Below are 144,179 nucleotides of genomic sequence, written 5' to 3'. Positions count from 1 at the left end.
TGAAATACAATAAAATGCACCAAAGACGGGCAGTAGCGTCTTCGGTACGACAAAGCCAGCCCTGCGGTCACCAACCCGCCTGCCCAGCGTGGTGACTATGGGCAAAACACATGAGTTCATGCCATTTTTGGCGTCAACTTTTGGAGGCCTATGTCCAGCAGTGGACTGTGGTAGGCTAAAATGATGATGGTGGTTATGATGACTAATATTATAAAGCTGAAAAGTTCGTTTGTTTGTTTAAATGCGCTAATCTCAAGGACTGGTTCGAATTGAAAAAATATTTTTATGTAGGATAGTTACCATTTACCGTAAAAGGCTTATAGGCTATATAATATACATGTATACTGATGACAACAATTATTGCTACCAAAATTATCTACCGATGTAGACTGACCAGTCGTCCCGTGACCATGGTTGGTAAAGTATCCGAAATGTCGGGCAGATGCCCGAAAAAACAATAAACCGCAATAAAATCCGAATAAATTGTTTCATTCAATTAAATTATTTTATCAAACGAAAGTGAAACAACTGATCAATATTAGATTGCATACTCGTATAATTTCAAATAACATTTTAAAAGTGACACTGATGTAAATCGTAAATTGAAAAGCCGTAAATTTCACCCGAAAAGAAATTTTGGTTGCACGCGTGAAATAAAACAAAAATTGTACACCAATTATTTGCGCTAGGTTAGTTTTGATGCACGAACGATTTACATAGCTTTGATGTAATCGTAAAGTGACAGACATGTTGTAGTATGTCTTAAAGTAGTACCATACAACTGCAGCGGATATCACCAGAAACGCCTCTTATCAGCTGCGTCCCTGGTACAGTGCCACTGGGTCGTTATCGTATCCTTTACATATATTACATTTGGGCTAAGGGCTCTTCTTCTTTATGAGAGAGAGTGTTGCACCTAATGCACATTTCCATTACGCGTTTGTGAATATTTTCATTAAAAAAAACAGACGATTAATATAAGATTACTTAGATATGTTCAGGTATTTTAAGTTTTACGTGCTCTACGAGTCATGGTGAGAAGATCCATAAGGATCAAAGTAGAAAACAAGATATACCTTTATAAAAAAAGCTTCAAGAATCCAAATTGGCTTATATGTATATTTCGTCACCACTTTGTCAATGCGTTATTCTGTCACTACAATAAAACAATTAGTTATCAATTAGCATTGACTGAGAGCGATCCTCTCGATCAGATCAACTTGCTATTACTAACCTAAGAAACTCATTATCATAAAATTATCCTTCATATAACCCTCCATTATTATCCTTAGGGATTAATTATGACATTTTTTGCTAACTTAAATTGTATCTTATGAAACTGTGAATGTTTCGCATTTTCTGACGTCATATTTGTACTAATAGTATAGAAATAGACAATGTACCATACAAAAGTCATAAAAGAGCAAATACTTTATTTATAAGTATCGAATTCTACTTTAATGATTTTTTCGTTACAAATGTAGTGTTGCAATAAATTAAAAAAAAAAAACAGTAAAATGATGCACTTAACTACTACTGTCATGATTTTTTTAAAGAAATGTATTTATATGCAAAGATACTGTATTCGTATAAAGTTTATTACTTGCGAACATTACAAACAGAGACGATATACTCGTAGTTTGTCTTATCGCTAAAACATTTTCTAAGGACTCCTTTTTCATAAAGATATTTAGGTGATCCTCTTAAATTACCCATTTACGAATATCAACACTGATTCGTCACTTACGTTACGTTGGTATTACGATCATCATCAAAAAGTTAAAATACATGAGATTGACCTGAGATTCGACCAAAAGAGTGTTTTATTGCTATATAATAATCTATATAGGCTGTTCAACTCGTAACTCCGTTCCTTCAAATGGGGGCTTGTATGGGTGTTGTACATCACCTTCCACGTAAAAAAAATCCAAGCAAATTAATGGATTTGATGCTTCTGATGATACCATGCCTTTGATCGGGGAAGCCAGGAAAGGGGGTTGTTTCGGGGGCGATGGCAAATAAATAAATAATATTCAGTAGTTAATACTGTAGGTACTACTAATTATTACTAAAAAAAATTACATTAGAAAGTTCGCTTGTTAAGAAGGCTCAAATGAGAAGAAGATAAACTTTTTTAATCTATAGATAATTAAAAATTACTTTTGACTCATATGAACAGTGTGATATTGATCGAGAAAATTAAAAGCTATCGATGAAATTGCGGAAAAAGTTTGTAACATACCTAAATGTAATCATCACTGACAAAAATATATACAATAGATTTTTATTGCAATAGAAATTGCTTTTATTTATACTATTGAATAAATCATCGTCTGGTTATAGTTTACACATAATTAATTAATTAATTATTAGTTTATTTCAGACAAAGTCCATGCAATCAAATAGAAGAAATAAGTATAGTAAAATAATAATATAAATTTAATCCAAAATACTTATATATAATATTCATAACCAATAATTATAATAAATTTACAAAAAATAAATAATAATAATATTGTGTTTTTCCACATAGAGTTACTCTTGCCATTACAGTCGTAAATTCAGTTTTCGCTAAAGCTCATTCAGTTTCTTTGTTATCCAGGATTAAGTTATAGTGTTATGTAAATACATATCTTTTTTTACGTGGGGAAAATCCTTCATGGATAACCTCCAGCGCGGGGGCGCCAGAGGGTTATGTCAGATTCCTACTGACTTAAAAACCACCACGTGTGAGCAGTCGTCCGCATGAGACGCCGGACGAGATGGGGCGCGCTAGCATTTGCCACCTCGCCCCGGATGTAAATACATACCTAAGTTAGTTTTACAGTAGATATTAAAACAAGATGCAACTGAAATAACTTTACATATCCTATGATTGGACAAAAGTTTTCCTTGAGCATAGTAGGATCAACAAAAACCATATTTAATACCTGTTTATTACGGAAAAATGTATATATAAGAGCTTGATTAAAAGTCAGTAATTTTTTTGTGGTTGTTGCGTGCGACTTTGTTCACTTGAAATTTATTTAAAATGTTTTTTGAATCAAGTTTGTGTCATTTTGTGGAACAAGTGTAGACCCCTACATAGAGAAGGAGGCCTATGCCCAGCAGTGATTATTGTTTTCTTATGTTAATTAGTTCAATGTGAAAATTCATATGATAGAAGTCAAAAATGGTTTTGATTTGGCAAAAAATATTTCCACTTATTTAGTATTCCAATTATTTAGTATATTAAATATGTAAGAACTCTCTCAAAGTCGATATTATGTCATGCTACTTAAAAAACCCCGGGAGCCGTTCTATGTTCTGCGTCCCAACCAACCAGCTGATGATCAGAAGCTATTTTATGGTAAACAACTCAAATTCAGTTTCATTTTCTCCGTTCGATGCCTGCAACATCGTTCAATGACACAGAAAGGAAAATTAAAAAACGGCCCACGAGGATGCTTAAAAAGAATACTGACGAAAAATAATTAAACAAGAGGGAAATCTCTTTCTAATTTTTACTCGATCTTAAAAATATGTAGTATTGAAAAAAGTATTTACAGTATAAGAGAATTTTCATGTCCTTACAGCAAATCTTCAAATTGCTGTGTGGCTACGGCGGTTTAGAATTTAGCCACTCCCTCTCTTCCCGTGGGTGTCGTAAGAGGCGACTAAGGGATAACATAGTTCCTCTACCACCTTCGAACTGGAAGCCCAGCGATGGCGGGATAATTATCCAACTGCTGGCTTTCAAATACACAGACCAAAGACGGGCAGCATCGTCTTCGGTGCGATAAAGCCAGCATTGCAGTCACCAATCCTCCTCCCCAGCATGGTGACTATGGGCAAAACTCATGAGTAAGTGCAAAAAAATTTGGCTCTTAGTTCTCGACAGCCCTACTATTCACCGGCTACCGGTGGGAGCTGGATGAGGATTGCGAAAAACCGGGATGTTTGGCGCGAACTTGGGAACGTCTATATCCAGCAGTGGACTGCAATAGGCTGAACTAACTTAACAGTATATCTTTGCCAAATAATACTATTCTCGAGTATGCAATACGCTCATGATAAACCTAATATTGAAGGAATTCATAGAACACGACAACCGCTTACTATCTAGCGGACAGTGGGCTTGTTTATAACAACATAACAAATCTGGTAAACATTTTATGGTGGTACGAAAGCCCGGTGTGCCAGTCCCAATTATATTTAGCCGAATATGATTTTTAAATTAAAACAAAAGAAAAGAAAAATAATACACAAGAAATGAGATGAGAGTACTTTTATGTACCTACGTTTAATCTCTAGGTTAATTTATCACTCACAAAAATTGTCTTAAAATTATTAATAAATAATTTAATAAAACCATTATGACGATGTAAAACAGGGTGCATATTATATTTGTTGCAAATAATTCTAAGTTCTCGGTTTTTCGAGTATGATGTGCTATAGCCAGAAGTATATTCTGGGTTCTTAGTGTATTTTTTTGTGTTCAACTACAAACTGTTAAATTAATTAGGTCTTAGGACAGCAGAACTTACGTCTAATATGTGGTGCATGTGGATAAGCAGTACATACTGGATGATATCTAAAAAGAGCATAGCCAACTAAGACCCTGTGGATGTTGTCTAACTTTTTTTAAAAGAATATTAGTAAATATCCCGTTTTACATTTTAATAAAAGTGTTAGTAACCATCAAAAGTGAAAAGGAAAATTAAAAATCGTTTACGTAGTTGTTGCTCTAGCGTAAAGAAAACTAAGGTTAAACTTCAAACGTAAAAATCTTAAAAGATTTAAGTCAATTTTAACGCATCAATATGTAGCAAAATTGTTATACAAAATTTAAAACGTGCAAAAAATAAGTGATTCATATTTCATAAGTAAGCGTCATGTAAAATGAAGATTCTTAATACGACCTTACAGCGAGAGTAGGCAGAAACAAAAGTTAGACGAATCCGTAGCTAATAATGATTATATTATAATTTCATAGCATCTAAATGATAATTCATATCTGTAAAATCTATATCAGTTCCCTCTACTACGCTGACTGCCTACGATAATAAACCAAAGCCTTAACAATATTTGCCAAAGAAAAAACAACGCTAACTCAACACAGTAGAGCGCATTTCACCGTGCAATATATGAAACTTTTTGCAACCAACGTTCTATGAAAATATAATGGACGCAGAGTACGTCGTAATAATCATTAAAGTATGTGAGATATATAAAAGGAGAACGAACAGAAGTGTTATCAAATTGTAACCGCACTTGTTTGAATACGGTCGCGTTCGGATTAAAAAATGTTCTTCTTATTATTAATCGTCGGAGCTGCGGCCGCTTTACCGAACCCTGAAGCTATCGACCAAAACTCCATAGAAACTAACTTGGAATCCGCAAGATCATTGAGAAGTGACTGCGCTGGAGGCATTTTCAACCCTTCATGCTTAAAGATAGAGGCTATATCTTTACTCGAGAAATTGAGTACAAAAGATGAGCTTAACCTTTTGCCAGGAGTTAGTGTTGTGAGGGAAGCCAAGGACAATGAAAGTTCTGCGGAGGAATTTGCTTCGGAACTAGCGAAGATTAAGTCATCAAAGCCTGATGAAAGGCTGGACAAATACTTGCTATACAGGCTCGGGAAATACTTGGACAGTCACTCAGTGAGGCTGAAGTTGATCGATGATGGTGCTACCGAAGAAGCCAGGGCTTTAATTGGAGAGGCCAGGAAAGGGGGTGGTTTCGGGGGCGGCGGCAAGAAGGGTGGTATGGGTGGATTGATGGCAGCTGCTCTGATGATGAAAGGTACGCTAATCCTTAACTTAATTTAATTATTCCAAAGATTTTGTTAATAGAAAATTATTAAAAGAATATTAGGGGATTGATGGTTGAATAAACTTAATATGATAGATTAATAGTTCTGAAATTCTACTTTAAACAATTTTTTCTTAAATTTTTAAAATACAATTTATATTATTAACAAAAATCCTAAATAATATTCACAATAACTGAAATCGTTAAGTTTTGCATCATTTATTGATACATACAAGTGTTCTTAAAATTAATTTTTGACGCAATATAAAAATCAATTGCCTGAAAAATAATCGCAAAAATTTCGATCAAACAACAACTTTTTTAGTTTCATTTGCCTTTTACAAAATAAGTGTGTCTGTGTGTGTGTGTGCAATTCACACACGGCAGAAGTGAAACTTCTGAAAAGTTATCTACGAGATGTATTTTTCACCGAGAATATAAAATACTGTGTATTCATGAAATGTATTATATCTCATTCTTTCGCCGACTTATTTAACATGATGCATTTTCGTTTCATCGAGTTTCAAATCACAACAATTCTAAAGAAGTTTCATTCCAAAAAACTGCTGAATTATTTAAATATGAAATGCTGAGAAGCTCACCTGAACATAAGCTTAGGAGAAAATGTTTTTTTACACGTTTTCTTCACATCTAAATATAAGGTATTAGACGTACTTTAATTGTATATCGAAAAACAGAATTTGTTACATTAAAGAATAGTTCTCGTATCGTCGTAAATAAGCTACTTTTTGTGCATATACTTCAATTTTTTGTAACTTTATTATCGACCCGCCCCGGCTTTGCGCGGTTGCAAAAACTATCAGTGTTCTTCTAGTATATTATTCATTTAATAATACATATAAAGCTTCCTCTGGAATCACTCTATTTACCTAAAGAAAACCGCTTAAAATCCCTTGCGTAGTTGTAAAGATCTAAGCATACAGACAGCAGGAAGCGACTTTGTTTTATACTATGTAGTGATACACAAACCAAGGACGTCATCTTAATTATTTCATCAACTGGATTTTTTGTCTATTTTGAAAACTAACTTTAAAATTTTTTTTAATACAAGCAATCCGTAACATTACCGAAAATACACAATTAGCCAGAGATTTAAAAATTTCATGGGGTATGTACAATTTTGGACAAAACAATTTTGACCGGTTTCAAACTTTTTATATCAAAGTACAAGTCAAAGATAGATTAAAAACTCCACAATATGTGAAAATATTAAAGTAAAAAAACTGCAACATAAGAACGTAGACGCTGAGCAACATTTATTAAATTTGAAAATACATAAAAACATAATAAAAATTACAAAACTCTATATTAACACCTTGAAAGCAAACTTGGACTCAATTTAGAAGAAGCTAAAACACGAGGTAGTTACCGAAATAAACATAAACATTAATATTATCTATAACATCTGACCTAACAATACAGTTGTATAGGTGACAAAAAAAAAAACAATACATTTAAGTTTTTATTGTAACTAAGTAGACTATATATTTCTGATTTACATATTTGAATCTAATTATAGCTTTGAAATAGCTACTAGGCTGAAAATATTTAGCTTTTGTGAAATAAAAAATAATAAAATTCGGAAAATAGTTGTTAAACAAAAATGCGCTATTACGTTAGCGTTTTTCATCATTATTTTCATTCGTATTTCATCAGCATAGCGTTATTTAAGTGCTACTTATATTTTGAAATTACTTGTCTAATGATTGTTTAATACTTATAAATGTAATAATGCTTATAAATGTTATTCATTCCGTATACGTAAAGATGGTCTCAAGCTTCTCGGTCATTGTCAATACAACTTTTCTATGGACACAAAACCAACTTACATGCTTGCAAAATTTAGAAATCTGTATTAACAGCACAGTTGAAAGCATAATTGGCTGATCCAAATAAATAAGTTATTGATAAAGTTGAGTGTATAGAGCTGGAGATCGAAAACAAAAGAATTAAGGTATATTCCGCGATTTTTATAAAATCTGGAATAAGACAAATAAAATCAAGAGATGAAACTACACATGAACTACATATAAAACTATCAATTAAACATACTATAATCGTTGAGACAATAGAATCCCCTTAAATAACATATAAGTGACAATCAGAGCATAAAATGATAATGACGAAGAAATGACAATTTATAGTAACCTGTGTTTTAAGTTTTCTATTCACGAGATTGACACAGCGATCGTTAACTCAAGTTAAGGACAGCTTGCAATTATATAAATTGTACAGAAAGTAAGCTATTATTACAACTTAATAAAATATTAATTATAAGCTTATAAACTTAGTATAAATTGCTTGAGATCGCTGCTAGCTTTGTTATTAATAAACTGAATATTTCCAGTAGTATTGTCTGCGTTGAGGTAAATTGTCACAACAATTAAAATTCAGTCTTAAGTGTATTCTAAATCCACCTCTTAACTAGTTTAATTAACAGTCTAAAAAAGTTCAGTAATTTATTTAGTTTTCTTTGTTGACTTTTAAATTGTGTAAAAGTAGTATCAAGTGATATAATTAATACCTCACCCATTGACACTATATACTGACACCGCTAAAGTTATCGAGTGATAATTTTTTAACAATAATATTATTTGTGTAAGCCCTTATGAAAGAAATTCTAAGGCAGGTCATATTTGTTAACCCTGCTTTTAAACAGTATTAAATGCCAGCCCAACATTGACAAGATAATAGACTTAAAACAATGCTAAAACGATTATTAGCAGACAAATAGTTCGACATTTGAAAAACTCATCAATTACCTAAAATTATGAGAGATTTAATGATTCCTATATTTATTTTATTATAAACATCAAAACGACTAATAACTTTCAGAATCCATGTTCTGTGAGTTGATTTCGAAAGCCTTGTCACTTCACGCTTTTTAATAAAGAACAGTCACAACATTGTTACTAGATAAATGATTGTGGAGATATTGTAGAGTGTAACGAAACAATAATCATAGTCTATCTATAAAAATAATATCACTTTTGTGTGGTCGTTGGCGGCGTTAGAAGTCACTCTGCCTTACATAGTGATGTAGTTGTTATTTATCACACATATATTGATTTCACTATATTATAAACTGTCGGCCATGTGTGTATGTTAAACGAAGTATTTATTATCATTTATTGTTATATCGACTAGACTATTCCAGATAAACTGTATCACATTTCAGAATGGTAGGCTAAAAATTCAGGTTATTTTTAATTGATTTCGTTATATTTTTCGTTGAAACAGATTTACTTAAAAGAATTATTTATTTTAAGTGTATTAATATATACTTTTAAAATAAATATAACGAAAAATTCGGTGAAGCAAACTTACATAAGTTACATAAATAGTAATCTTTCTGTAAACAAAAATAAATCAGGACATTTGATATCCCGATAAAGAGTTAACCTTGATTTGACGAAATTTGAAAATAAGGACTACCCAAATACAAATCCGGACTAACCAAATCAGGGCTATCAAAATATGGATCAAGTAAGAAAACATAATAATATAAATAACAAAGATTTATCGTGTTTCAAATTTAAGGTTGATTAAAGCAAAAGATGATAAGATGAAAATAACTCTCGATCATTTTTACTTTTACTTTTCTACAGTCTTCTTGATTTTTTCTGGTTCATTTATACATTGTGCTGTTATCGTGATTATAATGCCTGCTCAATTGTATACGCTTTATTTGTTGCTACTTTTGTCAGATTATTATCGAAATTTCTTTGTCAAATGTAAGTGAAAAATAAAAAATGAATCAACTAGTATGTTATCAATAGTCAGTAATCTGGGATGAAATTTGTATGACGTTATAATAGGTGAAATGGAATCTTGATAAGTAGTAGTAGGGCCAATGATAAGAAACTTCGTTAAAAAAACGATACTAGTTATTCCCCGCTGTGTTGCACCTGTTATGTCTTTGATTATATCGATGGAAAGTTTTGATTACTTCTCCGATTCTAAGTTGTTGTGAGATGTTTGGATGCAAGCCCAAGATAGGTGTTTTCTACCAATTGAAAAGCACACATTATAATTGAATTGTTCTAATATGAATTACTATCATGGGAGGAATTTTAGTTCAAACGGTGTTGTAGGAAGGTCAGTACACCATAACAGCTCCCCCCTCAATTCGTAGACTATAAGTTGCGCCCGGGACATGATGCCCCCCTTTAACAAGTCCCCCCTCTAAGCCACTTGTCAATACAGCTCATTATATAATGTGATCAACAGGATATCTTCCTGGGGCCTTATTAGACATTTACTGCTTAGAAATAACTAATTGTTTTCGACTAATAAGAACAATATTTGATTTGACTACAACAGGAACAGCATTCTTCAGCGATTCGCTCCAATGTTGTTGCATCTTGGGGTAATATTTAGATATGCATTTATTGTTCTTAATCTTTACTTCTGTATATGGATAAAAAACTACGAGTACAGTCAGCTATAACCTGCAATACAGACAATCAGTTATTAGCACAGGAATTAAGTTTGCTAATATTAGGAACAGTTGACCGTGTGTATATTAGATATAAATATAATTATAGCTTAATTATAGTTTGTATTATTGACAGCAATGAAAAGGAGATTGGCAGGTTTTTTATCTTATTATTCATTCTGAATTTCAATTACATTCCAAAAAACTGAAGTAGGTAAACTTCCTTTACTTATTGTTAAATATATTTTTCCAGGTACCATGGCATCTATGGCTATGGGAGGTTTAGCATTATTAGCCGGTAAAGCTCTTATGACGGCTATGATGTCCTTGCTCTTGTCAGCCATTGTGGGTCTCAAGTCATTATCCAGCGGAGGAAAGTCAACAACATACGAAATCGTATCAAAACCGATCTACAGTCATTCCCATTCGCATTCAACAGCTCATGAAGACGTTGGCGGATATGGACACTCAGGATATGGCAGAAATTTGAAGACCAGAAGGCGCTAACTGGTTTTAACCAGTTTAAAGGGAATTTTTTAAGGCCATATACGCCCTGTTGTTAGCTGGATACTAAACACTACCATGCACTTACTCAATGCTGAAACATAGAACGCAGTGCGTATATGGTTTGAGTTATAAGAAGTTCCTTTCTTATATTGAGATGCATATTATCTTAGCATTTATAGTTATAAGAAACAACTAATTTATTTAAGTTATTTATTTTTGTCATAATTTTAATTTGTTAAATATTTAAACGAATTTGATTTTTTGATACGCGCAGTCAATTACATTATTTATAATTTATTAAATGATTCACATATCATCATCACTAGAATTATGTATACTGTGTGACTAATGTTCCTTCTTTTACATCTCTTACTTTGTCTATTTTTATTTTGCAATTTTTTTTTTGTTATTTCCGTTTCTTTCTTCTTTATTTTTCCATTTTGTTTTCTTCTTTTTTTTTTAATTGAATTTTTCATAAATTAATTATTTACTTTTAATGTTAATTTAAAATGAACGAATTATTTTATTTTATTATATTTATGATTAAAATAAATATTCACGCGTATCGTGTATGCTTTTTAATTTATTTTTTAGACATATAATTGTTATCTTATTGTTGTACCTATATAATTTATATATCTAATGTATTGTATAAAACTTGATTACTATTTGTTTTATTTGTCCATCATTTTTATCCATTGTTACCTCGTGTATTTCGTTTTTACATGTGTTTACTGTTTTAATATTTATTTTATTATTTATGTTAAAAATACATTGTATATCTAATATTTTTTGCTGCGATTTTACTACCTATAGATTTTTATGATATGTTGTTCATTATGTATAAAATATTACGCTAATTTATTACAAATTAAATTATCTGTTTTATTACTTTTCATTTTTTTTAACCTTACCTTAATAATATTTGAATCTTTTTTAAAAGTGATAATTTTGATCAAGAGAATAATAAAAAAATATTATAATAAAAATGATATAACATAATAAAATTATTTATCTTATCTTAGCTGACCTGGCGAACTTCGTACCGCCTTATTTTTTTTTTCTTAAATACAATAATTACATATATCAAAATTAAATAAAACCTATCATTGAAGTTGAATCATAAAATTTACTTATATCTAAGATTTTTTATTTTTGTGTTACCCACATTAGGAATTCTAAACATTTTTTGAATATCATATCAAAAATTGACCGCTCCAGCGGGGTTCGAACCCGCGTCTCCGACGTACCGTGTCGGCGCTCTAGCCAATTAAGCTATGGAACGATGCACCCGCTCGAGCGAAATTTTCGATATGATAATTTTTAATTTCGGTTTAAGCGAACCGTGGCGCCGTCTATAGTGAGCTCTTTACAGAAACCCGTACTTATTCAAAGTTTCATATTACAATGAAAATCTTTGACAGGAGACGACACCGTGCTATTTTTAATATCTAAGATTTTTTATTTTTGTGTTGCCCACATTAGGAATTCTAAACATTTTTTGAATATCATATCAAAAATTGACCGCTCCAGCGGGGTTCGAACCCGCGTCTCCGACGTACCGTGTCGGCGCTCTAGCCAATTAAGCTATGGAACGATGCACCCGCTCGAGCGAAATTTTCGATATGATAATTTTTAATTTCGGTTTAAGCGAACCGTGGCGCCGTCTATAGTGAGCTCTTTACAGAAACCCGTAACTATTCAAAGTTTCATATTACAATGAAAATCTTTGACAGGAGACGACACCGTGCTATTTTTAATATCTAAGATTTTTTATTTTTGTGTTACCCACATTAGGAATTCTAAACATTTTTTGAATATCATATCAAAAATTGACCGCTCCAGCGGGGTTCGAACCCGCGTCTCCGACGTACCGTGTCGGCGCTCTAGCCAATTAAGCTATGGAACGATGCACCCGCTCGAGCGAAATTTTCGATATGATAATTTTTAATTTCGGTTTAAGCGAACCGTGGCGCCGTCTATAGTGAGCTCTTTACAGAAACCCGTAACTATTCAAAGTTTCATATTACAATGAAAATCTTTGACAGGAGACGACACCGTGCTATTTTTAATATCTAAGATTTTTTATTTTTGTGTTACCCACATTAGGAATTCTAAACATTTTTTGAATATCATATCAAAAATTGACCGCTCCAGTTAATTTAATAATTAATTGGCTAGAGCGCCGACACGGTACGTCGGAGACGCGGGTTCGAACCCCGCTGGAGCAGTCAATTTTTGATATGATATTCAAAAAATGTTTAGAATTCCTAATGTGGGTAACACAAAAATAAAAAATCTTAGATATTAAAAATAGCACGGTGTCGTCTCCTGTCAAAGATTTTCATTGTAATATGAAACTTTGAATAGTTACGGGTTTCTGTAAAGAGCTCACTATAGACGGCGCCACGGTTCGCTTAAACCGAAATTAAAAATTATCATATCGAAAATTTCGCTCGAGCGGGTGCATCGTTCCATAGCTTAATTGGCTAGAGCGCCGACACGGTACGTCGGAGACGCGGGTTCGAACCCCGCTGGAGCGGTCAATTTTTGATATGATATTCAAAAAATGTTTAAATTTACTTATTTTTAATATTAATAATTGTTTAAATATAATACATGACACGAGATAAATAAAGTAAATAAATAAATAAATAAAATTCTTCTTTGTGTTCAAAAACAGAGATGGTTCTCAGTTCGACTGTATTTTTAACCGACTTCAAAAAGGAGGAGGTTACTCAATTCGACCGTATAATTCTAATGTATGTTCTAGGATAACTTCGTCGTTTATGAAACGATTTTGATAATTCTTTTTTTTTTTGTTGGAAATTAGATGGGTGGTACCATAATAAAGAAACCAGGATCTGATGATGGAATCTTAGAGAAATCGAGGGAAACCCTCGATTCGTAGTGACGACTAGTGCGTTTTTAAATTTTTTCGTCTACTTACGTTACTACTACTACTTACTACTACGTACTTGTCGGTGTAACTTTAGTCGGTTTTTTTCATTTGCGAGCAAACACAAGTATATGTATATGATTTTTAATGATTTTTTTAATCAGAATCTGGTGCTTGTCGTGTAATCCCATTTAAATTTGATCTAAAGCAGACCAGTACTTTTTGAATTGAGAATAATAAAAAATAAAAAACAAAAAGAAGTAAAACAAATATTTAAATAATGCAGGTTTTACGACGCAATTGCGCTTCGGTCACAGCACTGACTCACGACAGACATTTGTATTGGCCATATACCTAGTTGTCTATTGTTTGTCGTGGTCTGGGCATTTGCGCTTATGTATTGTGTGTGTTTCCAGACCCTCGACACAGGAGCAAATCAGGTGGAGATCGTTAAGTGGGAGGCATTTATTTATTATTTATTTAGTTATATCTAGAAATCGGAATAATCCTTGTTCTAATCTCTTGAGCGAATGTATAACTTTTATATAAAGGAATATTATTGTAAAATTTATATGTATTATACAATAATTACGAATATGTAAAAAATATATATTTCGGTAAATAAAGCTATAAAATAAAATTTTAATAATTTTCCCTATCTGTATTTTTCTACAAGCTGAAAAGGTATTTTCACATTGAATAGTCTTAGATTCGAGTTAGTCGATTTGAATAGAGTCTTAGGTGTTTATTGAGGAATATTAAATACAATACAAATCATTTTAATTTGTGACGCGGGAATAACCGAAATATAAAGCACTTTTTTACAAACTTATACGACTTATTTACGTGAATAATTAGTAGTAAGTAAATTATTACTAAAAATGTATTTAATTATTTACGGCTACTATATAACTTATAATAATGAATATCATATAGAGTAATTTTGTTAGTTAAGTTATTGGCTGAAGCTATAGTAATTATAGTTCCGATCCCCGTACTGGCGATAGCAGCGTCTTTGGTGCGACAAAGTCAGCCCTGCAGTCACCAACCCGCCTGCCTTTTGACGCGAACTTGTGAAGGCCTATGTCCAGCAGAGGACTGCGATAGGCTTGCGAAGTGATGATGATGATAACAGACGATACACGTGTTTTTCTTGATCGGGACGTTTGTGCTTTGCGTATGCATTGTGTGTTCCTGAACTCCCAACACGGGTGGTTGATGCGTTATGGTTCAATTTTGTAGTAGAAGCGGGTGAATGTTACACGCGAATATAACACGCGTTTACTTAATAATAGCTTTATTGATACCAAATACAAGTATTTGTACACCTTATTCAAAGCATTATAAAAGTATCGAACAACGGGATTCATTTCCTAATTTCATTATATACAAATTGTTTCTACTATAAAAAAACATTTGATTCGATATTGTACCAAATATCCCCAAACCCCTAAACGTATTATACAATGATATAATAATATATAATTATGTATTAATATCGTGCGTCTTATAAGAAATTCAAAGATTAAATAAAGTTATGAATCAACCTTTATTGTCATTGATAAATTGAGCCAAAGCGACCTCAATTTTCCGTTACGATTTTTTTCATTTTTCCTCTAATGCGTAGAGAAAGTCAAGCTCTTATTTTTATTGTGCCATTAGCGTATTTATTCATTGAGCTAGTGGGAACTTTTTTATCATTTCGATTATGTCGATCTTTGCATATCAAAAATATAATATGTGATAGATAATCTTTTGATTTAATTATTTATATAACCATTCGTTGACAAATATAGAGTAATAAAATTAAATAATGAAGACTATGTTTGTAATATCTATAATACACAGGTCAAATACGCATAAAACACATAGAGCTATAACTTTATTAGAAGTTCTCTATAACTTTTTATAAAAACTATTTCTTTACTCGCAATCAATCGATTTTCCTTTTCTATACTACATCCGACCGATTATTGCGTAAAAATCATATCTAACAGCGAAACTTATTACAGATCGATCAAAATTACCTTAAAGAAATTGTCGACTTTTCCATTACCGAACACTACTTACGTTTCGAAAGTGCTGCCGTTAACAATACTTACTGCATTTATATTTGTTCTTTTTTATCTTTCAAGCTTATTTATTTACTTTTTATAGATTGCTTCAAGGTATAAAAATAAATCGGATCGCGTTCGGCGTATCAGTTCAATGCTGTCTACGAACGAAATGTTTTTGAACATCCTATAAGTTAAGACAAGCGTAACGTGAAGTGAAAAGTGTCAACATGTTCAAGAAAAATGTGATTGTGTTAACAGTAGCAGTGATCTTGTGCTATATCCAACAACTCCATGGATCTGTCGATGAGACCGAAACGAATACAGCGACCGAGGAACCGAAGAACACAACGGGTTCCGAAAGAGTCGGTAGATCCATGAACAGAGAATGCAATAGCAGTCTAAGTTCTAAATGTCTGAAAATCCGCGTATTATCCTTCTTGGAAGACCTGAGCTCCCACGATGAACTTCATCTGTTACCAGGTCTCAGCATCGTCAGGGAGAATCAGACAAACGTTACAAGTGCTAAGGAGATTGCAGCAGAACTGTCGCGCCAGTTTCCTGGGAAACCGGAAGAGAAACTGAATCAGTTCATTTTGTATAGCTTGCAAAGCTATTTAGACGGTCACTCCTTGAAATATAGATTGCTGGATTCGGAAACGACTAAGGAAGCTATGAATATGGCTAAGGGTGACGCGGAAAACATAGGCAGGAAGAGTGGAGGTGGAGGTGGCGGTGGTTTTGGGGGGGGTAAAGGTGGAGGTGGTGCTTTATTAGCTGCAGCAATGATGATGAAAGGTAAGGAATGACAATGAATATCTGTATCGAAATTTACGGGACAATTTGATTTTATTCAACTAAACTTGTAATAAATAAGGAAATATTTAATGCATTATGTAATTACAGGAACTTTAGCTGCTGCAGCTCTTGGTGCTTTAGCGCTGCTGGCTGGTAAAGCCTTGATGACAGCGCTGATGTCGCTCTTACTCTCCGCGCTGGTTGGACTCAAAGGTGGTGGTGGTCACAAATCCACAACATACGAGATCATAACCAAACCAGAAGTATCCCACCATCATTCTCACAGCCACGAAGAACATCACGAACATGAACATGGTCACCACGGTGGTTACAGACGAGCATATGACCCTAGTTACAACAATTATAATAGTTACATGCCTTATGAAACAACAACATAAAATACGAGAAGACGTATTGAAGGAAAACTTCTAAACACAACGTGTAAATACATATATATTATGTATACCTTTGTATGTGTTATATGTGTGTGTGTTCAACAAATTCTTTTATTAATAACTGAAGATCAAACACATAAAACGTTGTGATTAGTGATATTCTTTTTTTGCAACATTTTTTACTTCGATTAATATTTATATCTTAATTTATGCAACTTATTTAAGTTATGAATTGTTATCGCTAATTATTTTTTGCAGTTCTGGTCGGCGTGTTAAAGTTTATGACTATAAACGTAGGTTCTTTATACAAGTTATTTTAAACCTTGACATAATCTATCTACGAGTTATTTTAAAGCTTGACATAATCTGTCTACGAGTATTCCCTACTCTTCCTTCTTTAATTCCATGACGATGTGAAAAGAATTTTTAGGATTTATTAATCATTTATAGTTACATTTTTTTTCTGAAATATGCTATATACCAATAGAACCAAATTTATTTCTTTCATAGCATTACTGCACTTTTGCAAGGAGTTTTTAATCGTAATAGGAGATAAATGTTTCGTACCTTGCTATTTTTCCTATCATTCTGTGCTTTTATTCACGCTTAAATATTTCGATTGTCTTTATATTCTCCCACCGTTCGTAAAGTACTCTCGCTTATTTATTATTCTATTATTTTGCGCTATTTTATTTTAGTTCTTTTAAAAGCAGTATGCATAACTGTGATACCATGCATTTTACGCGTTCCAATGTCTTAAAATACTTACATTTACTATATATTTGTATAGCTTTTATATTTATAATTTATGTTTTAATTGAACCAAAAATATTTATATTAAATATTGTAATTCGAATAATGTGCATTTCGTATTATTAGTATAAGTTATTTATTTTATAGGTTTAATAAACAGTTGTTTGTATTGAGTTATTTTATTTTTACTATATTTTTATTGAAATTACGTTTATATAGGTATATTCAACCATTCAAATTCTAGTGCGGAAGTCGTCGAATATTCTAATTTTTTTATCTTTATTTTAAATAAACCAATTAAACGATAAAACAAAAGAATATAAGTTAAGGCCGTAAATTATTTTTGTTTATTATTTAAGTTACATATGAATATTCCTTATAAACTCAGTAAATAAGTACTTTTAATTTAATATATTTCTTGATTCGTTACTTACTCGACAAAGGGAAAATTTAAATAAAAAATCAAACTCCACTATTTCTCATGACAAAGAGAGAGATTTCTATAAAAATATTTCGTGATAAGGAGGTCACTTGTATATTTAGTATCTAATGATATAATTACCGTAACATAATTATTTAATGTAACATCATTTAGGTGTAAGGCTTTGTGGGAGTGCAAGTCGTAAAAGCAAAAATAAAGACTATGAAATGAATCAGAAACAACGTCGGAGTTGTTGCCAGTTTTTCACAATTTTAAGTGCCGAGTAGTATCTGAAACAAAAGACATCAGGAGCATTACAATTGCAATAAGACCATAATTCCTCCGCTGTCAGTGTCAAACTGTCAACACAGTGCATCCCATGTGCATCCGCAGCAGACCACTACCACATGTAGCGACATCTATCTCGCGACACACCACTCTACATGAAAGCAGCAGTATTCGGCTGTGATATTAATTTAGCTAGTTAATTAAAATTAAAACAAATTTAGCTTTTAATCGGCATTAAAAAGAGTTATAGTTGAGTGAATGGCTGCATTAAGCCGTGGATTTCATTCAAGATACGCATTTGCGGTTAAACTCATTCACTTCATACTAACATTCAGTTTCTGATATTATTATAATTGAGATTTTATTTACATATAGTTCTTAGAGAAATAAATAACTCGATTCCTATTATCCTAACCTATTTCTATAAATAGTAGCGAATTGTCATTACTAATTTTTTTTTGACTAGATGCAAAATTTCTAAAACTACTAGTTTTTAGATTAATTAAAATTATTATAAAAGTAGCAGGTTACATTTTCATTCTAACGGGACTTACCTATATATCGCAAATATATAATTTTAGACTCCCGATATATCAGCGAGTTTGAACATGCCATCGTTAAGGGACGAAGGATCTATAAAATTACAAAAAACGATTTACTATATGTTAAAGGTTTTTTTGATCAATACAAAACAATCTTACTATATTATTTTAAAAAAATTGATGCATTTAGAAATAATTGTGTTTGATCGCAAACGAAACCTAATCGACTTGTATTACATCGACAAGTAATACAACGTAAGTAGACGAAATAATTGTCAACTAAATACGCATTATTAGAAATAACTCAATAATTACTATAACAGATTTCGATCAAATTTAAATAATAATAATAAGACAAGCACTAGTTTTCGATTTAAAAAAGAGTTATAAAAACACAAAAAATTATCGTCGACTTGAAAACATTCTCTTTTTTTGAAGTCAGTTAAAATGATATATGTACATATTGTATTAAAGTAACAATATCATACGAGTTGAAACTGAACAGTTTCTGTCTATTAAAAATACATATAATAAATAATTTTGACTAACTTAAAAACGACGAAAGGTATTAATATATTTTATTTTACTAAGAAATTATTTATAAATATAAATATGTATTAGCTACTTGCGGCCTTTGAAAAGTAAACAGCCAAAATAAACCATCAGACAAAGTAAGAAAGAACAACAGTTTGAAAACTTTAAAGTTTTCTTTACCACCCTCTTAAACCACAATAACCAACACTTGTTGAGATAACAACTAAATAACATGTTTTCTCCTAAACACGACAACATTCGACCTAAAATCCTATAAACATGAATAAAATAAATAACGTTAACCTAGACTTTAGTAATTCATTTGATTCCTATCAACTAACAGAAATGGATTCTAATAAACTTCTAATAAACCTTATTTGTCTAGCGCTAATAGATTCATTAGTTATCAAAAATAACAATATCGATAAAATAAATACAATAAGTGAAGATATACAAAGTGACAACAACATTGTTGATAATTCGGATAGTGAAAATTCAACTGATGTATTCAATGGTGTTTATACTGAATGTTTCGTCCAACTGTCATACACTTGCTTACAAAAGAAAACGCTTCTATACTTGAAGGAATTGAATAGATTAAACGAAATATCTGTGATTGGGGATTATGTTAAATTTGGTAAGTATGAAACATTTGCTGCTGACTTACTTGAGATATTTACATGTTATCAAAAATACTAATTTACGCTAAAAATAGTGTAATGGAATAAGGAAAAAGCTGGCAAAACTCAATAAATAATATATATAACAATAAATACTTCGCAATATAATATTATATCAAGAATATACTAGATCAATCTACCTAAAAAAGTTAAATAAATAAAATAAATATGATTTAAAAATTAAAATGAAATAAATATTATTAATATTACTATGATTTCCATTTTTCTAGTAAAATTAAATACAAGTGAAATCGTTAAGGATGATGATGTTTCGGGACAAAGCTCAGGTGAATTATCATACATGATTGATAAAACTGTCGATAATTTTTTCGACAATCATCTATTAAGGTTCCGGGCATTGGGTAAAGATGTGCTGATTCCAAATAAAGGTATGTGTAAACATATTTCATACCAATCTCTAATGTATACCCTCTGGTATGTAGTGCTCTCTGAGTCTGGTATGTAGTACATGTAGGTATTTTAAATAAATGAGACTTAATTTAGGAAGAAAAAGTTACTTTTCCATGAGCAAATCAATTGAAAATAGTTAGATTGTCAAAACATCTAAATCAAATCAGACTTTAAGAAAATTCCAAAACCCTATTATAAATATGTAAGCTCACGAAAACGAATAAGTTAAGTCAAATCAAATATAAAATTTGACCTTGAAACTGTTTTACAGTATTAATCACAATAGTTTAAATTTTACAGTGGAAGAATTTGTTGGAAGAAAAAAACGTAAAGGAGGCGGCGGTGGCCATGGTGGGGGTGGGGACGATGGTGGTAAGAAGAAAATGATGATGATGGCTATGATGTGTATGAAGATGAAGCTAATGGTAGTAAGTAGCTGACTATACTGGAAAATATATTTAAAAATAAAGTTACTAACCTTAACAAGTATGTGTAAGTGTAGAGCTCCATTGATTCACTGATCTTGAATCAGTGGATCAGTTAAGCTCTAATCCTTCTCTTTATACGAAAGGAATTGTTTAAATGCTTCAAGACGTTTTAGTACAGTACAACTAATTGTCTAAAAATGTTCATTATAAAGAATTAAAGTGGGCTTAGCTTATTTATATCTTGAAATATAAATATACTAAAGTCGTAACATCAACGTTATGTTTAATATCCATGTAATATTCAGAAAGTAGCATGTCGTCACAAATCATGAAAATAATTGCAGATGGTGCCAGCCATGATGGGAATGATGGGTATGATGTCCTTCAAAGGAATGATGTTCAGTATGATGTCATTCATGATATCGAAGGTCAGTTGAAGTGCAATTTTATAAAAGCAGTATAAGACATATGACTCAATTTATATCTTTACATTTCAGATGATGCTTCTAATGAAGATCTTGGAGAAAAAGGGAGGAGGGGGAGGTGGTGGAGGCGGTGATGTGGTATGATGATTAAAATATATATTAAAAGTAAAATGGACTTACCCTTCAATATAGCTGTAAACAATACGCAACAGTCCCAATATATATTAAATGATTCCAACATCACAATATTTATAGCATTACAGCTAGCTAATACGTTTCAAGTTTTTGACCTATTTGAAAGTATTTCGTTTAACTAAGCAGGATCATTTAATGTCCAAAACAAACTTATTCCCCTGTTCACGAAGACAGTATTTTCTTTGCTTTCGAAGAATAAGATAAATATAAATTGCAGAAAGACTTTCTTATATAAATGCACTTCACTAAGTTTATTCATTGTTAAACCTTTTCATTCTAAGGGATGGGCTGCAGGAGGGGGTGGCGGAGGAGCCTGGATGCCAGCAGGTATTATACCAGTATAATTAACTATATTAACCAGAAATACACGTGTTACAAAATCATTTACAAATTCAGGTGGTTCAGACTACGGCGGCGGTGGAGGATACGATGCAAACGGTCAATGGCAAAGCAGATCCATCATTGAAGAAACTAAAGAAGACTACAGAAATGAAGAACCAATAATTTCATATGCAAAACCTATCATTAAATATAACAAAGCAATTGGTATAAAACCAATAATAGCAATGAAAAATGTTAAGGATGAAATGTTAAAATTAGAACAAAAACCAAAATCTAGAAAGAAAAGAGGTATTATCGATGTACTTCAAAACGCTTATCTGTACTGGGCTAGTAAAGTTCTAGGTTTTGGATTTAAAAAACAAATTAATTATCCTAAATATAAGATTGTTAATGGAGTCAAATACGTTTATCAACCATCAAGAAATGGTATGAAAACGAAATCTCCAAAAGAATTAAATATCAAAGATAATGAAGTCGAATTGAAACCGATTGTTGTTAATGACTTCAATAAAGGTGAAATTGTTGAAGGTCCGGTTGAAAGTAGGATGATAAGGAAAAAGTTTCATAAAATGAAGGAAAATGTGAATGAGACGGTAGACGAAAATCCGTGGGAATGACTATATTATTTGATAAAGTTTTATGTTTTGGAGAATATTGTGTCTCCGGACTTTAAATCATTTATATTTTTATAAGATGTGTGTCAATAGAATATGTTAGATGTATTTATTACTAGATTAGGAAGCAATTACTTATTTATTAAAGTTATTTGTATATTTTTATTTGTTAATGTTGACAATAATAAAGAAAGTAAATTTCCTCAAAATGCATGTATATTTTTTGTTTGAACCTATACTTAATTTCAAGTAAAGTTCTTTTTAAAAAAGGGAAACAAAAAACTTAACGGCATTCAAAGTATATAATTAATATCTACTACTACTAATTAAGTAATTAGTACCTACATATCACCTATATACCTATACCTACATGGTATGAAAAAATATTCGTCTATTACCTATTTAAATAATATGTCGGACGTGTTAAAGCCTACACAAAACTAATCAATGCACTTACTAATGTACATTAAAATCTTTCTTTATTATTATACACATATTATTAGCACAATAAATCATTTTCGAAATCCTTGAAATAGAGTTGTGATATACAGTGATACAAATATTTTTATTTATAGTTAACAGCGCCACCTGTGAAAATATTTACAAACTACTTATTGTACTAATTAAGCTTATGTTGGAAACATTCAAAAGATTATTATAGTTTTAATTTTAGTGGCTAGATGTCACTCTAAGAATATTTTTTTAAATATTGTACCAACACATATTATTGAATATTGATATTATAATATTGATTAGTGGCCTGGTTAGTAGCTAGAATTCAGTGTAAATTAATTTAAAGTTGTTTAAAATGAATAAATAACAATTTCATGCAGCTTTTTATCCAATCAATTAAAAACCTTATCAGCTTCAGTTCTATATTTTCTAATAGATGGCGTATTCAACGTAACATGTTTATTTTGTAATAACTTTTATTACATACTTTAGAAAACTACTGATTTTATATTCAAAACACATCTATCAAATAAGTAACAAAATTATTGAATAATATTTTGAAAGGATAGTTTTATTTGTTTAACTTTTTTAAAAACATTAGCATATCCGATATGGTCTAGTGGCTAGGATACCTGGCTCTCACCCAGGAGGCTCGGGTTCGATTCCCGGTATCGGAATTTATTTTTTAATTTGAATTATTTTACTTTATTTTTACTTTTTTAATCGTTCTCAATATTTATTCAAAAAAAGAAAAACGCTGTCAGCAGTTATTCAAATTCTTTAAAATCTTTTTATTTTTTATGTTTTATCTTTATTCTCTATTTAATTTAACATTTTTCATACAGAGCATGAAAATTTTTCACGACACTGTTCCTACTTTCTTATTATGTATATTTTATGGCTACAATTTTGGATTTGTTTAAATTAGAAGTAGCCGAGAGATGAAGAGATGTTTTAAGTGTTTAATTGTTGTCAATACTGTTCTTAAATAAATACTTCTTGCGCTGTTTGCCTCGATATTATAAATCACTTACTCATGATCATGGGTTGACTGGAAGAAATCTCTTTCAGAGATAAGTCCACCTTTGCCATAATCCTTATTATTATGTTGTTTTCACATGTATTTTACCCTTAATTTCGTTACTAAATCTATCTAAAAATGAATATTTGTCTGTATGTCCTTCGTAGAATCGTAATGTATGCATTTGATCATGTCCATGATTTTCAGCAGTGTTGTGCATAAGCCCACAAAGGTTTCTTATTTGGTACGACAAAAAAAAATAGCTTTTTACACTTTCTGCTTTCTGCCGATTACTTATTTACGAGATAAATATAAACGAATTCGTGTGAACTATCAATTTGGTAAAAAATGTACGTACACACATGAACTGACAAGTGGTTGAAAAAATTTACAACATAATTGTCAATTTCATCTGTCAGAAACGAAATGTATGATAGTGATAATTGATGAGTGAAATGAAATTATTTTTAACCGATTTGAAAAAACGAAGTGGTTCACAATTCGACTGTATTTTTATACATATGTGTTACCTTATATCTTTTTAATGAGTGTACTTTGATGATTATTTTTATATTCGAAATCTACTGCTTGTCGTGTGACATTTGAATTTGATCGAGATCTGACAAGTACTTTTTGAGTTATCCCTAATAATACAATACAAAATACAATACAATACAAATATACTTTATTGTATAACCAAAAACAATACAAGTAACATAAAAGAACAAGAAACAAGCGAGAAAAGAATAATAATAATAATAACAAAATAAAAATAATGCGTATTTAATTGACTGTTTTACTGACCATCTATGTCGTATAATTGAAGTTCGTTTTTTTTTTTTCGTTCGCGAGCAATATCAAAATCAAAACCAAAAACAGCTTTACTCAAATAGAAAAAATTATTTTTTTTCCGCCAAAAAAAAAATTCTGATACTTTATATAATTTTGAATTTATTTTACGAAAAAAAAAATCATCTATTCCGGTGTCGTCGTGAAGATGTTCCACATTAACCTTTGACGTTTTGGTAGCGTTATATGAACTGCTTTCACATTTTTATTACATTTATCCATCGCAAACACTTTTTTATTGACTTTTATTGGCCACGAGACTGAACATGTTTGCTATTTTATTTTTGGCACTAATACTTAATAATTGACATCATCAGACGCCGCGTTGACGCAACGGTCACAGCCATGTATTGTGCCTGTTGCGCTGGCGGTAGCGGGTTCGATTCCCGCACATGACAAATATTTGTATTGACCAATACAGGTATTTGCCGTGGTCTGGGTGTTTGTGCAGTCCTTGTCTCCCCACCGTGCCTCGGAGAGCACGTTAAGCCGTCGGTCCCGGTTGTTTTAATGTATAGTACGGATGCGGAGCACGAAGAATTTCGTACAATGACCTTTTTGCCTACTGCCAGTGGTTCTCCAAATTATTATATAAATTACGAAGCTTTAAAAAATCAGTAGAGTTTGGAATTTGGGATGTCTTAGGACTCGTTTCTTGCACAGTATTCTAAATCTACGCTGTCTATCCGTGGATCGGTCTAGTCACAGAATAAAATATTTTTTGTTAAATCATAGAAAAGAACTTATATATATATATATATATATATATATATATATATATAAGTTCTTTTCTATGATTTAACAAAAAATATTTTATTCTGTATATATGTTTATATGTATATATATATATATATATATATATATATATATATATATATATATATATATATTACTATGTGTACAATTTGGTGGCTATACTTTGTATACGCAAAAAAAACTTAGATCTGTTGCTGTGTGAAAAAAAAACACCAATAAATACACATTCGCATTTAATATAAGTATTGTTAACTTTTGAGTTAAATTAAAAATGAAAAACGATGAATCTTGTGACTTAAATTTGGTAAAAAAATAAAAGTAAAAAGGTTGACAATCTGTGAATACGGTTGTCACTACACCTGTGTGAGCGCAACGGCAATATGTTTATACGCGAGCGACAAAGACAAAAGATGAGGGGTCAATGTACGAAATTCTTCGTGCTCCGCGTCCGTACTTTACACCTGATAGCGATCGTTAAGTACTTATGGGCGCAAATCGCCGACTATCAGCAATAATTGGAAACTATTGATATTTATGTTTTAGTTTATTGTTAAAGTGAATATATAATAGGAATATCTGAAATGTATAATTTAAAGTAAAAACATAAATAAATAATACATTGGAAAAAATAAACGGAAATAAATATTATAATAATATAATTCGCTTTTTTTTGCTAAACAATTTTTTCAAGAATATACATTCGTGTTTTTTAAAAGGAACGGACTGAACCGGCTGATCAGGATGAGATGAGATCTCTTCTCATCCTGATCAGGTAGACTGACGAGCAGACCAATCATCTGCGTTACATGCCTTATCTAGTCCTGATCAGGCATGCCTGGTCCGGTCCTTCTAAGGAAGACGAAAAAATTTCTATTCGGGTAAGTCCACACATCTTTATCAATATGTAATCCTGCACTGAATAATAAGCTTTATTTTATCTATTATTATTTTTAATAAAAACTTTAAATTTATGTTAATACTATTCCAAAACTGTGATTTTTATCATACATGCGAATACCATAACCCAGAAAGGAGACGTTTACTTTGCGCAGTCGGAAACTTGGAGTTACAATTTTATTATTCCTTCTCGTGTTTACAATGCGATTATTACTATTTATTTCAAAACAATGCTTATTCTGCTCAATATACATAATATTGTTATAAATATATTGCAAAGTAATTTTTAAAGTCTACCTTTTGAAAAACATCCTGTAAGGAGACTCGAGCTCCAAGATCGTAAATGCCGCGAATAGCCCTTTTTTGCAAGATAAATACAGTCTCAATATCTGTAGCATTACTCCGCAGTAACAGGCCGTAAGACATAACACTATGGAAATAGCTAAAATATATTAAACGTGCAGTTGCAACGACAGTCAGTTGTCGTACTTTTTCGATCTACTATTTTGACACAAAATAAAGTTTTTTTTATACAATGATAGGCTTGCGTTTGACCACTATTTCACCTGATGATAAGTGAAAATGCGGTCTAAGATGATGCACGCTTACCTAAAAGTAACCTATTCACTCGCGACTTAAAGATCCCCAGGTTATAATTTTCTGGAAACACAGACGCTGGTAGAGAGTTCCATTCTTTGGCTATACGGATCAAGAATGTACTAGCGAATCGCTTAGTGCGTATAAGGGGAATGTCAACCATGTAAGGGTGGGGTAACGCAGAGCGTCTGGTTGTACGATGATGGAAGGAGGAGGGGGAAATCAGGTTATGGAGTGATTAATCGAAATGAACGAATGTGTTATATATTGTCTATATTCAGTCTTTATTACCTGTATCTTATATATCTGTGTGTTCTCTGTTATCTGTGTCTTATTACGAAATAGGCGGTAAAAACTAAGAATGGAACATAACTGACCCCTAATGGAATAATACTTTTGACTTTTGAGTCGTAGATAGCGCTTGTATTAAAAAAAAATGTGACATGATCGACACATACTACTAATAAAGTATGTAATGGTGGTGTGACGTAACAATACTATCACAGAAAATAAAAATAAAAGAACTTACATCCTTATGTACCCACGAGTATATACTTATGTTGTATCAAATGCGCAATATACATCTATTTATTTTTATCGTTGTTGTTTGTTTAATTTTCATGTCATGATGCATTTTATATTTTAATAAAAAAAAAAATATAATTTTTCGTAATCATTATGTTTTTCAATAAAAGACATTGGGAACTTTTTTCCCCACTTTTGCCCTACTAGCGGACACAAACGAAACTTATAAAAGTTTTTAGATAATGATACGGAATTTACAACTGTGTATTTTTTATTCCCATAACTAATGGGAAAGCTGAGATAATGTTATTTTCATAATTAGTATTTTCTCTTATTATTTTATTAATAAATCATAATGTTTGTTTTTCTAAACGGCTATAACAGTTAAAACATGTTTGGCATGGCACTGAACCGCTTTCGAGGTAGGAGGGGAAGGTACTCAGATAATAAAAAACCGGTTTCACTGCGTACGCGCAGCGTTTGGTCGCAGTTCTCCGTCGTCTGTCGTCGCTATTTGTGCGTTATTTGAACCTTCCCGTTATCTTTTGCATTATTGGAAATCACCAAGAATCACCAAAATTTTAACAGTGATTATATGCTAGACATTATTAACATTTATAAATGGGGCCTAGAAAGGAAATAGAATTTCTTAAACTTAGACAGATTTGATGACAATGAATTCCATTTTTGGACATTTTTAACAAAATATCAATTTAACAACATTTTAGATTAAACGCCATCTTTAAGAGTAAGATCACAAAAACCTGCTACAGTTTTGGGCATATATCTTGCAAAAATAAGGACTGGAGAACCAAATGAGCGATTGGCAACATTGTTTAAAATATCTAGAAGAACTTTGGAGAAAAAACTTAGATTAGCGAGACTATGTCTGACGGAAGACTTCGTCCCTCTTCATATTGAGATTGATCATTTAACTAGAAAGGAAGTTGTAGCAAGGAATCTCACAATTCCAATTTTTTTTTTAAATAAAGGTCAAAACGCTGTTATTGTTTTAGATGGGACATACATCTATCTGCAAAAAAGCATGAACTTTTTATTTCAAAGAAAGACTTATACTCTTCACAAATACAGGAACTTATTGAAACCTTTTTTAGTAGTATGTTCAAAAGGACATATAATCGACGTTTATGACCCATACGCAGCAACAACATCCGACGCGACAATTCTACGTCACCTTTTGTTACCTGAATCTGAATCTGGACTGCAGTGGTATTTCCGACCAGAAGACGCATTTATTCTTGATAGAGGTTTTCGTGACGCCATAACTTTCATAAAAAAGTGTGGATTTCAAGCGCATATGTCACCCACTAGAAGATTTGGCGAACAATTAACCACCATTGAAGCAAATAAATCTAGATTAGTTAAAATATACCGGTGGGTGGTAGAAGGTGGTGGTTGAAGTGCATCGACATCCAGAGATGATAGAAAATAAAACACTCATAAGAGGCCAAATCCAATCCGAGCAAGTGCGATTGAGATAATACTACACGTATATTTTAATTGATCCCACGAGAAATGGATACGAAGGATTGCAGGGATACTATTGCTCGTGTATCCATGGACGGCGAACAGTAGGTTGTTGTGCGCATATCGCATGCATGGTATACTTGTATCACCTCTCTTGGGCTAGACATGAAGAAAATGTTAATCTCATGCCAGCTGCCTTTTTGGATAATATATTATATCATAGATTATGACTCATAACAAACTACTATTTTTGTTTATCTTCTTTCACTTGTATATGTCCTCCTTGAGTGCTGCTTAACTTAACAGGACTATAAACCACAACCTCTTAAGTTTGCCATTTCAACCGCTATACCAAGCTAGTCGTCAAATAACACAAAATGTATCTACATACAGTACTAAACATTTACTTAGTGTACAAAACATTAAAATAATACGATCACCATAACTGAATTATAAATGTAATATTTCGATATTCCCATACGCCACAATAATGCCTCTTTGCTAAGCAAAACTATAGGTTAATAGCTTTCAATTGAGATATGTTTCAGCTTTGTCCGCCGTGGGGTATTTTTCCATAGTAAAGGGCCCATTGTCATTTAACACGCAATTTAATAAAATGTGAAAACAGTTCATAAAACGCTACCAAAACGTCAAAGGTTAATGTGGAACATCTTCACGACGACACCGGGAACGATGATTTTTTTTTAATAAAAAAAATTTCAAAAATATATAAAGTACCTGAAATTTTTTTAGGCGTGCTTTGATTATAGCACCGATAATTATCGATAGTTTAACTTTTGTTAATTAATTAAAACTAATATAATTTTATTTGTAAAATGGCATATTCGAAAATACTTTTAAAACCTTCTTGAATAAAGTACCTAATTTATTATTTTAGTTTTTTATTTTAAATTGCAATTCGCAATGCTTAAAGACAAAATTCTTCGAGCAATGCGTTAACATAGGCCGCCGAGACGTGGACGAGACGTGGACTGACGAAATGACTGGTCCACAAGCTTAAAGTCGCTCAGCGTGCAATGGAACGGGATGGAATGGAGCGGGAAATGGAATGCTTGGGGTTCAAAGATAGAATTAGAAATGAGACTATCTGCGAGAAAAAAAAAGTAAGCCTACAGAATTAGCAAGATGAAGTGGCAGTGGGCTGGTCACTTGTGTCGCAGGATCGATGGTCGTTGGAGCAGACGGGACTTGGAGTGGAGACCGCGTCTTGGCAAATGCAGTGTGGGACGTCCTCCAGCCCGTTGGACCGACGATCTACGTAAGATTGCCGGTGTAGACTGGATGAGTATTGCGGAAAACCGGGATGTCTGGCGCGAATTTGGGGAGGCCTATGTCCAGCAGTGGACTGCAATAGGCTGAACTGATTGACTGACACTTTATTGTACATCAAAACAGAAATAATACATATCAGACTGATTTTAACAAAGTAGCATAAGGTAAAAATGGCGGCCTTATCGCTGAAGAACGTCCCACACGTTCTCCGGTCCGCTGGAACGACGATCTAAGTAAATATGCCGGTGTAGGTTGGATTAAGATTGTGGAAAACCAGGATGTCTGGTGCGAACTTGGGGAGACCTATATCCAGCAGTGGACTGCAATAGTCTGAGTTGATTTTACGTTAAGTACTTCATATAAACGTTTGTCATGAGTGGCAAAATCGCGGTCGCTAACCATAGTTAGTGTGATCGCTGAGCTAAATAAGTGTCCGTTGTTGTGAGAGCACGTTAAGCTATTGGTCCAGGTTGTTATCATAGACATCTCATAGTTCTATTCACAGGAAATACTAATCTGCTAATCCCCAGTGGAACACAGTAGTAGATTAATCTGCAATCCTTTTCCGATATGGAGAAAGGGCCGACGCCCAACATATATATAGAAGCAGGTTACAAGTGGAATCAATCAATCAATCAATCAATCCACAACAAGCTGTCAAAATGTGGTAGCACCAAGAGCTAGCACATTTATATGTGTCAAAGGTAGGATAACTTTACACCGTTAGTAAGCATGTGTACTTATAATGGCAATTTCGCTACGGTGATAAAAAGCCCGCGAACATTCTGTCAACGTAAATGATAGAGCAATCATTCATACCGTGTTTTAAACGGAGGTTTAACAAAGTGACTGATGGTTTTAGTGTATATAATATAAATAGTTTACAGTATTTGTAAGATAATAATTTATTTAAAACAAAACATATAAAAATAGAAAATAATATTAATAATTAAAAAAAAAACAGGGAAACCAATTGCTATTCAATTCTGTATGAGAAAAAATATATAAATAAATCGATGAGTCGATTTAAATCTATTTTAACAATAATACATTTTTACATCACTTTTCTTATTGATAAGTTATAATTAAACTATGTTTAACTATGAAGAAGTCGTGGGCCCGCATTTACGGTCAAAGACCCAGATCTTCACCTTGCTCTTGAACATGGTTTGGCAAAGCGCGTTAATAGTCATGCTTTTGTTAAATATCGATAGAAACATTTAAAAAATATATATTTTTGTATATATCCAAAATGCAAACATGTATCCTACCTTCCAATAACTATACCTTCCTGGTATTTTAATACAGGCCTCGATAAAACTTAAAAAATATGGATAAAGGAATATTCGTTTTAAATTAGAAAAAAAAATGATGATAATATTCAAATTTATTTTTAAAATTATTTATTTAAAATAGTACCTACATTTAATACAAAAAAAATATATTTGTAGTTTACATTAGTTACAACATAAAAGAATAAACCGTTTTCAATTTTACTTATTAAAGTAAAGTTAACATTAAGATTATTTAGTCATCATAGTTATTAGTCATTCATATCAAAAAAACATCATCACAAATAAATAAAATTGGAGTGTCTGTTTGTAAACCTGTAAAAACTAAAAGCAAAAATACATATGTTAAATAAATTATAAATTTACATTTTAGCAATCAAAAAGTAAATTCAAGCTTCAATTACAGGCAATATTACGAAAATTCCGACTAATCTCTGAAACGACTGGACCGATTTTGACGAGACTTTCGCTGGCAGATAGCTGATGTAATAAGGAGTAACTTAGGCAACGTTTATTTTTGAAATTTATTTATTTGTCCTTGCGAACTAAAAAATAGCTCCTCTTTAAATTCCACGCGTGCAAAGTTGCGGGCACAGCTAGTAAATTTAATATACTTAAATAGAAATTAATAATAAGAAAAAAAAAATATATTGTAAACAAATACCTTTCTATTTTCCACAATAAATTTTATCGACCAAATGCTTATCACTTATCACGTAGAAAGTATTACATTTTCCAAGAAACTACATTACAAAATAATTTCTTCCATTTTATTCCTTTTTAACCGACTTCCAAAAAGGAGGAGGTTCTCAATTCGACTGTATTTTTTATGTATGTGACTTCAGAACTTTTGACTGGTGGACCGATTTAACCAAAAAAAAAATTTAATCGAAAGGCAGTATGTGTGTCATTTGGGCCCATTTAAATTTATTTGAGATCTAACAACTACTTTTCGAGTTATATCTAATAATGCGTTTTTACTTGACACTTTTTTCGTCGACATACGTTGTATTATACCACATAACTTTTTATTGGATGTACCAATTTTGATAATTCTTTTTTTGTTAGAAAGGGGATATCCCTAGTTTGGTACCATGATAAGGAAACCAGGATTTGATGATGGGATCCCAGAGAAATTGAGGGAAATTCTCAAAAATCTGCATAACTTTTTACTGGGTATACCGATTTTGATAATTTTTAATTTAATCGAAAGCTGATGTTTATCATGTGGTTACATTTAAATTTTATCGAGATTTGATAACTACTTTTTGAGTAATCTTTGATAACGCGTAGTTACTTGACTATTTTTTCGTCGATCTACGTTGTATTACTCGTCGATGCAGCTGAAGTCGGTTTTTTTTTTTCGTTTGCGAGCAAATACAATTATATTTATTTTATTTTTATTTGTTTTACTTATGGAAGCATATGTATTATAATAAGTAGAAAAATCTTCTCACTAACTTATATCTTCCTCTAAACTTCCGTTCGCCTCACCCGATCACACTTTTCGTAACCCTCTCGTGACGCATTCACCAGCTCAAGTCAAGTAAGCGTAAAGAAGTTTTACTTCAATATAAATTCGTGTATCGATATCGACTATCGACTTTCACCATCACTATCACATCTCAGAGACGCGAAAGAGAACCCTCTCTCCGCAGTCACCAGCCGCAGCTTAGTAGTACAACGTTGACCGTGACTCCCGCATGTGTTGTGACTGACCTCCAAAAAAAATAAATAAAAAAAAATGAAATCTCTGTGACCAGTGACAATTTACCGGGTTCGACGAGATTGAGGTATAATTTCACTATTATACATTTATTTTAAAAACGAAATGAAAGTATCGTGACGTACTAAGTGAAAGTAAAATAGCGTGTAAAAAAGCGTAAATTTATAATCAAAATAATGAAATAAATATAAATCTTAACGTGTAAAATTAAAAGTGGTAGGTAAGTATGTAAGAGTTTTTTTTACACGTGTTTAATTATTTCCGCCCCGGTAGTATTTTGTATCATTTGCAACCACGTGATTTAGATGTCATTATGTTTGATATGGTTGAAATGTATGTGTGTATTTGTTTTAGTAAGCAGCACGGATATTGAGCGCTCGGCGACAGAATGGGAGTCGCTTTTTACATCGTGCAAGGGTCGCCAGCACAGAATAGTTTTGTTAACATACGAGTAAAATATTGAAGCAAAGATGAAGGTCGGCGCTCAATATCCGTGCCGGTAACTAAACATTTAATAAATTGATGTTACTAGCGATTGGTAACGCACCATATAAAAAAAATACTAATATGCCTACTGTAAAAACACTTCGATGGCGAAGTAATACAACTGGTTTTTGATAAGATTTATCTCGTAACAAGCTATCAGAGACTCTATCAACTTGTACATCTAGACCTTTATTTACTTTTATCTTTCGTGTAAGTTACAGATAAGTTAACAGATACTTTATCAGATGCTATATCTAGGCCTGTACTATCTGAACTAATTAATTACAACTTGTGGTTTCACAGATATGACATAAAGTAGAGCTTGATGGCGAAATAGAACAAGCTAATCAGACAATTTTCTCTATTCGATACTAATTTGTCAGATAACTATCTGAAACTTTATCAGGGAGTAATGAAATATATAAGGCTTAGGGCTTGTTTCACCAGTTATGGATAACACTATTTGACGGATGACGTTATCTAACAGATAAAAGTTTTTGATGTATTATTCTTTTTCACCATCGAATTCTACTTAATTCATAAGATATTTCTATTCGAAAATATGTATTTAAAACTTGTTATTAACTGAGGTGAAACAAGCCCAATGGCCCATTCTACCTCCTGCTGTTAAAGTTTAATAGTAAATTACTTTTAGGATAACCTTAATCCACAACCGGTTTAACAGGTCCTTATTGATAATTTTTATAAAGTACACAGTAATAGCAATTACGATTTATTTTCTTACAGATGTTTTGATATTATCTTACGATATCAAAGGAGGCGCACGTTTAATATTACTTAGGGCCTTTTCCACCGATTGCCGCTAAAGCTATCTGATGTATAACGGTATCCAACAGATAAAAATTGATCTTAAGTGAAAGGTTTTATGTATGTATCTATATATTTTAAGTGATATTTCGATGTAAAATTGCGAATTTAAAAGTTATAGTTTATTAGTTAAGGTAAAACAGACCATTAAAGGCGTAATTAGTTTTAAATCCTGCTGATAAAGGTTATCAGAAACTTATTTTCAAGATAAAACTGTATCAGAAACGACGAATAGGTCTTGTCTAACAATATTTAATTAGTTAGTAGACTCATAGATACAAATGAAAAGATTGTAGTAAAGAAAAATTTAAGATTGTTTTTCATAATTTTTGTCTGTTCATCTCTATATCTGTTTGTAGGAATTTAATGGCCGTATTTGTTATTAGAGATTATGCACTGGTTCACAACTCATAAAGTCATAATATAACATATAATGATACGATTTAAATAAGTAAGCCTAATAATAACCAAGTAAATGTAACGTTTACGGAAATTAACGTAATAATTGCCGCCGTGAGTAGTTTTTCGCAATATTACCATCATAAGAAGTTACTTTCATTGACCGATAGTAGTTAGACAATTTTAGAGCTCTCTTTAGAAGAAATTTTGTTTCTAAATGTTCTAACTTTATAGAAAACAAAGGTTAAGTATTAAAATCAACTATAATCCGATTATTGAATGAGTTTATACAAAAGAAAGAAATAACGATTTTACAGTAAACTGTTCATCATAAACACAAGTTAAATTTTTGAGTTAAGTCGTTCTTTAGGCGCATGAGGGTAAAGTTTTTACGTATGAAACGGCAACGTTTTTGTCGATGGCGGTGGAACAGAAATTTAAAGCTTTAGATTTGTATAAATATAAACGAGACTTAAAAATTAGTTTGCCAAAGAAGTTTAACTTCTGACATGTGTACTTTGTAGGCACGCACTTTTTGCCAAAGAAGTTTAACTTCTTACATGTGTACTTTGTACGCACGCACTTTTTGCCAAAGAAGTTTAACTTCTTACATGTGTACTTTGTACGCACGCACTTTTTTATACACATTTCAATACTATATAATATTATATTTAAATTTTCTTCAAAATCCTCAGCTTTATCTAATAACTTTCTGCAAATTGTTTTGAACATGATTTTTGTTGTGATATAGTTTCATTAAAAATGACGGTCGAAAGTTCGACTTCCACTCCCAAGAAATATTTATTTTTAATTGTCCTTGTAGATCCGTCACCACCATATTTCGAAACAAAACTTAAGTTGTAGGTAACGTTAAAATGTCTAAACACTTGATATTGACGTAACTCTTGATAGAAAAATTTCTCGCCAATACGCAGTAGAGCAACGTCCCTGATTCGAACACAGCAAAAAAAAAATACATGTTGTTCCAGATTGATTCAATTCTAATTATTTTTTCAATAACATTGACATTTCGACATAATTAAGTTGTCGCAAATTTGACACAAATCAAAACCAAAATTAGTTATTAATTGTGCAGGTATTACTTAGCCAGAAAACATTGTCATATGTACGATAATTATTATATGTATTTATTTGCATAATTCATTTGATTTGTGTTTTTTTTTTTAGTTTTCATGTAGTCGAAACACTTTCTATGTTTAAAATTAAATTTATCACATTGTTGACAGTCAAACAAAGAAAAAAATTACAAGTCTTCAAAAGACCAATCCTTCTGCTACATGGAGAAAGAGGCGTATATTAACAGTATGATGTCACAGGCTGAATCGTCTGAAACGAAGCATTTAGATCATCAGTCTGGTCTTTCGATTGGTTTTGGAACTCCATTTGTTGTACATATTTAAAGCTGAAGGGCTCGTTCACTTGATTCAATGCTACGCCGTACCCACGGAGGTCGTACCTAACAAAGAAAAATAACAAGTTTTAAAAAAAATAGCATGGCACAAAGAAACAAAATATAAACAAATCATTTATCAATCTCTGAAATTTAATCCAGATGAAACCGGTCACATTAATTATTAATCTTAAGTAAATTTAAAGCTGTCGTTAAAATAGTAACATAAACTAAAAAAAAAATGTCTGTATAACTCTGTCAGAAGCATATGAAAAAGGTATTATGTTCACCAAACGATAAAAGGGCGCGTATAAACTTTCACCTGAACCGGACGCGTAGCAAGGAATACCATTTTCGATGACGAAATAAAGTCAAGAATTCATTCATACATCGTAATCTATAAACAATGACGTCATTCATTACTTTTTATTTAGTATTATTTTTTAACCCGCGGTTTCACCTAGGTTAGTTGAAGAAAAAAGAGGTATTTGAATATGATAATTATTGTCTTCCTCGGAAAATGGACTATCTGGCTGAAATGGACTATCAATACGAAACAATAAATTTGAGATTAGCGCGCTTAAACAAAGAAACAAACAACTTTTGCAGCTTTATAATATTAGTAGGTATAGATTCAAACATTTTTATGATCTCACGTGTGCTTATATTTGGTAAATATTTTACTTTTGTTTAGATATTAATAACTTCTAAGTACCTAGTCAAAACCTTTATATATTAAATTGACATCATGTATTAAAACACAAGATTATAATAGACTGAACACTTGTTAGAAATTTCGACATACCTAATTTTTTCTAAAAACAGACAATAGAAAGGAATTTTCAAGCTCAAAAATTTAATTAAATAAAAATTAATAAATAAAGTAATAAAACGCGCATAAATACATAAAATCATACAATAAAAAGTATGAATAAATCTAAAAAATTCAACATTACCTTTACAAATACGAGTATATTTATTTAATTTTTCTTTTATTCGTCTCAAAACGGTGTTATAACACTTACCCACATATTTGACCTATGTTATTAACATATTTTTTTTTCTTTTTTTTTTCTTTATTAAGAGATTTTTATATATATCTATTATACATATATATAACACTAATAATATAAGTTATATATAAAATGTTTAAATAAACTAAATTATAATATGGTTTTGTTGTAGTAGGTCGTATTTGCTCAATGGATTGTAAATGTGTCGGTAGCTTGAATACAGCTTTAGTGAACGTAATTGTACGACTACTGAAATTTAGGGTGTTATGATTTTCTAGTATTAAGACTTGCTTAATTCATTTATTCTCCTTTTAAATTTGTCCCTACAATATTCTATATAATCGGTTAGACAGCCGGTTAGATTGAGTAGGGATTTAGACTATATGACCAAACAATATGGCTCTTAAGAGCGGACCAATAAACATAAATTGTCTTATAGCATTTAATAATATTTTTCTTTTTCTTTCGTCGTTTAACATTTCGTAAGGATTCTTAATATTTTATTTGATCATATAATAGAAAAACTTCATAATCATTAGTTCAGCCTATTGCAGTCGGCTGCTGGACATAGACCTCCCCAAGTGTAATAAAAAAATAATAATAATAATAATAAGTACTCTTTATTGTACACTACAAAGAAATGTTACGAAAAGGGATACATACGAAGAAAGATGTACAAAGCCAGTCTTATTGCTAAGAGCGATTTCTTCCAGACAACCTTAAATATATTTATTGATTTCATTTAACCTCGACTTCTACTTATAGCCAGTACCTACCTATTAGCCTCTACTGGCGAAAGGAAGGCGGTATCTCTATTTCGCGAGAGTCGGAATTACTATTTAACGGGAAAATCGCAGCCTGCATTCTTATTAGCAGTCCTGGAGGATAGGACTTAACTACATTAATTACCATTTTATTTAAGTTAAGCATTAACAATAGGTATATCTAATTTTGTCATTTTTATTCGAAACTGTCTGACCCGGTAAACTTCGAATGTACTTTTATATATTTCGTTAATATACATATCGAATTTTTTCATGAAAATTTCATGCAATCATTTTAAAGCTTTTAAAATTTTACACAACAAATATTCTACTACAAAAATTAAGAATGAAAATTTATTTTTTAAGTGGTTGTCGATCAGAAAGTCAATCAGTTTCCCGGTACAGTCAATAGGCTTTATGTGTTCGCATTGATTGTAAGTAAAAGCAAACAATAAAGACAGCGACAAGAAAACGCTTACAATAAAATCTCATTAAGAAAGTAAAGAAATTGCGTGTGTGTGTGTAATATACAAGGCAGTGTGTGTAATGTTTTTTTTTTATTGATTTAATGTTTTTTTATATTGTCATAATTAAAAAAATATTAGCATTCTGCACTCCTTCTCTATATTAACTATAAGTGTGCGAAATTTCATACTCTTCCGTCCGCGCAATTGATGGCGTAAAAAGAGGTAAAAGTTTTTGCTTCTCGTATTAATTCATAGATTATCGGGCAATAATTAATAATGTATGTAATGTGAACAAAACAATAAATTTCTCTCAAAACTGAATAAACGACATTGATCCAATTGTTGGCAATACCTAATAGTGTTTGTTCGCAAACAAAAATGGACGTCAAATTACATCCACAAGTATAACATAAGAGTCATTATTAGGTATAACTCAAACTTATCTTCCGATCTCATTTAAATTTGATTTTGACATCAAAACAAGCAAAAACATTCGAATAAAAAAGAATTATCAAAGTCGATACACCCAGTAAAAAGTTATGAATCGAGAATATCCACTTTTCTTTAAGTCGGTAGGAAAAAAAACTTGTTAAATATCAGTTCAATAGTTTCTCAAAATATATTTTGTAAATTAACAATCACAACTTTCCTTATAACATAAGTACTTTTTAGTAAATACGTTAGTTAAAACTGAAAAACATTTAATAACATTCTTTTACTCCGACCTTGGCATAGAAAGTTAACCATCAATCATCAGACTTGAATTATCATGCGCACTCAACAGGTGACTTGTTTTATAAATTATCACCATTAAGGTTGAATAATTATATTCGCATTAAAACTTTTTACTGGAATTTTTTTGCTAATATGGAAATTATTTCTACGCTTCAGTCTGTAATATCCCACTACTGGGTATAGGCCTCTTTCCCCATGCAGGAGAAGGATCAGAGCTTAATTCACCGCGCTGCTCCAATTCAAATCAAATGTTTTTCTATTCGAAGTTTTTTTTCTTTAATTTTATATCGTAATTGTGTGTAATAAACTTTGTTTGTATGTTGGTTTGTGTATATATCACATATGTATGTGTGTGTACGTATACATACGTGCGTGTTTGTGTATGTATGTAAAAAATTATCAAATATTCATGTTGTTTGTATTTTCGTGAATACTTTTGTAGTGTTACACAGCCTATAATCATATATGAATTTACGTTGAATATTATCTAAAAATGCATAGTAAGATAAAATTGTTTAGTTGGTCTTTGTGCCTAATTCAGTACAACTTACTCTACAAATATGGTAATGTCCTTCACAAAGAATACTAAGTTTACATTTATTTATTTGTTCACATACTTATAATCTTATAGCTTGAAGCCTCGTCGTCATGACCGCCAAAATATACTTAGTTTAGGCTTTCGATCTTGAGGTTGTAATATTAATTTGTACTGAGTAATCTTGTTAATGTTTTAGAACTAATCTTACGTTTTCTCTTATCTAAGACGTAGTTTTTTACTTTCTCTCCTATACAACACATATTTCGAAAGATGTGTTGAGTTAGTCTATAATTGCTATGTATAATTTATAAAAAAAAATAAAGTTGTAGTTATAGGATTCTATAAAATAAAATATAATAAACTTAAATGAAGAAACGACAAAGGTATAACAATGATGGTTTTAATTGACACGAAAAAAGGGAACAGGATCTCAATTCCACGATATTTTATTTTTAACATATATTACCACTTTTAATAACAATTATACAGCTTTTTTTCCTTTAATTTTATAGGCAGTCGTACAATGTACAATGACATAATTAATAACATATTAAAATTTATTATTATTGAATTATATGTTAACTCATCATCACATACATCTATGGAATTACGAAAAAAGTAAAAAAGTTAAATACAAAATAATAAAGAATTCTCATTCTTCAGTATATAAAAAATATATATATAAAAATATAAAATAATCCCTCCCACAATTATTCTGCTATACATCACAACATGATGTTTTCAAGCCTGTCATCGTTATCGTCACTTCAGCCTATCGCAGTCACTACTGGACATAGACCTTCCCAAGTTCGCGCCAAATACACCACTTAATAATAAAATGCACAGAATATATTCCTTTAAGTCGAATATAATTTTTTATGTTATATATATTTTATGATGCAAAACGAAATCTTAATAACAAATTTACTTACATAAAATAGCTCTATCAACATTACAGCCTATACAGTCCACTGCTGGACATAGGCCTCCACAAGTTCGCGCCAAAAATGCGTGAACTCATGTGTGTTGCCCATAGTCACCACGCTGGGCAGGCGGGTTGGTGACCGCAGGGCTGGCTTTGTCGCACCGAAGACGCTGCTGCCCGTCTTCGACCAGTGTATTTCAAAGCCAGCAGTTGGATGGTTATCCTGCCACCGGTCGGCTTTTTAAGTTCCGAGGTGATAGCGGAACCGTGTTATCCCTCAGTCGCCTCTTACGACACCCACAATATACAAAATAGCTCTAAACTGTCAAGAATAATGAACTATTTGACTCTTTTTCTAAAAAAATACATCAAAACTGTTGACGAAGTAGTGAAGAAGCATACAACTTCAAAATTACGGTGCTTCCTTAAATAAGTAATATTCATTTACAGATAAAACAAGGTTTAGTGCCAGCTGTCCATTTAAGTAGTAATTTAAGCCCAATTGACTGTGACATGTACAGATCATAAATGACATATTTTGTGTGTGTGTGTGTGTGTGTGTGTGTGTGTGTGTGTGTGTGTGTGTATTTGTTTATATGTATTAGTTTGTGCGTATTTTATTTGCGTGTTTAACGCGTATGTCTCCAATACTCCTGTAAGGACTATCGTAAACTTTCTAAAACAAAACGTACATATTAAATGTTGTTGTTGTATATATACACAAACACATTTTAACACTTTATTGGTGTGATTATATAAGAGTCGTATAGGTATGTGTGTAGGAAAAGTATTTTAAATTACTACCAATACGAATGAAGAACTATCACTTTCTCTTAATGATTTATTTATGGAAATCAATCTATTTTCGGTCGGGTAATGTTGGTCGAACATTGACTTGGAATTAAATGTTTTTAACTAAAGACTTTACCCGGCTTTGCATTAATAGAAGTGATAAATTATAAATATGTAGTGGCTATTTTTTACATGATAGGTATACGCTATGAGTACTTGTAATATTTTGTTTTCAATTAACTAATAAAACATAAAAAAAATAATTATTTTTTCCTCCTGTAAGTAACTTTAATAAAGTAATTTTTTTTTTAAATCGCCAAAGAGCTTATTTAACTCTGTGGGGATTTATTTCGCCCCTTTCCCCTAATTATTAGTATACTCACGATTCGACATTTAAAACATATAGTAAAAGTTATGTTCGCATTTGATAAAGATGGGTTTAGGCAATCTATAGTATTACAAAATCTGGCTACTAATTACTCTTAAACACCAGTTTAAATTTATTATTTTGTAATTTACGTACAAGCCTATCTAAAAAGTATACATTTGCTATTCCTTGGCCATAGTTACTGCCTAGATCAATATAGAAACCCTTACAATTCTCAAAAAAACCTCGCAGTCAAAGTATACTGTGACGATGTTAACAAAAACAAAGAAAATTGGAAAATCAATTAACATATAGGAAAATATATGATAAATATTTCATTGTTTCGAGAGAATCTAAATGGGTCACTATGTTAATTAGTCACTGTTCATACTTCAAAATTAATATTTATGTTCCCTATTCAGATGTCAATAGTAGGGATAAAATTAGTATGCGTGTCATACTTTCTTTTTTGTTACTTTATTTGATTTATTTTCAATCTATAAGCGCATCAATATTATTATATTTATTTGACAACCCTAGTATCACATAAGCTTTTAAGCTTCCATGGTCACTATTAACACTTTCATTTAGACGGGACTTACCATGATTACCACTTTGAGATTTACACAATTACCTGAGAATGTTGTGGCTACACTATCACTATCTGCGATTTGCGTTTGTTCGTCCATCCCATTGCACCGTTATCAGTAAATTCCTATCAAAAATTTATTTTTCAACTATAATACTACTGACAATATAGTAAAGAGAATAAAATGAAAATTGTAAGATGCCTAAATATTTAGTACTCTCAATTATATCTTGATATTTTTAACACTTTATTTTTAATTTTATAACTATATCGATAATATATAATTAAAATTTATGACATTTCCGATTTTAGTATCCGTTTAGAAAACGACATATTGCTTATTAACATTTCCATAAGAAATATATAAATGACTAATTAAATTAATTCATACAATTAAATTTACAATTTTTCATCATCATTGGTCTGTTGCAAACGATTTAAAAAAGTGTCCTCTCCACAGACAGACACCCTCGCCTACGACACTCTTCAGGAACACGCAGAGTTGCCTAAGCTCTTGTATATATCGCCTTTGTAAATCACAACCTGTATATAAACACTATTTCCTTCAATATTAATTCTTATATTCTCTATCCAGTCTTTATCTATATATACATTTATGTTTCTATTATAATATATATAGCATACATGCTATATACGTATACTTTATTTATTTTTTAAATTTTAGATGCTCTTCTTTGTCTGAATGTATTGTATCATCACTTCAGCCTATCGCAGTCCACTGCTGGACATAGGCCTCCCCAAGTTCGCGCCACACATCCCGGTCTTCCGCAATCCTCATCCAGCCTACACCGGCAATCTTACGTAGATCGTCGGTCCAACGGGCCGGAGGACGTCCCACACTGCGTTTGCCAAGTCGCGGTCTCCACTCTAGGACCCGTCTACTCCAACGGACATCGGTCCTGCGACACAGATGACCAGCCCACTGCCACTTCAACTTGCTAATTCTGTGGGCTATGTCGGTTACTTTCGTTCTCTCGCGGATAGTCTCATTTCTAATCCTGTCTTTGAGAGAGACCCCAAGCATAGCCCGTTCCATTGCACGTTGAGCGACTTTAAACTTGTGGACCAGTCGCTTCGTCAGTGTCCACGTCTCGGCTCCGTATGTTAACACAGGCAGGACGCATTGCTCGAAAACTTTTGTCTTCAAGCATTGCGGAATCTTCGAAGTGAAGACTCGACGGAGTCTGCCAAACGCCGCCCAGCCCAACCGAATCCTCCTATCGGCCTCCTTCTCGAAGTTGTTGCGGCCTAGTTGGATAGTATGGCCTAGGTAAATATAATCCTGAACAACTTCGAGAAGGGTACCATCGACCGATACCGGTATCGGTATGACTTGGTTGTTAAACATAACTTTCGTCTTATCCAAGTTCATACAGAGACCGACACGTCGGGAGGACTCGTTTAGGCCGGCCAGCATTTGGCCTAACTCATCCAGCGTCTCCGCAAAGATGACAATATCGTCGGCGAAACGAAGGTGAGAGATGAATTCACCGTTGACGTTGATGCCTCGTTCCCCCCAATCCAAGGTCTTAAAAACATCCTCTAGCGCAGTGGTAAACAGTTTCGGTGATATTACACCCCCCTGTCTTACCCCACGCCGGAGGGAAATAGGTCTAGTTCTTTGGTCATTGACATGAACGGTCATCGTCGCCGCGTCGTATGTATTGTATATGTATACATAAAAAATTTACACCTATATCATCTACATATATACCATTTCATCTGCCAAAAGGTTGCATGGAAGAGCTCGCTCTATATCAATCAATAAGGCCGCCTTTTGTACTTATCTCCGTTTTTTTGTAGTGTTGCTCATTCTTGGTGTTATTATACACACATATATAAGAGTTTTAACTATTATTATTATTAAAAAAATAATGTTATTATATAATATGTTATATTATTTTTTATTAAGGCGTTAGTGTCGCATATTGAGGTTATAGTATCGAGTCTTAATAAATGTCCGCTAAGTGGAATGACGCCAGTTTGATAACACGTTGTATAAAGTGAGTGCGATATAATAGTTTGGCTTTAAAGATCTTTTTTCTTTTAAGAACACCTTAAATTTACTTACAAGGAGATAAACATAGAGACCATTTACTAACAAATTAGCAATAGCTTCCAGAGTATTAAAAAAATAGTAATAATAGTAATAATAATTTGAATTAAATTAAGAATATATATTTAAATTAAGAATATATATCTATAGCCATTTAACATCGTAAAACTCTTGAGTAACAAGCAGAAAGTGACTATTCTGACGCTCAGCTATAGACCCGGGCCGCTAAAACTACACTTTTATTTTCATTTTACAATGCGAGATTGAAGCCGTACCACTTTCACTTCCACTACGTGGTATAATTTAACTGAAAGAGTATTATTAAGTCGGCTCCGAATGTTCGCTAGTATTACATCGATAGTACTCAATATTTGTAACACGCAATGTTTTAATACTATAACGTAAGATTATTTTTTTTTATTTTTATTTAAATGCAAATGTAAGTGACATACTCGTAAATTATGTTGGTTTTGTGTGATTTGAGTTGGGTGATTTCGTGAGCTGTTGAATGTGAGTTTTCAATCTACATATATATCTGTACTAATAGTATACAGAAGAAAGATTTGTATTTTTTGCTTTTTTGTAAATAAATAATCACCTCCATTCAACAGCATCTATTAGAAATTTGTAGAAAATCCTATACAACCATTTGGAAACATACAATAAACAAACGCTCAAACCGCGGTAGACATCTGCATGGCCAATACAAATGTTTGCCGGGAGTGTGGAGGAAAATCGTGACTCATAATGGATAAATTCATAAACTAATGGACTCATTTTAAAAGTTATTTAACTAATAGAATGCCACGTTACTAAATGATATTGGCGATATTTTGTCGTAAGAAAACAGAATAATTAAAATCATGTAATCCACGTGGAAAGGGTTGCGAGCGGAAAGTTAGTCAATTACATTATTTATTTTTTAATTTTTTCTTGAGTTTCGGATAAAAAAGGTCTCGCAAATTTCAACTAAAATATTAAAAATAAAAGCATATTAGAATCAGACAAAACTGGATCTCTTAACAACTAGACTATCTGTGCAGTTATACACCCCCCCCCCTCCCATTTAAGGCGCCGCTATTGATTTAAATCAAATTATTTCCATATAAGTACATAGTGACATGAATTTGATGATGGAGTATAGAGTTTGGGTTCATTTTAATGAATTAGTGAATAAAGATGAAGATGATGGTCATGTTAATATGAGAAAGTAGATATGAGGGTGTCATTGGAATATAATAATGTTGTTAGTGAAATAGAATAAATGGATACAAATACAGGAAATCTTGCATATCGCGTAGTTTACTTGGAAACGAAAAAAAACCGACTTCAATTACATAAACCCAGTTATACAAATTTTATACCAATTACTTATAACTAGTAAATATCTTTTAATTTAATGTTTGGTTTCGTGCATAAATTATTTATTAATCGGTCAACCCACTAAAAAATTCAGAGGTAACACATATGAAAAACAGTCGAATTAAGAACCCGTTGAACTCTTTTGTTTGAAGTCGGTTAAAATGAACGACCACAAATCTGATGAATATTATAAACGCATGAGTAAAGCCGCGAAGAAAGTCTACTAAAGCCTCTTTCTCCAAAGCTTGGAGCTTAATCCACCACGCTGCTCCACTGCAAGTTTGTGGATTGAAGAACCATATTACATTGTTTATTTATTCACGTTACTCATATTCGAAGCGTACTTTCTTTTACATTAATTATTAAATTCTTTCATGTTGTTTTATTACAGCAAAAATTGTTTCACGTGTCCAATTATATCATAATTTGTTCCAGGCTGTTAATTACGTGTATTTTAAGCTTCTTTTTACATATAAAAATGCGTAGTTTTAGTGAGAAAGGCACACCAGAAACACAACTTGGTTTCACCACCATCACCATTCTACCACCGAACCGCAAAGCATCGCATGACTCTGCACCGGTACGTGGTTGGAATCCCACGATCTCGCACTAAGCGTTTTGCTTCCTCTTTCTTAATACACACCGTAAAAATTTGGAATGCTCTTCCGGCTTCCGTTTTTCCAAATATTTATAACTTGGGTATCTTCAAAACAAGATGGATAGTCATCTTCTAGGCAAATGCGCACTATCTTAGGCTGCATCTTCACTTACCATCAGATGAGATCGCAGTCAAGCGCTAGTCTATATATTTAAAAAAAATTGGTCAAATTTTAAGAGCAGTCTGACCGGTGAAGCAATCTACCTCACAGCAAATCACATCCCGGTTATACCGCTCTCAAGTAATATGTTCCTGTTGTGGGTAAAGTGGGATAGGATAGGACTGGCAACGTGCTTAGTACACAATTTAAGCGAATTTGCAAATTTAGACAATAATATAATTAATATTCTGTCTGTAATGTACCTATAAAACCTGTATTTTTCCAGCAGTTCTGCATGATATGAAAAAATGCATGATTAATTGACGATATAACGACAGCAGAAATCAATTAAGCACAAAAAATTCATAATAAAATCTAGATTAACTCAGCTATAGTGTAATAGCTTTTTCTCATTTTGTTAAACAGTCACCAAATCCACGACCGTGACTAAGAGATCACCAAAACGTCTTTGTCGCTTTACTGACCTCATTTAAATGTTATGACTGAATAATATATTTCTTTCTTTATTTAAGGAGTTTTAGTCCATACCATAGGAACATCACACATATTAAATACAAAAAATTTAAAGAGGTCGTCGTCGCATAGTAAAGCCCACAATCTTGTACAATAGTTTAGCTGGTTCTGAGAGAGGATTCGCCATAATTATGTTTGCTCGCAAACGAAAAAAAAACCGACTTCAATTACATCGACAAGTAATACAACTTAGATCGACGAAAAAGTAGTCAAGCAACTACGCGTTATCAAAGATCACTCAAAAAGTAGTTATCAGATCTCGATAAAATTTATATGTGACCATATGATAAACATCAGCTTTCGATTAAATTAAAAATTATCAAAATCGGTACACCCAGTAAAAAGTTATTATGGATTTTCGAGAGTTTTTGTCGATTTCTCTGGGATCCCATCATCAGATCCTGGTTTCCTTATCACGGTACTAAACTAGGGATATCCCCTTTCCAACAAAAAAAGAGTTATCAAAATCGGTACATCCAGTAGAAAGTTATGTGGTATAATATAACAACGTAGGTCGACGAAAAAAGCGTCAAGTAAAAACGCATTATTAGATATAACTCGAAAAATAGTTGTTAGATCTCAAATAAATTTAAATGGGACAAATTGGCACATACCACCTTTCGATTAAAACAAAATTTGTCGAAATCGGTCAACCCGGTCAAAAGTTCTGATGTAACATACATAAAAAAAAATACAGTCGAATTGAAAACCTCCTCCTTTTTTGGAAGTCGGTTAAAAATTGAATTACAATCTTACAAGTTCTTTGAAATTTGGAGTTATTTGCAGCATATCATTTCTGATATCTTCATTTCGAACACATCCCACCATAATATGAACTACATCTTTAATGATGCCGCATTCAGTACATAATGGAGATGGTAGGTATGGTATGACCTTTTTCATCAGGTAAGCAAACTTATGAAGTGGAATGTGACCGGAACGGAGTCTAAATGCTGTGTTTAGCGTATACTCAGCTTACACTCATTTATATTTTAAATATATAAGATGTACATATATTACAAGCGACTCACTACGTCAAGGCTCTCATAGGAAATTACTTTTACTTTGGACAAGCTGACCCGAAAGACCTATCTTACAAACTGTCAAACGTGTAAATTTAAAATAATCTATACATATTCTGTAAATTTCTAATTTTCTGTGCTATTTCCAAAAAATTTATTTCGTAAGAACCTTCTACAGAGTTTCTGTAAACTTTATAAAAAAAATGAGCCGGAATTGGTCCATTCGTTCCCGCGCTAGTAAACAGATTTAGCGATTCATATAATTTACATAGTTGACTTATCTGTAAGTACATATAACAAAACTGTAAAATGTCTAATTCTGTAAATTGGAAAAAAATTTGTGGGTAATATATAACTGAAACTGAAGTCAGTTAATTTCTTTTTAATTTTATAGAAATTAAAAACAAATATTAATAATTGCCAAAAAGTCACAACTTGGTGCTTAATTTACTACGAGTATACTGTTCCAATGACCGAAAACTTTCTTACCAAAAGTTTTTGTTCACCATTAGGAGGCTTGTCTTTATAACACATATTATCATAATCGTGAATATTATATCAAATAATATACACTACACGATGAATATGTTTTAGTAGAACGGATTTGTTTCAATTGTATCTTTCTCTAATTGCCAGGTAATTTACTTACGCCTCTTATGATTGTCCTTACTTTCATTAACTGTTAAGACAAATGAACCATGGAGATATCTGTACCAATATAACAAGTTGGTCCACAATTACATTTTTATTATTACATATTATTTATATGATTAACTGATGTAGGCCATAGTAGGAAATATCCTGCTTAAAATCCGGAGCAGCCCGACCAGGGAAGTACCTCGAGCTTACAGAAGCTAAATAAATATTTGACTTTATTTGATAATATATTTGACTAGCCCGTTGGCGCAGTTTGTAGTGCTTTCTGCTCCGAGGGTTGTGGGTTCGATTCCCACCCCGAGTCTGGGTGTAATATAAATATTTATTTATATATGTATTATTTATAAGTATGTTTATCGAAAAAAAAAATATGTAGCTATATACCAGTCGGCTGTCACCTATAACACAAGCATTAAGTTGCTTACTTTAGGAACAGACGACCGTGTGTGTATTGTGTACATATTTATTTATTTATATTATTTATTATTTATTATTATTAAATACAACTGCTTTCAAATTGTTTTGTGTTCCTGTAGTGAGTAAGGTGACCAGAGCTCGTGGGGAAAGTCGGGGTTTGGTATATTAGTATAAAAATTATAAATAATAGTATATTTAGTTAAAAAAGGAGATTTTTAGCGCGTCATCCATCTTGAAGACGTAAAAATGTGTATTAAAGATTATTTGGCCTCTCTATTTTTACATATTTCATAACCCGCTTTAAGGATATTTCAAGTGTTGAACACATCACGCTACGATGCATAGGAAAGTGAAACAAAGTGGTTTGTCTGGTTTGATTTTGAAGTTAGAATACCAATTTCCTATCACAACTTCTAAGCTTCTATTTGTATAGGAAAATTCCATGGTCCACGCGGCTAGTAGGTACGTCATGGAAAAATGAAAGTTACTTCTGAATGCTCTAAACGATAATTCCCAAAGCAAGTCACGGTTTAACAAATGTTTGACTTTGATATACACGAATATGGTGTAATGACGTCAAGGAAACAGGTTTAATATAATTTATGCAAGCGAGTAAAAGCGACCCACTGTTCCACAAAAGGTAAAATTTTTCGATAAAGCTTAGATTCCATATCAAAATAGCGAATTTAGTTCGAATAAAAAATCCCGTGTTTCTTAAAAAAATAATTATTTACTTACAATTATCCTGTAAATCGTGTCCGCGCGGAATTGTGACAAGAATGCTGCAAGCGTTTCCCCTTTGAATCGCAATGCCGATTCTCAGAACAAAAGTTACCTTTCGCTAAATGTTAACTAAATTCGTAAATGTAATTTATTAAGAATCAAAGAAACATGACCTTGCGAACTATAATAATAATAAACTAGCAGTACTTTGCGGTTTCACTCGCGTAATTTCCGATGGGATGTAGGTACATGTTAAAAATGTAGCCGATGTATTATTACTCTGGATCTAGATATCGACGAACCAAGTTTCTTTTCGATCGGTTCAATAATTTTGAAACAAAAAATCCGTATCTAATCTATACTAATGAAGGGAGAGCCTGTTTTTTTTTTGTTGGGTCATACTGTAAAAACAATTGCACCGATCAAAATAATTCTCATACCATAAGATGCAGTATGTTTATATTTATATATGGGTATATGTGTATATGTGAATGTATGTAAGTACATAAGCATATGTATGTATGTATATATGTATGTATAATTTTGTAATCTATTGTGATGTATTCTAATTTCTATAATTATTTGTACACTTCCTAACCGCTTTTCTATGCGCTGTCCTATACCCAAAGGTTGTCTGGAAGAAATCGCTCTTTTAGCGATAAGACCGCCTTTGTACATCTTCCTCTAATTATACTACTTTTGTTTGTATCTTTTAATGGTGTGCAATAAAGATTATTATTATTATTATTATGTTTCGGAGAAGATTTTAGTATATAATATGTTGGTGATTACTTATCGGGTAAAAAAATATGGACGAACAGAGATCGCTAGTATTACATAAAGAGTAAGCATCCATCTAGCTTCTGCCATCATCATCATCACCATTCATCCATCTCTCTTCTAGGACTGTAATATGTTGTAGTTATAGAAATTCTCTAAAAAAAACGAAGGAGGGAGGAAGTTAATATCAAACCAAGTTCAAACTTTAAAATATTACTCATTCATGCATTTATATTAAGGGCTTACAGTAGTGCTAAAGTAGAAAAGGTAATTTCGCCAATGTCACATAGGATAGAGAAGACATGAAGGAGATTGATCGATGCAGTCGAGACTACAACCTCAATAGAGTTTTGAAGACCGTAGAATTAAGTACATTATCTGTAACACTTTATATGTAACATCTCAAACACTAAAATTACGATACACCTCGTTTGTTATAATTTATGTACAGATACATTATGAAAGGGCAAACACATGATTTATTCAAAATTTTCGTTTTATTTTGAAAGAATAAAAATGACTTAATACAAGCATAAATAAATATTCAATATTTAAACAACATTAAAATAAAGTGAAAAAGTAAGACGGGTTAAAAGTAAATTAGGTAAAATAAATTCTAAATTAGCCACCACATATAATTTTAGTTTTTTGTATCATTTTTTTAAGGTCTTGAACAGTAGACTTGTATGAGGAAGGAGGGAAGTCAGTTGACCTACTGTGACTAAAAATTATTTTCTTTAAAACCTAATTAATCCACACTGATATAACATTACAAAATAAATACGCTCGTATGATTTTCACTGAACACTTTCGTTTCACTTTCAAGACTCCTCAATCATTAACATAATAATATTGTACATTGAATGTAATTAATTTATTATTCAATGTCAGTAGTCTACTGTGCTAGGAAATTAGGCAACGTAAAACATTAGCCTAGTAGAAAGTTAGCATTTATTTAAATTGATTAGGATTTTGCACGCGATTTTGCACCGTTTATATTTCCTCGATACTAAAAATTGTTGTTCTTTTTATTAAGAACTAGAAAGTTGGTCAACGATTGGTGACCTCTGCTGTTGTAGACATAAGTCAGTATAAGCTACTTGTGAATGGCTATCGATATACGATTGTTTTACTGACGTGTAACAGGATTCGGTTCTAGAACGTCCCACTTTTGGGCAAAGATACTTAATGATTTTGTCTTAACTCAAATTAATTTTGACTTTGTTTGACTAGAAAACAGATACTACGATAAAAAGTTTGACTTTGTGCAGTTGGTAATGACACTGCTTTCCGAACTAGGGTTGTTGCTTTAATTACCGTCCCAAGTTAGGGTAAATATGCATTTATCAAAAAATAAATAAATAAATAAACATACTCATTAATGATTTATTAACAAATTAAAAATATTTTAAATTGATATAAGCTGTTTACAAGATGTTCTAGTATTTTCTAGGCTATATTATAAATATGTAAACTAATTATGCTAATGTAGTAGCTAGTAGAAGTGAAAATCTCCTGTCGGGACACTTTCATAACTCCATCTATCATAGCTAGAATGACCTTTATACTCCATACTAGGACAGCTGCAAACTATGTTACAGACAAAAACGTTAGGGGACGCGTCAAAATTTCATCATCATCATCACTTCAGCCTATCGCAGTCCACTGCTGGACATAGGCCTCTACAGGTTCGCGCCAAAAATGGCGTGAACTCGTGTGTCTTGCCCATAGTGACCACGCTGGGCATGCGGAACGATAACCGAGGGATGGCTTTGTCGCACCAAGTCAAAATTTAATTAAATGAAATAGTGCGTAAAACAATTAAATCATTATAAAAATTTAAGGTCTAAGTATTCACTTTAATAAGATTAATAATCATTAACATTAATAACAGCTAATTTATTGTGGTCTTTAAGCACTAAATACTTTAACAAATTAACTTTGCAAAGGAAATTGGCAAAGGTGAACTTGTCTCTATCTTTCAACCCATATAAACAAATTTAAGTTATACCATAGTTCTTTTATTTATCTGAAAAAACTGATAATAATAAATTTACTTGATACACAAAAATTGTTGTTACAAGTATAATATTTTTTTTTTTTTTTTGAAAATAAATAGACAGACAGACCGACGTAAGAACAAATACAGCTGCTGGTTTTTGTTTTATAATACGTAGCCATGACGTAAGAAATATATCACTCGTCTTTCGAAGCAATAGGATAAAAGAACCATATAAGGCAACAAGGTATGGCAATGCATCGTCTCAAGTAAACTTTAATGTGGACATTTTCTCTTTTTAAATAATTTGTATGCGTACAACGAATAAACATTTCTTTGAAGACGGTCAACACGACTCGGATATTAAGAAGATAAGCATTCATATTCAATTTATACAAAAAAGAGATAAAATCTTAAGAAAACAGATGTCTTACATTATACTTGTGCCTTCTTATGTGTGATTTTGACTTTATCTTATAATTAAAGGCATGAATTATTTCACATCTATATTCACATGCTTATACAATAAATAAAATGGTTTTAAAGAGTGTGTGTTAAGTTGTGCGACTGGCTTTGACAAATACGATTATTTTTATAGACTATACAGATGTGTATCGTACTCGAGGCATTATGTTTGTGTAATGTTTGTGTTGTGTGTGTGCCGAAGCCCTAAGTTCAGAATTTACACAAACTCATTCAAATTAGATTCAGATTAGAATTTAAAGTAATTCGCAAGTAATCGTTTTGTCAATACTTAGGAAGTGCTAACCAAATTACCGTCAATGGCTAGACACTTTCCCTCTGAAAGTGTTGCCTTAAAACACGTATTCATTGACGATCAGTCTGCTGTTTTACTAAGGAGTATAAAATGAAAAAGCAAGACTGAAATAAATATGTTTGACCTGAAATCCTTTAAATCAACTTATCACATTTACCATATTTTTTATTTTTTAGACGTTAGCAAATGTATTACGTCGATTGAGTTAGGATATTTATTATCTTGTTAGTATTCAAACCAGATTAAAAGACCTTTTTATAGACTTCACACCTTTTTTTTACGTGGGGAAAATCCTTCATGGATCAGCGCAGGGCTGCCAGAGGGTTATGTCAGACTCCTACTGACTAAAAACCTCTACTTGTGAGCAGTCGTCCGCCTGGGTGGGACGAGATGGGGTCGCGCTAGCATTCGCCACCTCGTCCCGGCGGTAGGCCCGGACAAAGCCTCCGGGCCAAAGACTTCACACCTTGCCCAGCGTGTGAACAAGCAAGGTGAACTTTTAATTACAATGTTCCGTGCAAAAAGATACCTATATATAAAAATAAATCTCTATTCCAAACTCTAACGTTTAAATGCTTCGTAAAAGTTCTTACTTTAAATTAGATATTTAAAAAAAAAACAGTTATTTAAATTTTACGCATTCCACAGTTGATAAGAGGCAGGTCCGTCCACAATAAACAGAATTTCTTACTCTAAGCTGGTATAAAAAACAGATCGTTAAATGATAGAGATATTTTCGTTCTAACAAATTAAATCCGGCAATCTGGTAATCTTAAATTAGTATAAATTTTCCAAAATATAATACCAGCTTATGTTAATCAAAACCGAAAACCAGATTCACAAATATGAAATTTTTTGCTTAAATATGCAAAACCTACATTCTCCTCACACTAATTCTAGTGAAAGCTATTTAGGTAAACATAGAAAAAAATGTAAACATTATGTTTCAAATCACGTTAAAAAAACTTATTACTTCAAACCACTTAAGAAATATTTTTAATATAGATAAGTATGCTTAATATTGCGAATTAATTATAATTAAGTAAAAAAACTTAAATTTGACATTCACATGTATTACAGCATATCGACCTTTCTTTGGAAAGAATTTTTATTACTCGATTAAAAGTGAAAGTCTTGAACAGACATCTGTTTTAAATCTCTAACATGTGATCATTATCATCATTACAGCCTATACAATCCACTGCTGGACATAGGCCTCCACAAGTTTACGCCAAAAAGAATAGACATGGCTTTAAAATCTCTAACATGTGATCATTATCATCATTACAGCCTATACAGTCCACTGCTGGACATAGGCCTCCACAAGTTTACGCCAAAAATATCGTGAACTCATGTGTTTTGCCCATAGTCATCACGCTGGGCAGGCGGGTTGGTAACCGCATGGCTGGCTTTGTCGCACCGAAGACGCTGCTGCCCGTCTTCGGCCTGTGTATTTAAAAGCCAGTGTTTGGATGGTTATCCCGCCACCGGTCGGCTTTTTAAGTTCCAATGTGGTAGTGAAACTATGTTATCCCTTAGTCGCCTCTTACGACACCCACGGGAAGAGAGGGGATGGCTATATTCTTTAGTACCGTAGCCACACAGTACATGTGATAGTTTTTTGGAATTCTGAACATGCTGTGAATTTTATGAAAGATTCTTTCTAGATTTATTCTAGACTTATTCTTGAACCAAAGTTAGTTATATTCATATTTCATTTTTTGTTTACTTAGTTTAGTAGCCAAATATTGAAAAGAAAATCTGTTTACCGACAGCCTGAGAACAACCTGGTAGGTCTAGATCTAGAACCATTTTAAAGCATTGAGTACTTCCACAAGTAGGTATATGTACCGTTAATCTTTTGTAAATTATTATTCAATAATAATATTATATAATTATGAAAAAAAAATGCTATATTTTATCAGAAAATGGAATAAAATGCAACAAATAAATACGGATACTTTTAAATATTTCATAACTAACGAATACATAATTAAACAGACACGTTTCATGGCACATAATATAATTAATCAATTATTGTTATTTTAGTACATGATTTCCGTAAACATTATAAAACAATTTTTGCTGTAATTAAATACATGATTTGTTTCGGCAATTATTTATTCACGGTTATTTCTGATTTGTAATAGATTATTGATGTGGTACGCTTCGTTAAGTGTAAACCTCGTTTTATAATTAGTATATTCAAACAATGTATGTCGAATTAAACTAAAGTATAACGATTATTAAATTAATAAATATTGAGTAATAAAATAAACAAAAATAAATTTTTGTTGTTTGTCAGTAGGTATAAATCAAAATTTGTTGATTGAATTAATGTAACGCACTTTTGTTATACATCGATAATAAGTGTAGTAAGAAAATTAACAAACACAATAATAAAACTGTATACAATCGGCTTTCTTGACGCTAACAGGGCAATATCTTCCACGCAAATCTTCTCTCTCTCTCTCTCTCTGTCGGCTTGGCAGTTGCTATTTAAACATATAAAATTAATTAATAAGTACAAGGTAATAAAATTTTCTCCGTAAAGCGCGTATGTTAACTGGGATGTAGATGCAAAAACTCCATTGTTACTTTAAAGAATTCTAACTGTAAGACATATTGTTTTTCGCACAATAATTATAACAGTCGTATTCCTTATACATAAACTAGGTCTTATTTCAAATATTAACATGGGATCATCAAGATGAAAGATGGATTTGACTCAGTAATATAAAAAAAACTAAATTAAAAAACAAAAACAGCTGGTTTCTCTGCTTTTTGTTTATGTTGGAAACTTTTATAAAAAAAGTGTATTAAACTTCTAAAAGATACGAGCTATTAGGACAACGCAGTAAAATTTGAAAAATAAAAATACACTATAAACAAAAAAATTCCAAGATAAAAAGAATGCAACGCCTGCATACACGGGGTTGATCACGCGTGATCACATTCCGTGATTTTGCCATAGTCTTCCAATAAGCACTTCACTGAGAACTCTCATTTGCGTGAAATCAAAAGTCGATAAGATACTCGTAATCAAAGATACACACGCAAATCGAACTATCTAGATGTACTAAAAAAACGAAATCTCGAAAAGAAAATGGAAATACATTGCATACAAGAAGGCGTTGTTTTTTAAGTCACTGGTGACGTAAAGGCAACATCGCTATAATATCGGAAGTTTCAATATGATAAATATAGTGAAAGTGTCTAATATTATTTAAAAAAAAGTTTTGATTTTTCATAAAATACCAACACAATCCTATAAATTTACAGCAATATCACTCTATTTTAACATTAATATATCACAAAGAAACGTTAAAAATAAAGATATCATTCATAAACCTTATTTAAGTTATTTCATTAAAACCCCTGGGAGGAATTATGAAATCACATAATTAGTTCCATAATTATACTTTTTGATATTCATTACCTCGTCTGTCAAAGTTCGTTGACCAATTTACATTAGAACATTACAATATTTAGTTCTGAAATTTTAATATATGATACATTATGTAATGTGTTGTAGATCTAATCAACTCTCATAATTGAGAAAATTTTGCACATGCACTATGGTGCATGTGCAAAACCATCACATTAATTGTTTATTAGACCTAGTAAAAATTCCATACTCTGACAAAACATCATATATTACAACTCTCGACTACATGATTCATTCACTCTCGTCCTAATAAATCATTAAAATAAACAAAAAGTGCACTTAATTAAGCCTAAATCACATTGTCTCTTCCAATGAATCTTAAACCAGTCAACAACAAGGCACGCGCGTCGAAAGCGGAACGGATTTTGCTGCTACGGATTCTGCGGATCATTCGCGTGTATCAATTGATTCATACCGGTCATTATATGATTCTTTAAGATGAAATTTTGAGTGATAAATGTTTCCGAAGTGTAAAGACTTCCTGCTTTGAAATTTTTGTTATAACTTTTACTTTTAGTCTTCGATCGACTGGTAGAATAGAAATCTGAGATAAACTGTTACTGTTGATAAAATGTTGACTAACTTCAAATACTATACTATCCTTTCGTTTTTTTTTTCAACTTGGCGTAAATATATGTATGTAAAAACGATTTTCTTTATTAACAGAGGTAATCGTGAAATACATAATTAATAATACCTTAAAAAAACTACTAGAAAAGATATTTTGTTATAGCTTCTTTATTAATCGAAAAATGTAGATCCAACACCCTAAAAAATATTAAAAACTCAAAAAAATTGTTATACCGAATGCTAGAAATTTTTACGGAGCTAGAGTGTTAAACTCCATTATACCCGTATTCGTTAATGAACTTCTCGAAGACCTACAAAAGTTATACCTGGACAAACGAAAATATAGAAGATCACTAAAAGAACATTTATTGAAATCTTTAAGCGTTTAGTAGTCACAAAACTTTAATTTTGATTTGATTTTAGATTTAATAGCTATAATATGGTATGCGACTTGTCTGGATAAACTCTTGTGAGTTTTCACGGCAGGCTTATAAATAAGTGTTAAGAATGTGTTTTTTCTATTTATGAACAAATAATTAAAAAAATAATTATTATTTAGGACAACAAACAATTGCACAATAAAATTACAAAACATTACTTATACGAGTAGGTACTATGTATAGACTAAGTAATTACACAATCAATGACGTTATCCAAAGTTTACTATGATTTAAATACAGAGAAGTATAAAGTTTCACATAACTTTCTAAAATATTTTTACAAAAAATATAATATATATAGTGCCTACAAATTTTACAAAAGGAATACAAAAGTAATAAGTAACGTCATAAACAGTATTGATTAAATACATAATGACAATTAATTACAACATACAGGTTAAATGTTCAGGTCAAAGATATTTATTCTCATAAGAATTAACAATTCACGTATATGAGAAATACATTAGAAAGAATACATTTTAAATAGCTATAATTTTACAATAATTCTAGCCGAGCGTGTCGGTAATATACAATAGTTCATTATACGATATCGTCACAAAAAGCAAAAAAGTGAGGGTAGAAATGAACTACATCGATGGTAAAACCGGTCACTATGCAGAAAAAAAGTAACAAAACGACAAGCGACGAAACACAAATACAGATCTTAAAATGTTTAACTAGATGCGGCCAGAAAAAAATCTAAATAAGAATCAATATTCATGTATATAATTTTAAAACTATATAATTAAGGTTTTTATTTATTAATTATTTTACTGTGTGGCTACGGTACTGAAGAATATAGCCACCCCCTCTCTTCCCGTGGGTGTCGTAAGAGGCGACTAAGGGATAACACAGTTCCGCTACCACCTTGGAACTTAAAAAGCCGACCGGTGGCGGGATAGCCATCCAACTGCTGGCTTTGAAATACACAGGCCGAAAACGGGCAGCAGCGTCTTCGGTGCGACAAAACCAGCCCTGCGGTCACCAACCCGCCTGCCCAGCGTGGTGACTATGGGCAAAACACATGGGTTCACGTTATTTTTGGCGTAAACTTGTGGAGGCCTATGTCCAGCAGTGGACTACTTAGGCTGTAGTGATGATGATGATGATGAATTATTTTAACTAGTTATTTTAACGTTATTACTTTGATTTATTATTTTAAGTGAGGATCTTTTAAATATATGTTTATAAATATTATTAAAATGACGTGTTGTTTTTTTGCAGAGTAAAAAATTTATTTTGATATTTTGTAGATATATTTTTTTAAATGTTAACATTAGTAACCCTTTTTTTTAGTAACTGAATTATAATTTATTTCATACATATTTTTATTTCTTGCCAATATAAGACTTGATAAAAAAGGTTTTAAAGACATTTATCAAAACATTTATCTCATCATCATCAATTAAAGAAAAATAACAGGTTTGTTGAGGAAAAAACAGAAGTGTGCCTTAAAAGTGTGTCTCTTGGTGAACCCGTCTAATAACTCGTAATCTCGTAAAGATCTGAAGCGGATTAATGACGATAAAATTCTGAATGAAGGGACTGTATTTGTCTATATAGGTTTTTATTAAAATAATTTAATGAAAATATTAATTATGTATGTGTATTCTCCATTCTACGTGACATTGACGAAATCATCAGTGCTCATTTGGCACTATTCAAAGCCACTAACCCTGAAGAAGAAGAAGAAGATGAAAATGTTAATAAATTTAATTAAACACGAGTATGTTATATTTATTAAAAATAAACTTTATATTTTAATCTAAGTTATAAAAAAAATGTGATTATTTTCTTGATAATGGTAAAATATATATGACAAGTTTTTACCCGCATTTCGCATTGATTTTTTTTTAAATAAAAAGTATTGGTCATTAACCCGCCTGATCAGCGTGGTGACTATGGGCAAAACACGGGCTATGGGCAAAACTTTTGGAAGCATATGTCCAACAGTGGACTGCGATAGGCTAAAGAGAATAAAAGTATCCTGTGTTACTTTTACTTCCTCCAAGAATATGTGTACAAAGTTTCATGATGATCGGTTAAGTACTTTTCGCATGAAAGCGTAACAAACAAGCTTACATTCACATTGATAATATTATTAAGTAGGGATGTGCTGGAAATGTTATTAAAAATTAATATCAATCTATCCATACTTTCTATAATAGAGTGTTAATTAACTTGTTTATCGACTTACAAGGAAAGTCTTTCCGCTGACCCCCTTCGATTTCAATTAAATTGAAATATGTTATTCTACATCAAAATCTAAGAGACACGTATTTTTTTTTATCGGCGGAAAAACGTTTCTAAGGGGTGAAAATATCCCCTAAAGTTGAGACCTCCGAGGGTAGTTTTCAGGTTTCGCCTATTTTCACTCGAGATAAGCGAATGCACCCAAATGGATAATCAACTTAATGATAAACGATGGAAAATGCAACTGGTTTCATATCGGGGGGTTGCACAGGAAAAAAGTTATAGGGGTTGAAATTCACAAAACCGTTATAACAAAAAAACTATAGCACCTATCTCGATGGTTTCAATTGCATTTTGAAGAGGGCAAAAAAGTAGTAGATACGGGTTTTTGCGTTTTTACCGCAAATGAAGTTAAGGGGGTGAACTACCCCTATATATGTTTACAGTAAATCTCAATAAAACGGCAGTATTTCTTTGTTTTCTTATTTCTTCTCCTTGTGATACGTGTTTTCTTTCAATTTTCAACGTCTACATCTCAAATTGTCTTTTGATGGATTATGATATTGATTTGCATTTGAGAAACAATATCATAAAGCTGCAGTCACTCGTGCATAACCAACTGTCGTCACCGCGTTATATCGATCTTTTTAAATATTCTTGGTACAAAAGTGGTTACATAGAAGAAAAATCAGCGAATTTTGAAAATCCTGTAGATTTTGCATTTGGAGATTCCTGCAACTCACATTGTGAAGTTCCAGGATGTGAAAATGTTGCTATTATTCGCTGCTCCTGGTGTAAAAAGTCGCTATGTTTTAAACATTTTTTTGATGACTATCATTACTGCAGTACTTACAACGGCTAGAATAGCCTGCGATTATATATTCGCTTCTATCTATCGCTACAGTGATTATTTTGTTAGACTGTTTACCTATCATCAATAAAAGATAAAAGCATGTTGCACGTTTTCGTTTTTTTTCGTTGACTACACAGTTTTTCTATGTGACATCCCGAAACTTTGTCTATCTACCGAAACAAATATGTGTAAGCGCTTATCGTACGCCTATATAATCTCATTGCCAAATATAAATCAATCGGAATTATCGATAAGCCATATATGTATACTTTTTCATCGAAAAATCGATCTATAAATAAGTTGGCTTCTAGATAAAACCGTTCATTTCATGATATATATGTGGCACGGTTGTTGTAAATTTGAAGAAAACACGTATCACGAGGAGAAGAAATAAGAAAACAAAGAAATACTGCCGTTTTATTGAGATTTACTGTAGACATATACAGGGGTAGTTCACCCCCTTAACTTCATTTGCGGTAAAAACGCAAAAACCCGTATCTACTACTTTTTTGCCCTCTTCAAAATGCAATTGAAACCATCGAGATAGGTGCTATAGTTTTTTTGTTATAACGATTTTGTGAATTTCAACCCCTATAACTTTTTTCCTGTGCAACCCCCCGATATGAAACCAGTTGCATTTTCCATCGTTTATCATTAAGTTGATTATCTATTTGGGTGCATTCGCTTATCTCGAGTGAAAATAGGCGAAACCTGAAAACTACCCTCGGAGGTCTCAACTTTAGGGGATATTTTCACCCCTTAGAAACGTTTTTCCGCCGATAAAAAAAAATACGTGTCTCTTAGATTTTGATGTAGAATAACATATTTCAATTTAATTGAAATCGAAGGGGGTCAGCGGAAAGACTTTCCTTGTTAGCAAAAGCATAAGATCCTGTATCACGTCGGTTTTTCTACTTAGTAAATTGGTTTACAATCATGAAATGAGGTGAATGTTAAATTATAATTAATCACAACGAAAATAAATTAATAGCCTGAATGGCCTGTCTGTACATTTAATAAAAGATTTATAGTGTGACTTGGACTAATGAATCTAATATAAAGAATCACTTGTAAATAAATTTACTAGAATGTAATTAATGTGACTATTTGTGAAATCTTAACTATTTCTTTATTCTATTGTTTTGCTCACCAATTAGACAATAAAATATTAAACCTAAATAACACAACTGTCTTTTCCTTTCAGATGAAACGTCAACAATTTCCATTCAAAATACATCGAGAGTGACAAGGGAGACGTGACGACGACACACTTTCAAATTTTCAGATTGTACCATAGAAAATGGAATTAATGAGCCTACGCCCAAGTAGTTACAGTAATGCACTATTTTTATGAACAGTTATTTAAATGGGAAAAAGATACTGTTTGTATCAGTAATGATCTGACAATGGCAAGGCGACATCGTAATGGTAACGCTGGGGAAGAGTTTCTTCGAAATCGCAAATCAATGTTTTCGAATTCAAGAACGATATTTATTCTAATAATAGTCTTAAATGCAATCGTAGTTAAATGTAGCTATAATGAAACGGACGAAGACATTGAAAGAGTCGAAAACGAAATACCTAAGAGATTAAAAATCGTAGAAGCGATATCCGGCAGAGGATTCGTTGATAATCTATATAATAATGGAACATTTAGAACTGGCAACAGTTTGTGGGATAATATATTGAATAAGTGCACGATAAAACCATCAGTGACTTGTTTACAGAAAAACTTCTACACATATTTGGACAATAGTTTAGATTTTAATGGTGATTTAAGTGTGACAAGTGGTGTGTGTTTTAAAAAAAATAATGTGGATATGAACAGATTTAGTAAGGAAGCGGACATTATCTACCTCACGGGCAGTAAGGATAAAGAAGACAGATCTTTTGAAGAGGAAAATGAAATTAAAGATGACGAGGAACCTGGTAAGTTTACCATTCTTTTGCAGTACACACTTACAACGCGCTCGTTTGTTCCTAAGATGATAACTTTAAGCTTGTGTATGTATAGGTAACAGCCGACTATAGGCACATGTGTTCTATTTTCATTAAATATACTGGTGTAATATATTTGTTTATTTATATAGGACATGCAATACACCCAAACTCACGGCGATAATTAAACCTATATATAATGGGCAAAAATCGGGATCACATAAAACTGCACCAACGGACTAGTCAGTATAAAATTTATACAATTTATAATATTTCTATATTACGCAATATTCTACAAATACTATTCATGTGAATATATTGATTTTGGAATGAAAAAGCAAACTGTAATCAGCCATTAACGTTGTTTTGCAATATATGTTATTAACCCCCTTATTTCCCCTCCCCCCTTGTAACTTAGTGGTATGAAAAATAGATGTTGGCCGATTCTCAGACCTACCCGATATGCACACAAAATTTCGTACAAATCGGTCGAGCTGTTTCGGAGGAGTATGTTAACTAACATTGTGACACGAGAATTTTATATATAAGCTTATATAGACGATTGACTTCAGCTTGTTGTTAGTTGTTTTACTAGTCATTAAATGAAAGAATAAACCTTTGACTAAAGTAAACTTTAAATTTCAAGTAGCAGGCTGAGGTAGCAGGTATGAAAATTCATTGTTAAATTATTATGGTCTTAAATCAACTCTGTTGTATAACATAACTGTCAAAGACAACCATTATGATAATAATACGATGACGACGATTCAGATTGTAACATCCCACTGCTGGGCATAGGCCTCTTTCTCTATGTAGGAAAAAGGTCGGAGCTTACACACACGGAGCACTGCGGATTTGTGGATAACTTGGAAATTAATAGTCGATCACTAATAACTAATTGAAATACAACTGACATATTATTATACTTAAAAATATTACCTTCTTTTAGTTTCAAACAAAAAGTAATGAAAAAATAATATTAACACACGTACTAACGTAACGTACTAAGAAAGTATTTATAACCACAATTACTATATATATTATAATTGTGTTTGCTCGCAAACGAAGAAAAAAACCAACTTCAATTACATCGACGAGTAATACAACGTAGATCGACGAAAAAATAGTCAAGTAATTACGCGTTATCAAAGATTACTCAAAAAATATTTATCAGATTTCGACAAAATTTAAATGTGACCACATGATAAACATCAGCTTTCGATTAAATTAAAAATTATCAAAATCAGTACACTCAGTAAAATGTTATGGTTTCCTTATCATAGTACCAAACTAGGGATATCTCCTTTCCAACAAAAAAAGAATTATCAAAATCGGTACATCCAGTAAAAAGTTATGTGGTATAATACAACGTAGGTCGACAATAAAAGCGTCAAGTAAAAACGTATTATTAGATATAACTCGAAAAGTAGTTGTTAGATCTCAAATAAATTGAAATGGGACCAAACAAATTAAAACAAATTGTCGAAATCGGTCCACCCAGTCAAAAGTTCTGAAGTAACATTCATTAAAGAATACAATCAAATTGAGGACCTCCTTCTTTTTTGGAAGTCGGTTAAAAAGTCAACTATGAGGTTAAAGACTTAGATAGAGCTAGCTTATAATCCCGTGATCTACTTAAAGGGAAAAGCGATTCAATCGACATGAATGATTCATAACTATTAACAAGAGCAAAATATTATCAACTATTTGTGTCGTTCTTATATCTCTATCCCTCTCTCTCTTAAACACATGAGTTCACGTTACTTTTGGCGTAAACTTGTGGAGGCCTTTGTCCAGCAGTGGACTATATAGGCTGTAATGATTGATGATTGATGATATATCTCTTAAACAAAAAAAAAAAGAATTATGATGATTACATTATACATCATTTACTGAGATTTGGCCTACTTGGCCTACTTTAGGCTACGAAAAAATTACAAAGAAAAATTTTGGTTCTACACGACTTAGACAGGATATTTAGGCAACGTTGCCGACGTCATTGTCACGGGTGACTAACAGGTGTGATAAGTTCTGTACAATCAAATATAAACACCGTGAAAGTTTAAAATTTTATACAAAACTCAAAGAATTTATTTGAGTGACAGTCACATTCTGCTTTTATTTAAGTGGCAGTCACATTTTTGTCATTAATATAATCTCTTTTGACATTAATTATGTTGGTACAGCGAGTACAGCCACTGGCTGTTGCGCTTGTGGTAGCGGATTCGATCTTTGCTCTTTGATCTTTGTCATGGACTGGGCATTTGTGCTTGTATATTATCTGCGTTCCGGACCCCCGTACCAGAGAAAATCCTACTGGGGCCATTGAGCGTGAAGGGTTTATTATTTATTTTTTTGTTAGGAATTATATACTTCGGCTACTAAAATATTTTAATATTTTTTTATTAATAAAGGCTTCACACTCAATGGATCCCCCAGTAGGATTTTCTTCTGTGTTGGGGGTCCGGAAACACACACAATACACAAACATAAGGCCCAGACCACGACAAACATTTATATGGTCGATACAAATGTCTGTCGTGAGCGGAAACATAACCCGCGACCACCAGCGTAACAGCCAGTGCTGTGCCCGCTGCGCCAACGCGTCGTCATCTCATCGTCGTCATCGTCTTCGCCGTCATCATCGTAATATATTTTAACTAAATTATTTAACACACATACTTTTCAACATAAACTCAAGGAAAGTTAAAAATAAATATGTAAATGAAAATGTAAAAATAACCCTTCGACCTCAACCGCTATGCTTATTTTTAGGTCACATAAAGACACGATATTACGACTAATGAAACTTATTTACGACACAGCTTAATTTATACATGTATATAGAAAAGGGTGGAAAGTCTGTGCGTTCACATTTACATAAACAATGGAACATTCATTCTCGTCACATCCGCGACTCTTCAAATGCGGTTGTCCATTTTAAGTTAATGTTTTAACCGCAGATACAAATAAACAGTAAATCTTTATAGAGAAATCTTTTATCTTAGACAATACAATTATTATGTTAGGCTGTAAGAGAAGTATAGTAAACGATATAATAATATATGAATCTATCAGGAACCAAAGGCAAGTGAAATCGCGAGTGTTATTGTGTATTTGTGTTGTCTAGTTCACAAAATTAAGTAGGAATATGTATTAGTACTATTTGTAAAAGTTGGATTAATAAAAAGCGGTCCTTACAAAGTGATTACGTTTTAATTACGATTAAGTTAAAAAACTACATTTTTAAACCTTTCCGTTTCATAATAGAGTATTAAGTATTTTCGATATCCTGAAAGAACCTATGCCAATAGACTGTAAATGATGCGCAGACGCTACGGTCACAGCAATAACTGTCACGCTAGCGGTTGTGGGTTCGATTAACCATTCACGTGGGACGTGGGTGGTATTTACCCTAGGATCAAAAGGCCCATAGCCTGAGCGGCATTCTACGGGGGGGGGGGGGGGCAAGCCGAGCACGAGGAGTGGTGCAAGATGAGCGTTCGAGCTAGTGAGTGAGGTGTTATACAAATATATATGTTAAAATAAGTTCAACCTAAATATATTCCGGAAATATCGCTTAACTCTATTATTTTATGGAATTATGGAAATGGCGGCCTAAACCATAAACGTAAGCCGAATAAATATCATCAAAAATAATCGGTTATTTAGTAACACATCCCTAATACATATACTGCTCTAAATAAATATCTTAAATATCTATATCAATTTTTTCCCTTTTCTCTTAATTTATGGGGTGGTAAATTAAAATGGCCCGGGGCACTGAATATTAAAATACGCCCCTGGCCATATATATACTAATCGTGGAATGGGCGTTTGAGCTTGTGTCTTGTGTGTGTTTCCGGGCCCCTGACTTGAGAGACTTTCGTACGGGGGAAGGGTGAGTGTGAAGCGTTTTTGTTTATGATAAAGATATCTTTAAGTACTATTAGTCTATGTTTTACACTTGACTGAGATACATATTCATATTTTTATGTTACTGTCTATACCAATATTATAAAACTTAAGTGTTTATTTGTTGATTTAAACGCGCTAATCTCAGAAACTACTAGTTCGAATTTAAAAAAATGTGTTAGATTGTCCATTTACAGAGGAAGGCTATAGGTATTATATTTATACTGCTAAAAATTCTTGATAATCATAAGTAGAAAATCTATCCTTCCTTTTGTCTTAGTTAACTTTATACAGAACTAGCTGTGCCCGCGATTTCGCCCGCGTTGAAATCAGTGTGACACAAAGTTTTTCCGGCAAACTTCCAGTGAAACTCTCATCATAATCGGCTTAGCCGTTCCATAAGCCTTCCTCTAGAAGCCCTCTCTCCATTGATGAAACCGCATGAAAATCCGTTTCGTAGATTTTGAGGGAATCGATCACATACACTTTTGGGGACTTTGTTTTATAATACACTAACTGTTGCCCGCGACTACGTGCGCGTGAAGCGCGCGTCGCGTTTAACAAAATGGTTCGTTGAATTCCTCAGAATTGTGGTATGAAATAATGTAGTAATAATGTAGTATTGTAGTGTAAATATGTTTAACTATTCTGCATGCAATTCAGTTTTTAATATGGTTCTACGTAACTATATGTCACAGAATAGCGTAACGCACGCTCCTCCGTGACTCTGTGAAGACAGGGGCAAATAAAAAGTATTCTAGTAACGTAAAGGTTGGATATTGTAAAAAATATATTTTTTTGTACCACTTATAAGTGATCAATATAAATATTTCTTGAACACATAGGGTTGCAACGCGGTTATTTTGCTTTAAACCTACCTTGTTGTATAAGTTTCATACAAACTATCAACCCCAATTAAACCCCCTTAGCGGTGGAATATCGCAAAATCCGTTCTTAGCGGACGTCTATTAATTATAATCTACCTCCCTGCCAAATTTCATCTTTGTCCATCTTGGATGAATGGACCATCCAGCAGTTTGTGAGTTGTCGTGATGAGTGAGTCAGTGATCTTTCTCTTTTATATATATAGATTACAATGCATTATTTGAACACCTTCTCACCATGTATAGAGCATACATTTTAAATTTCAAGTCTCTTACTTCAAAAACATAGGACTTATATAAACTTCCAAGCCCCGTTTTACCCTTTTAAGGGTCGAGTTTCGTAAAATTAGTTCTTAGCAGATGTCTACGCCTTATAAGAAACCTACCTCACAAATTTTAAGTTTATAACTGTTATAGCTTCGGAGATTTCGTGATGAGTGAGTCAACCTACCATCCCCCATTTTAACCCCAAAAAGGAGTTGATTTCTAAAGATACATTATTTGGATACCTTTTTACTATCTATACATACATTTTAAATTTCAAATCTCTTACTTCAAAAACATAGGACTTTCATACAAAGTTCCAACCCCCGTTTTACCCCTTTAAGGATTGAGTTACGTTAAATCAGTTCTTAGCATATGACTACGCTTTATATGGAACCTACCTGCCAAATGTCAAATTTGTAGCTGTTATAGTTTCGGAGATTTCGTGATGAGTGGGTCAACGTAACGTCCCCCGTTTTAACCCCAAAAGGGAGTTGATTTCTAAGAAATATTATTTGGGCACCTTGTTACCATCTATAGAGCATACATTTTAAATTTCAAGTCTCTTACTTCAAAAACATGGGACTTTCATACAAACTTCCAACCCCCGTTTTACCCCTTTAGGGGTCGAGTTTCATCAAATCCATTCTTAGCGATAGATTACGCCCTATAAGGAGCCTACCTGCTAAATTTCAAGTTTGTAAGCATTATAGTTTCGGAGATTTCGTGATTAGTGAGTCAACGTAACATCCCCCGTTTTAACCCCAAAAGGGAGTTGATTTCTAAAGATACATTATTTGAACACCTTGTTACCATCTATAGAGCATACATTTTAAATTTCAAGTCTCTTACGTCAAAAACATGGGACTCTCATACAAACTTCCGACCCCCATTTTACCCCCTTAGGGGTTGAGTTTCGTAAAATCCGTTCTTAGCGGATGTCTACTTTCTATAAGGAGCCTACCTGCCAAATTTCAAGTTTGTAGGTGTTATAGTTTCGGAGATTTCGTGATGAATGACCTTTCGCGTTTATATATATTATAGACTAGCTGTGCCCGCGGCTTCGCCCGCGTTGAAATCAGTGTGTCACAAAGTTTTCCCGGCACACTTCCAGTTAAACTCTCATTGTAATCGGCTTAATCGTTCCGTAAACCTTCCTCTTGAACCGCATGAAAATCCGTTCAGTAGATTTTGAGGAAATCGATCACATACACTTTTGGGGACTTTGTTTTATAATACACTAACTGTTGCCCGCGACTACATCCGCGTGGTTATGAAGATATGCATTACTATTAAGATGTTTAACGCATTTTTTTTATTTCAGTCACTTGAAATGCTTATCACACTGAGTAACTTTTTAAAAAGCACAATTTAGTATAATTTAATACTTGTTTTTATAAAACCTCTCTATACACCACATTTTTAGTTTTATTTTCAGGCTGCAGTATAAATAACCTATCGACGAATTTATATAACTGCTGTATATGTTTCATACAAACTATCAACCCCAATTAAACCCCCTTAGTGGTGGAATATCGCTAAATCTCTCTACTCTACTACTATTATCTACTAACTATAATCTACCTCCCTGCCAAATTTCATCTTTATCCATCCTAGATGGATGGACCTTCCAGCTGTTTTTGGGTTCTCGTGATGAGTGAGTCAGTGACCTTTTTCTTTTATATATATAGATTACGATGTATTATTTGGACACCTCCTCACCATCTATAGAGCATATATTTTAAATTTCAAGTCTCTTACTTCAAAATCATAGAACTTTCATACAAATTTCCAACCCCCGTTTTATCCCCTTAAGGGTCGAGTTTCGTAAAATTTGTTCTTAGCGGATGTTTACGCTCTATAATGAACCTACCTATCAAATATCAAATTTGTAGCTGTTATAGTTTCGGGGATTATGATGAATGAGTCAATGTACCATCCCCCGTTTTAACCCCGAAAGGGAGTTGATTTCTAAAGATATATTGTTTAGAGACCTCCTCACCATCTATGGAGCATACATTTTAAATTTCAAGTCTCTTACTTCAAAATCATAGTACGTTCATACAAACTTGCAACCCCCATTTCACCCCCTTAGGGGTCGAGTTTCGTAAAATTTGTTCTTAGCGGATGTTTAAGCCCTATAAGAAACCTACCTATCAAATGCCAAATTTGTAGCTGTTATAGTTTCGGAGATTTCGTGATGAATGAGTCAATCTACCATCTCCCGTGTTAACCCCAAAAAGGGACCCTTTTAGAAATTTGAAATTTTAAGACTAGTTATTAAGGCTTCTAGATTCTAAGTTGCGGTGAAGTACCGATGCATGTTAAAAAAAAAAAAAATAATAACAATATATGGAATAACAAAAGCACGGGCATAATAAGCCTGTGGATATATCACATAACAAAAAAAAAAAAAAAAAAAAAAAACCCCAAAAAGGAGTTGATTCCTAAAGATACATTGTTTGGACACCTCCTCACCATCTATAGAGCATACATTTTAAATTTCAAGTCTCTTACTTCAAAAACATAGGACTTTCATACAAAATTCCAACCCCCGTTTTACCCCTTTAAGGGTCGAGTGTCGTAAAATCAGTCCTTAGTAGATGTCTACGCCTTATAAGGAACCTACTTGTCAAATATCAAATTTGTAGCTCTTATAGTTTCGGAGATTTCGTGATGAATTAGTCAATCTACCATCCCCTGTTTTAACCCCAAAAGAGAATTTATTTCTAAGGATACATTATTTGGATACCTCTTCACCATCTATAGAGTATACATTTTAAATTTCAAGTAGCTTACTTCAAAAACATAGGACTTTCATACAAACTTCCAACCCCCGTTTTACTCCCTTAGGGGTCGAGTTTCGTAAAATTCGTTCTTAGCGGATGTCTACGATCTATAAGGAGCCTACCTGCTAAATTTCAAGTTTGTAAGTGTTATAGTTTTGGAGATTTCGTGATCAGTGAGTCAACCTACGAACCCCCGTTTTAACCCCAAAAAGGAGTTGATTTCTAAAGATAGATTATTTGGACACCTTCTCATTATCTATAAGGCATACATTTTAAATTTCAAGTCTCTTACTTCAAAATCATGGGACTTTCATACAAACTTCCAACCCCTGTTTTATCCCCTTAGGGGTTACGTCCTATAAGGAGCCTACCTGCCAAATTTCAAGTTCGTAGGTATTATAGTTTCGGAGATTTCGTGATGAGTGAGTCAACCTACCATCCCCCGTTTTAACCCCAAAAGGGAGTTGGTTTCTAAAGATACATTATTTGGACATCTTCTCATCATCTATAGAGCATACATTTTAAATTTCATGTCTCTTACTTCAAAATCATAGGACGTTCATACAAACTTGCAACCCCCATTTCACCCCCTTCGGGGTCGAGTTTCGTAAAATCCGTTCTTAGCGGATGCCTACGTCTTATAAGGAGCCTACCTGCCAAATTTCAAGTTTGTAGGTGTTATAGTTTCGGAGATTTCGTGATGAATGACCTTTCGCGTTTATATATATTATAGACTAGCTGTGCCCGCGGCTTCGCCCGCGTTGAAATTAGTGTGTCACAAAGTTTTCCCGGCAAACTTCCAGTGAAACTCTCATCAAAATCGGCTTAGCCGTTCCGTAAACCTTCCTCTTGCCAATGAGGCATGAAAATCCGTTCAGTAGATTTTGAGCGACTCGATCGCATACACTTTTGGGGACTTTGTAATATAATACACTAACTGTTGCCCGCGACTACGTCCGCTTGGTTATGAAGATATGCATTACTATTAAGATGTTTAACGCAAATTATTTTTTTATTTCAGTCACTTGAAATGCTTATCAAACTGAGTAACTTTTTAAAAGGCACAATGTAGTATAATTTAATAGTTATTTTTATAAAACCTCTCTATACACCACATTTTTAGTTTTATTTTCAGGCTGTATATGTTTCATACAAACTATCAACCCCAATTAAACCCCGTTAGCGGTGGAATATCGTAAAATCCGTTCTTAGCGGACGTCTGCTAACTATAATCTACCTCCCTGCCAAATTTTATCTTTGTCCAACCTGGATGGATAGACCATCTTGCGATTTTTGAGTTCTCGTGATGAGTGAGTTAGTGACCTTTCTCTTTTATACAAATATAGATTACGATGTATTATTTGGACACCTTCTCACCATCTATAGAGCATATATATTAAATTTCAAGTCTCTTACTTCAAAAACATAAGATTTTCATACAAACTTTCAACCCCCGTTTTACCCCTTTAGGGGTCGATTTTCGTAAAATCCATTCTTAGCGATAGTTTACGCCCTATAAGAAACCTACCTGCTAAATTCCAACTTTATGGCTGTTATTGTTTCGGAGATTTCGTGATGAGGGAGTCAACCTACCATCCCCCGTTTTAACCCCAAAAGGGAGTTGATTTCTAAAGATACATTATTTGGACACCTTTTCAGCATCTAAAGAGCATACATTTTAAATTTCAAGTCTCTTACTTCAAAAACATAGGACTTTCATACAAACTTTCAACCCCTGTTTTACCCCCTTAGGGGTCGAATTTCGTAAAACCCGTTCTTAACAAATGTCTAAGCTCTATAAGGAGCCTATCTGCCAAATTTCAAGTTTGTAGGTGTTATAGTTTCGGAGATTTCGTGATTAGTGAGTAAACCTACCATCCCCCGTTTTAACCCCAAAAGGGAGTTGATTTCTAAAGATACATTATTTGGATATCTTTTCATCGTCTATGGAGCATACATTTTAAATTTCAAGTCTCTTACTTCAAAAACATAGGACTTTCATACAAACTTTCAACCCCTGTTTTACCCCCTTAGGGGTCGAATTTCGTAAAATTCGTTCTTATCAAATGTCTAAGCTCTATAAGGAGCCTATCTGCCAAATCTCAAGTTTGTAGGTGTTATAGTTTCGGAGATTTCGTGATGAGTGAGTAAACCTACCATCCCCCGTTTTAACCCCAAAAGGGAGTTAATTTCTAAAGATACACTATTTAGACACCTTTTCATCATCTATAGAGCATACATTTTAAATTTCAAGTCTCTTACTTCAAAAACATAGGACTTTCATACAAACTTGCAACCCCCGTTTTACCCCCTTAGGGGTCGAGTTTCGTAAAATCCGTTCTTAGCGGATGCCTACGTCTTATAAGGAGCCTACCTGCCAAATTTCAAGTTTGTAGGTGTTATAGTTTCGGAGATTTCGTGATGAGTGAGTGACCTTTCGCTTTTATATATATTAATATAGATTATAGATAATTGTGTTTGCTCGCAAACGAAAAAAAACCGACTTTAATTACATCGACAAGTAATACAACGAAGATCGACGAAAAAATAGTCAAGTAACTACGCGTTATCAAAGATTACTCAAAAAGTAGTTATCAGATCTCAATAAAATTTATATGTGACCACATGACAAACATCAGCTTTCGACTAAATTAAAAATTATTAAAATCGGTACACCCAGTAAAAAGTTATTGCGGATTTTCAAGAGTTTCCCTGGATTTCTCTGGGATCCCATCATCAGATCCTGGTTTCCTTATCATGGTACTAAACTAGGGATATCTTCTTTCCAACAAAAAAAGAATTATCAAAATCGGTATACCCAGTAAAAAGTTATTGCGGATTTTCAAGAGTTTCCCTCGATTTCTCTGGGATACCATCATCAGAGCCTGATTTCCTTATCATGGTACTAAACTAGGGATATCTTCTTTCTAACAAGAAAAGAATTATCAAAATCGGTACATCCAGTAGAAAGTTATGCGGTATAATACAACGTAGGTCGACGAAAAAAGCGTCAAGTAAAAACGCATTATTAGATATAGCTCGAAAAGTGGTTGTTAGATCTCAAATAAATTTAAATGGAACCAATCGGCACACACCACCTTTCGACTAAAAGAAAATTTGTCGAAATCGCTCCACCCAGTCAAAAGTTCTGATGTAACATACACAAAAAAAAAAAAAATACAGTCGAATTGAGAACCTCCTCCTTTTTTGGAAGTCGATTAAAAAAATCAGAAAAAACGACAATATAATGATTTGTGGTGTTTTTTGGTCGAGACTATAACATGTTTAAAAATGATGAACAGATGTTTTCTTATGTAAAAATTTAATGGTAAGTGATTATTATGGTAACATTTGAAACAATGACAAGAATTTTTAATTATGTAACGCAAGATTTTACTTAAAATGCACATAATTATCTCATTATAAGTTCATGTTCATCAAACCTTAAATTTTTGTAGCAACACAATATGAATCATCCAAAATATTTTTTTTATAAAGGAACACGCATAAAAAATACAATCGAATTGTGGAACCTCATCCATATTTTTAATTTAGTCAAAAACAGTGGAGACGACTCAGGATGGTGTGATCAATTTAAGATTTCCTTTTTCACATTTTTTTGTTACAAGACTGGATAGATATCAACATTTATGGGTAGTTTTTTTATAATTATTTCCTTATACCTGTAGTAGTTCCTTATATACCTGTTAGTTGCATTCTTTTCAGTTTCGAAACATTAAAAAATACGAAATTATAAAAACAGAAATGTCTGCATGAAACAGTCTGAAAAAACCATAACTATATTTGACCTCTTTTTTTTTTACGACAAATAGGCAGGCATTTGACCACAATCTCACCTGATGTTAAGTGACGATGCGGTCGAAGGTGGAGCATGCCTGCCTAATAACAGCCTATTCACTCTGGCCTTGAAGGCACCCAGATTGTACGTTCGGGAAACACAGACGCGGGCAACGAGTTCCATTCCTTAGCTGTGCGCATCAGGAAAGTAGAGCCAAAGCGTTTTGTGCGCGTAGGTGGCATATCGATGACATAAGGATGGAACGATCGACCGCGCCTAGTGTCCCGATGGCGGAAGGTTGTTGGGGGAATTAGATCGTGTAATTCCTTCGCACACTCACCGAAATATATTTTGTAGAACACCGACAGACGAGCTACCCTACGCCGATGATCGAGACTCTGCAACTTGGTGTCTGTCAGAGTAGGGTCACCTATGAGTCTCTTAGCTCGTTTTTCCACCGAGTCCAAAGTTGCCAGTTGGTATTTGGCGGATCCATCCCAAAGATGGCAGCAATACTCCATACAAGACCGAACTTGTGCTTGGTATAGTTGGAGCAGCTGTTCTGGAGTGAAGTATCGCCTGACCTTAGAGAGAATACCTAGTTTTGCTGCAGTTTTTGCTTTGGACTCGATGTGTTGCCCAAAGTTCAGATTGGACGATAGCTCTACACCGAGGAGCTGTAGGGAGTCAGTAATTTCCACAAAAACATCCCGGAAAGTCGGAGCCAGGTGTAAAGGGCTCCGTTTAGAGGAGAACACACACGCCTGTGTTTTTGTAGCGTTGAACGTGACCAGATTGGCATCGCCCCATTCGGAGACTGCCTGGAGGGCGACGTTCAAGCAGCTGACCATATCCTCTCGACAAGACTGGATAACATCCTTACGCAGGACTATCGCTGGTATACCATCCGGTCCGCTAGCCTTGTTCACGTCTAGAGTTTGCAGGATTTTAAGGATCTCTTTTTGGCGTATGCGTACTTCTGCCATAATGCAGTCAGCACGAGTTGAGATTGGTGGAGCTTTTCCTGCAACATCCAAACGCGAGTTCTCAGCAAAAAGAGATGCAAACAAATCCGCTTTCTCTTTCGCAGAGTGGGCCAGTGATCCATCAGTCCTCAGCAATGGTGGAAGTGACGGCCGACAAAAGTTAGATTCAACGGCTTTTGCCAGGGACCAAAACGCTTTGCTCCCAGAAGGGTAAGAAGCTAGTTTGGCCCCAATGCGGCTGATATGGTTGAATCTTGTCCTGCGTAACGTCCTTTTACATGCCTTGGCGGCTTGGTTAAAAGCTTTCTTCAAATTCCGAGAATTTGGAGACTTGCGCGCTCGAGCTTCAGCCCATGCAGTGTATGCCGACCGCTTTTTGGCTTCTGCACGATAGCATTCCGCATCAAACCATGGGCGAGATTTTCCATTCGTCGCTACGTCAGAGTATGGTATAAAATATTCCATACCCTGGCGTATAACCGCGGTAATGGCTTCAGCGCAGCTCGACGGATCATCAGAAGAAAAGCATACCTCTCGCCAAGGATAGGACGAGAAAAAGTGACGCATCTCATCCCAATCCGCTGCCTTATATCGCCACACCCGTCTTGGGCCACATGGGGATTCTTCGGGTGGGGAACAGACGGATATTGATTTTACCAGACAGTGGTCAGAAATACCCAGTGGTGCAGAAACTGTTGTTGAGTACCTGTCTGGATCAGTTGTTAAAAATAGGTCTAAGCAGTTGGCGGTATGAGAGTCTACGTCTGGTACCCTGGTAGCACAATTTATAAGCTGGGTGAGGTCCAGCGTCAAGGCTAGTTTACGCACTTCTCTCCCAGCATGGTCGGTCACCTGGTATGGGTACAGCCACTCCTGGTGGTGGGCGTTGAAGTCCCCCAGGATGGCTAACTGTGCCGAAGGGTAACGCTCTCGAGCCTTATCCGCCGTTAGGGTAAGATGGTCACATAACTGAGTTGTCTCCACGTCTCCACTGTGCGAACGGTAGACACAGGCATACAGGATTTTCTCCTGTCCTGTGTCCACCAGAACCCATAGGATGGAGTAACTGGATGTCTCAAGGTGCTTAAGACGCTTGATGCAAATGTCATCACGGACGTACACACAGACTCCGGCACGAGGTATGAACCTGTGCTCCAGAGAATACCCGGGGTAGCTGAGGTACGCCGTGTCAGCCGGACATCTGATCTGCGTCTCAGTGAGGAACAGCAGCTGCGGTTTTTCTGTTTCTAGGTGGTGGTGGACAGATTCGAGATTGGAGTGCAGACCTCGGATGTTAGAGAGGTGCACTTTCAGTGGGAGGACGTGCAGCCGCTGTGTATACCTTTTTTTATTCTTGTGTGCTTTCATGGGGAGTGAATAGGTGCAGGGGAATGCGAACTGGACGAGGCGGCATCCTACCTACCAGGTGTCAGACTCTACACCGCCACACGTAGGGAGCCTGACGCGGAGACTGCGGGGACGCCCGAGCCCCCCCAGAATGGCTACCTGGTCCTCCCTTCCGGTCGCCAACCGGCAAGGTAGAACATTCTGGGATTTTTCGTCAGGTGGCGGGGCAGCCTTTCACAGGTGGCTTTCCTGCTACTTGGGCCCCCAACTTCCTACGGTCGGCCGGCGGCGGCACCGTGCCTCGGATCCCGCTACCCTACGAAGCCAGGCACCCGATGCGGCAGTGATGAGCAGACAGAATCGGTCACATAGAGTGCCACAACTACCCAGACACATCCCCCAAATGGCTGCTCTGGGACCCGCCCCGGAACACGGCAATTGCCGTTTGGCGGCGCGACTTTACCCAGAGGGTGGTAATTAAGCCACGGCCGAAGCCTACCACCTCAAGAATTTTGTCGGCTCTTACGACAGGCCTTCTTGCCGGGCCGTAGGAAATTGTATTCTACTGCCCGTCCCTACACGGGGGAAAACTCCTACACCTCATATTTGGATATACTCGTATTTATAATCAAATGATTTTATCTACTAGATTTTCTCACATTTTATTGATAAAGACGTAAGCTTACTTCAAAGATAAACTTTAAGTATATTCTAACGGGATTTAAACATACACACGATGAGACTTGTCATATGAGGTCCCTACGTCACAGCAGTTACCATACAAAAATTTGAATGGGGAAGTACCCCAGTCACACTTAGTTTTTCACCTGCCACTAAAGTAACAGGTCGAAATCTTAACAATAAACCTAAATATTTTATTATTAGTTCCCAATATAAAAATTGCAATTCAGAAAGGAAAAGCAATTCTCGCCATCATTCGAAACTGATGCTATTAGTGAAGTAATGGGTTGCTAATCTTTAAGCTTGTTTTATAAATTATATGTAAAACATTATTTATTGTACATTTCTACCCAAGCCTTCTTATAAGTATACAGGCATATAAAATTGAAAAATTACGGAAATAATGGTGTTTTTAACAGTATATTGCCTTTCACACTGAAGTCTTTGGCTGATAATTAACAGTTGAATCGATTTAAGTAAATAACCAAGGTGAGTGTGTCTCGCGACTCGTAAAAGAACTTTATACTGAATGCTTTTGAAAATAGATAGGTACCCAATGATTGAAACTTATATATAAAATAGAGTTGAGGAGTACTAGCTGTAACTCACTGCTTTTGTGATTGCCATAAAAGATTGTTTTTTTAAACATGTAAAACCCAAACTCAACTCGTCATAAAATTTGAACGAAACGAATCCAAATAATAGTGTCTTATGCTATGATATCCTGTAAAAATAATTATAGTATTATATTCAAATATGACGTTTTAATTAGAAATAAATACTATGACAGAGATGAGATAATAAAATAAAATGCCTAGGAATACAGAATAATCACCACAAAAAAACGTTTGCGTGAGAAACTTTTCTACGAGACGAATTTTTTATAGAAAGTGTATTTCCGTATTCGAGCTATCGGAAGCTATCTTGAAACAAACAATGTAGCAGAATTTCTAGAACACTCTCGAAAAATTTTTACTGACAATAAAAACATTACGAGAAAACGGAAATAATATAATAGACACAATCAATCAATTAGCTTAAATCAATTATACTGCATATTGTATTATTTCTTTTTTACATCAGAGAGATTTGTACTTCAGTATTCTATAGTGTGAATTTAACACTCAAAGCAAATAGAACATTATACATATTTGAATAGACACATTAAAAGATGTATAAAAGAAAAACTTATTTCATTCACGATCACACGATCACTACTCATCAATTTAAACATTGTTTTGTCTTTAGTTTTGTAAGTCTATGTAAATAGATTAATGTAATAAGGTGTCAAAAAATTTGCAGTACAGGTGCTGTATATGCAAATAACATCGTCAGTATAGATTTGGTATGCGAATAACACTAAAATTTACGGAAGTGTATTTTATTCTAGAAACTTAGTAAACAAATATAATTGTGTTTGCTCGCAAACGAAAAAAAACCGACTTCAATTACATCGACAAGTAATACAACGTAGATCGACGAAAAAATAGTCAAGCAACTACGCGTTATCAAAGATTACTCAAAAAGTAGTTATCAGATCTCGATAAAATTTATATGTGACCACATGATAAACATCAGATTTCGATTAAATTAAAAATTATCAAAATCGGTACATCCAGTAAAAAGTTATTGCGGATTTTCGAGAGTTTCCCTCGATTTCTCTGGGATCCCATCATCAGATCCTGGTTTCCTTATCATGGTACCAAACTAGAGATATCTCCTTTCCAACAAAAAAAGAATTGTCAAAATCGGTACATCCAGTAGAAAGTTATGCGGTATAATACAACGTAGGTCGACGAAAAAAGCGTCAAGTAAAAACGCATTATTAGATATAACTCGAAAAGTAGTTGTTAGATCTCAAATAAATTTAAATGGGACCAATTGACACACACCACCTTTCGATTAAAAAAAAATTTCGAAATCGGTTCACCCGTGCACCCGGTCAAAAGTTCTGAGGTAACATACATAAAAATAAAAAAAAACAAAATAAAAAAATACAGTCGAATTGAGAACCTCCTCCTTTTTTGGAAGTCGGTTAAAAATGAAATTTAACGAAACGGTACATTAAGAGTATACTCATTAAAAGAAAGATAAAAGTAAAAAAAAAAAAAATATTAATGGCTCGTTAAAGACGCTCCAATATTTTAATTACACTTTTTACTTCAATCGTATACAACAAACAAAAAAAATATATAAAGACTGAACTCAAACGTCAATCAAGAGGAAAAGATTTTATTTTTACAATTATTTAACAGTTAGTAAACGATGATTTCTATGCAAAACGTGTATAATTTACATGTTTGTTGTTGATCATTTTGCGTTCTCGATATTTCTGCACTGTTGTTTGTGGTCACAAGTACACTAACCAAAAAATTAAGGATCAAAGTCATTCACGACAAAATAAATATGGGATATATCGTTATACGTTTTACATACAAATCATAGTGTTAAGAACAGTGACTGATTATGTCGGATGTTGACAGATTTAGTTTAGTACTACAAGCTGTGCTATACTGATTATTATATTATTGTCAGTAAGAAAAAATATCTTTTTAGCATACTAGCTAATGCAACGAACTTCGTACCACCATTTTTATTTTCGTGAACTTATCGTATTGTTTTTGTTTTAATTTTTTTTTTTATACAAACCGTGTCCTGATAATGTGAGTGTGAAGCGTTTATTATTATTATTAATAATATTATTATTATTATTATTCTAGTAAACTTCAATGTATTTTTGACTCAAAAAAATCAATATAATTTTTAACACACGCGTTTCATAAATGTTAATGATACCAAATAGGTAATATGTCCAAGCTACTAAAGACTTCAAGACAATTTCATAATTTACTATTTGCAATATCAAAATCACTTACGGTCTATTAGGTAAACGTACATTTTGGCCATTTAATCCCCATAATAAATAATGTATGTTTTATTATCTACCGGTGGGTAATAAAATAGAGTAATAATCTTTAACAAGTTCCGGATTCTTACCACATTGCTATTCTTCTGTTGTGATTTAGGTTTATAGTAGTGAAGCGGTGAGTCGAAATAACCGCGTAACCTCCTATACATGTTTATTGTGGTAGGCAGATGGGAATTGCAATAATTTACAAGGAATATAAAATGTGAATAATGTAATCATATATTTTTCAAAATAAAACATACTAATAAACAGTTATATTGAACCAAAAACTTAAACTATCATTATAAATTTGTCAAATTATTATGAAGTAGCTGTGCCCGCGACTTCGTCCGCGTGGAATTTAACAAAAAAGTTATTGTTCAATTCACAGAGTTAGAAAATAAATAAATATCTAAAATAAAAGAAGCCTAAGTTACTCCTTACTACATCAGCTATTTGCCAGTAAACGGCCCGTCAAAATCGGTCCAGCTGTTTCAGAGATTAGCCTGAACAAATAAACGGACAGACAGACAGACAGACAAAAATTGTAAAAAAGGCTATTTTGGTATATATATCGTGAATACATCTCTATGCATTTAGTAAAAAGCGGTTATTTTAATATTACAAACAGACACACTAATTTTATTTATTTGTATAGATATTTATGATGAGTGCGATCGTTACTCATTGTATGGTATATATCCGCCAACACGCATTGGAGCAGCGTGGTGGATTAAGCTTTGATCCTTCTCCTACATGGGGAAAAAGGCCTATGCCCAGTGGGATATTACAGGCTGAAGCGAATATGTATAGATGATTTTGTTAAATTTTTATATTTTAATACATCTTCAATGATATATGTTTTCTACTTTTCCTGATTGTACTTTAGTGAAACTTATTAATGTTTTTGCTATAAAATCTACTGGTACGCCCATTATCTCTTGTAAACGTTAAATAACTCAAGAAATCTTCAAACAGGATATATTAAGGATACATTCAATTTGTTGCAACTTTTTTCTGAATTTGTCTTGAAATTAAAAAAAAAAAAACTTTTTTATCTTTAAGAAATTTACCTCTTCCAGAAACGCCACTGGAGGAAGTGACAGATGCCCTTTACAACAAGGGCGTTAAATTCCTAATGACGCATGACATGAGACTGACGCTGCCAGAGATGATGTTCAACGGAGCCACCTTGAAGGTTTCTCCAAGAGCTTTAACTAGAACCGGCGCTTTAGTACACATCGACCTTGAACCCAAGGAAAATGATAATGGAGATGGAAGATTATTTTTTCACAAAATCAGTGAGTATTTATGGAAATATCATGGGTTTATAAAGTTAAGTCCTTATTCTAAAAAGAATATGAGTATGCCCCTCTTTTTTCTGCCCAACATTATGATAGAAAACTCAAACAATGTTTTTCGATTTCTATACCAATCGCTAGCGATTAGTATCCGCTATAAGTAGACCAGGACGTAGTAGTAAAGTATTAGTATCCGCTATAAGTAGACCAGGACGTCAAATACAATAGTAAGGTTGCGAGTTAAAAAGTCTTCAACCACTCTATATTTGATTACCACTATGTGTTTTTGTCCTCATTTGAGCTTGATTTCGACAAATATGTGAACAAGTAGGTTGTAAACTAAAACAGAAGATGAACCCTTACTAAATCTTTAACATATTCCAATTTCAGAAAAGTATATAAGGAAAAAATTGATAATGGCAGCGCTGGCGATCGTTTTAGTAGTAAAATTAATAGCTCTAAAGCTAGTTTTCGTGCTTCCGGTCGTACTTGGGCTCACTACAGCAAAGAAGATGTTCCTGAAGGTTCTGCTGTTCCTGTTCCCGGCATTAAGTCACATATTCAAACTCTGCTCATGGTATCACCAGAACTATCACACCACAAAATACCATCATCATCACCATTTAATTACTCATCATCACAAGGTAAGTATTTCACTTTTTTTTGAACGGCGACTGTGGGATTTTTTTAACAACTAGGACTAATAACAAAATTAATTTACATTAAAAAGTAAAAACTAAACGCAAATTTGAATAACACAATCTTTTTACTCTTTAATATTAAAAAAAAAATTCAAATCACAATTTCAAATTGAAATTGATTTGAAACTACTACACATATAATCCTTTCTTTACTCGAGATAACCCACAGGGTTTCACCCGCATTAGTAGCTGGTATACTTGAAAGTTTATTTTTAATTTTGATTTTTAACAAATAGCTTAAAATAATTACATATATCTATTTCAGGTACCACATCCACATCACACTTACGGACCCCCTCATCACGGTTCTGTGGTAATAAAACAACATGAAAGTCCACCGCCATCCTTCGAACACTACCCTCAAGACTGGGAACTTTCTGGACCAGGTCTTGGCAGCGAGTAAGATCATTCATGATAAACCCAATTACCTATTAGCATAATAACAAAGTATGACTGATTAAGCGTCTGGATTTAAAATATCTATAAAATATTATTAATCACGAATACTTGTAAGAGATGGTTAATAAATAATGCATATCTAATGTTGCATTTTTTCAGCAAAAATTATAAAGCATTTTCCAAGAAACTCCGTATATATTGATGATTGAAAACTTGGATTAAAAAAGGCTAGACACCTAAAAATGTAACAGAAAGAAATATACATCACATATATTAATAGGTCAAGGTCAAGGTCAAGAAGTTTGCGTCTCTTTTTAGACTCTCTTTTTCTGACGGCTTTTATTTTGAAATAACGTCAACATGATTGACGGTCGGTAAATTTTTTGTTCAATTTCAAATCAACTCACGTATAAATAGTTTTTTGTAATTTTGTAAAGTGATAATTATTATACTTATTTAGTGTGAATTGTTCGTACGGGTATAGCTAGTATTCTGTAATGCAATTTACATAACTATAAGACCTAACCACGACAACGTAACAATAATTTAAATTAAGCGTCGAATTATACTGGCTTCCAATGATATCGTCAAAGTAAGATCTCATATAATATTCAGTTGAGTCAATTCTACAATAGTTTGATTGGAATCAAAATTAAAAACATCCCATATCATTGAAGATACTTACACAAATACTTTTATTTCAACTATTGATATAGAAAAAAAAAACATCACAAAGTAAAGACCGTAGCTATCCTAGACACGCGTTTTAAGCAATAATGTGTATATAACCAATTGTATGGAATGCTATTAATATATTTGTATGGCATGCTATTAATATATGGTAATGGCGAGTTTATGTCTCCTAATTTTTGATGGATCTCAGACATAAAACATTTTCTGCTATCTACTAGAGTTGTGCGACAGATCCATTTTCTCAATACTCTGCAATTACTCTCTCTATTGGATGAATAATCCATATTTTGGCGATGGAGCGTTTAGATGTTTGTTTTTAACAAAGTAATTTAATATCCACATAATAATCGATAATTATTTTTCTTTTGAGTTTTAAATATTAAAAGCTATATGTCATTAATAATATGTTTTATTTTTAACAGGTACCTATCAGATATTCACCGCAACGCAATAGCAAATTTCAAGCCGCAAGAGAATGACGCGAATGACATAAACGCTTGGGGCCTTGGGCTTCCTCCTGGTAAATAAATATTATACATTTATTATATATATACCTACTACAAAGCTACATTTAATTACTGTTTTTTTTATATCTAATAGCTACAGTTTTTTTCTGTATCAAATTGCATAGATGCAGTTTGATACTGACGAAGAGAAATGAATGAAAATACTTAACAATACAATTTGTAAAAACGTAGCTGCAACAATATTAAACGTGACAATTTTATGGCAAATTTCGTACTAAATAGCAGTAGATATATATTTCAAGTTTTCTAGATGAATTTTCAAAAATTACATTTTTTAACTAAGATAAAAACTCAAAATTGAAAAATTAGATAACAGGGCAGACCGATTATTATTAAAAAAAAAAAAAATTGTTTCCAAGATAATTCTCTAAGTAGCAATTTATTTGTGACAGTTTTTTTGGTTTGTTTTTTTTTCTGAATAAAAGCAATGAGTGTATAAATTAAAAATCTTGCAAATGTACAAACAAATTTTTAGGCTATTTCTCAAAATGTCACCGACGGTAATTCGGTAATGATCCTGTGACATTTCCGTTTTTATAATTATTTATTTTCATTTTTACATTCAAGCTTACAAAAAATGGTTTATAACTTGCACCACAACACCACATAGTCTAATGCTAAAATGAATAGAAAAACCAGTTAAGTGCGAGTCGGACTCGCACACCGAGGGTTCCGTACAAACAAAATTAGTAAAAATATTTTTATTATATGATATATTTTATGCAATTTTTCCGTTATCTGTGCTATAAGACGTTGCTTCGTACCAAATTTCAAAATTCTGAGTTCACGGGACCTTGTATCTTTTGATTGCGTTGGCTTAGAAGTTTGATTTGTTTACAGCTCCAAGAGATTTTTTTCATTACTATTTATTTTAATTAAGCCTTTATTTGCCATTTTCAGGAACATCTCTGAACGTAGGAGAGTACGCTAGTGGGAGCACAAATGTTCCACATGGAGTTTTACCCAATTCTAATAAAAAAGTAGTCGTCAACGCTATTCATCCTGGCAGGTAAATAATTGTTCTATAATTTCAAATGATCGTTAAAAGATTTTTTTATCTAAGAACTGAAAATCATCGTCGTATACATTTCATCATGTGTTTTTTATTATTTTTATAGACCTGTCGGACCTTTACCAACACAACAAAATCCATACAATCGAAATAAGAAGGCTACTATACGAGATCCAAATAGCGCTGAAAAGGATGCTTTGGTAAGTTAAAAAATAAAATATTTTTTTTACATATATCCTATAGGTAAAATTTAAGATAAATATGGCTTTGTATCTCATTACCTCAATACTTATTTGTTTATAAAACCCTCACCAATGAAATATAACAAAATAATAATTAAATGAAGTATAGCGAATATTTTTGTCACTTTTTGTTATTATATAATTGTTAAAAGGTTAAGAGATTTGTAACGATAGTGTTGATGAACCCTATTTTTAAGATGTGGTTGGCTGCCCCTGTGTTTTTAAACTAAATTTAATAGACACTTGGCACTTTAATAAAATATGTATTACTATGGCTGTTACAACGATTAAACTAAAATATAATATTTTATCGACTCTATGTTAGAAATAAGTGTTCGATGCCCATTTTTGACGAAGCTTTGGCGCTGCGGTCACAGCACTGGTTTGTGGCTGAGTTGCGCTGGTGCTTGTAGGTTCGATCCCCGCACATGACATACACTTATATTGACCATACAGATGTTTGTCGTTGTCTAGGCGTTTGTGCTTGTGTGTTGATGAGTGTGAAACGTTTATTTTTTATTATTTTTTTACTTTTGGATGGCATACTCCCTTTTTAAAACTTTATACATACAAAATAATAAAAAATACTTCATATCTATTTACACGACGGCATCTGCAGTGGCAGAGCGATACAGCCGGCAACATATTCGATAGGTGATCTAGGACTCAAGGCGTAATAACAAACTAACATAAAACGCGAGTCTACACCAATCACGCAGGTAACGGTAAACCGACAGTTTTATCCTGGGCGAGTGACCGACCCGCTCGGTGCTCGAATCCCTGAGGCCCTTACAATAATAATCTTAAATAACTCTCTTTCAACGCGCTGATGTTATAATAACAGCAATATAGTTTTCATCTATTTTTAATTTGCGTGGTAACTATGGGCCTCACACATGAGTACACGCCATTTTTGGCGCGAACTTGTGGAGGCCTATGTCCAGCAGTGGACTGCAATAAGCTGAAGTGATGATTTTTAATTTGCAACGTATTATTTAAAAAATATCGCTTTCCACGACATATACATATATAATTAATAGAATCCTCCTTTTTTATTATTTCAGATAAGAGCAGCAGCCCTTGCGGCTCGGGCCCCACCTTCACCAGTAAGGGATGAATTACTGAGAGTATCAGCTGCTAAACTAAGTGAAAGCAACCGGGTGAAAGCAGAAACTGAACTAGTTAGACAACAACAAGAAATATTAGCTTCTCAGGATCCTGTAAGTTACCATGAGGAATTTCTAGTATCTAACCAAGTCTAACCAAGGATTATAAGGATAAATTTTCCCAGAATATGCAATAGCTAAATTAATTCTGTATTTTAAAAGACAGGACTAACTTGCTTGAATTATTTTATAATTTAGCTTAGAATATTTAAGAGCTAAACTTAACCAACTTTATGTAATAATTTTGCACTTTTCACACAAATTTTTACCACCCAAACCTGTTTTTTTAATGCAATTTAAAAGCAATAATTGCAAGATTATGGTAACGTTAGTCAATTGCAAGTTACCTGGTAGATGAGAAAGTTATCGGTTTTTAAATATAGCAATTGTCATTGGACTTCTGTAATTCTTGAAAGCCTTTGATAACTAAGATCAAAGTAAGTTTCTTATCAATCAAATTATCAATAGATGTTGTTTGCAAGCAATTGGAATCGACAGCTTTAGAAGTTCTTAGGTACTATATATAAACTTTGTTAAATATTCATACATAAACCAATGCTGATCTTTAATTTAATTGACTAGTCCGTTGGCTCAGTTTGTAGTGATTTCTTCTCCGGGGGTTGTGAGTTCGATTCCATCCCCGAGTCTTGGTGTCATACATATATTTATTTATATATTTATTAGAGATGCGCCGAATGTAGGTTTCCCCGAATACGAATGTTCGGCCGAATATTCGGTCCAAAATGTACCGAACCGAACGTTCGGCCGAATCATTCGGTTCAATTTTCCGCGGTAAACAGGTTTTTTTTTTATATAGGTATATATAAAGTTATGTCCACAGGCTTAAAGTGCCCATGCTTTTGTTATTCCGATTTTTAGTTTTATTGCTGATCGTTTACTTGTTACACTACTGCAGCTTATATTAAGAGAACTAATTATTCTATCTTAGTATTCCTAATGCAGACGTGAGTCCACCGACCAAAATTATGCTAAACTTAATTGATATCTTACATGCAAAAAGAAACAGAATTATATTGCGCCTTACTTTAATTATTGTTGTTACTATTATAATAATTATTATTATCTATGTTTATATAGACACTTACTTGCTATCTATAATATATGTACACTTATTGTCTAGTTAACGTATATGTACACTTATGGCCTACTTGGCCTACTTACAATATACACTTAACCTATGTTATTATTAGTATTTTTTTTCCTTAGTCTTAAGTTTTTTCCTTACATTAAATTCGGTAAACAGGTTTTTACATGTCTTTTTTTTTTTTTTTTTTATTTAAATTTTAACATCCATAGGCTCTTGAGTGCCCATGCCTTTTTTTATTTAAATTTTAAGTTTCAAGTATTGAGGCGTATTATTTTCAACATTGCAATGTTCGTAGTGAGTCCAAAACCGACCGTGAGAGATATATATAATTATATAATAATAATAATTAGAATAATTATTAGAATTAAATTAAATAACAATAACTAGAATAATCACTTACGACTATGGTTTTTTTTTTTTTTTCTACATGCTCCATTAATTTTATAATGCACTACATGCTTTGTTTACATTGTGTGACTTACATTGTTAATTTACCGCATTGTCGACGGCCACTCTCATTTTTCTAAACCAGCGCCCGCCGCCAGTTTCGCGAGCACATCCTCAATAACATTCGCATCCCTATTATGGATCGCCATTTTGAGGCTGTGCTCGAGAATTTGCCTACGGTTAGCCTCCACCTTCTGACGAAGTAGCCAATTGCGTCGTCCTTGTCGTCGGTGTAATAGACACAGGTGTTAGTGTGTCTAGTCACCGCGACCACCGCGTGCGAGACACTATCATGGATTCGAAGCCTCTCCGCCCTCGTCTGGATAACAATGACGTTTTCACTCGTCTGTCCCTGCGCCTCATGAATGGTCAGGATTCTCGACCCCTCCCCAGCTCCGTATCCCCGACCTATCAACGCCTTCTTCTCCTCTTGCGTGAAAGTCAGGTACAGGGTCCGGTCCTGTTCTGCTGGTATTCGTGAGTCGGTGAATCCTTCCATGCACAACGAGTGGATGATCGGGCTCGAGCTGTAGATCCCGTCGTACACCTCACTGATGGCGAAAGCAACGTCTTTTGGGTTTCGATGCGTGCAGGACAGCTCGCATGAGATACCTACTGTCAGGTAAGGTCTGCTGTACCGCATCTCGAACAGGTTTTCCCTGTCGATGTACGGCAGCTGGTTTACGTCTCCGATGAGGACCACCTCTTCTGCTGCCGATAGCCGGGCAGCCATGACTATGGCTCCGAAATGGTTCATAAGGGCTTCGTCTACCGTTAATCGGCTTATCTTAACGCCCTCACGAAAACCATTTGCCAGTATGGACGCCATTGTGCGCACCTTCGTTTTGGCCTTATTGCCATAGCGGTGCGCCAACTTCTCTTTAAGATCTTTCGCTGCCTAGATCGTGGTTGTGACTACGACTTCGCCGTCCTCATCGAAGTTCCCGACTATGTGAGTTGTCTTGCCGCATCCGGGTACCCTGTTTGTCCATCTCAGTTGCGGTAGCCTCCAAGCCCCGAAAGCGCCTTCGGCATCCGGGTCACTCATGATGGTTTTAGCCATCCCGAGCACCCTATCACCCAGCATCACCCTCGTGCACTTGGCCACCACCACCAACGGGTCCCCTTTCGGTGTGTGAAAGGTCTGAATCTCGTCGTTCTGTCCCTCGTCCTCGACTGCGTCCACGAAGCCTGACGTGATGTTGTATGCAGCCATATATCTTCCCGACATGTTGCCCTTGAGGACTTGCCGGGTGTCGTTATTATAAATGGCTGCTTCGGCTTCTTCGAGTTCCACCTCCAGCAACTTTTCATGGTTGTACTGGTAGGTCTGCATGATTTTCTTGCATATGGCCAGGCTTACCTCGCGGTTAGCATTTGTTATGGCCAGGAACTCGATCAGCGCATTTTCCGCATGCTGTAGTGGTGTGGATGCTGGTCGAAGTCTGGGTGGTGTTACTTGCCCCATGTCGGCCCTCGTTCGAGTGGCTGATGGTGCTTGAGAGTACCTCGGACTTTCGTCCTTGGTAAATCTGCTTATTGCTTTCATTTGCAGCTCACTCGTTTCCGCCAATTTTGGGGAAAGGTGGGACAGTCGTTTACCTCTTTTGGGGGAGATGGTAGCCTGGACGAACTTTGCTATCGCCATCAGTCGCCATCAGTAGGTTTTTACATGTCGGTACGGCGCTCTGCAAGAGCCGGGTAACGTTTGCCACCGCTCCCTCCCTGCCCTTTGCTGAATGAATTGCAAAAATATGGGGCCGCGTTGGCGCAACGGTCACGGTACTGACTGTTGCTCTGGCGGTCGCGGGTTCGATCCCCGCTCATGACAGATATTTCTATTGGCCATATAGATGTTTGTCGTGATCTGGGCATTTGTGCTTGTGTATTGTGTGTTTCCGGACCCCCAACACTGTAGAAAATCCTACTGGGGTCCGTTGAGTGTGAAGCGTTTATTTGAATCAGACTTTATACTACGCAGTATGAGTCCTTTTACATGGTGGGTAAAAAATCAAGGAAAGTATGAACTCATGGCTATTTTAGCCAGAATTTTTTAACTTCTCCGGCAACGACTGTATATAGTTCACAGTTATTCTCGGAAGCAGGAAATGTATGTGAATAAAAAAGAAATAGATTGTTGCCTCACAGGGCTGAGAATCTAGTATTTCTACATCATAATTTACCACTCTTAAATTCTAATTATTAAATATGTTGATTTAACTTAAGTATGTTAAATTTACGATACGATTATTAAAGGATATAATAGTAATCCTAAGGATCAGATTTTATTTTGCTAACATTGTCACCTGTCAAAAAAACTTAATATGATTTTTTACAGATATATTTGTTCATTGGTGATTTGATAGATCAAAAAACTTGATTAGATTAAAACTACAAATAGTTATGACAATTCCTAGTTTTTATGTTGCAAAATAATTATTTGTTACTTAATTTTCTTTTATTTTTTATTTAATAAATTTTATTTTGCGTATATAGGCATTAGTGATGTTCCGGATATCCGTATCCGTATCCGCGGATATCCGCGGGAAAAATGAGGTCCGTATCCGTATCCGTATCCGTCACTTTACCATGCCCACACAACCTGACACAATGACGCCGATACACCGACACCGACATAATGACACACCGATACGCCGACAAAATGACAACGATACACCGACATAATGACCCACCGACATAACTACACTGACACCGATTCACCAACGACGACACCGACAGTGACACCGACATTGACACAACTACACCGACATAATGACACACCGATACAACGAAACCGACACAACTACACCGATACACCGACATAGTTACACACCGAAACAACAACACCAACACCGAAACAACAACACCGACACCGACACAACGGTACACCGACACCAACACAACGATATACCGATACACAGACACAATGACACCGATACACCGAGAATGACACCGAGACAATGACACACCGATACACCGACACCGACATAGTGACACACCGACACAACTACACCGACACTAATACACCGACATAATGACGACGACACAGACACCGACATAATGACACACCGACACACCGACACCGTCACAACTACACCGACACCGATACACCGATACATCGACACACCGACACCGATACACCGACATAGTAACACACCGATACAACGATACTCCGACACAACGACACACCGACACCGTAACAACGACAACGACACAGACACCGACTCCACGACACCGATACCGACACAACTACACCGACATAATGACACCCATACACCGACACACCCATATGTGGTGAATGACACACCATCACAACGACGCCGATACACCGACACTGACATAACGACAACAACACAGACACTGACACCACGATACCGATACACTGACATAGTGACACACCGATAAACCGACACAATGACACAACGATACACCGACATAATGATCCACCGACACATCTACACCGACACCGAGATAATGACACCGACACAGACACCGACACCATGACACCGATACACCGCCATAGTGACACACTGACACCGACTCAAAGATATACCGATACACCGACACAATGACACAACGATACACCGACATAATGACAACAACATAATGACAACGACACAGACACCGACATAATGACAACGATACACGGTGTCGGTATATCGGTGTCGGTGGATCATTATGTCGGTGTTGGTGTATATGTGTCGGTGGGTCATTATGTCAGTGTATCGTTGTGTATTATGTCATTGTGTCGGTGTATCGGTGTGTCATTATGTCGGTGTATTGTTGTGTCATTATGTCGGTGTATCGATGTCGGTGTATCGATGTCGGTGTAGTTGTGTCGGTGTATCGGTGTGTCATTATGTTGGTGTATCGTTGTGTCATTGTGTCAGTGTATCGGTATATCGTTGTGTCGGTATCGGTGTATCGGTGTGTCATTATGTCGATGTAGTTGTGTCAGTATCGGTGTCGTTGTCGGTGTATCAGTGTCGGTGTAGTTGTGTCGGTGGGTCACTATGTCGGTGTATCGGTATCGTGGTGTCAGTGTCTGTGTTGTTGTCGTTATGTCAGTGTCAGTGTATCGGCGTCGTTGTGACGGTGTGTCATTGTGTCGGTGTATCGGTGTAGTTGTGTCGGTGTGTCACTATGTCGGTGTATCGGTGTCATGGTGTCGGTGTCTGTGTCGTTGTGTCGGTGTCATTATATCGGTGTCGGTGTAGATGTGTCGGTGGGTCATTATGTCGGTGTATCGTTGTGTCATTGTGTCGGTTTATCGGTGTGTCATTACGTCGGTGTATCGTTGTGTCACTGTGTCGGGGTCGGTGTTGGTGTATTGGCGTTGTTGTGTCAGTGTGTTAGTGTATCGGCGTCGTCCTGTCAGTGTGTCATTATGTCGGTGTATCGGTGTCATTATGTCAGTGTAGTTGTGTTGGTATCGGTGTCGTGGAGTCGGTGTCTGTGTCGTTGTCGTTGTTGTGGTGTCGGTGTGTCGTTGTATCGTTGTATCGGTGTGTCACTATGTCGGTGTATCGGTATCGTGGTGTCGGCGTCGTAGTGTCGGTGTCGGTATATCGGCGTCGTTGTGTCAGTGTGTCATTGTTACTTCTAAGCCACGTATATACGTTTTCGAGGGTTGTTACCAATCGTCTCGCCAGAAGACTCGACGAATTCCAACCACCAGAGCAGGCTGGGTTTCCCGGATCTTTTATTAATTTTCAAATTCAGTTAACAGGATAAAATTCTGCATAATAACTTAGATTATGTGATTAAGTAGTATAATTGAAAAAAAAATCCTATTCAGAGTATTTTTTTTTTTTCTTTCTTAAAATCAAATATTTGGCACCTTTAATACCAAACATATATTCTAGTAAGTTACCATACTAATAGTATAGAACTCAAAAATACTAAATCAACTATCTTATAAGATCTCTATTACACAGAAAGTTATGACATTATTTTTATAAATATAAGAAAATGAAAAACAAATAACTTTTTTATCGAAACAACTCTCATTTTATCGCAGTTCCTGGACCTGGTTGCTAAATATTTTTTTCTCGCAAACGAAAATAAAACCGACCAATTATAAAATTAGTTATTAAATCTCGATCAAATTTAAATGGGACTACAAGACAAGCATCAGCGTTCGATTAAAACAAAAATCATAAAAGTTATTTATAAATAATAAACTGCCACTGCCCTCTAGTGGATAACATAGCTCAGTACGTTATAAACTGAAACAACTGAAACTGAAGGACTGTTCAAACTGAAGGAGTTTCTAATAACCTTAAAGAGAAAATAAGTGACGACAACGACGCGTACGCACCGTTACATATATATAATACGCGTCATCAAAGATTACTCATTATATATTGATCAAATTTAAATTAAACTGCAAGACAAGCACCAGACTTTGATTTATACAAGAATTATTAAAATCGGTGAACCCAGTAAAAAGTTATGCGGTATATCATCATCATCATCATCGTCATTGGCCTTAGTCCGTCTATTGCAGACGATTTAGACAGTGTCAGACAGATACTGTGTCGCCTAGGACACTCTTCAGAAAAACGCAGAGTTGCCTAAGCTCTGCGCCACCCTCTCGACCTCACTGGCTAGGCCCACAGGAATGACAAGTATATACGTGTGGAGCCAGTTCGGCTGCAGGAGTCTTTCGCATTTTAGAGCTATGCCACGAATGCTTGACGGAGACCCCATTCCGGGTTTCAAACGAAGTTTTCCTTCTCCAGGACCCTGATGATTTTGAGCCAAGCTTATCCCTCGGTTGCCTTTTAAGACTCCCACGGGAAGAAAGGGGGTGGTGCTATTTTACTCGGCTGACACCACACGGTATAATACAAACGTAAATCGACGAAAAAATAGTCCAGTAAATACGCATTATAAGATATAATTGCAAAAGTACGTTTTTAAATCTCATTTAAATTTTACTGGGGCTACGTGGCACGTACCACCTTTTGATTAAAAAAGGATCATCGAAATCGGTCCATTCAGTAAAAAATTACGAGGTAGCAGCATCATACATAAAAAAATACAGACGAATTGAGAATCTCCTACTTTTTGAAAAGTAAGAAGAACAAAAAAATACGTGCGCAATGCAAGTTAAAACCTCTCCTATCCGTCGTTACGGCGGGCGTGACGTCAACTATCGTTTTCAGATCATGCGCCGACATCGATTGCGCGAATAAATAAAGATCCGTATCCGTATCCGCGGATCTTGACACTAAATATCCGTATCCGGATCCGTATCCGCGGATATACATTTTTGACGATCCGGCACATCACTAATAGGCATTTATTTTAAGAAACTTAATTTGATTATGTATATACATATTTTAATACTTATGTTGGTTTCTAAAGATAGTAATTATTACATTATATTCTAGAAAAGTTATTATTCAAAGCAGTGTTCTTAAAATTGTTAGTTTCATAGAAATTTAATTTAGTTTAATTTATTATTTTATGTAAAAAAAAATAGAAGTTTATTTGGTTAAAATTTTATTTAAATTGATTGTTAAAGTTCATCTTCTTTCGCTATAAACCACACTTATTTAGTAATAAGTTAACCTTACTATTTAATTATTCGGTAATTATTCGGCAAATCAACCGAATATTCGGCCGAATACTAATGTGAGAAAATATGTCGAATGTACCGAATACGAATATTCGGCCGAACATTCGGCACATCTCTAATATTTAGATATGTATTATTTATATGTATTTTTATCGAAAAAAAAATAAATGTAGCTATACCAGTCAGCTGTTACCTATAACACAAGCATTAAGTTGCTTACTTTAGGAACAGACGACCGTGTGTGTATTGTGTAGATTAAAAAAAGAAATAAAAATATGATACAGCTCATGAATAAATTTAAATTTTTAAAAGCTTTAAAACTTACGTGATATTAAAAATTGGTATTAATGTAAAATTGAACTCATTTAATTTTTTAATTTCATATTCAAATCGTTTAGGTTTCATTTTAATTTAGCGACGAAAATGTACAAATACATATAAAATATATTGTTATTATATAAGAAAGAATATTTCTACCGTTGTCATAATGAATTCTAAATAAAAACGTTTATTTCTAGGACACTATAGCCGCAGAGAAATTCTACGGATCTCTACTAGAGAGAGTCAATACAATTCTCGGCTCGATCGGAGCGAAGGACACTGGATGTAGAGAAAGGGCTGTCTGCGCTCTGTATAGCGACCCGTTCAAACACGCACCTTACAGCAATCTAGTCTCGAATGAACTTAGCAAGTGAGTGATTATTGAAGTAAAACTTTTTTACGCACGCTTGACTTGGGCAGTGAGCTGGTGAATGCGTGACGAGAGCGTTACGAAGCGTTCAGTCGTGTGGCAACGCAGACTCGTTTTTTAAATAGTAATATATGTTTGAATATTAATATAATACAAAATCGTTATGTAATGCAATCGTTATTCTTTCAACCTGTCTTATTACACATTTTTATTTAAATATGGATTTCAATAACACATTAAAATAGCTCTTAACAAATTGTACTAAAATGTAAAACAGTATAATTTTTTAAGACTATATTTTTAAATTATAAATAAAAGTGTGTCATTATATAGTTATTTTTTATAAAAGGAATTATAAATTTTTAATGTGCCATAAATATAAAAACTATAACACATGAGACTAGAATTTAGTATTTTAATTAATTCATTAAAATGATGTAGTTTTTTGACATTTACTGCAATTCTTACACATATCGTTCCTTTTTGTAATACAAATATTTTATTTATTTACAGGGATTCGAATGAATTAGTGCCTCCAGCGGACAGCACGATGGCGTTACATTACTTTAGATACGTGCAAGCAGCTAGAGACGGTCAAGAATCAAAAGACTGTCTTACTTTATATCCAAAGTGTAATATTGATTATATGAAAAAATAATCCGGGTTATTTTTAATAGAAATATGTAATATAAAAAAAATCAAAATCAATCCCTAATGAGATCAAAATCTCCCACATAAAATTTATAACCACTTACTTAACATTTAATAATAATATTTAATAAAACTATATTAGCATCAAGTGTCAACTACTAGCTACAACGAAATGTATTTGAACTTAAATGAATGGATAGAAATAATTTTATGTACATTAAAAATTTGCACAAGGCATCAACTAATAGTAGGAATTGAAAAACATACGAAGCATTCATTCAAAACATTAAAATGTGGAAAACTCTATCTTCATTCAAATTCTTTGTTAAGTAATAATATTTTGTGCCTTAACTATCTTTATTTGTAATATATTTAGTACTCGCTACTATTCTATATATTTAAAATTTCGTGATAATTATTCGTGTTGTCAAAGTTTTATATCGAAATTGGAAAGTTATAAAAAATTACTTTGTTGAACTATTAATATAGCACAAATGTTTCATAGTTTACAGATGTCTATTTAGAGCATATTAATGACAGGGGCAGAGTTGAAACTTGATTTACCAAAATCTTAAAGGCTTATAGTTCGTCCACCTTTTGGAACATTTCGAGTCTTTACTCGATGTCGATACGAATAAAAATAGTTATTGAAAAATAACGATTTTAAGTTTTCGATAATAACGTAATTTATGACATTTATTTTAAAACTAGTAATATTTTATATCTTCCAATGTTTCGTTAAAATAATTAATTTGTATTATTTATTGTAATATTTTTATTCATATGGAGAAATGCATTTATCGTAGGTTATTTTGTACATTGCTTATTTATTTTATAAAATAGACAAATAGAAATTTTATAGAAAATATATTTATTAACTTATATTAGTTTAATTACAATTGACTGAAGGCGATTTAAATCACTCCAATGTTGAACATCACTTGTTAACTGAATAATGTTTACTAAAGATAATATATACTCTGTTGCACTTAAAAATACATGTAGAAACATAACATATTAATGAGGTTCATGGCAAAAGTGGACTTATGTCGGAAAGAGATTTCTTCCAGTCAACCCATGGTGTTGAGTATGTGCTTCAAATAAAAAAAAAGATATAAATTCATATATATATACATATATATATATATATATATATATATATATATATATATATATATATATATATATATATATATATATATATATATATCTGAAAATGTAAAATACTACATACTAACAAATACATATTTGTATTACAGCTACTTATTAATTCCTTTGAGTTGCAGCATGATAATTTGTAGCTTATATATCATACAGGCTATGGAATATCATTAAGGCTATAAAAAGCTACACCGTTATCAATGTATAGATTTCAGATTTATTGCTACTAATGGCGCACTAGCATAAGGTCCGCCTGTACTTTAACTATGACTTACTAATTAATTTATTATTTAGATAAACTACTTACTAATATAAGTTTGAGAATAATAATACGTAGAATTAAAAAGTACGATTCATCTTTATGTATCTAAAATATGTTACATGCATCTTAGCGTCTATTATTAATTGTATTATAACTTTTCCGATGTAGGTACATTAATAAATTAAATTGCCTTTAGTCAATTAAAACTATAACATTAGAACAATCAGTCACTAGGACAGTACTTATTTATTTTTTCTATTTAATTTATATTTAAGAGTTTTGTTCAGTAAAAAATCAAATTAACATTATATTTTATTTATACCTATCTCCAAAAACAATAATTCAACAATTCTAAAACATCAACAATAATTCACAATTTCTAATAGTCAATATTTAAAAAATAGTTATTTTTTATCATTTACCAGAATGAAGTAAAATTAGTGGATTGAATTTTTTAAATGGGGCAGGGCTACTTTAATTTGCCGCCCTATAATAAAACACCAAATTTTCAGTAATAATTTAATTTAGTTAAACATGACGCAATTGACATATATATAAAATAAGATGCAGTAGGATATAATTAAATACAATAAAAAACTACTTATCAGATAACGTTAAGTAGTAATTTTGATCACCGATAGGATAAAGCCTTGGTATATAATATCCTGACTTCAGTCTAGGAGCGTTGAACTTTGTGTCATTGAACCTCGCATCTAACCAACTATAAGGAATCATGGATTCATAAGCATCGAAGAGGAAATCGAGAACAACATGATGGTCAAGAATAGTGAAGTAGTGATTGAGTTCGACGGACCGAAGTTTCATGGAGAAAGCTGCCATGCCGACTAAACCATCGTATCTCCAAGAGCGACCTTGAAATGACCGGTGTAAAGCCGCACCGCTTTCTATGCCATATTTTGCCCATTCGCCTGGTATACATATAAACCAACCCCATTCAGTCTGAAAATGAAATATATATTTAGAATGGATTAGATATATTGTGTCGTGGCGATATGGTGAATGTTCTGGTGTAGTGGTGATGATAGTAAAACCGACGTAAGGCCCTCTAGCGATGTATTTTTCATGGGACATTAGTTCGGATTAGATATTTATCGTAGAACTGTAACTATTCTTACATAGTATACACATATATAAAGTTAACGTATATAATATAATTAACATATAAATAATACACTGCACACTATACACTAATTGAACGCTCAAATTCAACACTGTATCAAAATAAGGCAACTGGTGTTAAAATTTATTTAAAAATAATAATCGCGGTAACTCCTGTAAAATCAAAAGATTTCAGTATCCGAAAATTTTTAAAAACTTATTAAATACGTATTTTTTTTTTCATTTAGGACTTAGCTTAGGTACTGGAATAACGTAAAAAATATATGACATGCCTTTGGACATGGATTTGTGTACTTCCTCGTTCGAACGGCATATTTGTACCAAGGCATCGGTTTTCGTTTGTACGCCAACATGAATTGATAGCCGACGATGATGAACAGTTCGTTTGTAGGCGCAGGAGATCCATGGTCTCGTCTGAAATTTTCAAAAATTTTATTAATATTCAGTATCGTCTTGGAGATAGCCCCCACTACAGACAAGATAACTACTTGGAAAACTATGCCCAGAATATCGCAATTGTACATCAAAATGGAATGGTGCCACTATTCTCATTGGGCGTAATTTGAGTTAACCTATAAATAATTATCCTTTACTTTAATAGTAATTTTCGAGTACCTAAATTGAACGATATTGTTACCGCGCGCTGTATAATAATTATAAATACCTGAAGAAAGCACACCCTCAACTTCTCTAGAATAAACTCAGTGCGGTACACATGGAAAGCTTAGACATAGCACATTTTATTACAATAAGTATTGATGAAAAATAAATAAAAATTGAATAATTACGAGTGAGAAGTTGCTCTAAGACAGACAATAGCACTTGCTCCATTTAAGTACCATCCATAGACATTGTATGTTGAAGCCCAAACAGCTAGGTCAAATGTGAACGAAAAAGGATGTGATCTGTTCACTTGTTCCGGAAAATGCCACTGAAAATAAGTGTAATAAGTATTTTTATATCAAGGTTCAGATAAAGATAATAATTTTGCTGGCCTGGGTTTCACCTCACCTGTCTCCCCACTTACTTCTTACTTCCCACCAGATGAGTACTATATTTTTATATATTTTTTTGTTAATTTATTCAAAAATGTACAAAGTGATATGTATTGATGTTTGATATCTACACCACATTTTAATTTAAGGCTCACTTAAAATGCGGATATAATATTATTATGCAAAAATGCGCCTGGGAAAGTACCTCAAACTTACAGAAGATCACAGCTGAATAGGAGTGATACCAAATGTTATGTTCCTGTGGTAAGTAAGGTCTGGCTCTACCAGAGCACGTAGGGAGGGTAAGGGGTAGGGTTAGAAAGCACTTGCGATGCTTTTGTACTTGCAGGCGTCTATAAGCTACGGTAACTGCTTACCATAAGCTTGTTTGCAGCCCTACTCGTATAAATAATGGCTGCTAAATAGACATAGAAAAAATTACTTACCAATGGATGGTAATGTATTCTTGCTGGAGTCAGGTACATGGAACTATTATAGTTGTTGTGATTTGTATCATACCAAGCTCCAAGTATGTTTTCTAAAGTCGCGAAGTGGTAGCGATCTCTTAAGATGAGGTGGGTCGAAGTAGCCGTGGTCAAAATGTGGCGGGTGGTGATCAGAGCGCAGCCAGCGAGAGGTATCAGACGCTTGTACACTGTTGTGCAATAGCACCCAGCGTAATGAATATTTTCCTAATTTTTAATAAAATATAATTTAAAAGTTGTTATCGAGTCATAACATTTATTTTATTTGATTACCCTGCAGTGTCTTTAAGGAACAACGAGAGACTTTGCGCTAGCAAGGAACCAATCTGTAGTTAAATAATTTTAAAAAAAGTACTCTTCATCAATAAAGTACCTATAAACATTATTATTTAACCCATGAACTACATACACCACTAGATCAGAGTGGGTTTAGTAATCTCTTTGATAGCTAAAAAAATATATTCCCCAGACCGAAACCTGAACAGTTTGCGTAATGGTAGGAGGTAATGAATGTAATATATATTCAGCTAGACTACTTGATAAAGTCTGTGTGGTTACGGCAGTAAAGAATATAGAAACTCCCTCTCTTCCCGTGGGTATCATAAGAGGCGACTAAGGAATAACACAGTTCCACTACCACCTTGGAACTAAAACAGCCGACCGATGATGGGATAACCATCCAACGGCTGGCTTTGAAATACACTGGCTGAAGAAAGGCAGCAGCGTCTTTGGTGCGACAAAGCCAGTACTGCGGTGATCAACCCGCCTGCCCAGCGTGGTGACTATGGGCAAAACACATGTGTTCGCAACATGATGTTCACTTAATTTGTATCCCAATAGCTGTCATACACTGTTTTAATGTGTAACTATTTATTGAAAATGTCATCGTAACCAATGTCTGTATACTAATTAGAGAAGCATGCTTGAATTTGTACAATACGTCTTGATAAAATAATAGCAAAATGTTTACGGTATTCCATCTTGACGTAGTCTTCAAATGTGGCGATATGCGGTATGGCCTTTCCTCTTCAAAATAATAGCCCATTGCATAAGGCAGGTAGAATGGCTCTTCCAATCTAAAATCTGGGGACTCGTAAGGCTCAGGGACTTTCTCCCGAGTTCCCGAAAGAAATGGTGATGATGTTGACGTATATCTTAACGGATCATGCTCTTTTTCGATATCAGGAGCATACCAATTTGTCCACCTTTGCGAGAGCCCAATCTTTGAGTACCATAGTAGCTGTATAATTATACTGAAAGATAATTGCATATATTAAATTTGGTATTTGTACAAATTTCTTTCATAGAAGATGTTGCATATTGAAGGTGAAAAAAACTATTGGCTACACTAATAAATAAATAAACATATTTATATCTGTACATATATTTTACCATTAAAAAGTACCTATCAAATACAACCAAGTTTCAGAAACTTCAAATTTGATTTTTTTTAAAGTAATTTTATTTTCAGCAATGTATGTACCTATATATGAAGTACATATCAAAGGGCTATATGTAGGTAGTTCTAAAATAATATGACTAAAAGGCAAATTTAAACCCTTCTTCTTAATTAAAAAATACTTGCATAACAGTAAGCAATGAACAGGTTCTGTTCATATACTAAATTAGTACGTTATACGTACCTGAAACCCTTCATTATGCCAATTAAAATCATATCTCACAAATTACAATTTAAATAACCATTATGGTATTGCCACTAAAGAAAACCTTAACCACCGACAACAGACTTTTTACGAAATTTAATTTTCTAATAAAAAGACATTTAAATCCAAATGATAAAGCAATTGATTTAAAGTGTACAAAAAATTAAAGATATTTCAGTAATAACTAAAAAAATCGTTTAGAATCAGGAAATAGCCCAACACTGCATAGCATAGCATAACACTGCCCCCGAGTAGTGTTTTGTCCCTGTTATGGGTAAGGTAGCCAGATCCTCTGGTGTTGCAGGTGTCTGTAGAGGCTACATAAGATCGCAATTTTTTGTTATATGCTATAATGACTGAGTGATTTAAATATTTTTGTGTGTATTCAGCATTAGGTAATATACCTGTAATGATACTATGTATACGGCAATAAAAGAAAGAATGAATAAATAAAAAGCTCATCATCAGGCGTTCTATACACTTGTATGCAACCCCAGTCGTATAAAAAAAAAAGAAAAATAGAGACAAAATAAAAGCCCGGATCACGAAAAACATCTTTATACGATGTAATGGCATTCATGACAAATGAGGAAACAAGATCAGCGCAACTGGTAGTTAAATTTGCCATGGCATCTACGCATCCACAATAAATCCAAAATAACAAGAAGCCGTCGCGACTTAAACAAAATAAACGAAATCATACGTTTACAAATCTGTAAACATTTCAACAAAATACCTATCTATTTGGAATCTTACGCTATAATTGATAGAAAACTATAAACTCAGACTGAAAAAAGTCTTACAAAATAAATCAATTACCCCATAAGTGAGGTCTATTCTTAAGAGCTGGCAATATTATAATTTGTTTGCGATATTTTTTCCTGCCTTTGTTTCATAGAAAAATCTGCTATTTTGTCATTAATGGAATTTTGTTTGCACATTAATGGCAATAATAATGATTTAACCATCTTGTTTGTTCTGTTATCGTACAGAACGCTCTATGGCTCGTTTAGATAAAGTAGTGGTCGTCCCGAAGTTTTTTTTTTATTGGCACAGTATATTTCTTACGCATAATCAAAAAAAAATTAGAATTCGCACTCCTTCTCTATTATAAACTACAATAAGTGTGAAATTTCACACTCCTCCGTCCGCGCAATTTTCGTAAAAAGGGGAAAAAAGTTTTTGCTTCACGTTTTTTCGAAAATTCAGGATTTTGATTGTGAAAAATTCACTTCTTCGACCTCGTAGTTCGATTTCAAATTTTACACAAAAGTTGGCAAATTTAGTGATTTAGATGTGAAATAATTGAATTCTTCTTCTTCTGTTGAAGGTCATAAATGAACTTCAATTCTAATATTAAACTAACTTTAGCGAGCTATTTCATAATTGTTCCGTTAGATAACTTTGTGGTACTTTGTCTTTACAATCATGTAATAAATTCACAAACATGGTAAAATAAAGTATTATCTTATAAAACTGTCTAACACGTGGAAATACTGGAGCATGACCTAATTATATATAGTGTTAACAGTTTCGCAGTTAATCCTACTTTAAACATATTAAAATACAAAAATAGTCAAAAACATGAAAAATAGTACTCCTCTAGCGCAGGTTGAGAACCAGGCTGCCGGTAGTTAAGCATCCAGACTAAGGAATCTTCTCACAACGCGGGCAATTTCAAACAACACTGCCGCTGTATCTGAAACTTGATCCAACAGTCAAGCGAGAGTTGCTTAAGATTTTGGTCGAAACTCTACACTAGAAAACCATTGGTCTATATTACATAGGAACAATAATATTGTTGAGTCTACATTCGCCATGCTTTTAATCTGGAAGGCAAATTTTAATAAATTTACACAATTATTCTTTTTCCATCTTTATAAATGAAATTACATTTATAAATTATTATTAGGTGTAAAACCAGGAAGCATGTGTAGTTTAATTCATTAAATTGGAAAACATTTCAGTTCATGACTTCGGTGATAACGTGCAACTTTGTAAATATTATTAGTAACAATGCTTTAACGTGTTACGTGGACAGAAAATTGCAATGAAAATTTGCCTCTTACTTGTGACGGTCTTGTTAACACTGGTAAAATAATTTTAACATAATAATTAATATTTTGAATACTAAGTATTTTTAATTTCTATTTTAAAATAGATACTGATATACTTATGTAAAAAATTTCATACATGGAATTTTGTAGACATTGTTACATTTTCCGTTTATATTTGTTATACAATTACAATCGAAATATACTATCACGTTTTATATTTTACCAATTTTAATTAAACATGTTTCTGATAAATAATTACTCAAATCAGGTCTCTAAAACAGTAAGTAATTAATCATCTACATTTATTAGTATTAATAATTTTCCAGATATCACAATCAAGATCCAATTCCACAAATAACAAAAGAAAGAGATCGAAGACAGAAAACTTTGACGTCCTACTAAGTATCTACAAAATGAATCCATTGAAACGTTCAAACGTATACAAAATGTTTTCTAATCGAGTACTTTTACCGAGGCCGGACGAACCCAACCCTGACTTGAATTATAATTCAAATGAAAGTACTATGAAGCCAAACGATACGAATTTCAAAATGGAAACGACAGAAGAAACTCGCCGATCAGCTATTTACCGACCTTTGCACGTAGATAATAAAACGGAAAAATTTGATCCAGAATATATTATTAAAACACTTTTAAATGAAAGCTATAACAGAACAAATAGTGATGACGCAGAGGTACTCATAAATAGAGTCTACCATCGTAATGAGAAAATAGGTTCTGAAATAATTTCTAATAGTTTTAATACCACTGAAAGGACTACAACAATATCTAAAAGAATAACTCACTTAAATGTTTTCAATTTAAATAATGTAGGTGGCAATGAAATTGATTTTAATGATGCTGATGTGGTAGTAGTTAAGTGAAATCACTACCAGTTAACAGTTTACTTCTTGGTCTATTTACTTTCAGGAAAAAATAGTTCTTAACTTAAAAACTTAATATTTGAAGAACTATCAATAATATTATTATAAATGAAAATTGATATTTTCTTTCTTGCTAAGGAATCTCTTAAGTATAATCATTACATACGTATTTGGTTAATTCACTTCATTTATCATTTTATAAGTGTGGAAAGTCTCGAGGAGTACTTATGTAGATCCTTTGTAATTTTCTAATTTATTTTGCTATAACTTTCAACCTTTCTCTATTATGTTAATGGTTTTCAAGAATTTGATCACCGTGACAGACTTTGAATATAAATCAAAGAGATAGATGTAGGTTTATAAATAATTAACATCAATTAAAATTGAAACTTAAGTATAAGATTTATTTACAATAGCAATAAATAATTTAAATAAATTAATTAATCAGAGGTCCGTCTTATTTTACATATTAGCATATTATATTTGTCCAGAATAGGCGATTTCGTGTGCGTCTTCGTATGATCGCGCTTGGTATGGACCGTGCGCGTCCCAGGCCGGAGCATGATGGTCTACATGGTGCTCTACATGGTGTTGTGGGTAGTGTATTACTTCATAGTTCACAACTTTGGGCTTGGTGAACTTGAAGATAACCATAGCACCTGTAAAAAATGAATATTAGACTCTATCCTATTAAGACATTACAAAGTAAGCTTTTAAGAGTTTACTGAATTCTTACCAGATAGAACCAAGGAAATAAGACCAAGTGTTAAAGCCTTCCATGTCTTAAGGGCAATCATAGCGAGCGCCAAAGGTACCAAAACCGAAGCCTTGAACTTTAGACCAAGGAGGAAAGGAAGCAGCACCTTCTTGATGAAACCGTGTTCTGTAAAGAAATTAAAAATTAGTTCTTATAAGTCTAATACAAGGGTATGTAATTATTATCAAAGACAGCTGCATTCAACGTACTGCTCTTGATCCTCAAAGGTTTGGGAAGCTTGATCTTCTTCTTCCTGCCTTCAAAAGTGTCAACTTCTTCTTCTCCATCTAATGACATATCCAGTTCAGAGGGAAGGTCGCTGAGGAGTGACCTTGGCACATATTCTGATGCAGCACTGCTGGCGATTTCTTCAGGAACTTTCACTCTCACTGAATGAGTCTGAAGGAAACGGTCTACTTTATCGACGATAGCATAAGCGGGATCCTTTGCCATCCTTGGATCGACAGCCTCATCTTCGATTTCTGCTGTCTTGATGATAGACAGGTTATCCGTAATCTTGATCTCTTCATCGTTAGCCACACGGGAAATCCAGTCCAGGGTCCTCGGTTTCACACACTCCACCGAATATTGACTCAAACATTCATTGTAAATGTTCCTCACGAGCCTTGACGCCGAGTAATGTCCACTAGCGAACGCCGCTATTGACAATATCACTAATAGTTTAAACATTTCGCACTATTTGTTTTATCACTGTTTAATTGATGACGGCAGGTGCGTCTGACTGCCGTCCGTTAAACGGTCACAATGTATGTTAGGGTAGTCCAGGTCTCAGTTTATATACGAGCATTAATACGTGATGTGACGACCGAATGTGCTTTGGTGCTAACATCGGCGATACATGTGCGATTGTAAGCCCGTGGTACATTTTAATTGAATACGACTTTGTATTGGAAAATTGTTACCAGAAAACGTTTAATTAGATAGGGAATATGATGAGAAAATTATTTGTAAGTAGACTTTATACAATTTTACTACCACATCAATGAAACAAAAAGTAAAATATGCAAATATCCAAAAGTCAGGGTGAATTTTTGTTAGCAAAACTCTCTATAAGAACTTTCTCATTTTTAATGAATACATCTGGAGCTCCAGAAAAAACCTAAGCACATATACTGAAATTCCAAAAGTTTTTCCTCGACTTTTAATTAGATTGGTATAACTAATACACGTTGCTGGTTGGAAATAATTTAAGCAACTATTTAACAACATGAAAGTATTTGAAATTTCAATAAAACGAAATTAGTCGTTGTATCTACTAATAATAATAATAATAATAATAATAATAATAATAATAATAATAATAATAATCTTCTTCCTAGACCATCAAGAAATCATATATATTTTTTTTCCTCTCTCTTTATATTGATTGAAAAATGACAATAATGAGCTGTAATAAAATATTACCCATGATTTACATTGCTTAATACTGCAACAATAAAAAAAATATAATAAACAAAATTTAAAACACTTTCTCCTTCATAAATAAGTTGCGACGTGTAAACTTTACTATAATAACTTTTGTCAGGTTCGAATAAAATAATTAGAAAATAGCCTGAAAATTGAATACGAACTCGATATAGTTTCTGACCAAATCTTTAAATTATAAAGTAGGTACCATTCAGATCTTTCGGAAATAAAAAGTTCATTTAGCGCCACTAAACGCAAATTAAAAAGAAGAAATTTGCCACATTACTTATCTTTTTAAAAAATTCTAATTTTATTACAAAAGCTAAATATTTACAAGAAGATTTCTAGCTTTGTATACTTAGGACACCTTACCTTATAATCCCTATAACAATATCAACTTGCTGAAAACGTTACCATAGTTCAAGATTATGTTTAAGCGTTCTAATATCAAAAACTATTAAATATATATATATGAGTTAACACGCGATTAATAATGACATAATTATCCATAAGAATGTCGAAAAAACCAAAACATTTAATTTTTTTTTTAAATCCTTACTTACACTTAATGGCATAAAATTACAATCAACTTCGTTACCGTGAACGTATCGAGACACCTCAATTCCTATAATGAGCCATTAAAATGGTAACAAAAACAAACATAGCCTTTAAGACTAGTAGTACCGTTTTAGGTCAACTACATTAAAATCTATTCAAATGCAAATTGGTACGAGTATCTCTATAGCCGCAATTTTTTTTTAATTTAATAAGATTAGCTCTTTGTTTATCTTTCTCTTCTTAATTCGTGATTTTACAAATGATTTAAATGTATGTAAAGAATGGTCAATCACGATTCAGCCTGTAACCACCCACGGCTGGGCTATTAGTTCTCTTTCTCCATGTAAAAGAAGGAGCTTAATCTACCACGCTGCTCCACTGCGGGTTGGTGGATATCCCTTCTAGGAATATGACCGCTAAACAGGACCGGCAGTTTAACGTGCTCTCTGAGGTACGGTGGGGAGACCCACAAGGACAGACAAACGGACCGGAAATAAATATTTGTATATACAAATATCCACTCCAGAGAATCGAAGCTGCTATCGCCGGTGTTTAGGCACATACATGGTACACGCACCACTACAATTGAAAGGACACAACCTATACATATAAAGAAAGTACGTCCGTATTTTTTTACATGATAAGTAATCAGCGACATATCGTATACTAAAACCTTATCGATTGGTTCAGTATTTGTCACAGTATAACCGAACGAAAGTAACCGACATAGCCCACAGAATTAGCAAATTGAAGTGGCAGTGGGCTGGCCATCTGTGTCGCAGGACCGATGGTCGTTGGAGCAGACGGGTCCTGGAGTGGAGACCGCGTCTTGGCAAACGCAGTGTGGGACGTTCTCCGGCCCGTTGGACCGACGATCTACGTAAGATTGCCGGTATAGGCTGGATGAGGATTGCGGAAAACCGGGATGTTTGGCGCGAACTTGGGGAGGCCTATGTCCAGCAGTGGACTGCAATGGGCTGAGCTGAACCGAATAAAAAAACCGACTGTCCATTTATTAGTATAGAAGATAATCTATATAAATAAAAAATAATCTTTGATATCTATGTACGTGTATAACATCCTAACGACTGCACCAAATTGAATCAATTTTTTGTATTCGTTATTGATAGGACAATGTTTTTGTAAAAGATTTTTTTTTGTATGAAAAATAAAAAAAAATGTTTTTGTAAAAGAAATAAATAAAAAAAACGATATGTTCAAAAAAAGCATATGGTGTTATTAATTTCGGGTCAGTTTGTTGAACAAAAAAACCGTGTGACACCAGATAGGAACGAAGTTCCTTACCATAAAATAATTATTTCAAGTTCTATTCGAGGTATAAAGAAAATAATTATTAGGTTATACATTTTTATTATGATTTTTTTATCGATAAAAAACTACTTTACAAAATTATCTTTACACCTTCACTTATTTTATTTACAATGATTTATAAAAATATATAACAAGTATCGAATAATATAATAATTAGATCAAAATGCAATAATAATAACAATCATCACATAGACTATACATTAAACACTGTATAGCCCCAACATACATAGACTATACATAAAAATCTTACGCTTTTATTTAACGTTACGCACGTTTTTTGCGCCTAGGATACCCCTCCGCAACGCCCCATAAGGAACTTCGTTCCAATAACATTTCTACGCCTTAATCTCTATGCATACGAATATATTCATACGAGTAAACTTAGAAGCAATTAAAATTACAGTTCTTTTTATTTAAGATTAATATAGCTTTTGCTACCAAACCAGAACAGAAACATTGGAAGCGCTTTGTGGACCCTACCCCCAAACCTGCCTAGTAGTTCAGGTCACCTTACTCACCACAGGAAAACAACACTTACCTACGTATTATTTAGCTATGGTTATTTGTATACTTGAGGTATTTATTCAGTCGGGATGGTCCAGATTTTGAGCAGGATATTTCCTGCTTTGTCCTCCTTTAATAATTGGTAGTTCGTAGCACCAAGCGTCATTAAAAACCTAATAAATAAACCAGGCCATAGTTCTTCTAAGTTCGCAATCAGCTGTTTCGTTATCGTTCAGGAGTACGTTAAAGGCTACCTCATATGTATCCACGTCACGGAGGGTAGCATCCGTTTTGAAGTGATATCTTTCACTCGGTGATATGTGTGGAATGATTAATTAATAAGAAATGTGTCCTCTATTACGTAAGGAATGCGAACGCAATGTACGGCGTTACTTTCTTTTATATAATGGGCAAACGTAGCGGTAATAGATCGGTACCGGTAGTGGGTTCGGGTTCTGTCTATCATTGTTAGTTACTGTACAATAGTTTAGTTTTTTGGAGTTCCTTACTGATTGAATACCATTCAGTTATATCATCGGTAAATCATTTAAAACAATTTTTAATCGTGTTAAACTACATTTAGACTCAACAACAACAATCAACAACACAACAAACAAACAATCTTTGAAACAGAACCAGCCCATTTTTTTTTCATTAGCATCGACTTATAGCAACTTACTGGTATAGTGCAAGTAGCCGCCTTAATACCGGCTGTCGCGGGTTCAATTTCCGCTCAGGCTTTTTTATATGTACAAATACTTGTAATAATAAACCCCTAATGGTAACCTATCAAACAAAACGTTAACATTAATCGTTCTCTACAATGGTTCACAAACTTACAAAAGCGATATACCTACTAATAAAGAAGTTTAATTTCGAATGATAAAAACTTTTTTTTGTTTAGAAAAGGCCAGTGATATAGAAAAATTCAAGAAAGCAATTCAATTAATTTTTTTTTAATTTTTTTAATATGTTGGCTGGCCAACTAATAAAAACTGACTTCAATTAAATTGAACAGTAAATACAACGTAGGTAGACGAAAAAATAGTCAACTAAATACGCATCATGAGAGATAGCTCATAAAATACTAATCGTCTCTCAATCAAATTTAAATAGAACCACATAACAAGCACCATCTCTCGATTAAAAAAAGAATCATCGAAATCGGTCAACCCAGTACAAAGTTATGAGGTAACACAGATAAAAAACACAGTCGAATTGAGAACATCCTCCTTTTTGGAGTCAGTATTAATACAATAAAATTGAAATATCTTTATTAGGACAAAAACAACAAACTAGTCTTTGAAATCATAAGACTTTAACGTAAACAACGAAGAATTTAAAAAAATACAAAATAAAAAAAGCACAAACGTAACATGTTTTTTATTCTACTAGAATACCTTAACACTGCCAGTTCAGAATAAAAAATCGTAATGCTGAATTTATATGCAATAAAGTTAGTTCATTTGTCGGAATTTATAAATTATTATTTATGTGGGTTTTCATTTACTCAACATGCATAATATATTTATTATAGCGTAATAGCTTATATAAGAATTCCACCCACATGCTTATTTTTGAGAAAATAAACAATTGTGTTTGCTCGCAAACGAAAAAAAAAAGTCGAGTTCAATTACATCGATAAGAAATACAACGGTGGTAGACGAAAAAATAATCAAGTAAACACGGGTTATCGATGATAACTCAAAAGCACTTATCAGATCTCAATCATCTCTGAGGTAGGGCACAGCAAGTACTTTCCTGCTCAAAATCTGGAGCAGCCCAACTGGGGTAGTATCTCGACCTTACAGAAGAACAGTTACCATAGCTAAATAAAACTGTTTTCAAGTAGTGTTGGAAGGGGAATTGGGGGATAGTGTCGGGAAGACGCTTGCGATGTTTCTGGTGTTGCAGACGTCTATAAGCTACGGTTACCATCATGAGCTGTACAATAACTTAAGCCGAAACGTACTTGTCAGATCTCAATTAAATTTAAATGAGACCACATGACAATACCACCTTTTGATTAAAACAGAATAATTGAAATCGGTCAACCCCGTCAAAAGTTCTTAAGTAACATTCATTTAAAAAAAAATACATTCGAATTGAGAACCTCCTGCTTTAATTGAAGTTGGTTAAAAAGTAAACACTTATTTATTACTCGACTTTTATTTAGTAATTTAAATTACTACTAATATGTATCAATAATCATTAATTTATAACACATTTTTTTTTATCAAATATTGTCAAATTCTTACCTAAATATTAATATTTTTAAAAGAAAAAACAAAAGCAAAAACGTGCAAAAATTAAATACATAGTCCAAAGCCATCATCTTTTAATAAGTAAAGTCGAATTAAATACAAAGGATTCAGTATTAGATATTGATTTACGACGAGACATCGAACTATTTAGGCCGATTTCGCTTTGATCGACAGCAGAATATTAAACGGAACGATAGTTTGAAAAACGTAAATCAATTAAGCCTCCATTTTGGAAGTATATTAAGCTTGTGACTTTTTACAATCTCTATCGACATATTTTAGTGACTTCACGGAGTAGAAATGAAAAATATTCATGAAATTGCCTTACCAATTAACTTTGTTCTATCTCTAAGCATAGTACATTGTAACGTAGTGGCACCAATCGTCGACACTTTAAGGAGATAGTGGAATTCTTTATAAAATTAAAGGTCATTTAGTCATCTTTAAACCAAAAGTAACAATTGAGTATGGTAAGGTATATTCTTGATATAAGAATAGGATGTAATATTTTTATTAACTATATCCGGATTAGAAAAAAATCTTAAAAATGGAAAAAGTGTATAAATCTCCAATCATCGACACCGAATCTCCAGTAATCGACAGTTACCAATTACCGACTCCCAGTTATCGACTATTACCTATAATGTGTATCTGCCAAATCGCGGCCTCCTTAGTGGGTCGTTAAAATAAAATTAACAGTTTAATAAGTATTCATCACCATTTTTTTCGGAACCATCTGTAAGAACCAATCATCGACACATTATTTCCCAATAGTCGACACTTGTCGATTACTGGTCTCTCGACTTTGTTTAGTTTACTTGAAATATCTACCAAATACGCAAAGTAAGAAGAACTACATTCGCTTGTCAAACGAAAAATGTTTTCAAAAATTATTATCGACCCGTGTCGATTATTGGTAAAAGTCAGTTTATGAAAACCAGTGATCGACACCAACATTATACTAATATCAAAATAACCTTAAACTTTCGTTAGAACAAAAATCGATCGTATAGTTCTTATAATAACCCGTGAAAAACATAAAATCCAAATATGTTAGACTACATTAGTATAATTAATAAAAAAAAATGTACCCACTTCCTTAAGGATTTCACTAGGAAATGTTGTAATTTTCACCGGTACTCCAGGCGCAATCAGTTGTCACACCGTCATTTTCAAAAAAAAAGACGGATATCGCTCAAAAGTCACTGGGAGCCAATCAAAAGTGTGCTATCTATGGTACAGTTTTGCTATATTAAGAAATCGTTTTCCTACTCTTATTTTATTGAATCAAAATATAAAGTGTCGGTTATTGGGTCTTGTCGGTCATTGGTGCCACTACGGTATGTGTTTCTAATTTTATTCTGTAACGTTCTATATTTCCATACTATCCATTATTATAAAAACTAGGTTATTTTGTTTTAAGCCTTGTAGTAAAGTATGAATGTGTTCACTTCATCATCATCACTTCAGCCTATCGCAGTCCACTGCTGGACATAGGCCTCCCCAACTGGGGAAGTTGGAACAAATATTTATGCCCATATTCGCCATGCTGGGCAGGTGGTTTGGTGACCACAGGGCTGGCTTTGCTGCACCGAAGACAGACAGTAGTTGGATGGTTATCCCGACATTGGTCGGCTTTTTAAGTTCCAAGGTCGTAGTGGAACTGTGTTATTCCTTAGTCGCCTCTTATGACACCCACGGGAAGAGAGACGGTGGCTATATTCTTCATTGCCGTTACCACAGAGCAACAGCGATATTTTTATGTTTATCGATAAACATTAAATATTTATTTATTGCCTCGTTTATTTCCTACTCATGTCAATAGCGATTGACGGCCGACACCATTCTCTAGCAATTTACTCATATAGGAATACCTATTTAAAATGATTATTTAAATTTCTAAATGATTATCGACAAGACGACGAAAGATCATCGATTAAAATTATATTGATAGATTGTATATTAATAGATGATTAGATCTGCGAAGACTACCTATTCTTTACACAATTTTAGTACACTTAAATACTCATATACATTTGGAGATAAAGCCATGTTGAATTCTATACGAGTTAACGTATATCCTACTCTACTAATTTTTAAATAATTATGTTTCAGTTTTTGAACGAAGTCAATGGCACATAAACTTACCATCGGCCATAGTCCGTCACTGTCAGATTGTCAATCTAATGCTAAAATACGTCACCGTCAGTTTTTATCGAAATCACGAGAAAATCGTTCTTAAACTAATAAATTGACAAAATACCACGTTTTTCTATTATCTCTTCTTCGTAACACGATAATAATGTGTTCATAGATGTTCGAGTGATCGTATTGTTGTAGTGTTTATGTTTGAATTGTGAATTAAGACAATAATGGCGAATAATCGTATACCGTCGGGTCCTAACACGCCCGGGAGTCAACAGACTCCTACACAGCAAGGTATCAAAATCTTCATTCAAAGGGATTATTCTGAGGGCACAGCGGTCAAGTTTCAGACTAGATTTCCACCTGAATTGGAAGACAGAGTAAGTGAAAGTTTATTGTTTATCTAATGTCAACACGCCTAAATAGTGTCCTTGGAATTAATCTGTACTGAACTCAGTTTCTGATTTGTAACCTGTCATACAATAATTATTTGAACTGTTATTTTAAATGATGCTTCTTTTAAATTTATTGTCTAATCACTATGCTTCAGCCTTTAATATCCCCCTGCTGAGAATAGGGCACTTTTCTATGTAGGAAAAGAATCAGAGCTTAATCTACCACACTGCTCTAATGCAGGTTGGTGGATATATTCCCTTCTATGAGTAACGATCACTGTCAGGTGTACATTATAACAACTGGGACCGACAGCTTAACTGCACAAACGCCCAAACCAAGACAAACATCTGTATGGCCAATACAAATGTTTTTCATGTGCGGGGATAGAACCCACAACTGCCAGCGCAACAACCACAGATCAGTGCTGCGGCTCTAACGTGTCGTCTTATGTGACAATTTATTTATTTCTTACCCAAAAAAAGAGATTCTCTCTCTTCTCTTTTTATATTGAAACTTCGTGCATCTCGTGTGGTTCCATTTAAGTTCGAGAATGAGATTTGACGAGTAATTTTTGAGTTACACTTTATAAAGTGTATTGTATAGGTTTATAGTTATACCTAATAAAGTGTAGTACTATACTAGTTGATGTAAATTAGAGTCAGATTGTATCTTGATATTTATAAAAAATTACATAATTATAATTTTTCTATAACCTCCTTTTACAGATAGATAGACAAACATTTGAATTCACAATGGAGAGATTGAATGAACATTTTGAGATGGCCGAAACAGCGGACTGTAGTACTTATTGTGAAGGTTGCCTTGCTTGCCTCACAGCTTACTTTATATACATTTGTACTGAGACCCACTATGAAAAGGTAATATTTGTTATAAATTATTAATGTTGTTATACAAATTCATTTTGTATCTTTATATAGTGTTATACATATTAACAATCAACAACTTTAGAATAAAATAATTTTACCTAAAAATAGTTAAGAATTTGAACTTTTGTTTATTAATTACAATATTAAGTTTATACTATCGACACCAACAATTTATACTACGCGAACTCGAATTTTCGATAAGTTGGTTTTTGTAAATGAAAACTTAATAAAATGTGTTTTTATATGTAATAACAAAATTGTAAAATTGCAAATAATAAATAAACTATTAAAGATACCAAATTTCAAATAAGTTTCTTAATTAATATAAAAGGTATCACGTTTTCCCTTTTCTAAGCCTCTATTGTAAAGTTAACTTTTATGAGTTAGCTTAGTATAAATTGCTGGTGTTGATATATTCTACTCTACGTATATTGTGAAATAGTAAAGAGATTAAACATTAGTTCAAATTGTTACACAAAATAACACAGTTTTACAGCCTCACTTTAAAGTTTTTTAGATTTAAAATAGTATTTGGATTAATTGCTCAATTCAGCCTGTAATGTTATATTGCTGGACATTGTTTCCGTGTAGAAGAGTCGGATCGGTCGGAGCTTAAGATATTTCATGTCTTTAAATTACTAAATCCTAAATAGTATAAGTTTTTAAACCCTCATGGCTACTACTACCATGCAAAATTGCATTTTCACAGTATGTTGATCATTTTGAGTTCCCATACTTCGCCACTGTTGCAAGTGCTATGGTCATTTATGCACTGTTAAAATAACCAAAACATACTAAATATCTCATTTCACATATTAATCATAGAGCTAATCAGTAATTCTCTAAAACTAGAATAGAATATTTATTTCTAATATTGTAATTTCTAACATTTGCTCTTCATAGAAATAAATACTTAAAAGTTTACATTGTAGTCTAACTTAATTATTTTTGTAAGTTTGTCAATTTTTATTCTTTCTTGATTTATAAAAGATATGTTCTTCTTATTACAGCACTTAAGAAAAATATCAAAATTCATAGCAACACAGAACGAAAGGGTCTATAATCCACGTGGTATACACATAACGGACCCCATACTAAGGGGTTTACGAGTAATAGAGATTACCATTATCGACGTACCAAACTGTCAGAGCCCAACCGGTAATTCAACGAATAATCAATTACGACACACTTGACCACCACACGAAAATAGGGAGTTCTTCATGTAACAATTAAGATATTGGTTTTAATACTGTGGTGCTTTGTTGTTATTTGTTATCAATTTGACAAATATTTGACAAATTCTGTTACGAGTAAGGGGTTTCACATTAATCACATCAGGTTTGAAAGAAGGGAAGGTTACTTAAATCCAAGAAATATCACATAAATATGTGTAATAAGATAACACGTGTGTTTATTTTTCGCTGAACGCGCGATTCCTAAAACAAACATCCTGCAACCTTAACATCAGACTGTTAGAAAATTGGTAAAAAAATTACGTACCTATGGATGACCCTTAAGTGTTGAAATTTGTTGAAATGTAAATAAATTAACATGTGTGTGCTTAGCACCTAAGTTTATTAAAACCAATTCAATTTAATATTAAGAAATGATATTGTATTAGAAGTATTGCTCTTGTGAGAGAACTCCCTTTGCCAAAACGATCTTACGCCTTGTGAGACATTGATAATGTAAATTGTATGACTAGAAGAAGATTTTGATATGTAATTGTAGAAATAAGACGTTATTTCTATCCTTTTTATGTCATTAATGTTAATTTTTTTTTAATACAATTTGAAACTTTCAGATATTACAAGTTACTTGTATAACTTCATATTTTTGGTTACGAGTTTGACGGTCGATTGACAAATTTCTCATTTTAATTTATGCTGTTTGAAATATTCTATTGTAGAAAAAACGTTTTTTATTCCAAAAATGTTTAAAAAAATTGTATACTGGAGTCGAGAGATTCTTGTTGTAAATTAAAAGATGTTTATTGTAAAATAAGTTGTAATATTGTCTTTAAAATAATTATAAGAACTGATATATTTATTAGAATTACCTACGAGAATGTAACGTGAGTGTTGTGTGAATTTGAAGAAATTTAGTAAATGATAAAGAAATTAATGTGTCACATGTTTTTGGAGGAAACTTTATATTAGGAAAGATACATCAAAACATAATCTCATGTTCTTATGTGCTTAAAATATTGCTATCACAAATCACTATCACAAAAATCTGGTTATTTTCACTGGCAATACTGTTGGCAGATTAAAAAACAAATAATACATTAAAAAGAAATTTGTAATATAAGTAGGTGGCATTTATTATGTTAAAATATTTTAGCTAATTATTACTAATATTTATTGGGAATTTATTTTATTGATATTTAAGATAGAATAAATATTATTTAAATGTTAAAGTAAGTTTGTAGTCGTATTTATCGATATATCCTTTCATGGAAAATGTTGTAAGTGATCAAAATTGTATGATAATGTCATTTTTAAACATAATAATATTTCTTTTACTTTTATCCCGTTTTTAATTAGTGTATTTTTTTACCTGAATTCAGAGTTTTTAATGTATTCATTATTTTTGCTTAGTAAATAGGTTAAATAGGGAACCGGTCTGTTTTTTGAAAACTGGGATTTTCGATACTTTCCCTTAACGGAACCGTGATTTCCTAGTTCTTTCACTACTTTCGGTTTTTTTAGTTTTTATTATATAAAATAACTTATTCTTCAAAAGTGTACTGCAATTTGAACAGAATTTGATCACTCATCGTCAGTCTTCACTTCGACATTTTTTTTTTTTCTATTCTCGTTTAGTAGTAATAAATATGTCAAAAATCAGTAAGCATCGTCTTCACGGCTACCGTCAACAATTTTCTTGGTTAAAAGAGATCTTTTATCCTAAATAAGATATTCTAAAAAGAGAAGTAATCTTAACGCTAAGGCTTACCACTAAGTTTTGCAAGAACTAAACTGCTGATAAATTTTAAATACATACTCGTATATATGCAGATATCTCGTAAGGCTATTAGGCTTACAAAGTAGAACCTATGCCTTTTCATGCCTTGAAAAAACAGGAAAGTAACCTCTATCAGCCTCACTAACATCATGACATGAAACAGAAAGCACACAAAGCTAAGCAGAGATTGGAAACTACCATTTGGTAGCTTACAATTTCTGCGTCGAATTTAACTATTGACAATGAGCGAAATGCAGCGCCAGTCATCCGCTGATGTGGACACTAGATGTGTGAGGTGAGTTTTATAAAAAACCAGTTGTAATCTACATTATTTTTATGGCAAGAAGTCTAGTGATCAAATGGTTTACCGCCCATGGTACTGAAAGCTCCTGAATTGATTCTGATAATAATGTACTTTTTCTCAGTTTCGAACAGCATTGATACTACTGTAGGGTTTAATTGTGATTGACGCCATAGAGCAATCGCTATTAGGTAGGTAAGGTAGAGAGTAACACTCGGCATTAATGTCTGAAAGGCCGGATCTGGCATAAAGCTCTAAGCTACCTATCTCTTCGAAACATCATACAAACTGGTAACCAGTTTATTTTTTATAGCACAGATAATGCTTTTTATTCAGGTAGGTGTATATACTTTGGGATGGAAGTGGTAGAGAAGACACAAGCGCGAACGCTTATCGCTTACGCCTCCTTCGTTGCAACACCAAATTTTTAGAATACTCCCCTGATTTTTTTATTATTATTTTTTTTTTTTTTGAATTTTTATTATATATTCTGGCCCTCCGACACATGTTCGCGAAGGCGTTAGTTACTATACTCTTACACTAAAGATCTATTCTCTGTATTCCTCTCGTAATTTCATTCTGTTTACTGATTCTTTCCTTCATCCATCCTTTTTCAAAATTGGTTGATTTCCAACTGTTCTATTATCTCTATACTATCTATATACTAACTATTCTTATTTATTGAATAGACAGGGAAAATGAGGAAACCGGGTAGAGCTTTAATTGTTCATAATGTACAATCACTTCATAGTAACTTACTCTATATTTTTAACTATTTAACATTTTATTTACTTAATACTAACTTATATTTCCTAATAAATTTACTATGGCACGTTTATTTTTATATATTTATATTTTTAGCGCTATCAACAATTTTTTTACCGTAGCGACTTAGTAACTATATATTACATTAAAAAAAAAGTGTGTACCAGCTCCGACATTCGACTGGAGTTTACTCATTCAGATCGACTGTCTAAATATGCAGAAAAAGACTTACTAGTCTAAGAAAAAGATTAATACCAATCAAATGGTAAATAATAGAATCAAATAACGCCATCTATCGATGACACGTCACTTCGAGATGGCGTTATTAGAAAACGTCGTTACACTTTTAGACTACACGATAGATAACGTTACAAGAAACGTAATAATGGGCCGAGCAGTCCAAGAGGATCTGGAAAACAGATTCGAAACACGCAGGGTCGAGGTCGCACGACGGACTCTGCTGGAACTTGAGCCGATGCAAGAACTCGGAGAATCCGCCGTGCTCCGTTAATATCTGAGTGACAAATCTGTCCACATTAATTTTATTGCCCTTGCCCTCATTCTTGCTGCCATCCGTTTAAATTTATAAATCTAAGAGACCATCATCGTCAACATATTCCATGGCCACCAGGAATTCTGACCCGAGATCGATATGCTCCGCGGAATACAAAGATTGCAGCTCGTTGACATAGTTCCACCGTCATATGGTTACCCTAGCTGCCTTCTCTTCAGAATGCGCTGTTAATCTCATAAAGTGGATACCTAGTTTGCATCTCTACTTCTCTCTACTATTATAATCCATACTATAGTACGGGTTGCCTAATTAAAATAAAATTCTCAAAAGTACCGAAATAATCGGGACTGAAATTTGATTTCCCGGTTCTTTTAACTGACCAAAGAATCCGGGACATTCCGGTTCTTTCGGTACCGGAATTTCCCGCTTCTGATTATCCCTATTAGTAAAAAATATAATTAAATTTTAATGCTTGCATGATAAACACTTTCATGTCATTATGCTTAACATATAATTAATACTTATTAATGTCCCGGCATTATCATGAGGTAAACTTTGACCCCTGTTATGACAATGTGATCGTGTAGGTACATTTTACTGAAATAATTATGAAATTCGAGATATTAAATTTCATTTTAAATAACTTGTAATTAAAATAAAAACTAAATGCCTGTTTCACTAGTTGCACTTAACGTTATTTGACACATGACGGTATACAATAGATAAAAGTTTATAAAGTAGTTTTCTTTTTCACCATCAAATTCTTCCTATAATCTGTTGTGATTCTATAAGTTGTACTTTTTTAATTGAAGTGAAAAAGATCCTAATGACCCATTTTACTTTCCCCTTTTTAAGAATATTCGTAACTTATGTGCAGGATAAACTCTATCTACAACCGGTGAAACAGGCCCTAAAATCTATTTCTATATTTAAAAAAAAGTTCGTTTTCTAAGGAAACGTTAAATTTAGAACATTTCGTTCCCGCGAAAACGAATAGTTTTTTTGAATATAGGAATGAAGCTTAACTTGTATCTAATATTAACTGTATCATACCTACACTTGTAATGTCTGTACAATGTATTGTAATGAATTAATAATGTATGATACGTTTTTTTTTTGTTTTTTTTTTTTTTTTTTAACTCCTTTATACAATTTTTAAAGGCTTTTTAAAACAAAACTACAACTTTTTTTCGCAGATTGTCAATAAATAATTGTGTTGGTTCTCAAACAAAAAAAAACGCCTTCAATTTACATCAAAAAATAAGAACATTTTTTTGTACAACTAGGTAAGCAATACCGTAGCTGATAGACGCCAGCAACACCAGCAGCATTGGAAGCACGTTGCCAACCCTACCCCTAAATCCTTCCCAGGAGCTCTGATCAGATTACCACAGGAACACAACACTGCTTGAAAGCAGTATTATTTATCTGTGATCTTTTGTAAGGTCGAGATGCCCCTAACCTGGGTGCTTTAGAATTCGGTTCGGATGCTTCCTGCTGTGTCCTCTTTGTAAAAAGTAGATGCCTACACGATTTGCGAGTGATCAGAAATTTAATAGTATAAGAAGAAAAAAGAAACGTGAAAATCGGTACATCCAGTAAAAAGTTATGAAGAAGAAAAAAAAAATAGTCGAATTGAGAATCTCCTCCTTTTTTTGACAAAAACAAAAAAAAATTAACGCTTGTTTTGTGGAAATGAAAGGTCGTTCGTTACCTTGATACCTATGTTTTTTTTTTTTTGGTTTTTCAAACGTAGATTATTACACATAGTAGTTGATTACACCTATCTCTTCAAGTATCTATTGCTCACGTCCGTAGTTAAACCATACTCGACCAATAAAAATACACGTATATTATGAAAAAAACGGTGACGTGCATGTTCACAATATTTCATCTCTATAATTTTATCATTTACAAACGAAATCGAGCTTTACATTTTAATTTATAGTAACAACAAACTGTGATACTTAAATTTAAAACACTATCCTATTACTTCATTTGCTAAAATATTCTTTTTTAAAATTACAAAACAATTTCGAAACAGTACCCAAATTCTTAAACAGTTCTAAAATCCGAAATAATTTTCTTAATTCCGAAACAATTACTAAATTCCGTAACAATTGCAAAAATCCGAAACAACTGCAAAATTTCGAAACAACTCCAAAATTCAGAAACAATTCGTAAATTACAAAAACAATTCCCAAATATCAAATCAACTTTGAATCGTCTTTCAATCAACAAGACAATAACAGAAATAAACTGAGAACATTTTATATTTCATTTGACATGACTGATCTCCCGCATAATTCTAGGAGAGACCTCGTAAACATAACATTTTATAGCATCTAATTACATTTCGTTATTACTTTGGCGTAGGAAAGAGGGAAAGGGGATGACGACTATGCAGATTCGCGTTGGTGTAACTTAAGAGAGTTTTGCTTGATATATTTAGGAGGAAATTTGATGATATTTCGAAGTCACAATTAATTCTGTAATGAGGCAACTGTTTTTTTTTATGTAAAGGCTTACGTGATTTTTCGAAATTTGTTGAAGCTGGCCAAAGATTACTTAATAGAACTAAAAAATGGCAATCAAATCTAATGACTTAGTAAATAGACATTTATTTTACCTAAATTCATCCCCTAATATGTCATATAAATTTGGATGAAAACGGGCGTGTTGGCTAGTAAGCGATCAACATCTCGCTACAACTCATGACAGCGGTACAGTAACTATAAACCCAAGTCGTTTTGACTACAGTATTGATTTCATATTATGTGTATACCTAATCCATCAGATACTTGCGATTGAGATTGAGATTTTGCTTTTTGATTCTTGTAACAATTTTCTTCAAAGGCAACAAGATTAATTTGAGTATTATAAATAGTATCGGGGATAAAACAATAATTTAAACTACCGTATCAAACTAGCGTTTCGACTGAAACCAAGTGGTTACCATAGCTTATGGATACCTGCAACACCGAAGCTTCGAAAGCGCGTTGCTGACCCTTCCCAAGAGCTATTACTATCCTTATCATACGAACACATTTTTACTATATAATTGTAATATTTGACTGCTCAATGTTTTTTTTTTTTGTAAAATAATTTAACTTAGACATGTACCTACCGCACAGATTTCTCAATTACGTGTCAAAACGTGTCTAAAAACGTATTACTAGTTTATAGGATTAAAAAAACCTTAAAAGAAGTGAAGTGAATTACTTAGGTGCTATTACAAATTAAACGGAGATGGACAACGGGGTCATGACCACTACCTTCACCAGGCAATTATAGGTCAACGTGTCAGATTTACATTATTTTGTTCTTTTTGATGACTATAACTAAGGGAAGGTAAGTTATATCGAATTATCTCGAAAATAATAGTTATATCATAAATCAAAATCAAAAACTATTTTATTTAAGTAGGCTTAAAAAACACTTACGTCGTATTGCAAATTAATGTTTAAATGATAGTTAAAAGGGAAGCGAGCTTTGATTCGGAATGTAGATTCTGCAGAGAAAATTTGGATAGAAAACCAACAGTTACCCTTTTTAAAATGTGTTTTATTTTAAGCACATTGACAAATAATATTTTGATGAAAATGAAGTGAACCCTGTTATTTATAATTAAGTCTATTTTTTCTCACCCAAGTCGCCATAGAAAAAACGCTCTAAGATTACAGTTAAATATTGGAAATCCACTAACCTAAACCATTATTCGTTTAATTATTGTGTAGTGTGTAAGTAAATGTATGTAAGATTATGTCATCGGAGATATGAAACGACTTGATCTATTCAAATCTGATTTATTACTGCTCTCAATCTCAAACATTGTAATGTTGTAATGTAAAAATGTAAAAACATTGTAATGTAAAAATGTGTACATTATTATATAAGTACTTATTAAGAACATACATTTAACATCTATATAACATTTACTTACACACTACAATTGATTGCCTATAAATTGTCTAAGCTATATAAAGACAAAACTTTTGGCCTAGCATTAGAAAAATATGAAAATATCCAGGAAAAAATGATTTGTGTAGATCTTTATGATAGCAATAAATGCAAAGCAAAAAGCAATTATTTGTAGAATTTCTTTGTTTTTTCTCTGATATCATCTCCTAAAAGTACGTAAAAATTGTACTCATCTTACTTCTAATGGCTAATTCTTCACTATATTATAGAGAATATTCGAAACAATATAAAATTGATACTGTCAGCCCCTTTTTGTCGGCTGTGTTTCTTACCAGACACAATTTGATCATTTTTATGCTCCTTACAAAACATTTTAGCAATTCTTTACACGAGTAGAATTTCTTTCTTTATTATGGTAGGTGCTGGAATTAATAAACTTGTTTTGACTTAATTAAATATTTGATGCTTCTACATAGAAATCGATTTACGAATGACTCCAGTCTGGAAGCTGAATCAGACTTATGTTTTAATAAGTATGAAGTTTTGGTGTCACTTTTGGTATGAAACTGAAAACCACCAGCACAGTGCATTAGATTCGACCTATCGACATGAATTATGTTTATCACTTTGGAATCGCTAACGCAGACAAAACTGTTAAGTGGGTAGGTACTTTCTCATAATGCTGCTTACTTACTTGCTATTTATATGATTCGGAGAGAATAATCCCAAAAATTAATACTACTATACTAATCCTAGTTTCTTTTTTTCTCTTGATACGTCAGTCAGTACGTTTTTAGGTAGCCTACTAATGCAAAACTTTTTAATCGCTATAAATATAAACTTCGCTCCCCAAAAATGCCCCATTTCTGCATTCAAACCAGCAGGATTGCTCCGGTGACAGCTGATGTCACATTAAACATATTTTTATAAAACACACAGTACTAAAAGCAAAGAATATGTAAAAGCAAAATTCTTTTTCATCCCTCGGATTTTTGGCCCGCTGAGTTGGCATTCCTAAGCGTCGGTTAACCTAAATAAAAGATATTTGCATGTAAAGATACCGGTTACGACTTCACTAAATTTTACGATTCAGCCTACTATAAAATATTTAATATACAGGTTGTAAACTTGATATGGGATTTAAGGGTAGCTTGACGAGTAGATAAAAAATATCGATAAAAAATCCGTTTTTGAGATAGAAATTGATTAATAATTATTTACTCATTGCCTTTTTGAAATAGCATACATATATACATATATATGTATATCCACATATATAAATTTTAATTACTGCTCCAAATTGCATATTTTTTGGAGGTATTTCTTATTATGAAACAAGATTTGTATCTGATCTGATTCAGCCTATAAGATATCTAGACGTTAGCCCTTTCTCCATGTAGGCAAAGGGTCGAACTTAATCCACCACGCTGCGCTGGTTCACTGCGGGTTGGTAGATAAGTTTTGAATAAAAATAAAAAATGAAATCGATATAAATAAGAAATACAGTATATGGCGGTTCGAAGTTTGCTAGATAATTGCTAATAAGCATCAAACACATTTTTTTATCTTCTCACTGATTACAAAAAGAAATTTATTGCTTTCATAAAAAGAATTTCTTAGGAACCCTTGAAATAAATTTACGTTCAATTATAGTTAATTTAATATTTAGTAAGCGAGAACCATCAATTGTATTAAAAACGGTCCTGTTAGTTTTGCGCAGTAAATTTTAATTTAATATATCCATAAAGACTGCTTTAAGTAAAATATTTTCTAAAAGAAAATAATATGCATAATTTACCTACAAGAATCCACCAAACCCGCATTGGAGCAGCGTGGATGACGAAAGAGGCCTCTATGGGATATATATACCAATGGGATATTATAGGCTGAAGTCTCTCTCTCTCTCTCTCTCTTCAGCCTATCGCAGAAAGATATATGAAACGAAAATGATACGAATTTTAAGCCAACAAATTCTTTTGTTAAAAAATATGACCACAGAAAATTTTGTATGAGTGTGACAAATTTTTCTAGCAGCCCTGGCACAGCCAGTTGTCCTTTACACTGCTGGACATAGGCCTCCACGAGTTCGCGCCAAAAATAGCGTGATTTCATGTCTTTTGCCCATAGTCAGCACGCTGGGCAGGCGGGTTGGTGACTGCAGGGCTAGCTTTGTCGCACCGAAGACGCTGCTCACAGGCTGAAGTGACCTACAAAAATTTATTATTTTTGTATTTCAAACGAAAACAAATATTTATTAAACTTTTTAACTAAGATATAATTTACATAACATTATGGTAGTTATAAATATATATTTTTAAAATCATAAATATGTACTTAAATATTTTTTTTGAGAACCATTTTTAATTTACAATCTCAATTAATTAATATAATTTGTAATAGGCTGTAAATTCTACGCAATTATATTAGGTAATGATAGTTTTCATTATATACGTGTTCGAGTTAAGTCGATTATTTACATTCTCTTAACCTGTCTTCACATTTTTTTTTAAATACGTCATTTTTAAAGGTACATATTAATGAGCTGTGTAGTCGATAAAAATCAAACCACAAATAATGTTTTCCAAAATAATGTTTTTTACAGTTTTAATGACAAAGAATAATAATAATAATAATTCGACAATCGACAGTTCCTTTCTTTTTAAATCTATTTTTTTTTTAATATTCAAAATTGACAGTTCATAGATAACGAGCCGGTAACCTCCGTGGTCTCTGGCGAGCTTGCGGTGTCACTCGTGTTGCCCGCGTTACATCCTCCTCCTCCAAATCACGATTTCGCCCCGAAAGTGAGTTGGTGTAAGTGTGTCGAGGTGGAGTGAGTGTGGATGGGTGAGCGTCTACACGAGGTGTTACGGGGGTGTCGGGTTGAACACGAAGTCGCCCACGTAATCGACGAGGCTGTACAGGAAGGTATTGCCCCGTCATGCCTATAAACGGAGTAAGGTCAGAGCTGTGGAAACGTCCTAAGGTTTGCCCTTGCACATCGCCTATTTCGTATGTGCATGGACTAACCACACGTTGTACCTTATATCGTCCATCGCGTAGAGGCATGAACTTTTTTGTCTTGCCCTTCTGCACGTTACTATGGACATGCGTCGTCAGTAATACGAGGTCACCCTCTTGAAAATCGGGCGCTGGTCGACGGGAGTTATCTGTTTTAGTTACAGCATTCAGGCGACGGTAATCGGCACAAAATCGGTAAGTACCATCTTTTTTAGGGACCAACAGTGCTGGTGCGGCCCATGCAGCTTTACACTCCTCTATGATCCCGTCTTCTAACATCTCTTTCAGCTCCGCTTCCATAATTGTCTTCTTCGCTGGCGTAAAACGGTAAGGTGGTACAGCAATGGGTGCGTGATCGCCCGTATCTATCCGGTGTTCGGCAAATGGAGTAGCTTCCCCTCCTGGCCGAAAGGTATCTTCATGTCGCTGCAGCAGCTCTTCTGGACGTTGGCGTTGTTCGCAGGTAAGCATGGTTTTTTCGTCTTCCCTCAGTACAATCGAAGAAGTCATAACCGGTATCTCTTCATCCCCCTCATATTCCAGAGGATAAAACTGTTGGTTACCTGAGAAATGCCACGTAGAAGCTGCGAAGTCTATTACCATACCAGCGGCGTTTATGAAGTCTATCCCTAAGAGGGTCTCGTTGTTGTCGGCCTCTGGGAAAATCACGAAGTCTTTGGGAACTGTCCTATTAACAGAAATATTCACATCTACACGTGCTACCAAAACATCCCGTGGGCGCACTATGCCATCAGCCAATTTCACATTTACCTGTCGTGTCATAAACGTTTGCCCCATATCTTTAAGCAATTTGTAAAGTTTATGACCTGCTATACAACTTTTAGCACCGGTATCAATAAGTGCAATGCCTCTCTTACCACTAATAGTAATACTTAGCGTGGGCCTCCGACTTGGCATCGAAAGAGAAAGTGGGGCAAGAATAGTGCTTTCCACCTCATCAAAATCGGGGTCAATTATTGTGAAATTTACCCTATCAAAATTGGGGTCAACCATTGTTGCGTTTGCCCCATCAGACGAGTCGTCATAATTAAAATACTCCAAGTCGGAACAGCGGTGATCACTATCTACCGTTGCGTCGTAGTCGGCAGCGGCGGCGAAACGAGCGGTACACATCGAGAAATTGCCCCACGTTGGGCGCCAATTTGTAGTCGATAAAAATCAAACCACAAATTATGTTTTCCAAAAATAATGTATTTTTTTAGTTTTATTGACAAAGAAGAATAATAATAATAATTCGACAATCGACAGATCCTTTCTTTTTTACATCTAATTTTTTTAATATTCAAAATTGACAGTTCACAGATAACGAGCCGGTAACCTCCGTGGTCTCTGGCGAGCTTGCGGTGTCGCTCGTGTTGCCCGCGTTACATCCTCCTCCTCCAAATCACGATTTCGCCCCGATAGTGAGTTGGTGTAAGTGTGTCGAGGTGGAGTGAGTGTGGATGGGTGAGCGTCTACACGAGGTGTTACGGGGGTGTCGGGTTGAACACGAAGTCGCCCACGTAATCGACGAGGCTGTACAGGAAGGTATTGCCCCGTCATGCCTATAAACGGAGTAAGGTCAGAGCTGTGGAAACGTCCTAAGGTTTGTCCCTGCACATCGCCTATTTCGTATGTGCATGGACTAACCACACGTTGTACCTTATATGGTCCATCGCGTAGAGGCATGAACTTTTTTGTCTTGCCCTTCTGCACGTTGCTATGGACATGCGTCGTCAGTAATACGAGGTCACCCTCTTGAAAGTCAGGCGCTGGTCGACGGGAGTTATCTGTTTTAGTTACAGCATTCAGGCGACGGTAATCGGCACAAAATCGGTAAGTACCATCTTTTTTAGGGACCAACAGTGCTGGTGCGGCCCATGCAGCTTTACACTCCTCTATGATCCCGTCTTCTAACATCTTTTTCCTCCTCCTAGGGGCTCCTCCTCGATGTTACGTGCCAACTGAAGTAACTGCTTGAAGGTGGTGATGTCGTCACGGCGTACTCTTTTTCTTATTCGCTTGTCTAGTAGTCCGTACACCATATCTAGTTGTACTTTCTCTGAGACATCACCATAGGGCAATCTTGCTAGCAGTGCTCTCGCTCTTGCGACAAAAAGATCTGTATTTTCTTTACCTTGACATAATGAAAACAGTTGCAGGTATATCTTGTGAGGAGGTTTGCGGTCGCCGAAGGCGCTTCGCAGACAATCGAGCGCATCGGGCCAGGTGCTCACTTCAATTTTAGCACTCTGCCACCAGACTGCGGCCTTGCCCGTTAGAAGCATTGACAGGCCGCGTATCGCGTTCTCTTCCGATATATTTGTGCAGTCTTTGTAACATTCGATGTTATCGGTGAATCTTTCGATGTCTTCGTCGGCAGCGGCGGCGAAACGAGCGGTACACATCGAGAAATTGCCCGAAGGCTGGGCGGCCACAGCAGGAGTCGGCGGTCGCTGCTCCAACAGCCGTTCGAACATCCGCTCGAACGCTTCGGTTTGCGAGCGTTGCGCGGCGGCCATAATGCTAGCCACGCCAGACGCCGTCATTTTATCCTCCTCATGGTCGTCCACGTTTTCTCCCGCGTCGCCGTACACACTTTGTCGGCGAGATTGTCGCCGTGTTCGCGTCATGATTATTCTTCCGATGTAGCAATGGAGAACACCGTCGGTTCAGGCCTCTATTTGGACGCCAATTTGTAGTCGATAAAAATCAAACCACAAATAATGTTTTCCAAAATAATGTTTTTTACAGTTTTAATGACAAAGAATAATAATAATAATAATTCGACAATCGACAGTTCCATTCTTTTTAAATCTAATTTTTTTTTAATATTCAAAATTGACAGTTCATAGATAACGAGCCGGTAACCTCCGTGGTCTCTGGCGAGCTTGCGGTGTCACTCGTGTTGCCCGCGTTACAGCTGTAATTTCTTACTTTTTAATTTTTTGCACTTATAATTTCGGCTATAGTATGCCTACATGTATCTCTATACACACCTATATAAACGGAAGAACATCTGTTTCAAAACACATTATATGTTAAATCAAACGTAGTATGATACATGACTGACGACTGACGTTGAATGTACCCACTCAATTTCTTATTTAAAAATATACATATTGTAGAAGGCCAGGATTATTTATGCAACCCCTTTTTTAATATATCATCTAGTACATGAGGTGATATGCGACCTCCGCGCCATGTATACGATCTCCGTAGTGTTATTAAAAAACCAAACGTGTCAACTGTCATACTTTGTTATTTATTATTATTAATTTAGTCATTATATTTGTCTAGTAGAATTCTTTCAGTTAAATAAAACCAATATTCCTCTTGGTTTCTCGTTTATTATGCCACAGTACACTAACTTTATTATAAAGTAGGTTTCATTCTATTATCAGCTCGGTTAAGATAGACTTAGGTTCGGATCTTAGACCAATAGATACTATTCGTAGCAGTCTTAATTTTTAGTTCTAGTATAATTCTCTTAGTTATAGAGTACTAATTATTACCTATACAGTACTAATTATTGTTAGTCCTGTTGAAACATCACTTACTATCTTTTTGTATCATTGTAAAACATACATATGTCCATTTTTATATTAACAGCGTGCAGTCAACAGAATAAAAGGTTATTGGTATGAAAATAGAAGGCTTTTAAAACATAATTTTACATAAATAACTAATTTATTAACTAATTTATTATATATTTACGTATATAATTGTGTTTGCACGCAAACGAAAAAAAAAATCGGGTCCGATTACATCGACAAGTAATACAACGTTATCCACGTTACTTAGGTTTTCATTTACTCAATATTCATAATATATTTATTATAACAAAAAGGCTTATTTAAACATTTCACCCACCGACTTAATATTAAGAAAATAAATAATTGTGCTCGCTCGCAAACATAAAAAAAGTCGACTTCAATTACATCGTTAAATAATACAACGTTGGTAGACAAAAAAAAATAGTCAACTAATATTATACTATACTATATGCGTTATTAAAGATGACTCAAAAGGTCATCACATCTTCAAATATCATCATCATATATCAAATTTAAATGGAACCAAAAGACAAGCAACAGCTTTCGATTAAAACAACAATCATCAAAATCGGTACACCAAGTAAAAAGTTATGAGGTATAAATACAAAGTAGGTCGACGAAAACATAGTCAAGTAAATACTCATTATTAGATATAACTCAAAAATTAGTTGTCGGATCTCGATTAAATTTGAATGCTACCACACGAAAAGCCCTGCAAATGAAGTTTTCCTTCTGCAGGACCCTGATGATTTTGAGCCAGGTTTATCCCTCGGTCGCCTTTTACGACACCGACGGGATAAAAGGAGGTATTGCTATTCTACTCGGCCGACACCACACTGCAACATTTCATATACACACAACTTAATAGATTAACCATTAGAAACCCTAGGTATTGTTAGTTACGACTAGGCTACAACGATAAACTTAAAACGAGGGTTGCACAGAGGTGTTTGAAATATTGACTTATGTCACAAAACGATTGTAATTAATTTCTAATTGTATAGTATTATACACAAATATTATCTAATATACAATATTCATTATTATAAAATCATCTTTAAAAAAAGATATCCTAATATGTTCCATTGATTACGTTAGCTATTTTTCCATCATTTTAGACTCCTCTCCCAAAAAGGTGAGATTTTGTGAGATTTGCATGGACATGGATTGACTCTGAATATAATAGAGATTGACGGAAAATAATAAACTGTTCAGTTATACTATAGTTAATTTATTTAAATTAAATAAAATTCAAAGCAAAAACTAAATTATTTTAATAGACGTGAGATTTATTTTAGCGGGAAAAATGAACAATCAATTTTTTTTTTATATCTGTAATATTTTATATTTTTTGAAGTTGAGGTGAGATTTTCGATTATAATATTCGATAATAATTTTTCGGTTTAAATGAGATGTGGGTAGATTTCATTGAACTTCTCCCCCTCCATTCTGAGCTCACATAATTAATAGATGGCCCCTTATGTTAAAATATTTTGGTATATACATCATTAATAAGTTCGTATTCATATTTGCAAATCATCTTCCAAAAACTTTGTGGCATCCAATGAAGCGAAATTTTGCAAAGTGACTTAACTTTGGCAACGGTGGATTGTAGCTTGGGTAACAATGCAATATTAAGTTAACATCGAACTATCCTAATTATTTAAGGAGCAGGGACAAAAATCCTTATTGCAAATAGTAGACGCTCAAATTTGCCCTTGTTGCATTTTTTTTACCTTAATTACTATTAATTAGGTACACTTAATGACTAGAGTCTGGCGCTGTCGTTATTGTTTTTAAACACAAAAAGGATAATAGAGTATTTAATTTACTACACGAGCTACAGGAAATGACTCGTTTTACATCATTAATATAAAAAAAAAACTCGTAGGTTTTCGAAAAACACTATTAAAACTTTATATAACAATACTTAACAACCCGTGGACAAAAATAATATGAGCCACTTAATTTGTCTTAAGTTCTTAATGATATAACTGACAAAGTGTCAACCCTAGAAACAAACCGCAAAGTTTAAACTATTCCTCGGAGCAATTAATTTGAACCGCATCAGTTTACGTCCTTTCATCTTGAATAATTCAATGAAACATAAATGTTTTATCGTTAAAGCCATTTTCTCTTTAAGCTTAACTACTGCTAAGACATGATTACATGCACTTTGTTCTAATTTTAAGGACCATGTACAACAATTAAAAACGAAAAAAGAACTTTAAAATTAATTATCATATTTAATACCTATTGACAGTATAATTTTTTCCAAATATAGATACCATAGATTCTATAATGATGAATGAAAAAAAAAAAAACAATGCAAGAGTTCAACCCCACACACAAAATGTTGTAATTTTTTGTATTCTAGCTCAATTTGAAAATACACATACGCAGTACATAATGTTTAATATGGTACTCTGGGATAAAGCTTTCAATTTTACAAAAATAATAACATTCGAGTCCAAGTCACACTTGTTATTTTACACAGCCAAAAACGCTTGTTGTAAGGACCATTACGGTCTATTACAGAAAGACGGAAGGAAGAGGGGCAAATGAGCCACCTGTTGTTGAACGCTTACCTTCGCACATAAAACTGACGTTATAATTTATGGAATAACCTTTTTTTCTGAGATAAGGTTATATCATTCGTAATTTATTTTTAATCGTCCTTTTTTTCAGTGTGAACAATAAATGGGAAAGTTTTGCTATGTGGTGATATTTTATTTGATTTTAGAATGAATTTGTTGGACGGAAGTTATATTATTAAATATTTATGCGATATATAATACATTTTTTTATTTATCTCAATATATTGTACCGAATCGATACCACAAGTCTCGACATTATGAAAATTTCGCATCCTATCCGCTCGGTTTTCATAAAATGAATATGCAATATACCTGAAGACAGTACAACATGTTTACAATCATGCAAAGACAACCCGTATTTTTAGTCTTTTCAAAATACATACCAAGGAGTTATTGTAGAAGTTTTTATAACGATTCTATTAATAATAAAACCACATTCGTCCAAGTAATATAAGTTTCTAAACATTAAAATCATTATGGTGGCTCGTTGGAATAGGAAAAGCGCTATTAAAACTTTACGATAACTGGAATAATAAATCATAGATTCAAAACTTTCTGAACTAGTTAACATAAAATTATAGAGAAAATTGCTTTAATTTTCAACATTATCCATATGACTTAATAGCAGACACACAAATTAGTCGTTTTGTAAATTAACATTTTTGATTTTTTTATACCAATGGAGTAGATAACAAGCGAATTCATGAACCGTATGAGTTATGTGACTTATGGCCGCCTTGAACACAGGAAACATCAATATCGTGTTGCTAACTTTACTCTTACCGTCAAAACAGTTCATACGCAAGAGTTTTGGCTACCGAATTTTCCCCCTTAGGAACTAATTATTCGGAGCGGTATTATTTAGCTGTGATCTTCTGCCAGATTTTCCTGCTGTGAACTCAGCACATCCTCACGAGCTTTGGTTAAATTATATGAGTCAAATGTATATATTAATATTGAATACACATATCACTGTGCAGTTCAAATGCAAAATCTAAAATTTAAATTGTTGACTTATTTTTCGTATCAAGTCACAATACCCACGTTCTTATAACTGTATGACTTGTAACTATGTGTCACCTGTAAAAATAAGCTTATCTTGTTTTCGTTTAGGCGTTTTTCCCTTGTTATTAAAAATTCTTAAGTACTTTACTCGTATTTATTATTAATTATAAAAATTTTAGTTTATTATTTACTAGTGACGCGTCCCGGCTTCGCACGATTGCAAAAACAATCAATGTTCCTCTACTATATTATGCATGTATTATAAATATAAACCTTCCAATGGAATCACTCTAATTTACTAAAGAAAACCGCATCAAAATCCGTTACGTAGTTTTAAAGATCTATAAGCATACAGACAGTGGGAAGCGACTTTGTTTTATACTATGTAATATATATGTATATGTGTTCATTCAACCATTTAACAAGATGACATTAGTATTAACTGTAGTTCAGAACTGTCATTTGAAATACTATTTATCATTGAAAACATATCTAGCTAAGTAGACTACGAATTGTTTACTGAAAACCATATTTTGTACTGTAAACTTTTAAGGACAGTATTAATCAAAGACATCCTTTGATTTATAATCATACTTTAATTTGATTTGCATTAAAACGATCAATCTAATACATGTTACATAATTCATAAAAATGTTACTAATTACAATCCTGAGACGAAGCTTGGTGATATACGCGGGAAAATTAAACGTTGAAACGGACTGACACCACACTCAAAATAATTCCATTCCGCTAACTCTCCTTTGAGAATGAACCGTAAAAATAATCCTAGCTTTCCTCCACATAAAATCCTACGCAAATGTTATATTTTATAAAAATACGCAGAGACTAAACGGTAACCATAACTGCACTTTTGAACTTGTTACAATAATTTTTTACTAATTCTTTTATTTCCTGAAAAAAGTATGTTAAATAGCTCCTTTATGTGTCTAAGGTAAGCGACAACAATTTTAATTTTAAGAGTCTTCATGGAATATACGACCATTTTGACGTAACTTTTGATGTAATTTTCATTTTTTTTTTTATATAAAAAAGGTTTTTAACAAAAAAAAAATTAAAAAAATTTGCAATTCGCGTTCGTATAAGGTTGTAAAACTTACGTAAATATCACGAGGTTATAAAATTTCTCACAACACAAATGTTGTTACATTTGTGTGACATGAAGTTTTAAGTTCCAACTATAAACTTCTCAAAATCGATATGGCTGTGAAAACTAGGAGCTTTGTCGTTGAATGTTTTTAGAGCTAACAAACCATTTAACCTATTTGTATTTCCTATAGCTTCTGAAAGTCGTATAAAAATATTTTTGGCGGTTTAAGAGTCAGGGAAAATGTTGTGTGAAGACTTTTGGGAAAAATTGATGTCATATGTTTATTTTTAAATACAGTTTATTTTTTTACCGTTTATAAATACATTTTTTTTTTTTGACTTTGAGTATTTTACTGTTTTGCGTTAGTTTTAGGCACACATATACTCGTACAATATATACCTTAACTGAAATTTTTTCCATTTTCATTTTGTATTAGTTTGAAGTTGTAGCTCAGAGTTATAACAAACAATATATTTTTTTCTATAAAGTCATTTTTTAATCTCATTATTATTTATAACTAATATACAACATTTAGAATTAAAATATAATCATATAATGAAGATTCTATAAAGGACACACAGTCAAACATTCATATATATAAAACAACATATAAAACGTTAAGTATCTTTAGATAAACAAAAAGAAGATGAAAATAAAAAAGGCATTACAAAGGCTGCTAACGAGTATCGCCGGAAGAAACTGTAACTACCTCGCAAATGATTAGGGATAAACCCATACCACGCAAAATCTGAAATATAAAAAAGGTACGGAAAGCAGATAAGCATCACAACGTTTCGTTGGGCTTGTTAGATACGTTTTTCTTAGCTAGGTAACTATAACTGGATGAAGCGCTAATGGTCACCGGTTTTATCTCCGAGCATGGCAAATGTTTTGTATACGAGTATACGTCATACAGATATTTGTCGTGATCCAGGCGTTTGTGATTGTGTTTTATGCGTTTTCTGACCTTCGACATATAATTGACAACCAAGGGAAAGTTGGTAAGTGTTAAGAGTTTATTTATTTATTTATTATTTGGTGAATTTCGATACATTTACATAACTTAAAATTAATCAAAAGTCTACAAAACATGCTCAGTTATTGTAGATACATACATGCACATACAAAGATACATACTCGCGTTAACTTTATATATGTGTTACTACACCTGAAGAACATAACCCTCCTACAATCCGACAGCAGCCGTAAAGTTGGTCGTACATTCTCTCGAAAACGATACGGGTCAATAAGGAGATTGACTCACAAATTTATAATTTCTTGCACATTTTGGCTAGCTTTATTTTTTTAATTATCTTTAGCGAAATTGTGTATAATTATTTAAATCAACGAAGAACAAACGGGTGCGCTAAAATATTCTTAACCCCGAAAGGAAGTTACAACCAGAGCGACGTTAAAGTTTTCCAAAGTCTCTAGGAAAATATTAAGTTGGTAAGGATTCATTGAGCATACTCGTATTCCCTTGTACTAACCCGTATCCGTCTGAGCAGCATATTGATATTTCGTACGATTTTTGCCTTACTATTTCCCTGACGAAAAACACTTACACATAAGTCAAAGTTTATGTAAATATTTGTTGTTTTCAGGATCGCAAACTGATCTGATTTCGTGCCCTAAGTTTCATAGAAGGCTCTTGTATGCTCTTGTAATTCTGACAAAGAGTTACTGAACTTCGTGATATGTAGCAAAAAATAATTGTAGCAAATAGAATAGAATAATATATTATTAAATACACAAAGCTACTCGCATATACGCCTGTTATATCCCAAGTAGTCATGCATAGGCATAGCCTCTTTTTCCATGTAGGAGCAGCAGAGCTTAATCCACCACGCTGCTCCAATGCGGGTTAGCAGATATATTTCCTACTATGAGTAACGATCGCTATCAGGTGTACATGATAACAACCGGGACCGACTGTTTAACGTGCTATCCGAGGCACGATAGGGAGACCCACAAGGACTGCACAAACATCCAGACCACAGCAAACATCTATATGGCCAATACAAATGTTAGTCATGGGGATAGAACCCGCAACCGGCAACGCAACAGCCACAAACCAGTGCTGTGACCGTTGAATCAACGCGTCATACCAAAAGTATACACATGTACATAAAAATTACAGTACGTAAATGGCGCAAAGCCAACGTTATCTTTAAGGCTTATCTCGTGCAATAAAATTATGTGTATATGTATATGTATGTATTATATGTAGTATATTTATTTCTTTTATATCACATAGCTTGTAAACTCCATGCCAATTCTTTATCAACTATTTGTACACTTCCTTACCGCTTCTCATTTTATACGCCCTGTCCTATATATAAGCTTGTCTGGAAGAAATCTCTCTTAGCGATAAGACCACCTTTTTTGTATGTATTACTTTTTGTAACGTTTCTTTGTAGTGTATATTAAAGAGTATTTATTATTATTATTAAAATGTAAAAAGCGAGTAAACGCAAAATACTTTTCGTTCTTCAGCTGAAATAAATCGCCTCTCAGTATTTCTGGTTACGTGGAAATGTTTGTATTAAAATAAAAGCGTTTATAGTGACCGAGAAAGCTCAAAAACTTATTTTAAAATAAAGATGGTCAATTAGTTCGATGCGACTCACATATACCCGTATTATCTTTTTAATTACATGTACCTAATATTTACAAGTCAAGTTATATTGTAATTAGTTCAGAAATGATTGTGTAAAAGAGAAAAATCCATCCAAACTTTAACATCTATAATATCACATAGGGTGAAAATATCGAGGATAATAAATTGTATCTGCCTGTTTCACACCACACGAAATTTTACAAAACTGTGCTGTGCTGCGGATAATCTCGTCGACGTAACACACAACTAACCCGACAATTGTCTGCCATTTTAATCTAAGAACTTTAATAAATACAACGCTATCTCGCCGAGCATGACCCTACCTTATAGGTACTCGTTTTCTGCTAACTCATGCAACTTTAATTATTCTTTCGTTTTTCATAAAACAGCTTCATAATTCAAGTTAAGTGACTTCACGTGAACGTGAAAGAGGGCGTGATTTATTTCTATCTGTTAGGATGAAGGGATAAATCAGTCTCTCGACACTGACCCTTGTACTGTGACTATTACCGTATAACGGTCGCAGAGTGATAGAAGTGATTTTTAATTGAACTAAATGGTGTTAAAAAGGTTGCTGGGTTAAGGATGATACTTAACGAAATGGCAGCAACTTGAATATTTAAAACTAGCTTTATTTTAAACTAGCTTTGCGCTGCGACTTGCTGCGAATTCGAAATTAGGTAAGTTTTTAAGCCAACCATAGGAACTGCGAACATCGCATCCAATATTTCAATAAGACTTCAGTCTTTATATTTTTTCATTTATATCTCTCAAGCCAGTGAGAGCATTAATTTTATTATTAACTCAAAGTTTGCGACTGTGCAAAGTAAACGTCTTCTTTCTGGGTTATGGTATATATATATACTTTATTGCACTCAAAAAATACATGTAAAAACAACATAATAACAATGTTTATGGTATTCGCATGTATAATAAAATCCTGATCCGATTTCGCAATTGCCTGAAAAAAAATTATATCAGTATGTTGTATGTAGTGTTGTCAATGGCTATAGCTTAATAATCAATACGGTGACTGATTATATTATGATAAGGATGTGTGGATTTAGTGACGCTGTCCATGCAAGATATTACCAATTTTATATAATAGAATACAGTTTTCTTTTAAAGAGTAACTGCGCAGTTTCTTGAAGATTCCACTCTGAAGAATCTACATTCCGAATTGATAGCTTCACTTTTAACCATAATTAATAATTTGATTTCTAAAATAACTATTTGACGGTGCTTTGTGACAAAAGTTTTTTTTTTTTTTTGATTTTATGTCGATCACTCTCGGCGTGTCTTCAATTTAAGCCAAAATCTTCTGATATATCGGATCATACAGCACAAAGATATCATGTTCCATAAGGCGTGTTGTTAACACTAAACTTACTAAAAAGATTTAGTCTTTTGAAAACCTACGGCTTTTTGAAGTGTGTTAAAAATAACTAATGTTATGTTTATTCTGTGTAGGTATTTGTTTTTAATTATATGAGTATAACCACTCTACCTACAGATCTCTGTGTCAAATTTTCCTTCCTCTTTGTGTGTTGCGTGTGAAAAATCAAAATAATAGCTAATCCCGTTATACTACAAAATCCGTTGCCATTTTTAATTTATCATTAAAAATATACTTGTAGTGTACTATTAAGTATATATAAATGAATAAATAATATTATCTACATTTCCAACCTAAGTTGAGTTCCATCGTCATCGTAAAGTCGACAGAAATAAAACAAACCCGTATAGCCTCTTTCCGTTCAACTAGTAAACAACAATTTACGATTTCCAATGTTCCACATAGAAATAGCAGACAAATAAAGTAGAGTTCGATGGTGAAGAGATAACTGTTACGACAGACAATGTGAAAATTTATGTGAAAATTTATCAGAAACCAGTGAAATAGGCCTCTAACGCTAAAACAAATTAATTAAAACGTACAATAATAAGACACATACGTCGATTATAGACAAAAAACGACATATAAATTCATAAAATAAAAATGTTAATTGATATGTTGATATGATATTAAAAATGTTTAGAATTTCCTAATGTGTGGGTAACACAAAAATAAAATCGTACAAAATAAAAATGTTATTTCACATTATACAGGAAAAATATTTAAGACGTTCGACAATCGTTCGAATTGATTAATTATTTATTTTGTGTGTATTATTTAACTTTATTGAAATCGTAAAAAAATATTTTTTTATTCCGAAAGTTTGTCCTCAACTTTGAACAACGATAAATTTTATTTCAAACAAATTTATTAATAATGAACTTTTTGTTCTGTGGTATGACGCTTACGCTACGCTTCATTCTGTAATATTCTACTGCTAGACATAGGCCTCTTTTTCATGTAGGAGAAGGATCAGAGCTTAATCCACCATGCTGCTCCAATGCGAGTTGGTGCATATATTCCCTACTATGAGTAACGATCGCCATCGGATGTACTTGGTAACAACCGGGACCAACAGCTTAACGTGCTCTCCGAGGCACGGTGGGGAGACCAATAACCAGACCAGAAATAAATATTTGTATGAACACAAATATCTACTCCGATTTGGAATCGAACGGACGTGTGTACACGTCTAAAATATTTATAACAAAATTAACCTAGAAACCTCCTAGGGAACCAAAATGAACTGAAACGTACCACTGTTGGGCCAATGCCTCTTTTCTGTATAATCTTAAAACAAACGAATCCAGTTGCACTGAGAAAAAACTCATAAAGATAAAATTAAGATCAGAAACAATATTGTATACAAAAAAAAAAACATAGGTGTAGTTTACCAAGCAGAATTTGAATGTGTATCATTTCTATTTATAACATTTTTAGGCAGTATTTTTCTAATAAAGGCTATTAAAACAAATAAAAAAGCAAGACAATCTGTCGTATATCAAAATAAAACGTTTTTAAAATCACAGAGGACGTCGAGTAATATCATTAAGCAAAGCAGTTTGTTTAAATGTCCAAACTCCACCGCCCGCCCCTAAGCACCATTGACGTAGCTACGCGCGTAGCTGTAAGCCATTTAGCGTTATGTAACTTTATATATATATACGAATACATATATGTTAGAAGTAAACTAGCAATAATCAAAATCTTCAATCCATCAAGTATCATGAAACTTATATCTAGTATAAAGAACCTTCAGGAGAAAATAATATAATACTTTTTATACTTCACTGGTACAAAACAAAAATCAAGTCGTCAACTAGGGTACGATCTTCAGTTCCTAAGATGAGCAACGTAATATCTATATTATAGATAGATATTTCTTTTTCGGTAAATATACGTGTTATATGAGAAAATGACTCTACATTATCTACGCGGTGGGAAATGATACTATAACAATAGTAGCAAAACAAAAAAAAGCAGGATGCCAACATCGTAAATAAGAATGATTATTGAAATCAACCGTATCAATCCAATACCTTCAATAGTTTATACTCTTAATTACTAAATTCTAGGTTAAGCTCGTGGCATACTTTAAGCATATCAAAGAATGGCAGCGTTGCTTGATAACGATGACTTGAATCAGTATATTGTACTTATATCATTACATAGTATAAAACAAAGTCGATTCCCGCTGCTGTCTGTATACTAAGATCTTTAAAACTACGCAACGGATTTTGAAGCGGTTTTCTTTAGTAAATGGAGTGAGTGATTCCAGAAGAAGGTTTATATGTATAATACATGCATAATATAGTAGAGGAACACTGGTTTCTAATGTGATGTCGTAAATAAACAATTTTTTTTGTGCTTACATTGCAAATATTTATTTTGCACCCGTGCGAACCCGGGGCAGGTCGCTAGTTATTATATATAACACTGTCCCATATACAATTTTTCTTATCATTTTAAAAGTGCTTATGCACATACACACATACTCACAAAGAACACACACACGCAAACATATACACGATTTTTATAACTGTACTCTATCAGTATAATCTTATTTATTCCATTTTAAGATTATGTATTTAAAAAAATCATAGTTTATTATGAAAATAACGCTGTTGAATTGCTTCAAAAAGTTCAAATAAATAAAAAGAGTTTTTTATCCAGACTAAACGAGTTAGCTAAAACGTTTTCTTAGCGTGAACAAATGAAAAAAAAAAAACAATATCTCTTGTACATTTGAAACAAATCAAGCATTTGTTCACGAAATATTTTGGCCTTACGCCAATAATAAATTTGAAAGAAAGCTTTATGTGCTCAGCACGATTTCTACGCTATTCCCTTTTAACGAATTTTTATCTTTCGTAGTTTCTGTAGCAATTTGAAGGTCACTAGGCATTGCAAGTATAGGGGTCCGTATTTCCATACTATCCATCAACACTAATATCATAAATACGAAACTTAGTTTTTCTGTTAGTTCCACTATCTACAGCTAGCACTAGCTACATCTACCTTTTATCTCAGAAAAATGCGTAGTTCCCGAAGTAGTATCTTACGAGTTTTAATGAATGGAAAGTCAAAGATCTTACGATTTCAACCAAAATAAGCGAAGTCCTCAAAATCTAGATCGACCTTTGTGGGCGAAGCAAAGATAAAAAATTGTGATTTATAAAACTAACGTTATTTCTATTCTAAGTTAAATACCTTAGTTATACATATATAATTAGTATTGAGAAGGCCGTTGGCGCAGTTTGCGGTTACCCTTTTTTTATGCTCCGGGGGCTGTGTATGCGATTGCCACCTCGAATTTAAGTTTTTACATATATTTATTTTTAAATGTAAAACTTATATTTTTATGTTGATTTGATTATATATATACAAACGTCATATTATACAGTCGTGTGACTGATATTGTTTTAGTATCACATTTTTTTCAGTTCGCTCGCCCAGCCAAATGTCAAGTCAGTCGTAAGGAACTTCGTTCCAATAAATACATATTTAAACTGGCTGTTACCTAAAACGCAAGGTGCTTTCCTTTCCTTCCTTATTATGTCGAACATATTGATTTGTTAAATTTATTATTAGGCTTAATAATAAATAGGCATATAGGATATAGTGGGTAGGTGCCAAATAAGTAGTAACAACAAAATTTTGTGCCAAGACTTTTATTATTTAAAAATAGTAATCTTTGTACAATTTATGTTTAATTGTGATATTTAAGTTCCATTACCCACCAGCAAGTAATTCCTCTCACTAAAAATCACCCCTAAACATCGTTATCAATATGGATTCCTTGAAAGACACAGTGGCATCTCTGACTGAAACATTTCAAGCCCAGATGTATGAATTTCAGCAAGATTTGCTGAAGACTTCGCCTCATGCGACTACCACATCATTGGCTGCTGACTTCAACAACTTCAAAAGGTTCATTCTTTCTGCTCTCACAGCACTCCAGCGGCAAGTCGAATTTTTGACCCTAGTTATTGACCGCCAAGAGATGAAGACTAGGCGCAAGCTGATTCTTTTCCACGGTGTCCCTGAAGACAAGGGTGAAGATACATCGGCGCGAGTTACCAGCATTGTTGCTGAGAATTTGAACCTAGCCAATTTCTCTAGTACCAGCATCAAAACCTCTTATAGATTAGGCCGTCCATCTGCGGGGAAACCGCGTCCTATTGTGGTTCGCTTTAGGGATATCGCAGTCCGTGATAAAGTCTGGTACGCCAAGACGAAGTTGAAAGGAACTGGTGTCACACAATCAGAATTCTTAACTAAGGTTCGTCATGATGCATTCCTTGTGGCTAGAGAGAGGTTTGGTGTCAGTCGGTGCTGGACACGTGAAGGCACTATCTTCGTAATTACCCCGGACGGAACGCGGCATCGGGCCGAGTGTCTGGCTGACCTTGATAAAATCCCAGGATCCAGTTCGACAGAAGCGTCTAAGTCGCCGTCTAAAAACACCACTGCCGTCCAGAAACAGCCGGAAAGCAAGGTGGCTGCATCTCGACCAAAACGGGGGTTAAAGAAATAGCTTTGTGTTTTGCAGTTTACACCGTGACAGGCATCTCCTCCAGTCCTGTTATTCGTCATCGGTATTTAATTATTTAATTTGCTGTATTAACTTATATTAATTTTAATAACTCGTTACTTAGTATAAATTATGACTTTTTTTTGCTATTTTAACTTATTGATATTGATAGCTAGTTGATAGTGTTACCCGATGTGCACAGGTAATAGATGCATTTACTGCTATTTGATAATAGTTTTTTGTCTATGAAATTGCGTAATTTTACTAAGACTTCTTTATATACATGTAAATGTTTTCATAGTAAGTACATGAATAGTTTAGTGATGATTTTGTAATGATTTTAGTTACGACTCATGTTTATTAATCTTTTGTTATTTTTAGTATATTAAATTACTCTCCATGCAGCTGGTGGGTGCATTGAACGGTATTTACACATATTTTATTATAATATATATACGTATAATTTTATATTAACCTATTATTATTATTATTATTTCTTAATTTTAATATATATTGGTTTTTAATTATTATTTATTTATTTTATTTATTTTATCAT

The 144,179-nt window shown here is 33.4% G+C and overlaps 5 protein-coding genes and 1 non-coding gene across 6 annotated transcripts; 5 read left to right on the top strand and 1 right to left on the bottom strand.

The window, feature by feature from the left end:
- Positions 1-5,285: 5,285 nt before the first annotated feature.
- LOC123665006 lies at positions 5,286-10,762 on the top strand. Its single transcript, XM_045599368.1, has 2 exons — positions 5,286-5,787; positions 10,509-10,762. Exons 1-2 carry the CDS (start codon positions 5,286-5,288, stop codon positions 10,760-10,762), a joined length of 756 nt encoding a protein of 251 aa, XP_045455324.1.
- A 5,183-nt stretch (positions 10,763-15,945) lies between these two features.
- On the top strand, positions 15,946-16,911 carry LOC123665005. Its single transcript, XM_045599367.1, has 2 exons — positions 15,946-16,513; positions 16,622-16,911. Exons 1-2 carry the CDS (start codon positions 15,946-15,948, stop codon positions 16,909-16,911), a joined length of 858 nt encoding a protein of 285 aa, XP_045455323.1.
- Positions 16,912-23,599: 6,688 nt separating this feature from the next.
- Positions 23,600-23,671, top strand: Trnae-cuc. Its single transcript has one exon. It is a non-coding gene; the product is annotated as a tRNA-Glu (tRNA).
- A 39,098-nt stretch (positions 23,672-62,769) lies between these two features.
- LOC123665003 lies at positions 62,770-96,405 on the top strand. The gene is made up of 10 exons (XM_045599366.1): positions 62,770-63,292; positions 81,957-82,175; positions 82,566-82,819; positions 83,142-83,275; positions 84,391-84,488; positions 85,396-85,504; positions 85,614-85,707; positions 86,814-86,969; positions 95,575-95,747; positions 96,261-96,405. The coding sequence occupies exons 1-10, from the start codon at positions 62,770-62,772 to the stop codon at positions 96,403-96,405; spliced, it is 1,905 nt and encodes a 634-aa protein (XP_045455322.1).
- Positions 96,406-105,445: 9,040 nt separating this feature from the next.
- LOC123665248 lies at positions 105,446-106,580 on the bottom strand. Its single transcript, XM_045599577.1, has 3 exons — positions 106,013-106,580; positions 105,783-105,929; positions 105,446-105,705 (listed from the first exon to the last, which is right to left on the bottom strand). Exons 1-3 carry the CDS (start codon positions 106,491-106,493, stop codon positions 105,524-105,526), a joined length of 810 nt encoding a protein of 269 aa, XP_045455533.1. The 5' UTR covers positions 106,494-106,580; the 3' UTR covers positions 105,446-105,523.
- Positions 106,581-114,102: 7,522 nt separating this feature from the next.
- Positions 114,103-116,719, top strand: LOC123665279 (golgin subfamily A member 7). Its single transcript, XM_045599603.1, has 3 exons — positions 114,103-114,414; positions 115,156-115,308; positions 116,328-116,719. The coding sequence occupies exons 1-3, from the start codon at positions 114,262-114,264 to the stop codon at positions 116,508-116,510; spliced, it is 489 nt and encodes a 162-aa protein (XP_045455559.1). The 5' UTR covers positions 114,103-114,261; the 3' UTR covers positions 116,511-116,719.
- The last annotated feature ends 27,460 nt before the right edge of the window (positions 116,720-144,179 follow it).

The sequence above is a fragment of the Melitaea cinxia genome, chromosome 23, assembly GCF_905220565.1.
Source record: "Melitaea cinxia chromosome 23, ilMelCinx1.1, whole genome shotgun sequence".
NCBI classification, from domain to species: domain Eukaryota; kingdom Metazoa; phylum Arthropoda; class Insecta; order Lepidoptera; family Nymphalidae; genus Melitaea; species Melitaea cinxia.
The sequence above is the reverse complement of the archived record's forward strand: the minus strand, read 5'-3'. Positions and strand labels throughout refer to the sequence as shown.

Bases quoted from the DNA above. Each gene is read 5' to 3' on its own strand.
- LOC123665248 (XM_045599577.1), bottom strand. From the start codon at position 106,493: ATGTTTAAACTATTAGTGATATTGTCAATAGCGGCGTTCGCTAGTGGA. The intron at 105,930-106,012 runs GTACGTTGAATG...ATTTCTTTACAG, and splicing joins ACCTTTGAGGATCAAGAGCA to AACACGGTTTCATCAAGAAG. The intron at 105,706-105,782 runs GTAAGAATTCAG...CATTTTTTACAG, and splicing joins TATTTCCTTGGTTCTATCTG to GTGCTATGGTTATCTTCAAG.
- LOC123665279 (XM_045599603.1), top strand. From the start codon at position 114,262: ATGGCGAATAATCGTATACCGTCGGGTCCTAACACGCCCGGGAGTCAA. The intron at 114,415-115,155 runs GTAAGTGAAAGT...CTCCTTTTACAG, and splicing joins CACCTGAATTGGAAGACAGA to ATAGATAGACAAACATTTGA. The intron at 115,309-116,327 runs GTAATATTTGTT...TTCTTATTACAG, and splicing joins CTGAGACCCACTATGAAAAG to CACTTAAGAAAAATATCAAA.
- LOC123665006 (XM_045599368.1), top strand. From the start codon at position 5,286: ATGTTCTTCTTATTATTAATCGTCGGAGCTGCGGCCGCTTTACCGAAC. The intron at 5,788-10,508 runs GTACGCTAATCC...ATATTTTTCCAG, and splicing joins AGCTGCTCTGATGATGAAAG to GTACCATGGCATCTATGGCT.
- LOC123665005 (XM_045599367.1), top strand. From the start codon at position 15,946: ATGTTCAAGAAAAATGTGATTGTGTTAACAGTAGCAGTGATCTTGTGC. The intron at 16,514-16,621 runs GTAAGGAATGAC...ATGTAATTACAG, and splicing joins TGCAGCAATGATGATGAAAG to GAACTTTAGCTGCTGCAGCT.
- LOC123665003 (XM_045599366.1), top strand. From the start codon at position 62,770: ATGGCAAGGCGACATCGTAATGGTAACGCTGGGGAAGAGTTTCTTCGA. The intron at 63,293-81,956 runs GTAAGTTTACCA...TACCTCTTCCAG, and splicing joins TAAAGATGACGAGGAACCTG to AAACGCCACTGGAGGAAGTG. The intron at 85,505-85,613 runs GTAAATAATTGT...TTATTTTTATAG, and splicing joins AACGCTATTCATCCTGGCAG to ACCTGTCGGACCTTTACCAA.